Source organism: Triturus cristatus, chromosome 4_2 (assembly GCF_964204655.1).
Source record: "Triturus cristatus chromosome 4_2, aTriCri1.1, whole genome shotgun sequence".
NCBI lineage: Eukaryota > Metazoa > Chordata > Amphibia > Caudata > Salamandridae > Triturus > Triturus cristatus.
The window spans coordinates 656,191,400-656,335,578 of NC_140586.1; positions in this window are offsets into that span (position 1 = coordinate 656,191,400).

Consider the following 144,179-nt stretch of genomic DNA (forward strand, 5'->3'; position numbering starts at 1 on the left):
CTCAATAAAGGCTCACAATGTAGGGCAAGTAAATTTCAGATCTTAACCTAGATGTACCGATAACTCCTCATTACTGTTCATCCCATTCGGTGCCTTTGTCTGGACATCTATTATGTAGCAGGACTCTAATTTCCTCAGTTTAAAGGTTCTATCAGCTCCCCTCAAATTTGCCCGCACATGGTCCAGGAAAAAGTAAGCCAGGAGATCCCTATTGATATTATGCATGCTACTGAAATGCCGGGCTACCGGATACGCGATGTCTTTATTGGTAATGGCCCGCATATGTTCTAAATTACGGACCTTTGTGGGATGAATCGTGCTCCCTATGCATTTCAAACCACAGGGACACATCAAACAGTAGACCGTGTAGGAAGTGGTACAGGTCTTAAACTTGGTAATGTTTTTGGGTTTTGCGAGTCCAGGTATCATATAAGATTGTGCTCTTTTGCTCTTTACACAAGCCTTGCATTTACCGCAAGGATAAAATCCCCTTACTGTATTTAAAGGAGCTATGGCTTCCTTTTCTAAGTGACTGTGTACCAGATTGTTGCTTAGAGACCTAGCTTTTCTAAAAGTCAGTAGTGGATAAGCTGGGATATCCTGGCTGATGACATGATCTGTCAGATCATGCCAGTTTTTTTGCACTATCCTCTGGATCTCTACCGCATTTTACGAAAAAGTGGTTATCATTCTGAATCCAACTTTTCCTTTCTCTTTTCTGTTTATGGGGGTAGTTTTTAACATATCTTCTCTGGGGATCAAATTTACCCTCTTAAAGGCTTCTTCCAGAGTCCGATTTTTGTACCCTCTCTCCGTAAATCTGGCTATGCTTTCTCTTGCTGCCTGTTGGAAGTCACTGTCCACGTTTAATATTCAAAAGCTCTCCATATGGTATGCTACTGATGAGCTTATGGGGATGGTTACTGGTCGCGTGCAATATAGAATTGCCCGCAGTGGGTTTTCTATAGAGTTTTGTACCTTAGACACCTTCAGAAACGTAAATTTCAAGATCCAAGAAACGTATCGATATGTTGCTGACCCCTCCTGTGAACTTCAAATTGACATTGTTGATGTTTAATACATCAATGTAGGCATAAGCTGACTGTGATGATCCCCTCCATATTATGGAAAGATCGTCGATGTAACGATAGCATGTTACAATATCATCTGACCAAATTTGATTGTCATTGGCCCAGGCAACCTGCTCCTCCCACCAGCCTATGAACAAGTTTCCATAGCTGGGGGCAAAGCAGGTGCCCATCACTATTACGGACAATTGTTTGTAATGTTGATTTTGAAACAAAAATATATTATTCGTAAAACAAAAATCAACAGATTCTAGTAACATGCTATTGTGTTCTAAGTACTTGAGTGGTCTATTCTTCAAAAAGTAGTTAACGGCATTTAGGCCATCCTTGTGTGCAACTCACGTATACAAAGCAGATATGTCAAGTGCCATTATCTGAAAATCATTTTCCCACTTTACATTTTTGATGGAGTTCAGGAAGTCCTTTGTATCCCGGATTTAGGAGGATCATTTTATTACCTCCTGAGCCAAAAAGTGGTCGGTAAAGATGGACATATGTGCTCCATAAGGCTGCCCTGGGAAGAAACCATGGGTCGTCCAGGGGGATTGTTCTTATCCTTATGGATTTTTGGGATGTGATAGAAAGTTGGAGTTACCGGTTCTGAAACACGGAGATGTAAAAACTCATCTGTATTTAGCATCCCCTTTTCGTACCACTTTTTTTATCAATACATGATTTATTTATTTATTTATTTCTGACATTTATAGAGCGCGAACGAATACCCGTAGGCGTCTCGGCGCTTGACTATGGCAGCTATCTCTCCCCAGCATCGGAGGAACAAGGGCAGTGTTACTGGTTAAACAGCCAAGTTTTCAGATTCTTCCGAAACTGGGAAAGTGAAGAGCTGGTTCTAATATGTTGTGGCAGAGTATTCCAAATCTTGGGAGCCGCAACTGAAAATCGGCGGTCACCCCAGGAGACTGTTTTGGAACGTGGAACCACTAGTTGGTTGAGAGTTGTAGATCGAAGTTGTCTAGCCGGTCTATAGAGTATAAGCTGGTCCTTGAGAGGGCGTGGACCTTGATCGTGAAGTGCCTTATAGACTATACAAAGGGATTTGAACTTGATCCTGTTTTGAATCGTCAACCAGTGGTATGTCCTGATAGTGTCGGAAATGGGTGCAAACTTAGGTGTTCTGGACAGCAGACGAGCTGCTGCGTTCTGTATTGTCTGCAATTTTTTTGTTACTCTGGTTTGGGCATTTAAGAAGAGTGCATTGCAGTAATTCAAGGATGGCAGCGGCATCCGGGAGGAATGGAATGATTTTCCTTATCATTCTGAGTTTGTGATGGGCTGTGGCTGCTACTTTGTTTGCATGTGCCATGAAGTTAAGATGATCATCAAAAATTACTCCCAAATTCCTGACCTTAGGGGTCGGGCTGGGTGAGGTGCCGAAGGCTGATGGCCACCAGGATACAGGCCAAGTCGGAGAGAGGGATCCAAAGATAACCACCTCCGTTTAATCGGAGTTAAGCTTCAAGCAATTACCTGCCATCCACTCTCCGATTGCCCTCATTCCATTTTGGAAGCGCTCTGCCACTTCCAGCCCGTCACCTTTAATGGCCAACACCAGTTGCGTGTCATCTGCATATGAGGTTAGGCTCATCCCATATGCTTTGATTACACCTGCAAGGTCCGACATATAGATGTTAAATAGTGTCGGACTGAGGGAGGAGCCTTGAGGAACCCCACACGGAAGTGACAGCTTGGCCGATTGATATGGCCCCAGTGTGACCACCTGCTTTCTGTCGGCAAGGAAGGAAGAGAGCAAGTCTCTCGATGTGTGGTGAATGCCCATCCTTCCGACACGGTCCACCAGGATCTTGTGGTTGACCGTGTCGAAAGCTGCCGAGAGATCAAGCAGTACAAGTAATGCTGTCCCTCCCTGGTCACGGATAATTCTGATGTAGTCTGCTGCCTTGATGAGGGCGGTTTCCGTACCGTGATATTTACGGAAGCCAAACTGTGTGTCATCCAGGAGCTGATGTTTCTCTATATGCTCTGAAAGCTGCTGGTTAATGGCTTTTTCCGCCACTTTAGCTAGAAAAGGAAGGCTTGCTATGGGCCTGTAGTTCTTAAGTTCCTCCTTATCTATACTGGTTTTCTTCAACAGGGGTTTAACCAGAGTGTTTTTTAAGCAATCTGGATAGCTCCCAAAACTCAATATTGTATTGCAAACATGTGTGATGACCGGAACAGTAGTGTCCATAACCATGGAGAGAACTGAGGAGGGGCAGGGGTCCAGAGCCGATCCAGATTTAATAGATGTAATAATGATTTTTATTTGATCAATAGTAAGAGCCCTAAAACTGGATAAGATGTTTCCTGAGGAAGTGTGAAAGGGAGAGGCTTTGGTGATGTTGATTTTAGAAGTAAAGGCTTGGTATATGTCATTGACCTTGGAGAAAAAGAATTCAGACAACGCGTCACAAAGTGATTGTGACAGGGGTGGATTTAAGTCTGGTGCATTACCGGATAAAGTTTTAGTAATGTCATATAGTTGTCTGCTAGAATTTTTAGCATTTTCAATTTGTTCCGAAAAAAATGTTTTTTTGGCTGCGACAATCATAGTTTTGTAGGTGGACAATGATTCTTTATATATGATCTTATGATATGTTTTATGCTTTCATGATACACTGTTGACGTGATATTTTGATAACAGCTTTCTTCCTGTAGCTGTCTTATTGCCTCCAATTCATATTGCTCTCGTGTTTGCAGCACAATATTGCCTCCTTTGTCGGAGGGTTTGATTATAAGTGTTTTGTCATTACATAGGTTGGTCAATGCAACATGTTGTTCCTTGTTGAAGATGTTCTTATTGTGTCTCTTTTTCATAGGGAGTTGTTGTCTCAGTTTTAAAAGATCCTGGTTCATTGCTTCCGCGAATGTGTCTATGGAATCGCTAGGCATTTATGGCAAAAACTGTGAAACAGGTTTGAAATGGCTATTCCCACTGCTTTGTTCAATATCTATTGTGGAAATCTGTTGTTGGGTATTCATGGTTGTGATCACTCGCACTTCATTTTCAGTGGAGAGACTTTCGAGGATTTGTATGGTCCCCAGGTCTTAACCTGTAAGAATGTCCGTAGCCAGGCTTTCACCAGTTCTGTTTTTTGGGGCGACTGACTGTAGGTTTAAGTTTGAAGAATTTGTGCAACTTTAGCTTTCGCGTGAACTTAAACCAGTCGATACATGTTTGGGTATATTCCAATTGTTTGTTTGGACAATATGTATGTATATATTTTCTATTTGCAGCTTACCCATTTGTGTCCTAAATTAATGAATTGCCATGTTGATGTATGCTTCTCTCCTGGATGCATAATTTATGTCTGATTTGCCTCAATTTCCACTCCTTCTCTGTCATGGAGGACATGAACCCAACAATAAGAAAGCCCATTCATACCAACATGACACTTCTCCTATTCACAAAGGGTCAGGTGTCCACTTACAGAGCAAACCCTGTATTCATCATATTCAATGACCACTGTAAATTAAATCACCAAGATTTGATGGATGCCACTTGTGCCATGTGGAAAGACGTCACTGCAAGTGTAACATCATATGGTAGGCGCAATGGTGAAAAGGCGATGAAAGATCATGTCATCCCAACATAAAACAGCTAATTAAATAAGTGAAAATTGTACTATATCTAATCTAGAGAGCCGGTTAGTGTTGATCTTATTTGTGAACTATATGCATACAAATATTCAACTATATATTATAGAATCAGCATCAGCGTATGTGGAGTTATGGTTCAGAGGTACCATCTATTCAAAATTGCGGATTTTGTTTTGCTGATATCTTTGGTGATGGTGATGAATATCCACAAAATGTGACACTCAGGTTGCACGTTCAGCTAAGTTCCGGCCTACCGTGTTTTGTACTGATCAGCACAAGAGATAAGGTCCAAATTAATTGGTTTCAATTTTAGCTGGCATAGGGATTTTTGATTTTAACTACAGCAAAAAATTCTAAATACAGTTACACAGGAAATGGTAAGAAAGTAGAAATGTACTAAATCTATTAAATAGTTTTTGAAAAATTATTCTTACAAATAGAATTGGGTAGTCTTCAAAGGGTTAATTGTTTTGTATATCTTGTCTGATTTATCCAAGGTTCCTGACTGGGTCTGTGGCTTGAGCAATCTGATTTCCAGGCAACAATTGAACCTTTAAGTTGAGATCGTAATTGTAGGATGCCAGGCACCAAGGCCAGTGTTTTCTGAGACAATTGTCGCAGAGGCATTGGCTGAACTCTGAGGAGCCCTGACACAATCAAAACCCTACAACCAGAGACCACTGACACGGTCCAAGGCATGCACAGCGGGCTTGGTAGATTAGATTCTAGAGCGTGGTGTGTCTGCAGGCTAACCCTTATGCCCAGAGCCCACTTGCTTAGCCAAAGGGCAAGTGTTGTGCTATCAGTGCCACATGGGCTGGGCCAATGGCACCTGGTTTGGAACACTGACACATTGGACTTGAAGGCACTAGATACTGCACCAGCTGAAGGTCATGCACAGTAGGCTCAATAGAGCAGAAGGTGCCGCAGAATCCCTTCTACAAGATACAATGAGGGATGTAGGGACTTTTGTGGCACCAGGGGTAGTTATGGGGCGGCTGTGTACCAGCCTTGCACCCAGAGTCTGCTGTGCATGGCTGAAAGCCTGCCTGGTGAACTCCAGAGCATGGAGATGCTGCAGGACTTGGCCACAGGTCACCCCCTTCAACTACACCTGCTGCACACAGCTGAAGGGTGTGTGCAGTACATTATATCAGCATGGAAGGTGGGTGCAGTTTATGATTTTAAAACAAACCTCAACAACAGATGGAAAAAATGTTAAAGGGAAGTTATGGTTACTGCTGCTTGTAACGTATTAAAAATCATATAAAACATGGTATTTCACTGAAAACTGAAAAATGGATCTTTAATGGGGCATCATGGTTACAGTGCTGAATTAAAAACCACTGAAATGTACCATTGCCCCACTACCTTTCTCGTGAACTCACACCTGATGTCACAGATTACTTCGTAAATTTACCAGTGATACCACATGTCAGCTGAGCATTGACATTATGGGAGACATCGCTATGCATGCACAGATGTTAGTGTATGTGTTGCTATATGGTGATGAAGTAGTTACGTTTTGATATTTATTGTTGAGAAATATCACCCCGCCTTCAGCCTTTGGCCATCACCTTCTTCCAGGCCCTTCTTGGAATGCCCTAAGCTTGTGCTCAGGCTCCACCGGGAGCGATGCACCCTTCCGTCTCTCATCATCTCCACAGATGACCACATAAATGCCAAAAGGGCAAGTGGTAGAAATGGGAAAAGGTGAATGTGATAAGACAGAAACTAGAGACACTGGACTCCACCACTAACTATTGCTTGTCACTTATGCTGAGCAAGGATGGCTGCAGAAAGTAGCAGATAAATAAAGGCAAAGGATGTAGTGGATAACTAATGCCAAAGAACTACCTTGCATAAAGGGTTCTCTGCTTAAATGTAATAGTGATGCGATGTACCTTATTAAAATCTCTGTGTAACTAACTCTCTGTACTTTGATATGGAAATTCCAATTCCTGAAAACCAAATAGATATAGAAAGAGTACCATGAATATATTTTCGCTAAACTATTGTTTTTGAGGTAGTTGCATTACAAAAAGGAATCAGGTGCGCTTCAAGTGGTTAATCAGTTCTGTATCTTGACTGTTAATTTGTAGGTGGTTCCTGAAGGCCAGGCCCAGTGTCTAACACCCTCTAGGTAAAATGGAGTTTGATGAACAAGCAGTTGGGCGCAAGACCTGTGTCTTTGCATGGTCAAAGCCATGATCCAGTCCTACCTCCAAGCACTGCGGCGCATTGGTCATGGACCCTTGCTTTACAACACCTCATAAAAAATTTATTTTTGCATATATGTGCATACTGTTGATTTATAAAACGAAGTGGTTGTATACAACCAGGAAGGTAACAAAAAACAACATTAAGGCTTGCACTGCTAAATATGAGTGTGTATTAGCTACGGGTGAAAGGTATTGTTCTGTTCACTCACTGTAACGAGTTTGCCACAGAGAGTGCAGTACATTGCTATGCACGGGAAATCATCCACCCAGGCTGTAATGTAGCAAAGTGCGCATGAAAGTTTGGCCGGCCCCTCAGGGCCGGCCAAACATTCATGAACTCTTAGGAGGGTGACACCACTCCTCCCCCCTGCACAGCCTAGCCCTGCCCCACAAAACTGCCCCAGCACAGAAAAGTAAAATGATAATAACATTGCATTATTATCATTTGATTTTTCCTTATTTGCCATGCTGAAAGGCATAAGGGCGACGCTCCTCCGCCTTCGTGAAGGAGCCGCCCCTGTCTACAGAAATTGTCAGTAGAGCCATTGTCTTGATGCACAAGGCAACTCTTCCTCATCGCATCTTTCCACTTTTTAAATGGGGTTGATAAAGCTCTGTTTTGCTCTTCATTTATGAGTGTGCTTCCCCTGTACATGGTAGAACACTGTTGATTTCCCCACGCCTCCCATTCTCATGTGCAGTAGACCAGGCAGAATCATTAGGGCACTAGCCACACATACACAACGTGGTTAGAGTAATTCCATTTCATTAGAGTTTGGGTAGTCCCTGTGTTCCACTACATTCTCATATAGACCCAATGTGAAAGCGGGAATCACAGGGATTTCCCGGGTGTGCCCAACTTCATTGGGATAATCCCCCCACCCCTATGTATTTTGTTTCTCAGTTCTACTTTCCCTGTACAGAACCATCGGAAATTAGTATCAATGATGGAGTCATCTGAGTTTCAACCTTTAATCCACCAAAAATGCCTTCCTGCTGGCAGGATTTCCGTTTTGAATGATACACATCCAGCAGCCATAGATCTTCCATGGATGATTTAAGACCTGTAGTCTTACCTACATTTGCCTTTTTATCATTAAGAATTTCTTCTGGAGCATCACTTTATAATAGGCCATATTTTGGCAATTAATTTAGATGCTTGATATTTTGAGCAAAAGCTCCTTGCTTTGAAGAAAAAGTGAGTTGAAGCTATACCTTTTATTTCTATGGGAATGCACGTAGTGACTGAATTGTCTTGCCGGCAAACCTACCCAGGCACAAGGCAATAGGGGGCCACAACTTCAAAGCAGTAGCGGCTCCTCGAGGGAGTGCTGTGGGGCGGTGAGGCGGGGGATGGGGGCGGGTGGGGGGTAGTAAAATCCAGCATACGGCCGACCGGAGTTGAGTAAAGAAAGAAAGAAATTAAACGGATTACATTGCGCGCTGCATCGCTGATTTGGCGTTGCAGCGCGCTCAATGTAATTTGTTTAATTTATTTATTTATTTACTCAACTCCGGTCTGCCGTATGCCGGAGTTTACTACCCCCCACCCTGCCCCTCCCCTCCAATCCCCTCTGCCCCGCAGCACTCCCTCAAGGAGCCGCTGCTGCTTCAAAGCCAGATTAAAAAATCCTGGAGAAGCTGTCAGTGACTAATGTGCAGGATGAAGCAAGGGGAATATATCATGCAGTAGCGGCCCATGGTGGGAGTGCTGCCAGGGGCTGACGTGGGGTGGGGGAGGGGCAGGGTGGGGGGTAGTAAAGTACGGATTACGGCCGATTAGAGGTAAGTAAACATATAAATGCGATGCAGCGCGCGCAACGAAATTCGTTTTATTTATTTATATGTTTACTTACCTCTAATCGGCCGTAATCCGTTGTTCTTTAGTACCCCCCACCCTGCCCCTCCCCCGCCCCTCGTCTGCGTCCGGCAGCACTCCCACCACGGGCCGCTACTGAATAATAGTTAGGTATAGATGTTATTTATGTTTTATATATTGTTTTTTAATTTATTTCAAATAGTTTTATGGATGAACGCCATCCCTATTTATTGCACTAAATTGTAGCATTTATGTAGCCCTTTATGCTTCTGACGGAGCCTGGGATAGCCCACATTAGCGTCAGAATATGGGGCACCGTTTTGAAAGAGGCTACCAGAGAATACTTTATAGAGTCCATCTTGCAGTGGCAGAGGAGCAACTATTACAGAACCAGTCTCGGCCTCTTGACGATTGGCATGCCAAATTGTCTGGATTTTCCTCACCCTTCGGAGTCACCAATAACTTCGGTATTGGGTCAGGAACATCTGGGCCATTACAAGGCGGTCCATTAAAGTCCCCTAGAAATGAATCGTTCATAGGGTATCGATAATTCCAGGTCTAATTCGCCCAATAATTTCCCCGTAGAGTTTCACACCGATATTTATGCTACTTTGAGCAGCTGAAATCTCTGTGTGAAAATAAACAGACCTGTAGACACACCACATAAGTCACTGGGAAGGTGCCCACCCATCCCTTTCCTTTCCTGTTTTTTGTGCTTTGAATGGACTTGTTGCTGCTATTTGATCCCTAAAGAAACTCTAGTAAATCAAGAAGTATCACCCGAGTTAAAGGCCTCTACCTCCTCCATACGCTCCGAATCTGTGCCCTACCTTTTCTTCCGCCCCTTTGATCTGATGGTGAGGCACTCTCCCTATGGTTTCAATTAGGCAGGGCCATTCCAATAATGCAGCAGGGGAGTACCAAATTATAAAGGAAGAGTTGGCTAAATTGTGTGGCAAGAAAAAGCAAATGTGTGATAATGCGGTACAGTTGTGGTAGTGACACTGAATTATGTTGTCCTATTTACACGTTAATACTACCTGGACAAGAGTTACACCTCATTAGTATCTGCTTAACACCTGGAGAATCAACAATTTAAAAATGAACAGTTAACCTTTGCAGAGGGTCTTCCACTGAGTTTACAGTATCTTTGGGCTTGTTTGAGCAATCAACATTTTTTGCTTATAATCTACGAAATATGCTGCAAGTGATGGATTGTGTGGCAAGCACGGAACATCCTCAATTGTGCAGAAACGTTGCAGCCGCACAATCGCATAATTCCAGTGGCCTCGAATATGGGCCAGTGGCCGCTGTGGAAAGATAAAGTCACTAATATGAAAATCCGCACTTTCAGATTGAGTCCTGGCCACTTACCTCAGACATATTAAAATTAGCTCTAGCTTCAATTATTTCCCGCCACCTTTTTTTGCTCCATTGACAAATAACTTCCAAGCAGATCAATGGCCGCCTCCTAGCTCCTCGCCATGGTGTTCCTGCCATTGATTTGGGTGCCGAAGGTTTTGTTAAATAATGATGATGAATGATAAAGTCAATTGGGAGCTCGTTAGTATTAGCTGTACCTGACTCCATGATAAACAATTGAAATGTAATGTGGCCCAATCAGGAGTCTCGTCCTAGAGGGCGCAGTTCCATAGATGAGAACCAAAGGCCTGGTCCCGTCATCTCGATGCTGTTCGTCACTTTTAGGATAATGGCTGCCTCTTTCTACGCAATCCGCATTCGAACGATTTATTACAGAGAAAGACTTGTACACAACTTCTGCTATGTTCTCCTTACGCGACGTGCTGCGCCCTGCTTGAGCGCGGTTTTTCTCAGATTTTCGCTTGCTTGTTTGGAGAGGGGAATCAATGCACTCAAAATCACTGACTCAGAAGCGCCCTTTAAAGTTACAAAAACAACCGCACACCTTGTGAACTTTTCCTTACTTGTTTTGTTTTGAATGCAAGATCAATTTATAGCACAGCCCTAAGAACAGGAGTGGGTTACGGTGTAAACTTGCTGACCTGGCAACTTCTTTAAAAAAAAATGAAATTCGGGGCTAAATCGGAGGATGCGTGGCAGCGTGAGCTTTGTCACTAATGTGCGAGGCTGTGAGCTGGCAGCAGCTTATCTTTTTTGCTTTCTGCATGAAGAGGTGAACACACCTTTACATGGAGAACTGCATCACTACATCGTGAGCACTACATCAGGAGTCACCAAATCACAGGTCAGTTTTTGAACTATTACATTGGGAGTCCCTATTGTGCAAGGGACAAATATTATTATACACTATAAAACAAATGTATGTATGTATATATATATTCACTGAAAAAACGATAGGTTTCAGGGGCGTTATAGTTAGCTGGACTTTTCACTCGTACAAAACCATTGAAATTCCCCCGTTATAGTTAGTTCAGCTAACTATAACTCGCGCGCCTGCAATGCACTGCTGATGACGTCACATATTACATCACTCATGACATGGTCAGTGACATCACTCATGACATCACTGATGACATCTCAAATGACATCACTGATGACATCACTGATGACATCATCCAGTGAATGTGTGTTTTTCTGAAAATTACATATGTTTTATATATGTATATCTATATGTATATATTGTATAACTGACTGATTAAGTGTATCTTAGTGAATACATGGCTTAGTGAGTAATGTTTAAATATGTAAATATCTGTATCAGTCTCTCACTTTGTGTATAAGTGGCTGCATGGGTTGGTGAGTAGCTACATGAGTGTCTATATAGGTTATTAGTTGTTTTTTTGAGTATCAGTATGAGTGTTTGAGTGTCTGTATGGTTCGGTGGGGGGTATTACGTAGTGCATAGGTGCATGAATGAGTGACTCACTGTTTGTATGTGTTGAAGACAGCATGTGTACAGGACTGTATGGGTGGATGAGTGTGTGCATGGGTGTGTTAGTGAGTGAATGACTGTCTCAATAGTGTCTTTATGAGTAACTACATATGTTTTAAACTATTATATGTGACTATTGGTGTATATAAGTGAGTATATGTGAGAGTGAGAGATTGAAAGAGTTCCTGTATGAATAAGTATGTGTTTCTATAAGTAATTGTTTAAAAGACTAAGTATGTGTAAGTTTCTGTAGAAGTAAGTGCGGTGGTGTGTGTATAACTGTATATGCAAGTAAATGGATGTTTGATTCTTTATTAGCATGAGTGACTATGTGTGTGAGTAACTCTATGGATGAGTGGTGTTGTGTAACAGGATGTATAGGTGTATGAGTACATATGATGAGTGAGTACATGTATGAGTGACTGTATAGGACTGTTGGTGAATGAGTGGATGTGTATGTGGATCTTAGAATTACTGAATAGGTTGTTGTAACTGGTATTGGTATGTCCATTGTTTTGAACATTTTAGTTTCTATTTTTGAATGTGTGTATCAAAGGTTATATTAGGGGAAGAGGAGGTCTGCCACTCTATCACAAGGATGATGTCATCAGTGATGTCATTAGTGATGTCATTTGAGATGTCATCAGTGATGTCATGAGTGATGCTTTCACAAAAGGCAACTACTGATATCTATTTCCAAGAGTTGTTAAATAGTTCCTCGGGTTCAGGTTTTTAGTCAATTCCGGTGGTATTATGTCTCAGATGTTGTACTGAACCATAACCATTCTGATTCCTTTAGGATATCCACAGATATTGGAGAAGACGCCTCACTCACTTAATAGTGACATGCTTCATCATGGGCGTCTTTCTACACCCAGGTAAGATGGTACTACCTGGGCGGACTCAACCAAAAGATGTTATGGGAGTTCTTATATAATTTGTTTCTGGTTATGCAGGGAACCAGTTGGATAAGATGTTTAAAAATACCTACAGGTATACCCAATGCTTTGCTTTATTTGTGGGGTACCTGGGGTACTAGATAAAAAAACGTATGTTTTGATAGGGTTATTATGAACTATTTGGTTCAGATATACCCTTATTCATATGCCAACATATTTCGGCCCACGCCAAGAGCCCTACCGGGTCTGGGGTCTTCTTCAGGGCTGTGTTGTGTATTGTATGGTTTCCCTGGTTGGTGTTTAATATTACAATTAATATAAACAACAATTTTTTTCTGAGGCCTATTGCACTCACCTATTTAACGAAATCCAGTAGATTATCTGGAAAAAAGAAAAAACAGATCTATGTACCTATTACTTGATCTATGTTGAAAAACCACCATTAGTGACATCTATAAATATCTGTGGTACTGTGATATATTCCATTCTACCCAGGACATAAAACTGGTGAAAACTATCCACCCATGTCTGGTGTGTCTATAAGTCTAGGTGCACCCCTGTTACTAAAGTGTGACTTAGTTTCATTATTCCGCTTCCAATTCGTTATATCTTCTCCACGTGCAAAAGCTATTCGTATGTTTCTGAATATCCCAGTGACCATCATTTGACACAGGGTGCATAAAGAATTATAAATCGATTGTACACTCTTTTGCGCAACCAATACGTGATCACCAGATGTGTTAGCCTCACCTACTGCTTAGTGCTAATATGCACCATGCGGGTCTCATGACACAAGGCGTCGTCTTGTAGTCACACACTGGAAAGAATCACAACGTATAACTACAATCAGTAACCACTTGATCGGATCTATATTCAGATGCAGAATTATATTGATATAGTCTGAGGGAAATTAGCTTAAATCTAGGCTGTGCATTCCTTGTAGTCTGCCTTCAATGATGGTGTATTGCGTTGCTAATATCCAATACTGAAAATCTCCGCTTGTTGTAGAAAGATATTACCAATATGAGCTGTTCTCAGGCTGTGATACATTCTCCTTCCCCTTATTTATTTAAATAAAAAACTCAATTGGTTTGCCCGTAACCGGCAGATTGTTCAACAGGGAAAATACCGATGTTCAGCTTAGGTTACCGGTACCAATGTGGTCGGATAGTTCCAAATCATAGTATGTATACAGGCTATTGCTATTTTAATGTTATTCATAGCTTGTACTTAGAGGACCATTCAGGGCATCCATCTGCGGTGTCGGCCCTCCTGATCTCTATACCCCTGGTGTTAGCTTCGTAAATCGCCATTGCCCAGCTGGTAGACTATGGGCAACGAAACGCGCTATAAGCCATTCACTCATTCACGTATCTTGTTCTCACAAAAACAATTACGTCCTTTGCCACCACTTTATCCGTGTCAAGTACACATTCATTCGAGTAAATCCAATCCCCGGTATATCTACTTAACGCTTACTTCGTCAAAGATCAAACGCCATGGATCCACCTAGGTTTGCCATCGCCCGCCGTCGTACTGATTCGGTAGCCGGGCGGAGATTTAAATTGTTACGTAGTGACGCACTCAATAATGTCGCCAATTAGGAGGCATACGTAGGACGTCAATTGTGAGTGTCGTCGGTGCTGCCTTCCTTAGGGGTTATGGGGGTTGTAGGCTATCAAAACGGGCCGTTTTTCAGCAAGGCACCACCCGCACTCTCGTGATGTCAGTAACACACAGCACTTCCTATTTTTAACTAAAATTTATGTGGTAGTGGGAAAGAAACTTCGAATACACTCACTACACAGAGAGAAATCACACTAATCAAATAGACATGCATGGTTGTTTATTGTGTGTTGACTTATTGCCGCCTCCCTCCATTTCAAGTATATTTATATCTGTTTATGAAGTCGTTACTCCATTAATGTACTCTGTATGGCTATAATCAGGTTATATTAGTGAGGTTACAATTTTTCGTATGTTGCCAGGGACCTCTATTGACTCCCATACAAAGTATCTTCGTTCCCAGCTAGGTGAAATTCAAGCATTATTAATGATACAATGCATCTGTGGGTGCAGAGATTTAAATTCGAAAAATATGTCTCATCCCTTCGAACCTTTATTTAAATTGTCTGTCATTAGTCATGTGGTTGTTATTGATTCAGATGCATTCTGCTTACAAATTGGATTGATTCAATAAATGAATGTGCCAGTATTGGATAGACAGTGTGTAATATAGGACGTATGTATTCATATTGAGTGCGATATATATCCCCAGATCATTGTATAGTTAATCGTTGTTGGAGGGTAGACTTATGTCAGTGAGGCCCATTGGATTTCCTCATTAAGCCCATTTGTGACACTTGAGGTACGATAAATCCACCGTTGTTCTACTTTTAGAAGTTGTTTCTCATTACTGTCATTTGGCAATATTTCAATGATTGACCACGAGAAGTCATTCTCGTTATGTCCTGTTGTTTGAAAGTGTCGCATCATCTTCGTGACTGTTTTCCCACAGCGAAAAGTGCTCCGATGTTCATTTAATCGCGTTTTAACTTTGCGGGTAGTCATGCCTATGTATATCAGTTTACATTTGCAGGTCATAATGTATACCACATTGTGGCTATTACAATTGGAGAAAGTTCTCTGTTCCCATGGTGTTCTCTATTGTCTTACTTGATTTTGTGAGACAACAAACATTACAATTCCCACATGGGAAGTGTCCAACCACAGAAGGTAGGTTCCAGAGTGTGTTGGTAATCTCTCTGGTTCCTATTTGTCTTTTTGGGCAGGTATGTACTACTGAATCGCGTAGAGATTTGCCTCGTTTGAATGCAAAGAGCGGCTTATCCATTTTGAGAGTTCCTGAGTTTAGGGTCTTCCAATGTTTTAAGATAATCCCCTTTACTTTATTGGATTCTGTGCCATAAATTGTTACACATACCATTTTCTTGTTGTCTGGTTTTTGGTATGTCTCCAATAATGCATCTCTCGGGATGTTGATCGCCCTTTTGTATGCTCCTTTTACCAATCTTGCAGGGTAGGGTTTTTCATGTAATTTCTTTGTCAATTTCTTCGCATGGACTATGTAAGTTTATTTTTCTGTACAATTTCTACGTAGTCGCAGAAATTGTCCTACCGGTAGATTGTCTTTCAATGTTTTGGGGTGAAAGCTATTGTATCTCAATAGGTTGTTCACGTCTGTGGGTTTATAAAAGACTTCAGTTTTTAATTTCCTGTTATCTGGCTAGATTTTCAAATCCAGGAATGTTATCCAATCTTTCTTTGCACTCATTGTAAATTTGAGATATTGATCTCTGGAATTAAGCCAGTGCAGGAAATCGGAGGCCTCACATTCATTTCCTTTCCATATGAGCAAGATGTCATCTATGAATCTCTTCCATACCACCATTTTGTTAAAAAAGGGGTTGGTGTCAATGTAGATGTACTTTTGTTCGAAATCGTGGACATACAGACAGGCTATACTTGGTGCACAGGTCATGCCCATTGAAGTGCCATGGGTCTGTAAGAAATATTTGCCTTCATACTCAAAGTAGTTTTTGGTGAGTGCTAGTCTAGCACATTCCATAATGAACTTTATGGGAGTAATGGATGTCCAGTGTTCTTTCTCCAACAGCGTTTCGATTACTTCTAATGACGTTTCTTGGGGAATGCTGGTATACAGCGCCTCCACGTCTAGAGTAATCAGGAGATCTGTGGAATCGTTAAATGACACCGATTGAAGTTTAATTAAGATGTCACGGGTGTCTTGTAGGTATGATGGCATTTTTTGGACAAGGGTTCTAGGATTGATCCGATCCCGGATACAATTGGTCTCCCCGGTGGTGGATCTATATTTTTATGGACTTTAGGTAAAATGTAGAAATAGGGAACCTTGGGATTTGTTTCAATTAGAAACACTGCTTCTGTTGGTGTAATCCATCCCTCCTCTGCTGCTACATTAACCAAATTAGCTATGTTTTGTTTTAGCACTTCCGTTGGATCCTTAGGAAGGCGCTTGTAATTGCGTGGATCGTCAAGTAGTTTTATGCATTCATTCTGGTACATTTCAGCAGACATGACCACTGTTTTTATTATGATGTCTTTCATTCCATCAATACTTCTAATGGCATCACGTTCTATGGTGGTAATATTATTGAAAACTTTGTTTTCATTCGTTTTCAATTGGTCCACTTCTAGTGTGACCGCTTTTTCAAAAGCCAATAGTGCAGGAGGCATGGTATGATTGGGAGGAATGAAATGCGATTTTTTTCGCAAGCCGGTATTTTTGTCCTCTACAGTTTCTTCTGTGTTATCTATTTCTGCAAAAAACACTGATAGTCTTAATTTGCGAAAAAATTCTGAAAGTTCAAACCTCAGATTAAATAGATCGGTCCTAGCCGTGGGTACAAAACCCAATCCCTTGTTCAAAACCCTTTGTTGTATCGTTGAGAGAGGCTTGTTGCTCAAATTCAATATTCCTGTTGGTTCTTGCTCGTGCTGGGTCTCGCGTCTTGCATTGTCTGTTCTTCTTGGTTCATTCACCACTGGACCCTGGGGCCTCTCCGGTTGTTTCCTCCTCTGATTAAACCTCTCCCTAAAAAAGGTGTTTGGTATGGTGGCCATTGGTATCCAAATTGTGGAGGTGGAAAAGGTGGTTGCATGTAAGGACCCCACCCATAGGGTTGCTGTTGAAAGGGGCCCATGGTCTGATAGCTGCCCCTATTTCTACGGGAGCGACCTCCCCTTCTTTTATTATTATTCCACCTTTGTTGTTGGCCTTCAAAAGAGGAATCACTGGAGGTTCGGCTCGATCCTGCGCTATCTGTATCTGAGAAGTCTGATTTGTCTCTGTCGGTAGGATTATAATCTTCTTTCGAATACGGGAAAACATTCTCATACTTGAAACGTTTAAGATCTTTTTGAAATTTTGTGATCTTGGCTTGTGTCAAGTAATCCTTATACTCATTGATTATCTTGTTGTTTTCCTCAAATTTCTTTTTGAAAGCACTGATGGTAATCTGAGTTTTTAACCCATTCTCCAAGGTCTTAATTTCTATTAAAAGAGCATCTGACAATCTCCGAGCTGTTTTAATGATTAAGACCAGCCAGTCTCTGGTGCATTTCCATGCAATAAGAGACCAGCTGATCATCCATTTAGACACTTATATACCCATTTATTCTTCCATCGACCTTGAGATATACATATATAAAACATATGTAATTTTCAGAAAAACACACATTCACTGGATGATGTCATCAGTGATGTCATCAGTGATGTCATTTGAGATGTCATCAGTGATGTCATGAGGGATGTCACTGACCATGTCATGAGTGATGTAATATGTGACGTCATCAGCAGTGCATTGCGGTCGCGCGAGTTATAGTTAGCTGAACTAACTATAACGGGGGAATGTCAATGGTTTTGTACGAGTGAAAAGTCCAGCTAACTGTAACGCCCCTGAAACCTATGGTTTTTTCAGTGAATTTCTAAGGTTTTTTAAATGCTAATTCCTAACTATAACGTGCCTGAAACCTATGGTTTTTTCAGTGAATTTCAAAGGTTTTTTAAATGCTAATTTCTAACTATGCCTACAGAGATAGGACATGTGAAGAAAGAAGAAAAAACGCACAGAAAGAAAAAAAAGAAATGCAGAGAGAAGCAACAGAAGTCCTCAAAGACGAAGAAAAGTGCAGGAAGAAGGATAACGTGCAGAAAGAACAAACAGAAGAGCAGAAAGAAGCCTTGTTGCTAAATCATCCTGTACCCTCAACTTTTTCAGACGGATACTGGTGGTAACTGAGTCTGACTAACCAGTCCTAGAGCCAGTGCTATGTTAAAAGGCACTCAGAATACAGTGAAAACACCTACTTACACTAGGGAACACTATGCGTTGGGGTCCCCCTGTGATCAGCATGACCTCCTCTGTAAGCCCCTAGTATATAATAGGTCAGGGGATTAAATCTACCTCTTAAAACGCGCCACAGGGCGTGTTTGCACACATCACCTCAGGCCCCGTCCCCTCACTTCCCCACTGTCTAAACACGCCCTGTGGCTGTTGGGAGATTAAGTCCCCTTGAATCCTGAGGGTCCCTAGGGTCCAACTAGACCACTAGGTACTTCCAGTAAGCGCCACAGAGCTGCGTTGCAGAGAGATGTAAAAAGGGGCACGGCCTAGACCACCTCTCTGCAACGCAGCGGAGTGGTGCTTACTGGAAGCACCTGGTTGGCTAGTTGGCCCCCAGGGTCCCTCAAGATTGAAGGGGAATTATATCCCCAACTTAAAACGCGCCACAGGGCTTGTTTGCACACGTTAACGCAGGCCCCGTCCCCTCCCTTCACCACTGTGTAAACGTGCCCTGTGGCCGTGATTAAGTTCATTTGAATCCTGAGGGTGCCTAGGGTCCAACTAGCCCACTAGGTACCTCCAGTATGCGCCACAGACCTGCGTTGCAGAGAGGTGTAAAAAGTGGCACGGCCTGGACCACCTCTCTGCAACGCAGCTCAGTGGCGCTTACTGGAAGCACCTGGTGGGCTAGTTAGCCCCCAGGGGCCCTCAGGATTGAAGGGGAATTATTTCCCCAACTTAAAACGCGCCACAGGGCTTGTTTGCACACGTTAACTCAGGCCCCGTCCCCTCCCTTCACCACTGTGTAAACACGCCCTGTGGCCATTTTTAGTTGGGAGATTAAGTTAATTTGAATCCTGAGGGTCCCTACGGTCCAACTAGCCCACTAGGTACCTCCAGTATGCGCCACAGAGCTGCGTTGCAGAGAGGTGTAAAAAGTGGCACGGCCTGGACCACCTCTCTGCAACGCAGCTCAGTGGCGCTTACTGGAAGCACCTGGTGGGCTAGTTAGCCCCCAGGGGCCCTCAGGATTGAAGGGGAATTATTTCCCCAACTTAAAACGCGCCACAGGGCTTGTTTGCACACGTTAACTCAGGCCCCGTCCCCTCCCTTCACCACTGTGTAAACACGCCCTGTGGCCATTTTTAGTTGGGAGATTAAGTTAATTTGAATCCTGAGGGTCCCTACGGTCCAACTAGCCCACTAGGTACCTCCAGTATGCGCCACAGAGCTGCGTTGCAGAGAGGTGTAAAAAGTGGCACGGCCTGGACCACCTCTCTGCAACACAGCTCAGTGGCGCTTACTGGAAGCACCTGGTGGGTTAGTTAGCCCCCAGGGGCACTCAGGATTGAAGGGGAATTATTTCCCCAACTTAAAACGCGCCATAGGGCGTGTTTGCACACGTCACCTCAGGCCCCGTCCCCTTCCTTCCCCACTGTGTAAACATGCCCTGTGGCCGTTTTTTCAGTTGGGAGATTAAGTCCCCTTGAATCCTGAGGATCCCTAGGGGCAAAATAGCCCACTAGGTACGTCCAGTAAGCGCCATTGCAGAGAGGTGTAAAAAGGGGCACGGCCTGCACCACCTCTCTGCAACGCAGAGCAGTGGCACTTACTGGAAGCACCTGGTGGGCTAGTTGGCCCCCAGGGTCCCTCAGGATTGAAAGGGAATTTTTTCCCCAACTTAAAACGCGCCACAGGGCGTGTTTGCACACGTCACCTCAGGCCCTGTCCCCTCCCTTCACCACTGTGTAAACGGGCCCTGTGGCCGTTCTAAGTTGAGAGATTAAGTCCCCTTGAACCCTAAGGGTCCCTAGGGTTAAACTAGCCCACTAGGTACCTCCAGTAAGCGCCACAGAGCTGCGTTGCATAGAGGTGTAAAAAGGGGCGTGGCCTCAGAACACCTGTCTGCAACGCAGCTCCCTGGCGCACACTGGAGATACCTGTTGGGCTAGTTGGCCCTCAGGAACCCTCAGTATTGAAGGGAAATTAATTCCCCAACTTACAACTGGCCAGGGGGCACGTTTGCAGATGCTGCAAGGAGGGGGCGTGGCCTCCAGCGCGATGCCGGTCTTTTATTTTTTTTATTTTTTTTAAGAAAGAGGGCTGTGTGGCCCCCCTTCTTTTTCTAATTTACTGGCCCTGGGGATCCCATCCCCCAGGGCCTGCACCCTAATTTTTTTTGTTGAAAAAAAAAAATTGGGCCCTCCCAAGGCCTTAATCGGCCCCGGGGACCCCAACCCCCGGGTCATGGCCTTTTTTAAATTTAAATTCTTTAGGAGGGGGCTGCGTTGCCCCCCTCCTCAGGCCACTTATGGCTCCGGGGACCCCATCCCCCGGGGCCGGCCTTTGTTTTTTATTATTTTAAAAATGTATATATATTTATAGAAACACCTAGGACATGCTGGACAAACCGTATGTACCTATCACCATGACGATTTGCGTGATATTCATTAAAAGGCGACTATGCATAGAATCAATCCACATGGAATGTCTTTACACCGCTAGTGAAGCTCTGACGTGTCTGACGCCCTACCGTGCCTAATCCCGGCGCCCCCGCCGGTGGGTACTCTCCAAGTAGACACCCACCCTTGTCGTTTATTTATACAAACATGGGTAGCTATTGACGGGGACATTTAATATACACACACACCAAGCCATTCAAAGGGGATTCGACAAAAATTCGACCAAACTATGCAAGAAACCCCCCTCACGGTTAATAAAAAACACATCCACCGCCGGATGTGTAATACTTTTTATTTTACTCTCTGGAAAGGAGACGAACCTCACTTGAGAGTCACAGCGTGCTCCTGGCTGAGCCCAATGCTGTGTTACACCCACCAGTGCCCGCCGATTGCCTCCCACCTCTGTGTTGTATTCCACCAGCTAGTGCGTATGCCATGAGACTCTCTAGCCCATGTGCACTGTAACACCACCCCGTGAATATGTCATGCCACACTTGCCTTCGCACGGGTTATATTGCCCCATCTAACGTGCCTTCCTCGACGTGTATGTTGTAACGCACAGCGCTATGCCATACATATTACAATCTGGGATCCATATCTTTGTCACAGTGCATATGCAACGTTACACTCCCCAGCACATATTTTATATTACAACTTTAGAGACTAGTTATGTTACACAACACTGCCCTGTGCATATTACACTCCAAGGCGCATATCGCATAGCACGCGCTAGTGCCTGTGCTATCTCGCGCTCTCCAATGAATCTGTCATTGCGCACAATGTATTGCATATTATATTTCACGCCCCGGTTCATCTTATATCGCACTTTTTGGTGCATAGTTTATACCATATACTACATCTAGTTTTCATTCTCAATCGTGCTCTCAGGACTATGTTCTATATAACACTGCGTCCACCTACCCTTTTCATGGGCATTACATTTTGCAATGGGGGTGGAGGGTCAGGGGGTGTTTCTGCCAAGTGAGCCCGGAGTCACAGTCACAAACGTTCTCTTCTTCTGAATAAAAGTGAGATTATGCTGCATACTTGTTCATATTTTAAGTAGTTCGCACAGACACACATTTTAAAAACAATAAAGTTCCTAATACCCACCTTCTCTGAACAGTTAGCTTGCTGCCCCATCCACCTCCTCCCTATCCTCTGTTGTCTGGATCCATGGACTAGCCTCCTCCCTCCTGCCATGCATGGTCTGATGTGCTGCCACTGCCCTCCATTTAGCATGATGTACCAGTCCACTCCTCCTGCCCTCCATTGCCCAATTCTATGGCCCATCATTGACCTCCTGCTTAGCCTCTGTGCTTAGCTTGCTGCCCCTATTCTCCTTCCCCCTGCCCTCCGATGTCTTTGTGCATGCCCCTGCCCCATCCTTTTTGCCCACTATGTTCCATGGACCTGCCACTCCTATCTACTCTGAGTGTTCTGTTGAGCTGCCACTCCCCTCCCACCTGCCTAGCATTGTCAGATGACTGTAACCTGTCCCTGCCACCTCCACCCTGCCTGTCCACATGCCATGCCCCTATCCCCTTCCTCCTGTCCTCCATGGTCCATTTTCTGCCACACCCTTCTGCCCTCCCTGATCTGTTGTGCTGCAACTGCTCCTCTGCCTGCCCGCACGGTCTGTTGTGAGGCCCCTTCCCCTGAACTCTCTTGTCTGTGCCCAGGTCCTGACCCTCCCTTCTATCCTCCATGGTCCTTTGTGCATGCCCCTGCACCCTCCTTCTTGCCCATCATAGCCATTGTGCTGCCACTAACCCTCCCGCTTGCCATGCATGGACTTCTGTGCTGCCATGGCCCCTCCCACCTTCCCTGTGTGGTCAGCTAGCTGCCCCTGACCCCCTCCCACCTTCCCTCCATGGTCTGTGTGTATGCCACCACAGTCTCATTGTTGCTCTCCATGGTGTGTCTTGTTTCTAGTGCCCATCCTGCCTGACCTCCATGGTCATCTTGCTGCTCCTGCCCTGCCACATTGCCCCCAGCCCTCTGTTTCCATGTGCAGACCCCCTATTCCCTCCCTCCTGGCTTGTCTGTTCCATTGTAATGCCCCTGATCCGTCCCTCCTGCCCTTTATGGTCTGTTATGCTTCAGCTTTCTCTCCTGCCTGTCCATCATGGTCAGCTAGCTACCATTGCCTCTTTCCCATCTGTTCTCTGTTGTCCATGTGCATGGTCCTGTCCCCTCCCTATTGCTTTCTATGGATTGTTGTGCTGCACTCCCATCCTGCATGCGCTGTGTGGTGTATTGTGCTGCTGCAAACCCTGATGCCTGCCCTGGAGGGTCAGTTTGGTGCACCTCTCCATGTCCCTCCTGTCCTCTATTATCCGAGTCCATGTCCCTACCCCAATTCCTCCTGCCTACCATGATTCAATGTACCATACTTGCGAACATTTTGAACTTGGTAAGAGGGAGATTTTGAAAAACAACTGGGGTATTGATTTTCCCCTTTGAGTTACATTGAAAAAGAGGAGATTGTAGACAGGAGACAGATCAAATAAAGCCCATTTGAGCTTAAAAACATTGGACGTTTCCTGGCTGAAACGGGTCTGTTGGCATGTATGGTTGTACTACCACTGCCTCTTCCTTCTGCCCACAATGGTCTATTATATTGCCACAGCCTCTCTTGCCAGTCCTGTATTGTTGGTTTGTTGCCCCTGCCCCCCTTTCCAGTGCCCTCCATAGTCTGTTGTGCTGCCACTGCCCTTCCTGCCTGCCCAGTGTGGTCAAATTGTTGCCTCTGCACTCTCCTACCTGCCTTCAATTTTCAGAGTCCGTGCCCCTAGCCTCTGCCTCTCAACAGTATCCCAATGAACAACTAGATTGCTAACATTCTATATTTATTACAAAAGTGTGGAACGCCTGACGTCATCTTGATGTAATCAAAACTGTAATACCTAGAATATTTCCTTTAGAAATTACATATATGAGAGGGTCTTATTTGCATCAAAATTATGGTTAGTGCTCTAAAAAACTAAAATGAGGACATATTTTCTGAGTTTTCAAATAGCGACAAAGAACTTTTAAATTATTTGTAATCTTTATGTTTTGTTATACAGTTGACCACTTGATTAAATGTTGCACCTTGGCGAGAGGATGTGGTGTTACTTCCAAAGCTGCAGACTTTGCAACTGGGGAACCAGGTTGGAGTTTCTGCTTCAGCTCAACATTCTGTGATTGTGGTCAAATCACTTAATCTCCCCATGTCTACAACCAAAATGAATTTGATCTTGTGTGATGTAACCAATGCTCATGTAAAGCATTCCAATACCTGACAAGTCTGCACTATATAAAACTGCAAATACACAAAAAATAAGTGTTTTTCACACTTCTGTCATTGGGCTACATGTGGGCTACATCTGGGTGATATTTGTGCTGCATTTAGGCTCTTTTGTGTCTGGTGGCCATCTTGGGAGATTTATTTGTTATGAAGTTTCCTAATTTCCTCATTTACTGCAGTCTCCTCAGTAGGAAATGCTTTCAGTGTTTTACTTTGATTCCATCAAGAAGGTATTCAGATATGTCACACATTTGCCATAAATTCTGAATGTTAGCACTCTAGTTGCTCATTAGATCACTGTAGTAAAGCTACTGCTCACCACGGAAGTCTGCTGCTGGTATTAAAAGTGCATTTTTCAGTCTGCATATCAGAATTTTTTAATGAATTAGAAGAGGATTTGAGAAGTCACTCAAAATGTGCCCTAATTTTTCTTTCTTCAGCACTAATCATAATTTCTATGGCAAAATGAACCCCCTCATAGTGTTCCTTTTTAAATTAAATGTTTTAAGTGTTACCAGTTTATTCCAATCAAGATGGCTTCATGTGTGCCATACTTTTGTCATAAGTAAGACAGTAAGCGCTCTAGTTGTTCTGAAGAACACTCTGGGACATTCTGTCATTAGGCTATACTTGGGCTACATCTGGGTGATATTTGGGCTACATTTGGGCTCTTTTGTCTCTGGTGGCCATCTTGGGAGATTTATTTGTTATGAAATTTCCTAATTTCCTCATTTACTGCAGTCTCCTCAGTGGGAATACTTTCAGTTTTTTATTTTGGTTCCATCAAGAAGGCATTCAGATGTGTCACACATTTGCCATAAATTCTGAATGTTAGCACTCTAGTTGCTCATTAGATCACCGTAGTAAAACTACTGCTCACCAGGGAAGTCTGCTGCTGGTATTCAAAGTGCATGTTTCAGTCTGCATGTCAGAATTTGTTCATGAAATAGAAGAGGATTTGAGAAGTCAAAATGTGCCCTAATTTTTCTTTCTGCAGAACTAATCATAATTTCTATGGCAAAATGAACCCCCTCATTTTGTTCCTTTGTAAATTGAATGTTTTAAGTGTTACCACTTTATTCCAATCAAGATGGCTTCAGGTGTGCCATACTTTTGTCATAAGTAAGACTGTTAGCGCTCTAGTTGTTCGTTAGAACACTCTGGGACATTCTGTCATTGGGCTATACTTGGGCTACATCTGGGTGATATTTGGGCTACATTTGGGCTCTTTTGTCTCTGGTGGCCATCTTGGGAGATTTATTTGTTATGAAGTTTCCTAATTTCCTCATTTACTGCAGTCTCCTCAGTAGGAAATACTTTCAGTTTTTTACTTGGTTCCATCAAGAAGGCATTCAGATGTGTCACACATTTGCTATAAATTCTGAATGTTAGCACTCTAGTTGCTCATTAGATCACTGTAGTAAAGCTACTGCTCACCGGGGAAGTCTGCTGCTGGTATTCAAAGTGCATGTTTCAGTCTGCATGTCAGAATTTTTTTATGACATAGAAGAGGATTTGAGAAGTCAAAATGTGCCCTAATTTTTCTTTCAGCAGCACTAATCATAATTTCCATGGCAAAATGAATCCCCTCATTGTGTTCCTTTGTAAATTAAATGTTTTAAGTGTTACCACTTTATTCCATTCAAGATGGCTTCAGGTGTGCCATACTTTTGTCATAAGTAAGACTGTTAGCGCTCTAGTTGTTCGTTAGAACACTCTGTGACATTCTGTCATTGGGCTATACTTGGGCTACATCTGGGTGATATTTGGGCTACATTTGGGCTCTTTTGTCTCTGGTGGCCATTTTGGGAGACTTATTTGTTACGATGTTTCCTAATTTCCTCCTTTACTACAGTCTCCTCAGTAGGAAATACTTTCAGTTTTTTACTTTGATTCCATCAAGAAGGCATTCAGATGTGTCACAAATATGCCATAAATTCAGAATGTTAGCACTCTAGTTGCTTATTAGATCACTGTAGTAAAGCTACTGCTCACCAGGGAAGACTGCTGCTGGTATTGAAAGTGCATGTTTCAGTCTGCATGTCAGAATTTTTTAATGAAATAGAAGAGGATTTGAGAAGTCACTCAAAATGTGCCCTAATTTTTCTTTCTGCAGCACTAATCATACTTTCTATGGCAAAATGAACCCCCTCATTTTGTTCCTTTTTAAATTAAATGTTTTAAGAATTACCACTTTATTCCAACCAAGATGGCTTCAGGTGTGCCATACGTTTGTCATAAGTAGGACTGTTAGTGCTCTAGTTGTTCTTTAGAACACTCTGGGAAGCTGCAGTAGAACACAAAGGAATCAACTGACAGTCTCTGCCCTTGTTGGATGTACATGTTTTACTGAGAATGCCAGACTTCATTCTCACATGACTGAGAAAGATAATGTGAATTTACAGAAAATATGCTCTCAGTTAGCTCATAGATCACCTTTCAAACCTCTGTGGGAAAAGCATGAGAAAATAGTTTTCTCTCAAACATGATTCATGATATCACAGTAGAAGGCTTTTTCACATGGTAAAATCACCTTAGAACACACCACAATTCCTAAAATGAGTATGGTACCATCAACAAATGATTTATAATGTAACTAAAGTCTTAAAACCTTCTACTAACTGCAATGCTTTTTAATGAGGTGCTATCATGTATATTGGTCCCAAGATGGCTGCCAACACTTCTTGGATGAAGTGCTGACAGCCAATCAGATCTCACGATGAGATGTGTGGTTAGGCTCCGCCCAGATATATATGTGATTTTACTTTTGATTTTCTCAGGAACTACTGAACGTATTTACACCATTTAAGCAAAAGGCACATGCCTGACCTGAGGACTACCTCTTTGCCAAATTTCAAGCAATTCTGTTCAGCCGTTCGGGTTGTTCCTTCGACTAAAGTTCCTATGGGAAAATGCATGGGGAAAACGCGTTTTGGGACCCCCCTTTTTTCTCAGCCCCCACTTGACGAATCACCCCGAGACTTTCAAGGTAGGAGCTGAGCGGAGCGCCCCATTAGTTTTGAAAATTTCACGAAGATAAGTCATCCGGCGCCAAAGTTATTCAAAATAGAATTTTCAGATTTCCTATGGGAACTTGGTCCTAACTATAACTATCTACTGGCGACCGCCAGTAGATAATATATGTATCACACAAAGAGTTGTGCCCTACAGAAGAGGCCCGCACAGGTTAGTGACTTTTTCAATTTTATTGAAAGCTGCAGCGTGAACAAGTCAGTCCTCACAGCCTTTGCTTCAGGCTGACGTGTTTCGGGCTCTCGTTCTTTTTCCAGGCCAATTTAACTTGTATTCATGGCAAGCAGTGCAGTTATCTTCCATCTTCATACCTGCCCCCAGTGGGTGTGGCCGTTCGCATGGCCTTTGGTATCTTCAGTCCTGCCGTAGTATTCCTCCATCACACAAAGAGTTGTCCCCTACAGAAGAGGCCCACACAGGTTAGTATGGCTTTTTCAATTTTATTGAAAGCTGCAGCGTGAACAAGTCAGTCCTCACAGCCTTTGCTTCAGGCCCACGCATTTCGGGCTCCCGCCCTTTTGCTAGGCCAATTTAACTTGTATTCATGGCAAGCAGTGCATTTATCTTCTATCTTGATACCCACCCTCAGTGGGTGTGGCCATTCGCACGGCCTTTTGGTATCTTGAGTGCTGCCGTAGTATTCCTCATGTGAGGTGTCATGAATAAAAGCAATGTTCCAAAAATTAAAAACCACAGTGGGTTGCTGTGTAGTTCTAGCATTGTTCCTCTTGCGCCTTATAGCTTTCAAATGCAGCCCCTGTCCCACCTTCGCGATCGCCAGTTGGCGTCATCGGGATCTGCTCACTCGCAGCGAGGCCTCTTCCACAGCTGAGACTAGCCTGTCAAAATCCATCACACAAAGAGTTGTCCCCAACAGAAGAGGCCAGCACAGGTTAGTATGGCTTTTCCGATTTTATTGAAAGCTGCAGCGTGAACAAGTCATTCCTCACAGTCTTTGCTTCAGGCCGACGCGTTTCGGGATCCCACCCTTTTTCCAGGCCAATTTAACTTGTATTCATGGCAAGGGGTGCATTTATCTTCCATCTTGATACCAGCACCCAGTGGGTGAGGCCGTTCACACAGCCTTTTGGTATCTTGAGTCCTGCTGTAGTATTCCTCATGTGAGGTGTCATGAATAAAAGCAATGTTCCACACCTTTAAAACCACAGTGCAGTTCTAGCATTGTTCTGCTAGCGCCTTGTAGCCTTCAAATGCAGCCCCTGTCCCACCTTCGCGATCGCCAGTTGGCATCGTCGGGGTCTGCACACTTGCAGCGGGGCCTCTTCCACGGCTGGGACTAGCTGTTCAAAATCCATCACACAAAGAGTTGTTCCCTACAGAAGAGGCCCACACAGGTTAGTATGGCTTTTTCGATTTGATTGAAAGCTGAAGCGTGAACAAGTCAGTCCTCACAGCCTTTGCTTCAGGCCGATGCGTTTCGGGCTCCCGCCCTTTTTCCAGGTCAATTTAACTTGTACTCATGGCAAGCGGTGCCTTTATCTTCCATCTTGATACCCGCCCCCAGTGGGTGTGGCCGTTCGCACAGCCTTTTGGTATCTTGAGTGCTGCCGTAGTATTCCTCATGTGAAGTGTCATGAATAAAAGCAATGTATATATATATACACACACATATATTTCTTATATTATTACATTATTTAAGAAATTCTAAAATTATTATATAAATTAAGATTATTAGTTTAATAACAGTTTTTTAACTAGATATATGTAAATATATATATTAATATACGTGTGTCTTCAGTTAAAAAATGTATTTGTTATATTTGTTGAAAAATATATTACATCTATTTTATTTGTATTACATTAATGTTACTATTTAATATATTTAGTATTTAAACATATATATTTAAAAAACGATATTTAATACAACAATATTGACAACAATTTTTTCTCTATATATTTTTGTGCTTACCATTCTAAGTATAGAATGACGATATTCTTGATATCAATATTTTGGTCACAATATTTTGATAAGGTGATATTTTCATAGGCAATATTTTGTCAGTGAACCTGATGGGGAGCCACTTGAAGATTTTGCGGAGCATGCGAAGGGTGAGGAAGCATGCAGATGAGAAAGCGTTGATCTGTCTTTTCATGGTGGGTGTACTGTCTAGGATGATGCCACGGTTGTGGGTGTGGTCCGTTTGAGTGGGTGAGGGTCCTAGTTCAGGAGGCCACCAAGTGGGGCTCCATGGGAAGGTGTTGTTCCCAAAGATCATTACTTCTGCCTTGTCTGTGTTGAGTTTTAGGCAGTCATCTCTCATCTAATCTGTGATTTTCATCATGTGGAAGTTGGTCAGCGTGGCGGCAGATTCTTCTGACAGCAAGTGGATGAGCTGGGTATCATCGGCATAGGATATGATGTGCAGTCCAGGTGATCTCATGATATTGGCCACAGGAGCTATGTAGGTGTTGAACAGGGTAGGTCTAAGCAACAAATCTTAGGGAAACCGCAGATGGTGTTCTTGGGTTACGAGGTGAAGGAGGGAAGGCAGATTCTTTGGGTTCTTCCGGTGAGCAAGGAGGTGATCCACTTGAAGGCGTCTCCTTGGATTCCAATGTTGTAAAGCCTTTTGATCAGGGTGTGTTGTGATACCTTGTCAAACAAAAGGTTGAAGATGTGGTGGGGCAGAAGTCCATGGGTGCTCCTGAGTGGACGGAGTTCAAGATAGCTTGGTGAGCTGGTCCCTGTTAATAAGCATGTGGTTGTGTTCCTCATTCGTGGGGTCAAAATGGCTGAAAGTGTCGTGAGTTGGGGTTCGAAGTTTTTGTAGATGGTGGAGATCTTGTTGTGGAAGAAGTCTGCCAGGGAGTCAAAGAGTTCTTGGGAAGGGGTGGTGGTGTTTTTATGGCTGGGGGGCTGTAAAACTCTCTGACGATGTTGAAGAGTTGCTTTTTGTGGTTGGAGCTTGCTTTGATGCCGTCAGCCAGGAAACTTCTTTAAAAAAATGTCAGGAGTTGGTGGCATTGGCTGACTGCAGCTTTGAATGCGGTTCACTCTGTGTGCTTTTTGTTGGTGCACCATTTCCTTTTGAGCCATTTGCATGTGGGTTTCATGGTTTTTAGTTCTGTGGTGTACCAACTGACTTTCTTGGAGGACCTCATGAGCTTGCTGGGTTTGCTTAGGGCGACTCTGTCAGCACACTCTGAGAACAAGGTGGAGACTTTCTTGACCGTTTGTTCTAGGTTGGTTGCAGTGTGAGTGCAGAAGGTGTTGAGGGTGTTGGACAATTGCCTTTCTGAGATCTTGTTCCAGCCGTGGTGTGAAGTGCTGGGTGGCTTCGGGGTAGTCCCAGGGTATGGTATGGTCTGTCCAGGTGGGCTCAGCAACATGGCTGTACTTGACTGTGTCGCTGGCTGTGAAGATGTGGTCGAGTGTGTGTCCTTTGATGTGAGTGGGGTTGGTGACAAGTTGGGTGAGGTCCATGTTGCTCATGCTTTTCAGGAGGTTGGTGGTGTTGGTAACGTAGGGGTCATCAGGGTGAAAATTGAGGTTGCAGAGGAAGATGTAGTTTTTGAAGTTGATGGTGAGCGAAGTGATGAAATCTGGAATGATAATGTGAAATTGGGGCAAATGTCTGAAGGTCTGTGGACGAGGGTGACATTAATGGTGGTTTAGCTGTCAGTTCGGAGTTGAAAGTTGAGGTGTTCCATGATCTGGGTGACGTCATCTGCAGTGGTGGTGCAGTGGATGATTTTCTTATGGATTATAGCGATTCTGACAGTTCCGTTATAGAGAAGTCCAGTTTCTCTAGCACACACTTCCATCTCTCTATAGCCAGACTCTCCTTGCAACATTCAATATACTCGCTAACTGTTCCCTTAGTCATTTTTTTGATATAAGGAAGGCATCATAGCATTGAAAAGCTTGACCATCATGACATGCTCACCATTTTTAACCAACTGTAACAGCCTGACAGTGTTATGAGCAAATCTTACAACTAAACTATTGCATCTGTCTTCCAGTCTAAACTTCAGATTGGCTGAATGATACCGTTTAAAGCAGTCATATTCTGTGACGTTTTGCTGCTCTTTTATTAATTTTATATTCCTTTTGACTATGTTCTATGTGCTCTTGTTGATGTCAAAGTGTGTGTGACATCACTTCCTGTGATGGCATCAAATACGCTGATTAGTCTTGCTGCTATAAATTCTCAAAACTTGATTGCTCTGCCTACCCTAAAATGGCCAACACCGAGAAGCTGAAAAGCCATTTTAGGGAATTCAGGGCCATATTATCAAGGAACGGTGATAACATTATCGCCGGTTTAGCGGCAGGAAACTGCCACTAAGGCGGCGATAATGGGCTTGAAAATATGTCCTTGTGAATTCCCATAGAAGCCCAGGTTCTGGTGTGAACATGGGCTTCGATTGGAATTCTCTGCGGCATATTATCAAGCCCATTATCGCCGGTTTAGCGGCAGTTTCCTGCCGCTAAAGCGGCGATAATGTTATCGCCTTCCTTGATAATATGGCCCTCAGTCTTCTGTTGCTCAGAATGGAGGCCTGCTCTAACCATCTACCCTCTGGCAATGCCATAATTTGTGCAATGGCACCAATAAATGTACAGGAGCCGAACACGTCCATTAGGCCTGCATGTTTGTTAGTGGAAGGAGTGGTTAGGAAGTTTTGATTTTCACAGTCAATTCAGCACTAGCAGACCGTGTGCGATTTGTGTAAATCTTTGATCATTTGGCTCATGGTATACATGAAGCCTAGGGACAAATATAAAGACCATATGTAATGTTTTTAATTCTAAAAATTCCACATGTATCGTAGGCAAAACAATTTCCACCCTTAAACCCTCATCAATTAAACCTGAATGACATATAGTATGGAGGATGCCAATGAATAAGTAGTCGATAAATACACATTATATATCTACAGTCCTTGAAACCTCTTAGAATTATGTAAAAGGACACCTTACCAATTCGGAAATTGTTTTGATGTTGGGAGAAAATGCAATAATTTCAATAAAATTTCCCTTACCACACGATGCACACAAGCATATTCTAATGATAAAAAGGACATCTGATAATAACTTAATGTGCCTGGCACCTTAACAGTCTTTTCGCAACATAAATGAAAAAAATCCAATTAACCTCTTTTGTCAATTAAATGGTTAAGTGGTAAGGTTGCCCATGCAAGAAGCGGAAATGAGGGTATTCATTTTGATAGACAACAGCTCGGAGATCCCTGATGTCCCAAAATATTAGGTTTCTCTTCTAATAATGTTGGAAATATTGCCTTCTGTCGGGTTTAATCTGGGCGCCGGCACAGGCTGATGGCAAGTGACGCAGTCACAGCGCAGCGCCTGTGTTAGTTTCCACACACCGTCAGCTCTGCTCCGAGTGCGCGGGTGAGGAGGAAGGAACTGTGATACCAGAGCCTCTGGCGGCTAATGGATTGTGACACGAGAGAAGGAAAGCTTTATTTTAATTCAAAAAACAAAAGCCATACAGCAAAGCTTATGTACGTGCCTAACTGATTTTTTTTTTTAAGCTGCTGTTCGAGTGGAAAACATTCCTACGCTAACAATCTTTGGCTGGCAGCTGGGGAAAGTGGCGGTATTTGCAAACGTGGAGGCAGGCATACAAAACATTTTTCGAATCGCAGGCCGGAATTATTGCACTGGGGTTTCATGCTCTTGACGGGCCTGGTTCGACGCACCATTATGCCTTCCTGGAACAGGCCGCCCTTTCTTCCCCAACTGCAACCCAATGTTTCATATAATCAAATCTGTATGTATCAGCGAACTATCCGTGTCTGTGAATAATTTTCATTGTCCGGGTCTGTTGTGTGCTGTTTTGGCTAACAATGGCAACATTGATTTTAGAATCCGAGAATAGGGTGCGCAGAGCAAACTGCGAACAAAAAGCGCCTCCTTTCAGCAGCGGTGCACAGCGGCCTTATCTAAACGCGCGCATCCCTACTATTTCGAACAGGCCCCGATCAATAACCTTCATTCAATCAACATTATTAGAGCCATTTATCAGCGACTTTACATGAGGATGGATTTTCCGACAAAGTTATGTCATCTTCCGCTCACTTGGTTGCCTCGCGGATAATTCGACCCGTTGTGTGTCCGAACAAGTGCGCCTTGTTTGCCAACTTACATTTATTAAGTGAAAGTATTCGGGAAAAGATGGTGCATTGAAGCCGGGTTGCCATGGGCAATAATCATCCCCAAAAAAGTCGTGACCTCCCCGCTATGCAGCGAGTGACTGATTGAAATGATACAAATTACTCTGATTCTCTGTCTGCCAATTTAGATGCTGGCTGGGGTCAAAGGTGAAATGGCTGCTATTCACGCAGCGATGTTTGAAGTGGTCGCTGCCATAGTGAGGAGGTTGCTGGGGACGTCTCGACTTCACTGGACATTGGTACATGCTGAGAGGAGAGTGCTGCAGAGTTAATAAGACAATGGCCCTGACAGCTACCTTATTTATTTACATCAAAAGTCGCCTGCTGTCGGTCCATGTGGCTGCTGCGATCTGCCAGATGGACATAAATGCTGTACTTGGAGATGTCTTTTGAATTCTCGAATGGGCTACAAATGAGCCGTGCGTTCATACTATGATGATAGTAGACCATTTTAGGTCTCACCTACATGCAGCTTTTAGCTTTTTGTTGTTGGGCACCTATTGTGTACAACGTAATATACAGAGTCAGCTTTGTTTCAGCCCAATGCTTGTCATTGGTTGGCTTTCTTGCTAATCTCATTTCCCTGCTTATTATTCAATGGCTTTCCTTCCATCTTTTGTGTTTGTATCTCTCTTAGAACAAAATTACTTAAAAGTGCTCTGATGGGATGAGCTTGAGTTTTATCCTTTCACTGCTTACAGTCAAAAAGTATTTTTTTAGTATCACCTACAAGCAGCTTTAGTTGTCAGACAAGAGTTATTGCCTTCACATAACACACACGACACACACAAAAACAAAAATACAGATTATTATACAGAAAGGGGCTTGCGCTTCCCTCTTCAAGCACTGTAGTTTAGCTGGATTTAGGCACTGGCTAACAGGGTTGTCCACCAGCTCTGGTATCAGCTCACAACATTTAGCGAATATGAATATCATAAAAATAGTGCCTTTCCTCATTGCATTGTTGCACACAGACACTGTCTATCTCCACGCCTCCTGCTCATCCATAGTGCTATTACTCAGTGTTGTACACGTGCACTGGTTGCTATTCCCCTGGTTCTAAAGTTGGCCTTGGTGGTGAACTCTGCTCTGTTTGCGGAGTTTTCCGCACTCTGTGCTCCACTGAACATGCAGAGTTCTGAAAAAATCGGATAGCAGATTTTTTTCCTCACTCGCCAACGTTAAGTTGGCGAGCATGGGCAAGGAAAATCCAGCGCTAGACCACCTCCCAGCGAGATTTCTCACCGCGGGCGGTCGCAGATAGTCGTGACCACTCGGATTGAGAAACCTTCCGTTCGAGTGGAGGAAGCTGCCGCTCGAGTAGAAAATCTACTCGAGCGGCAGAAAGAAGCAGCGCACTCTTGCACTGAACATTGTGTCACTCGCTCTGATTTTCCCGTGCAGGACAAACACCAGGCACTAAAGATCAGCGTGAACTGTGCGACCCAACGCACTCTTCTGCTTGCAGAACTCTGCGTTGTGTGGCAGAGGTTTTTTGGTCACCTCGCAGAACTCTGCAAACTCTGCCCAGGCCTACTTACTCTAAAGCAGCTGCTGATCAGCTAGGGCCTGTCTCTACACTGGTTGGAGACCTAGGCCACGGACTTCCTATTACAGTGAGTGTATGTAGGACTTGATATTGCATAGGCCGCTGACAACTCTGGGCTTCTTTCTTAAAGCAGTCAGAAACAGGGTAACTGAACTGTAGCATTGAAATTCAGCCCCCATGGACAACAGCCACCCGTGTTCTCTTTGTTCACACTTGATCCAGCGATAGGATTTTCAACTCAATGGAATCTCAAATATGCAATGTGGTGTATTGGCCTAATCTGGGCCATTTTACTAACAAACAAAATGCTGGAAATGGATCCCTGGATGGTTCTCTCCCACCACTAGAATTGCCTAAAGTGATTTCAGAGAATGTGGAGAGGTAGGTGCCTCAAAATCCGGTTGGGATGGGGGTTCAGTCAGTAACACGTCCATGTCTTCACCGACCCTGCTGACCAATCTGAGATAATAAGTCTCATAAGGCAGTATCCCTATGTGCAATCACCATCCACTCATGGTTGATGGTGGAGCCATAAAGAATGACTCTAATCTAGTACCAAAGAGCATCAGCCAGTGATCCTTAAGCTACATCAGAGGTGTGGAATAGGTTGCATTGCGAACTTGATTATTCTTTCCCACCTGGAATAGGGTAATTCTCTTTTTCTGTGAGCTCCCAAAGCTCCTATAAGCAAATTACAAGAACTGCAGAATGCAGCTGCACATGTCTTGTAACAAATACCGAGATATACATCAGTGAGGAAAGTTCTCCATGATCTGCATTGGCTACCAGTCCCCCATAGAATCAAATGCAATGCTCTTTGTGTCACCTTTAGAGCATTGAGAGGACAGGGACCTCCCATCTCCCATCAGCTCTTATACTCTCCGATGAGGGCCCTCCATTCCTCCAATGAGTATAGGGCAGTCGTCCCGTGCATTAGAAAAACGAGAAGCAGAGTTAGGTCCTTTAGCTTCATTGCATCCACTCTCTGGAATTCTCTTCTGTTGTCCTTGAGATCCACCAATAATTAATTCACTTTCTGCAAATTACTTAAAATGTGGCTATTTGACTAAGAATCCCTCATCATCGGTTGTCTAACTAATGTCACCTCACCTAGAGCAGGGATGCCTCTGCCTTTTTGAGTATATGAATACTGTAACATATTAATAGCGCATTTTTTGTTCAGTGCTTCATAATGCACTTCTGCTGTTTCAAAGGATTGTAATTAACAAATCGTTTATTAAAATAATCAAATGTAGAGACCTCAGATGTATGGAAGGTTGAGTCTGCCTTTCATGGATTTGAGCTTATGACCTTCACATCATCAAGTTTGTCAGTGGTGAGCACTGTTTACTTGTTTACTTGCAAAGCACCTCAATCCATTTCATCAGCAGAAAGCTCTTCATGGGGAGGACATGCATGCTACTGTGATTTGTTCAGCTCCCTGAAGCAGGTAGCCTAGACCAGTGCTTGCTATCAGGTTCCGACTGAGGTCTCACCACCGGTGACACACATTCTTGGTAGGCTGGGCCATGCTGGGGAAACGTCTCTTAGAAATGTGATTAGTGGGTGACAAGTGTAGTGCAGTTTAAACAGATGTATTTTAAAGTTCACACTTCAGTATTTACCTAAAAGGTGGAAACTGTGCTTTACTGCACGATGGATCCTGTCCTACCTCAGTTAGAACCTGACCAGCACATTCTGTCTGTTCTGGAACACTGATGCTATCCCATACAACTGTAGGTCTAGCTGGGCTGTATGCTTTCTGGAAGGCAAGTTTATTCCCTAGATGGCACTGAGTTCTAAAGTTTCCATGTAAGAGCAAAAGTAGTCCTCTCCTAGATTTTGTGATCCCGCCAACAGGTTGTTTTAGCTATCTGACCAGAACTATTGCCATCACACAACACACCCAACACAACACAAAAGATGAATATACATAAAGGTACATGTACCCAAAAGGCGCCTTTGGACAGCCTCTTTCAGCTATTGGCTTGTGATTTGTGAGCTCCCACACTCTTTTTCCTTCACTTTAACGTTTTTCAGTGGCATTACATCAGGTTGGGATGGTATAGTAAAATAAGTCAAATCCCTGATGCAAATGCATGTATGCGTGTCGAACAACAGTTATCTTGGAATGTTTTTTCTTACTATTGCATTCACATGCTTCGTGCTTGGAAGTGCCAGTGCATAGAAGCCTTAGCAAATCCAATGGGTCATCATTTGCCTTGTAAATTTGACTTTTTTTACAGCTTGTTTCTTTTTCTTTCAGCACAACATGCATGTGTTTTGTCCTCTATCTCCCTTATGAACATTTCAAGAATTATTTATCAAGAAGGTGGATGGCAAATGACTTTACAGCCTGCGCGTGTGCTGCTAGGTTCTCATGTGGCGCAGGCTCCCATCGCTACTTGTGGGCCGTGCACCTCTTCAGTTCCGTGCGGACCAGAAGTGACATCATCATGCAGCGCGTCACAGTACGTCACGTCACGTTGACGCTATTTTGAGTCGCTGCACACATCATAGAGTAACGGCATTGTAAGAGACGTTGTGGCGGTGTATGCCTGGTGCTCAACAGTAAATCACACTCCTATTAATATTATTTGTGTGGACTTGACGATGATCTGCACACCTTAGGTGACTCGCACTCCCTCAATTGTCTAATTTTGTGAGTCGCACAGAGTTGATTTACTGTCAGCCCGAGCCTCACAGTACAACGAGGATTTTCACACCCATATTCAAGGTAACATTGTGTGGATTTCTAGTGATGTGTCCTTCATTAAGCATTGTGTGAGGTTTCTCTTTGGGTGGTACACAAAGACTTTTTTTCATTTTTTTTTAAGTAACTTTAGCTTCAACTCTGTCACTGTCATCTACCATACCACTGTAACGGTTCACAGACAGAATAACAAGTTGCAAATATCGACCCAATTTCAAGTTGCAAATATCGTGATACAAGAATATCGACTGCAAGAATATCGTGGTCCAGAATATCGACAGTAAGGTAAGAAAAATCTTTTTTTTAATATCAAAGTCAGTAATATCGTTAGTAAAAATATTGTTGTTTAAAATATCGATTTTTATATTAGTGTCATGTATTTTAGTATGTATTATAAAAGTACGTGATGTCATTTTTTTGTATAAGTATTGCTTTTTTTTTCATGTATATGTGAAAATTTTTTATGTTAATTAAATTTTGTGTTTTAGTTCCGTAGCATGTGTGGGTTTCTAGGGGAATAGGGTGGGAAGTAATTTAATTATAATAAATTGAATATTAATTTTATTTGAAATAATTTTTGCGGTATAGGGGTCTATTAGGATAGCGGGCAGATGGCCGCCGCCGGTCAGGCGGTGCAACCATCGGACCGGCGCGGCCATCCACCCACCTTCGAAACCCGGAAAACCGCCGGTCTGATTAGCATAGCTGTCGTGACCGCCGCAGTGTTATTTTCCACCCGCCACTTTTCCGCCGGTTGCAATCCGCCCGCTTGCCTGGCAGGCGGAGCTGGACCGCTACAATTGTTGCGGATCAGGACCAAGCACCACCGGCACAATTATGATGCAGGCGATAGCCAGCCTTTTCGCTGCGCTGGAACCGCCATGGAAAGGCATGCGGAGACATGTTCCCGGGGGCCCATTGTGGGCCCTCAATGTGTTTGTGGGAGTGTGGGTGAACTGGGGGGGTCCCCATCGTACCCCCTACATGTCCCTGTACCAGGTGGCAGGCACTGTGCAGTTCCTGCCACGCAGTGCAGTGACATGCATGACATGCTCCTTTTCACACCGCGGCGGTGCTGCTGGCAGTATTAACAGCCGCAATGTTAATCACCAGAATCCGACCGCCGCGGTCGTATTCCGACTGCAGAGCATCCTAATTGGACCGGCGGTTATGCCGCGGTCCTCGCGGGCAGTCTTTTCCCGCTACCATGGCGGTCGGGGAGATTTTCCGACCGCCATCCTAATAGACACCTTAGTTCTGTAGCGGGATGTGGGATTATATGGGTATAGGGTGGGAAGTAATTTAATGAAAATAAGGTAATTAATAATTGCTATTTATTAGTATTTATAAATAAATATTAAATTAATTCATTATTAATTGGTTATATATTATTATTAATTAATTAATTGATAATTATGTTAATTGTGTTATATTTTTTGGGGCGGTTTGTGGGTTTATAGGGGAATAGGGTGGAAAGTAATTTAATTAGAATTAATTAATTAATATTTTTTATGTATTGATATTTATGTATTTAATATTTTATAATGTTAATTGTGGTACATCATTTATTATTAATTAGTTATCAATTGGTTATTCATTTTTATTAATTTCTTGTTAATTGTTTTAATTGTGTCATTTTTTTAGCAGCAGGTTGTGGGTTTATAGGGGATTAGGGTGGGAAGTAATTTAATTTTAATACATTTTTAAAATATTTTTTATAGCATATTTATTTAACGTTTTACAGTGTTATAATTTTGTGAATTAATTTATTAATAATTCTTTATTAATTGCTTATTAATTGTTATTAATTGAGTAATTCATTGTTAATTAATAATGTTAATTATGTCATGTTTTACGACATTGGTGGTGTTTTTTATAGGGGAATATGGTGTGAGGTAAATTATTTTGAATTGATTAATAGTTTGTTAATTAATATTCCCCTCCGCTATCCAACACTTTCCCTACTGTTGCACTTGTTGGAGTCGGAAAAGTAAATTACTCCACTGCGCTATCCAACACTTTCCCTACTGTTGCACTTCCTGGAGTGGGAATAGTAATTTTTACCCCTCCGCTATCCAACACTTTTCCTGATGTTGCACTCTCTGGAGTGGGAATAGTAAATTATTCCCTTCCGCTTTCCAACACTTTCCCTGGAGTGGGAACAGTACATTATTCCCTCTGCTATCCAACACTTTCCCTACAGTTGCACTTGCTGGAGTGGGGATAGTAAATTATTCCCCTCCGCAATCCAACACTTTCCCTACTGTTACACTTGCTGGAGTGGGAATAGTAATTTTTACCCCTCCGCTATCCAACACTTTCCCTAAAGTTGCACTCTCTGGAGTGGGAATAGTAATTTTTACCCCTCCGCTATCCAACACTTTCCCTACTGTTACACTCTCTGGAGTGGGAATAGTAATTTTAAATTTTACGCTATCCAACACTTTCTCTACTGTTGCATTCTCTGGAGTGGGAATAGTAGTTTTTTTCCCGTCTGCTATCCAACACTTTCCCTACTGTTGCAGTAATTGGAGTGGGAATAGTAATTTTTTCCGGTCCGCTATCCAACACTTTACCTACTGTTGCACTAATTGGAGTGGGAATAGTAATATTTTCCCCTACGCTATCCAACACTTTCCCTACTGTTGCACTCCCTGGAGTGGGAATAGTGATTTTATCCCCTACGCTATCCAACATTTTTACTTTTGTTGCAGTTAATGAACTGTCAAATGAAATTGTAAAAAAATATTAATATTTTAATTTGTCATATATATATTTTATTTGTATTTTTATTTTACTTGTGTATGTATTTATATGTATTTATAATTTTTGATATGTTTTTAATATTTTATAATTTATTAAAATGATTTATTAGTTATAATAAGTTAATATATATATATATCTTATATTTTATATATATAGGTTTCATTTATTATTACATTATATTTATTAGTTATCAATGTAAACATTTTCTAATAATTCAAACTTTCTTTTGTTTAATTATATGTATTATTTGCATTATTTTACACTATTTTTGAAACAGTAAAAAAATGATATTTTAAACAACAATATTTTTAACAACAATATTTTTTTATCGATATTTTTATACTTACCATTTTGAAGATGGGACTTTGATATTTTGGACAACGATATTTTTGTCCCGATAGTTTTGTAGCATGTACAAAGAAATTGGATGGTAATTTTTTACCTACAGTTTCATCGATTCCTGAGAGATTTAATTTTTGGAAATGCATGCAAAAGAGAGGAGAAGCATTTAAAGTATATGTTACTGCTTTAAGAAAGTTGGCATCATAGTGCAAAATTGGCAATACTATAGATGAATGAATAAGCAACCAGTTTATGCTTATGCACATTAATGATAAAGTTAGAAAAGAACTAACAGAAATGATAAATCTGGCAAAAAAGATTGGAACACAGTTTAGCGTGTGTGGAAGAAATTAGAAAGAATGCTGTGGAAAATGGAGTGAGCATTTATGTTTCTGCAATAAATAAAGTACATACTTGTTAGAAGGAGCAAGATGAAAGAACAACAAGAAATCATAATCAGCAAAGCAAAGTCAAGCAGTTTACTGGGAAATGTTCAGATGCGGAGCTATAGGATACATAGCAAATGATAAAAAATGTGCAGGATGGAAGGTAACTTGTAAACTAAGGGCCCGATTCACAGAACTAACTTAAGACAAAATCCTAAACTTACTACCCTTTTGGTATTCACAGAAGGCACTGACTCATTTTGGTATTCACATAAGGCACTTACTCATTTCGGTATTCACAGAAGTTAGGAGTCCTAACTTTAGGACTCCTAAATGCCTTCTGTGAATACCGAAAGTCTTAAAATTAGGATTTTTCTCTATTTAGTAGTAGTAAAGTTAGGACTCCTAACTTTAGGACTCCTAAATGCCTCCTGTGAATACCGAAAGCCTTAAAAATAGGATTTTTCTCAGTTTAGTAGTAGTATAGTTAGGACTCCTAACTTCAGGACTCCTAAATGCCTTTTGTGAATACTGAAAGTCTTAAAATTAGGATTTTTCTCAATTTAGTAGTAGTAAAGTTAGGACTCCTAACTTTAGCACTCCTAAATGCCTTCTGTGAATACCGAAAGCCTTAAAATTAGGATTTCTCTCATTTTTGTAGTAGTATAGTTAGGACTCCTAACTTTAGGACTCCTAAATGCCTTCTGTGAATACCGAAAGTCTTAAAATTAGGATTTTTCTCAGTTTAGGAGTAGTAAAGTTAGGACTCCTAACTTTAGGACTCCTAAACTGATAAAAATCCTAACTTTAAGACTTTCGGTATTCAAAGAAGGCATTTAGGAGTCCTAAAGTTAGGACTTCTAACTTCTGTGAATACCGAAATGAGTAAGTGCCTTCTGTGAATACCAAAATGAGAAAGTGCCTTCTGTGAATACCAAAATGGTAGTAAGTTTAGGATTTTGTCTTAAGTTAGTTCTGTGAATCGGGCCCTATGTTTACGCAAAGGGCACATGAGGAAGTGTTGCAGGAGTAAAAATTATTGAGGGAATGTGAATGCAATAATACATGAAGAGGAAGAATGTGAAGAAATAGTTTTGCGGGTTACTGGAAAACAAGGTGAAGGACCTCATGATGATGTGGGGCAAGGGCAGAAATTGAGGATGTTGTTTGACTCTGGAGTTAAGCTAACTATCATTTTGCTAGAGGTATTTCAGAATAATATCAGGGACATAGTTACACTGCACAAACCAGGCATAAGGCCTGTAGGCTATGGTGGTGAAGAAATAAAGTAGGTGGGATATTTTTAGGGTGTGTTGGAGTATTTGGTAAAATTAGCTGCCGGGAAAATTTATGTTGCGGCTAAAGATGATGCAGTGATATACTGGCCCATCAGCTTGATTTAGGAGCTATGCTGAATGCCAAATGCTGAATGCCAAATCTGATCCTCTTATTAGATTGCGAGTGTGAGAAGATGGCCTGGTATATGGTGTACACTTATATAAGTGGACACCTTGCACCAGTCCAGACAACCCTTATGGTGATTTAAGAGGTCTTAGACAACCTTAGAAAGCTCTCTAAGTGGTAGCTGTGGAGAGCAGCCTTCAGGCATAGTCCAGAAGGAGTGTAAAGCAGCTTGTTTTACCAGAATGCAATCTTATAGAATAGATTAAGAGTAAAATAACTACACAAGTTATTTATAAAAATATGTATTTATTATATAATACTCTCTAACGCATACAAATATCTCCTACCTAGAGATATGCACAATGTACACAATACTTTGCTAGAAATCACCGTAAATAGCACAAAATACACAGTGGGCCCCAGTGGGGGACCAAACCATATTCTAAGAAAGTGGTATAAGAACCACGACTGGAGTCAAGACAATGTCAAGAGGGCGTAGAAGTACTGGGGACCCAAGAAATCACCCGAGGTGAGTGACTAGGAACCCCACGGAGAGCGTGTGCAGTGTGAGTACATGACTGCGTGTTCCGTACAAGTCTACGTATAAGTCGCAGTTGGATTTTTAAAGATTAAGGACCTTTCCCAGTGGACTCTGAAGAAACCCTGTGGAAGACAGAAGGTTGGAGAGCCACCCCACCCAGGAATACCCTATTACCCACTTTACCTATACCAGGGAAGCCAGGTGCATACGTGCAAAATGGTGTCGGAAAACCGCTGTCGTTTTCAACGGTGGACTTCAGGAGAGTGCCGCTGCTGGATGAGGAGAATGTGTCCAGTGGAATCTGAAGATGGATTCTAGATGAGAAGTACCTACAAGCATAGAGGACAGAGTCTATATCACTTAGGAGTGACCATGAGACTTGGAAGATGAATGCCCTCCGATCTAGGGTGTTACAGGAGAGTTGACGAGGACCTTGACTCTACAGCTGTGAAGACCACGCAATGCTGTGGAAGACCAGGAGCCATGCACAAGCTGTCTCACGAAGGATGACGAGTTCTGAGGGGTCTGTGTCCGGCGGGAGCACCAACAAGCCTTGGCAAATGCAACCAATGCAGTAGCTGAAGAAGGAGCAACATCGGTACCAGCAATGTCCAGGGGACTCACCAAAAGCAGGGGAGACAGGGCAGGCACAAGCAATCAGGGGAGCCCACAAAAACAAAGGAGACCCTCAAATGGACCCACAGGCCGGAGGCACTGGAGCTGAGAGAGGACCTCAAGCAGCTCACCACAAGATGCCGGCCATGATGCATACGATGCAGTGTGCCTAAAGATTCTGGTCGCAGGAGATGCTCGAGGTTGGGGCTACTTGGAGCCCGAAGATCTTCTTGGAGAGAAGTCAACAAGCCTTTGCAACTGCAAGTTGACGCGGTGCACAGGGGTCCGGTAATTGCAACCCCACGAGGGATACTGGCCTCAAACTTGGTGAGTGGGCAGGGCAGGCCATGGGAGCTGCAAAACCCTGCCACCTGTCTTGCAGAGCCATTCAGAGTCCAGAGGAGCTCAGGATCAGGAGACCCGTCAACTAAGTTGCAAGGCCTACGAATGCAGGGGAGTGTAGCCTTCACTCCAAGGGAGATTCCTTCAGGTGTCTTTGATGCCCACAGGCCTTGGAAGGTTACTGTATGGTGCACAGGCACAGATGATGCAGCAGACTGGAATGGAGAGGAAGTCGAGCCCAAACGAAGTCCAGCGAAGTCCAGAGTGCCCAGACGGTAGACGTATGAATGGTGTCTGATCTGAATCTTATTCCTCGATGATTCTATGGACCTATACCCAGATAAGCCCTTAAGTACCCTAGGAAAAGGGTTGGGATGATTCAGGGACCCTCCCAAGGGGGTCTGGACAGAGGGGAGGTTACTCCCATGTCCTTTGTCCAGTTTTGTGCCAGAGCAGGAGCTAACTGCTCCCAGGACTGGTTTGAACTGGACTATGCATGGGGACACCAAATGTGCCCCACATGCAGACTGAGTGGCGCTGACAAGCGCACCCACCCTGCCCCAAGACACTAATTCCTGTCAGGAAGGTGGTCACACCTACCTGTGACAGGATGCCTATTGTTCTGCTTTCCCCTGCTCAAGCTTGGCTCAGCAGCAGGTGGGCAGAATCGTGTCTCTGGTCGGCAGCAACCAGTTTGTGCTGTCCGGGACTGGAAGACTGGTACCGGGGACATGGATAGCCTAATGGAGTGTTCTTCCAGTGCTTGAAATCATACCTCCCACACCGTTCACACTGTGAGAGGTATGATTCCAACATGTTTGATACCAAACATGATAGGATTCGTTGCAGCCAGTTTCGAGAGGGTCATCACATAATTAAGCGGTGCCCCTCTATATAGTATACGGCTGATTCCCTGACAACCCGGGAGAATGAACTCCACAGGCTGTAGGGGTGTCCTGCTCATGCAAGGCCACCCTCTCACTTAGAACCAAGCACGCTGCTTTCAGGATTACAAAGGCCTGCTATAGGGGTGACTAATAGGTTGGAAGTGCAGTCACCCTAGATATAGGAAGCCTATATCCTTAGTAAGTGGTGCTAGCACCAACTTACAAAGGCTGCAATGGCAGGTCTGTAGTTTCATTTTGAATGGTCTCCATGGGTGGCATAATGCATGATTCTGTCCATAGCAGACCTCTGGGGTACCTATGCCCTGGGTACCTTAGTACCATATACTAAGGACTTATAAGGGTACCCAAATATCCAAACTGGGATGTACCTTAGTACTGAACATAACAATGTAGGGAGAAAGCAGATAGACTGGGGTCCTGATTAGCAGGATCCCAGTCAGACTAGTCAGTAACAGCTTAGCACCAGGCGACAAGTAAGAGTAAACATAGAAGCAGATCCTTCTTTCCTACACAACCCCCTGCAAATGTAAGGGGATGAGACTAACCTTGCCCACTTGAGTCTTCATTTTTTAAGTCAAAATATCTGGAGAGTCCATCTGCATTGGCATGGTTTCTCCCAGGTCTAAGTTCCACTGCACAGTTCATCCCCTGTAGGGAAATGGACCACCTCAAAAGTTTGGGGTTTTCATCCTTCATCTGTTTAAGCCATAAGAGGGGTTTATGGTCTATCTGAACAATGAAGTGAGTGCCAAATAAGTAGGCCTCAACTTCTTCTGGGCACAGACCACAGTTAAGTCCTCCCTCTCTGTAGGTGACCAACATTTCTCTTTGGGGACAACCTGCTGCCGATAAAAGCTACTGGTTGATCCTATCCCTCTGCATTAAGTTGTGACAACACAGACCCTACCCCCAACTCAGATGTGTCTGTTTGTACAAAGAATGTTTTAGAGTAGTCAGGACTTTGCAGAGTGGGAGCAGTGCACATGGCCTCCTTGGAGTCATCAAATGCCTTCTGATAGCTGACTGTCCTCTGAACTTTCTTGGGCATTTTCTTTGATGTAAGGTCATTCAAGAGAGTCACTATGGACCCATATCCTTTGAAAGATCTTCTGTAATACCCAGTCAGGCCCAAGAAAGCTCTGACCCGAGTCTGGGTAGTTGGAACAACACATTCCATTGTGGTCTGGATGTTGCCCTGTAGTGGTTGAACCTGGTCTCCACCTACCAGATGGCCCAGGTACACAGCCTTAATCTGCTCTATCTGGCACTTTGTAGCCTTGATAGTGAGACCTGATTTCTGCAGAGCCTCCAAAACATTCTGTAGGTGGACCAGGTGATCCTCCCAGGTGGAGCTAAAGACAGCTATATCATCTATATATGCTGCACTTTAGGCTTCCAGACATATGACAACATTATTCACAAACCTTTGGAATGTGGCAGGTGCATTAGTCAAGCCAAAGGGCATCACAATAAATTGATAATGCTCACTAGGGGTTGAAAATGTTGTCTTTTGTTTGGCATCCTCAGCTAGTCTGATTTGCCAATAGCCAGCAGTAAGGTCACATGTACTTAAGAACTTGGCTGAGGCCAAAGTATCAATAGGCTCATCTGCCCTAGGAATTGGGTGAGCATCAGTCCCCTGTAGTCTACACAGGACCTCATCTCTCTTTTTCTACCCTTGGTGTGAGGTTTGGGTACTAGGACTACTGGGCTAGTCCAAGGGCTATCTGAGGGCTCAATTACTCCCAACTCCAGCATCTTTTGGACCTCTGTCCTGATGTATTCTCTGACATGGGCAGGCTGCCTGTAGATTTTATTCTTGACAGGTAGACTCTCACCTGTGTCCACTTCATGGGTACACCAGGTGGTTTGACTGGGAGTCAGAGAAAACATATGCCTGTATTTATTGAGGACCTTCCTGCAATCAATATGCTGTATATCAGTGAGGCTGCCTGCCAAGGCTACTCCATCAACTGATCCATCATCTGGATTTTGTGAGAGGAAATCTGGGAGAGGCTCACTCTCGTCCTCCTGTTCCTCATCAATTGCCATGAGAAAGCCCATGTCAGCCCTGACAACAAAAGGTTTCAGCCTGTTCACATGATGCACCCTGGGGGGGGGCTTCTGGGAGTGCCAAGGTTTACCAAATAGGTTACCTCACCCTTTGGTTCAAGTATGGTGTGGGGTCCACTCCATTTGTCCTGGAGAGCTGCTGGGACCACAGGCTCCAACACCCACACCTTCTGATCTGACTGATAAACAGTCAGGACAGCCTCTTGGTCATGCCAAACGTTTTGGAGTTCATGGCTTGCCTCAAGGGTTTTGCTGGCCTTCTTCATGTACTCAGCCATGCGGGAGCACAGACCAAGTACATAGTCCACTATTTCCCGTTTGGGAGGTTTGAGAGGAAACTCCTATCCCTCCTTCACCAGACACAAGTGACCCCTAACTGGATGCCAAAACAAATGTCCAAAAGGGCTGTAGCCAACCCCCTTCTGAGAGGCAACTCACTGGGCAAAGAGAAGGAAGGGTAGTAGGACATCCCATTTTCACCTAAGCTTTTCTGGGAGGCCCATAATCATACCCTTGAGGGTTTTGTTGAATCTCTCAAGTACCCATTGCATTGAGGATGGTAGGGTGTGGTGAATTTGTAATTCACTCCACGCTCTTTCCATATTGGAGTTATATAACTTGACATGACGTTTGTACTTCTGTCAGTTAAGACATCCTTAGGGAAGCCTACTCTGGAGAAAATTCATAAGAAGGCCCTTGTCGCCACAGGAGCTGTAGTGGTCCTAACGGGAATAGCTTCTGGGTATCTAGTAGCATGGTCAACCACCACTAGAATATAACTGTGCCCAGATGCTGTTGGAGGGTTCATGGGAACAATAATATCAATTCCAACCCTCTCAAAGGGAACCACAACCACTGAAAGTGGAATTAGGGGGCCTTTGTGGTGCCACCTGACTTACCACTGGCTTGGCAAGTGGCACAGGAGCGAGAAAACTCCTTAGTGTTCTCAGACATATGGGGCCAGTGAAAGTGAGGGGCAAGCCTGTCCCAAGTCTTGCTTTGCCCTAAGTGTCCTGCCAGGGGAATGTCATGTGCATGGGTGAGCAGGAAGCCTCTAAACATCTGTGGTATAACCAACCTCCTGGTGGCACCAGGCTTGGGGTCTCTACCCTCTGAGTACAAAAGTCCTTCATCACAGAGATCCTATGGGACCCACTGACATTCCCAGCAGCATCAGCAGCTGCTTGCTGTCTGAGGAGTTCAAGAGAGGGGCAGGTTTGCTGCTCCAAACTCAAGTCTACTCTGGAAGGCCCCCCTACCCCCAAGAACTCAACCTGATCAAGTTCAAGCTCATCTGGGGCAGTGCCGTCACAGATGCTGAGGTCATCACCCTCAAGAGATTGATCCTCACTGTCTGGGGGGAAGACACAGCCTTACCCCTCCTGCTCCTTCTCTTGGAAGGCACCTGGTCCATTGTTCCATGATACAGGGCCTGTTCAGTGGAAAGCTGTTTGGCTTGTGACCTGGTCACAGCAAACACACTTGCAGAGATGCCCAACATTTCTGCATGAGTCCTGAACTCAACCTCAGCCCAGGCTGACGTTTCCAAATCATTGCCCAACAAGCAATCTACAGGAAGGTCTGAAGATACCACAACCTTTTTAGGTCCAGTTACCCCTCCCCAGCTGAAATTAACAACTGCCAAGGAATGGTCAGTCCTGCCATTGTTAGCATTGGTCACTTGGTGCATTCGTCCAAGTATGATTTGGTCAGGAGACACAACTTTCTCTGTCACCATAGTGGCACTGGCCCCTGCCTCCCTGTAGGCCATAGCCTCTTTTCCATTAATCAAAGGCTGTTGTCTATACTTGCCAAGGTTACTGGGACTGACAAGTAAGGTGGCAAGATCTATGCCACCATCACAGACTAAAATAGCCTGAGCTGGAGTTCTGACTAAGTCAGAACCCACCTCAGAACCCAAGATTAACCCAACTAATCCCTTGTTGCCTGTACCACCACATGTACTTGTGCTAGGGAGAGCAGTTGCCAGTTGCTGCCAAGTAACCAACCTTCCAGAACCTTAATGGCAGTATCCACAAAAGCTAACCAGTCCTGGGTTTGTGCTTTCTGGGTATCTCTGAACTGAATCCTGTATTGCTCAGTGGTTAAGCCAAACCCATCATTGAGTGCACTCTTCAAAACTGTGTAATTATCAGTATCCTCTTCTCTAACAGCGAGGAGCTTATCTCTACCTTTGTCAGCAAAGGAGAGCCACAAGATAGCCTATCTAAAGTAGTTATCCATTTGTGGATGTCATCCCCAACATGGTGGGGAGGGACAATCTTGTTCAGGTTCCTATGATCAAAGGAATGTTCCTTAGGTCTAGGAACACTGTTGCTGCCACCATGGGACTCTAGTCCCAATTTCTTCCTTGCCCTTTGGACTTCTAGGGACTCTTTGTCAAGGGTCAACTGCTCTTGTCTGAGCCTGACTTTCTCAAGCAAGATGTGGGAAAGCTAATAAGTCTGGATTTCATGAGTTAACCGTGTAGCTTAAGCACTTTACATTCCGAAAAATGTGAGCAACGAATGTTGGTCCGTGTTAATGCACCCTTGCCTTCATTACACTCCTGTTTTGTTTGTATGTCTTATTAAGTTCAAATGGCACTGTAGCCTTCATAATAGTTCTACGTTAGTTTCTGTCATGGGCAAAACGAAAGAAATATATCTATTACTCGCTAGCTACTCAAATTTCTTCTCACATAGAATAAAAGAGAGAATTGTATTGACGGCAAGGCAGCGTTCAGCATAGGCAGCCTTTCGTTGTTAAAGAAGAAAGAGATATATTGACATAGAGACACCTATAGGAATCCACCTGGAGGGAAGGTGGGGCAGGGTGAATGAGGAGCGCACACAGCAGAAAGAGAGAGGGCAAGAAGGGACCAGCAGGAGCAGTTCCGGATTAAACTCTGTGGAGGCCCCTAGGAAGTTGAAATTTAGCCCCCCAACACAAATTATCACCTAGTACGTTTTTAATTTTACCAACTAACAATTTTAATAAAATCAATTATTTACACAAAACGAAACAATAACAGGTATTAATGTTTTAAAAAAAAATTATTTTATTGAATTTCAAAAAACAAAACCCCTGACAACAACAAGACTCCGCGCTGCATCATCACATAATACATTACCCTCAGATTTAGCACATAACCATCAGCATCATTCATTGAAGTTACCAAAGACCAATGAACAACTTTAAACACATAGGTCCCATTACCTGGCGTAATCCTTTTAGGTGGATGGACAATAACTCAGGACGTTATGATGAGCAACCAGAACAAGAACAGCTGTTTCAACGCAGTAAGTGAGAGTGTCCCTTTGTCACATACAATCGAACCTCATGCTAGTGAGGATGAGCCATTAATGCCACCAGCAGATGTGTACTGGTAAGTGTTGTACAATTCCCAGCCATTTTCGGGCCTGTTACGTGGAGGAAGTAGCTCGCTAAAGATCTCTGTCTGCGTGGAGAAGTATGTCATGTCGTTCTTCCATTGTGCGAGCTTAGGGAGAGTGCTGCGAAACCAATTAATAGCAACCCTACGCTTGGCCATCAGCATTCCCATGTCCACCAGCCTACGAACCCCCTTTGAAATTAGCTTGGAGTAACCCAACAGAGCCAGCGCCGGGACCGGATCAAGGGACAGTTTCGTGATAAGGCCCACTTCCTTGAAGACTAATACCCAGAAGGCTGCGATTCCAGGACACGTCCAAGCCAGATGGAGGAAGTCCACCAACCCTGCCCTACATCTATCACAAGACGCACTCTCCCGTAAACTGTACCTGTGTAGCCTCTCTGGTGTGTAGTATACCCTATTTAGGTATTTAAAGTGTACCAGGCAGTGTCTGCCATTAAGTGAGATCCTGTTTGTGCTGGAGCAACATTTCAAATCCCTTTGCCATTCTAAGCGTGCTTTGGTGTAATGATTAGCTCTATAGGACATGGATGAGTTGCAAATGGTCGCAACTATGCGCTTTGGGGATGCAGCCTTTACAGTGAGCGTCAAGGCTACTAGTTCAAGTGGTTCTAAGTAGTCGTCCCCTAATAGCTCTTTCAGTGCGTGCCGTGTTCTGTGAAATTGGAATCTCGTTAACATGGTAAGTTCCGGTTTATCAGTATCAAAGTCCTCCCATTTTTTAGCAACTCCGCTGTCAAACAATTCCCCCACCTCCCGTATACCCAATGCATGAAGAGCTTGTGTAACCCCTTTCTCTTTGCAGGGGGGCAACCATATGCACCAGACTAATAAAGCTGATGGAGAATATAGTAGTGCGCCAGCTTGTAATTGCAATAAATGGTGCCAGGTATGCGTCGTGGCATTTACCAAATCTAATATACAAGTCCTACATTCTGCAGCCTGGAACAACAGAGCAGGGAGTGGGAGCGGGTCCGCCACCACCGACTCTATGCGAAGGTGTGGTATATCTGGGGAGCCATGCATCCAATAGTATGTATGTGAACACTGTGCAGCCCTATAATATAAATCAAAATCCATCGTGCCGAGCCCCCCCATGGAATAGGGAAGTACTAGAATCTTCCACTTCACACGCGGCTGCTTACCTGCCCACACTAAACGGATCATCAATGAGATGAAACGGTCAAAAAAAACTCGCGGCAGCACCATGGGAATATTGATAAATAAAAACAGAAGTCGCGGCAGCACAACCATTTTCATGATGGATATTCTGCCTAGAAGGGACAGCGGCAGCTTTATCCACTTCTCAACATCATCCTACAGCTTACTGAAGGTCGTCCCATAATTTTCTTTAAATATCGTGTCAGAGTCTGCATGCATTTTAATTCCCAAATTTCTGACCTCGTCTGTGGTCCATTGCAGAGGATAGTCAGGCTCAAAACGAGGATTAATTTGGTGTGAGAGGAAAGATGATAGACTTTGCCCAATTGACGTGCAATCCCGAAAGCCCACTAAATCGCACCACCTCCCGAAGAACAGCTGATAGATTAGATTCCGGGTGCCTGATGTATAGGAGTGTATCATCAGCATACGGGGATACTATAATTTTGTAGCGTGGGAAACATATACCGCAATTTTGATTGTATTCCCTCAACGCGCAGGCCAAGGGTTCTGCCACTAACGCATAAAGCAATGGGGATGATGGGAAGCCCTGCCTCGTCCCTCGGGTTATGCGAATGGAGTCCGTCACTATATTACCTATTTTTATGCAGGCAGTGGGTTTGCTGTAAAGTGTACCGACCAGTTGTAAAAAGACTGGGCTCACACCCATCCTAGTTAAAATTTGCTTCATGAACGACCACTCCACAGAATCAAATGCCTTCTCTATATCTAAGTTGACCGCCACAGCGGGTGTTTATGGCTTGATATGTTGCAAAGCCCCAAATACCGTGCACAGGTTGTAAGTTACATTTCTGCCATGGACAAACCCGCTTGTTCCGGTGCCACTAAGATTGGGACCAGGGGGACCAACCTATTTGCAAGGATCTTTGCAAATATCTTCGTGTCCACATTAAGCAGAGACAAAGGACGATACAATGCACAGTCCTCCGAGGATTTTCCTGGCTTGAGGAGCGCAACTATTACTGCCTCGGACATGGACGGTGGCATGTGCCCCGTAACGCACATATCATCATAGAGCGTGGTCAGCTGCGGGAGCAATAAATCTATGAACGCCCTGTAGAATGCGACCGTGAGGCCATATGATCCCGGAGCGCTACCCACCCTCATGTTAGATAAAGCGAGAAGGATTTCATCCCTCTCTATGGGCTGCATAAGAAATTCCCTGTGTGTGTTAGTGAGCCATGGGAGTCGTATGTATGACAGGTATTCAATGATCTCCTCGTCTGTCACAGTGTTCCTAGAGGCATATAGCTCGGAATAATATTGCCAAAATCTATCAGCCACATCCGTGACTTCAGTTAAAAGCTCACCCTCAGTGGACCTAACCCAAACTGTATTCAACGTTTCTCTATGTTTCCTAAGTAGTTGTGCTAAAACGGACCCAGGTTGCTCGCTCTTGCCATACGCCCTGGCAGTGGCATATTTTATTTACCCAGGTGCTTAATCTCATCGTCAGCAGCCGTGTTGCATTCGGCTAATAACTCCACCAGCTCCCCCCTATCTGAGCCATCCACGTTCGTCTGCAACCGTCGTTCAAGAATCTTAATTTTCCCCTCCAAGTCAGTCAGGAGTTTACGTATGGAGCGGAGGACCCCGAGTGTTTTGAGATAGTGATCCTCCTGATATAAACTTTGAATGCCTCCCAGACAACTTGGTAATCATCCACAGAATCTTAATTCTTTTAAAAAAAGGTCTCAATAGCCACAGCTAGGTCCTCCTTAAAAACTGCATCTAAAAGAGAATATGGAGGAAACTGCCACGTGAATGGGGGTATGCGTCTGCTAGTTGCGTTCAATAACAACAAAATCGGCGAATGATCAGAGAGTGTACGTGGAAGTACCCGACAAGATTGCACCCTTTCACAAAAGTGACCTGGCTGCGAGCCAATAGTCGATTCGGGTATGCGAGTTATGATAAGCAGAATAGTGTGTATAGCCACCAGCGTTCGGGAACTTCAAACGTCATACGTTGGCCAAACCAAGTCTAATCAGCACACCTTCAAGCTCTCTGGCTGCAGCAGTAATATTCCTCTCCGGCCCCCCTGACCTGTCCAATGCAGGACTCCGAACTAGGATGATGTCACCCCCCCACAGTTGGTGGCCCTCACCATAGCTGACCACCGTGTCTGCTAGCAATGTAAAAAATTCTGGGTTATCACAATTTGGGCCTTGTATATTAACAACAAGTAAATCCATACCCTTCCCACAGCACCTAGAGAGTACGTATCTACCATCTGTATCAGTAAACAAGGGGCTGATGGTGAGTGCAGACCTAGGGTTGATCCAAGTGATCACCCCACACGCATGTGTGGTGAAGCCAGCAGCATGAATGTTACCTAACAGGCCTCTACACCGCAGCATAGGGGAATTAAGCGGAAGATGAGTTTCTTGTAGAAGTGCCACATCGATATTGTGTCTCGTCAGATACGAGAGGACTTTACGGACTTTTCTATGATCGTTCAGCCCTCGAACGTTCCACGTGAGCGCTCTAAGTGTGTCTGCTGGGAGAACTCTACCATCCCCCTCCACATGTGTACTAGGGTCAATCATCATAGCCATACTTCTGTAACGTGTGGTGCCACGATATAATGCAACAAGTGAATTTGTCTACTATCATGTGTACTGCAGTGTCTGAGTCTCAACAACCCTCCTCCCCCCTCCCACATCAAGATCCCCCCAACCAGGACCTGACAAAACAATACCCCTAGTTCCTCAAGAAACAAAACATACATTGCAATGGTGTGGAGCAAAAAGAAAGGGGAACTGTCCCACCCGCCAAAACACAACAATGACAAAAAACTCAAGTGTGTGTAACACGTGTAGGCAGAGGTTGCCAACTGTGTCTCGTCGTCCAAAACGGGCAACAATTTCCACCCCTCCACATTAAAAAAAAACATATTTGAAGCATTAACCAAAGGCTCACGCACCCCACCTATTTAATATCCGTGTAATACAGTGCACAGCACGCTGAGTCCCTCTATCAAGTACTAAAGGGGCAGGCCGGAGCAATTGCAATACGTTAAAGGAAAAAAACCACCCTGCCCCACAATAAGGATGTTAACATCAATAGACTGATAGCGCAACGCGCTTCCACACCATTATGCAAATCTTATCTGAGCAACAAATGAAAAGTTCAGTCCCGTTCCTCCAATGAGCCGCCAACCGCTCCAGACAAGGCCTCCCTCTCAGGGGTACATCTCCGCTCCTTTGCCCAGTCCTTTATGGCTTTTTGCAGCATCTTAGGGTCCGTGAAGATATGCGACTTGCCCTGGCGATTGACACGCAGGTTTGCTGGATACAGCATTGCGTAATCTGTGTTTTGATCTCTTAGCTGTTTCTTAAGTGCTACAAACTTGCGATGTGCCTCCTGCACCTTCACGGTAAAGTCTGGAAAGATGGCAAGTGTAGATCCCTCGTAGTGCAAAGTCTGTTTCTCCCTTGCGATTCTTAACGCTGCGTCTCTATCTCAATAATTGAGTAGCTTTGCTATTATGGGCCTCGGAGGAGCTCCAGGTGCTGGGCGTGGGCCCAATGAGCGGTGTGCTTGCTCAACCACAAACATGGGCGAGAAGACGTCCGAGCCGAGCAGTGTGATCAGCAGTGTCTCGATGAACTGCTCCATATTGCCAGTCGAGGTCGATTCCGGCAGGCCAATGATTCGCAGGTTACTTCTCCGAGACCTCGCCTCCAAGTCCTCAATCTTATCCAGCAACACCTGTAGCACTTGAGCCATACGTTTGTGGCCGGTGTCCATATCAGTCTGTGTCTCCTCAATCTCAGTGATGCGCCGTTCCGCCATGTCAAGGCGTTCAGCCTGCTTGTCCATCCTTTCAGACATCCGGTCCATGTGGTAAGAAAGGGAGTCAATCTTCGTCCCCAATACCATAAGCGAGTTTTGCAGTCCTTTTTCCATTGAGGCCAGCATGGACTTAAGATCACACTCATGCGACTCACATTCTCGCTCTTCATCCTGTTTGTCTTCCCCGGCCGTCCGGGAACGGTCTCTGGGTTTGCTTTGTTTAAAAGACAGTTTCTGTTGCGTTTTGTCAGTCCTGCCCATTGTAGCACGCCACAGTAGGGCCTTTCAGGACCGGAAGGAGCAGCACCACAACAACTAGGAATTAATCACTGTGAATCAGAGTTAGGCCAAGCAAAGAGGGGCAGCAAGGGATCACAGTTCGTTATGTCCCACGCCGGGGCTGCAGTCCAGCATACCAAACAGAGCAAAGGGCACACAGCAGTCAAGAGCAGGCGTCTCCGCAGCCCCAGGCTCTACCATTCATTCTGCAGAGGAGCTCGTATAACTCGGCGTATCACCTGTAGATGAAAGGGGGAGCTCCCAGTCAACCAGGGCAGAGGGCACCAAACCCAAAAAACCCTGAAGTGTAGCATGTGTCCCAAATGAGCAATTGTGGCTTCCGCAGCAGAACGGGGGGATGAGGAGGGGCACCGTAGCGGCCGCAGGACCAGGCGACCAGCGCTATCAGCAGTCAGCAGCAGGTGATGATAAATCCAGGCTGCGCTGTGTAGATCGTGACCCAATGAGCAAGGTGGAGGGAAATATTAAGGTTGAGGTGCTCCCCCCTGTCGGCAGTACTTTATAGGACACAGCAACAAAGATAAAGCCAATGGGTTCTCACAGCTGGAGCGCAAAAGCCTGGGGTGCACTTAAGGGTAGGCTCGCCTTGCCGTGTGCGTCTCTCCTCCAGTCCGAATTCCCCCACGGGCCCCCACCGCAGGGCACAAATCCTCAGCAGAGTTTAGCGGAATGGGCACTCCGCCAGCTCTCCGCCGCACACAGCAAGCTGGGGCCAGGCGTCCCGCACCGCTGGCGTCTTCACTCGTGCAGCGGCAGCTTCAAATGGAGCAATTTGCGTTCAGGGGGCTCCGGTCGGTATGAGCAGGCACAGCCGCCTGGCTCGGAAGCGCTTCCGGTTGGCCTGTAGCTGAAAATAATCCGGGGATCAGCGGCCTAATGCGTTCACCGCACGAGCACACGCAGCACTCCTCGGCCACCTTATCACTCCGCTGCCGGATTACACCATCGGAAAGCGGCGCCTCTCAGACCTGCAAGCAGTCGGTTTGCGGGGACATGGCCCCGGACAAATGCAGGATTCTAGCCGGATAGTTTATTTGAAATGCGGAGCTACTCGATAAGGCAGCCATCTTCGGCGCCGGCAAGCTCCGTCCCCAACAGGTATTAATGTTATTAAGCAAAAAGTAATCGGAAATAATTTAAGAAACCTTGATTGTCATTTTCTTTCAAGATCAAATCAATAATATTTTGATCCATTGTCAAAGAACCCCTAAAAGGAGAGGGGCCCATATTCCAGTGCCTACTTTGCTTATTTGGTAATATGGAACTGAGCAGGAGTGAATACAAGAAAGGAAAGTGGAAGGTGCAAAAAGGCCTTAGAGGCCTTATTTGTGAAGCAGTCCCTCATGTAGTTCAATGCAAACACTCCATTAAAAAATGAAAGCTAAATCGTAACAGCTAATAAAATCAGATGAGAGAGGACTACTCCTCTGCTGAGCCGAGATGTGATCTCAGTCCGATGTCTGAAAGAGTCTGGTAAAAAGACAATGGTTCAAAGGCATGGATCCAAAGCCCACTCAAACACCCTTGTTATGGATAGTTCATTAATCATCCCAGGAACCTTGCAATCGCCAAAGTTATTAATACCAGTGGTATCAGTAACTTCAGAGGGTCAGAGTTACTGGGGACTTCAAGGGGGGCCCTAAGTGCCCCCATGCACTTGAGGAATTAAAGGGGCAATCAGTAATACTGGATCTTTCCACTTTAATTCCTCATTCAATTTTGATGGGGTTGATAACTAGTGTTACCGGCCTCATTAGAATTAAAAAGCTACTCATAATGAGGACCTGATTACATTAGAAACTATTGGTTGTTTGACAACTGCTCTGTCATAACTTAGACATAAAACAGTTCCTTTCACACTATGGGACCAATTACGATGTCAGTCTGAGTTGCCTCAGACTGACACTGTCTCGGGACCGACAGACCTCTGGTCCGCAGTTCTGACCACCCGATTACAATGGGACTGAACTCTGGTCGGATACTCACATAGTTCTTTGGTAGCCTGTGTTACAGCTGCAAACCGGCTGGAATACAGGCTTCCATAAAGAAATCGGTGTGTGTGTAAAAACCAGCACTCTGTGGCAGGCCCCCCATAGTGCTTGCCACACAGTGCATGGATTTACAGGAGTGCACCCTAGCTACCCCCTCAGCCACCTATTGAATACCACGTAGACAAAGGGGCCCTGTTAGGGGCCCCCAAAGTCGCTTTCCAACAGCCTTTCCATGCCAGGAAGGCTGTGGGAAACCAACATCGTAATCCCGACGGTGGAAACGCCGTCCACATGGAATTATGTTGGGGTTGGTCTGGCCGGAAGACTCAGAGAGCTGGTCGGAACCGCGTCGGAATGACGTTCCGACCGCCGACATGGTAATTCGGCAGTCAGACCGTAAACTGACCTTGTCGGTCGGAAAGCCTCCGACCGAGGTTCGAAAGCTTCTGACTAGCTGTCAGAGGCTCTCCGACCGACATCGTAATCAACACCAAATGTTTAAGGTCAGAATAAGTATATTTCTTACATAAATACACGTCTCTAAACTCTTACTGTTTCCAGGAAATCGCATGTCTACCTGGGTGAAAACATAGGATTTCCCATTTCTGAATGCTCAATAAATCATGCTGGTGGATACAAGGAGGAAAGCACTCCGGGGTTCAGTGGTTCTTTTCTCATTTCCTCATGGGTTTCTATTCACAAAACTGCTAGGGGTAGCAAAAGTAACATCACACAAGCACCCTTTGACCCAATCACATCACAGCGGGACACACACTCGACCCCGTCTTCACTGGAGGAAACAGTGTCTCCTACAGCCACACCACGGACCTCCTCTGGATAGATCACCACTGCATACACATCTCCTTCAAAAAACCTCCGTACACAAGCATGTCCACCGTCTCCCCCACAGAAGCTGGAACAAAGTCACCAAAGACCAGCTCACCTCCGCCCTTGTCAGCACCCCATCACCATCAGAAGCAAACACTGCAGCATGAAACCTCCACCGCTGGATCACGAACTGCGCCAACGCAACCACCCCCCTCAAAAAAGCACCGGAAGACACATCAAGAAAGCAGCTGGTTCACCCATGCACTCCAAGAATCCAGGTGCTACTGCAGATGACTCAAAAAGACAAAACCCCAGAAACACACGCCGCTTACAAAGCAGCCACCACCGCACACCACCAACTCATCAAATCCACAAGGAAGAAATCCCTCCGAGACAGAATCCTCACCAACTCACACAACACCAAAGAGCTCTTCTTCATCATCAAGGAATTTAGCCAAACCCTGCAGCAAAACAACAGCAGTCCCACCCTCCCAAGACCTCTGCAACAGGCTCAGCACCCTCTTCCACCATAAGATTAAGATGATCTACGGCATCTTTGGCAAGCTCCAGCTCCCCGATCATGAGACGCCATGCAACAGAACCTGCTCAAATGGATCCTGCTCATGACAGAAAACACCTTGAAGACCATGAACATCATCCACTCCAGAGCTCCCTCAGACTCTTGCCCACACCACATCTTCCATAGAGCCACCTCTGCCATTGCACCCGAACTACATTGGATTATCAAGTGCTCCTTCTAGACCGCCAATTTCCCCGACTACTGAAAACATGCCGAATTCAACCCCTTCCTGAAGAAACCCTCTACGGACCAGATGGACCTCAAACACTTCAGACCCATCTTCCTGCTTTCATTTGCAGCCAAGGTCCTTGAAAAGGCTGTCAACACCCAGTGAGAAAACTTAATTGAAGCTAATAACATCCTGGAAATCTTCCAATCCGGATTCTGAAGCAACCACAACACCGAGACCTCCCTACTCGCCGCCACTGACGACATCCACTCCCTCCTCGAACAGGACGAAACAGCAGCACTCATCCTCCTGGTCCCCTCAGCTACATTTGACACCATCTCCCACCACACCCTAGCCACCAGACTCCCGACGCCGGCATCTGCAGCAAGACCCTCTGCTGGATACGCTCCTTTCTCACTGGCAGAATTCAGCAGGTCAGACTCCCTCCCTACCTCTCAGAACTGATAGAGTGCCCCAGGGCTCTTCCCTCAATCCCACCCTCTTCAACGTCTACAAGGAACCCATCACAACCATCGTCAGGAACCACAGACTCAACATCGTCTCTTATGCCGACGACACCCAGTTAATCCTCTCCCTGACCAACGAACCCAACATCACCAAATACAACTTCCAAGAAGCGATGAAAGCCATCGCCACCTGGATGAAGAACAGCTGCCTGAAACTCAACTCAGAAAAGACAGAAGTGCTCATCCTTGGCTCCACACCCTCCGCATGGGATGACTCCTGGTGGCCCTCTGCCCTTGGAAATACCCCCACCCCAACGGACAACGGACCAATCCTCGGCATCATAATAGACTCATCGGTCACAATGAACCGCCAGATCAACGCCATGTCCCCGACCTGCTCAACTCCCTCCACATGCTTGCAAAGACTTTCAGATGGATCCTAACCGAATCCAGAAAAACTGTCACGCACGCACTCATCAGCAGCAGACTGGACTATGGCAATGCTCTCTACGCCGGTATCCACAAGAAACTCCTTCACAAACTCCAGACTGTCCAGAACGCCACAGCCAGATTGATCCTCGACATCCCCCATCGCAGTAACATCCCCCAACAACTCCGCGATCTTCACTGGCTTCCAGTCAAAAGAAGTATAACCTTCAAACTCCTCACCCACACATACAAGGCACTTCACAGCACAGAACTCGTATACCTGAACAGCCGCCTTTCGTTCCACGCACCCAAAAGACACCTCTGATCAACCTAGCTCTCTCTGGCCACCCCCCCCACATATCAACAAGACCAGAACAGTAGGAAAGTCCTTCTCCTACCTCGCAGTCAAAGCCTGGAACACCCTCCCCCTCCACTTCTGGCAATCTCCCACATTGCCCCAGTACAGGAAGGACCTCATGACCTGGCTCTACGGATGACCCCAGCACTCAACGGAGCCGCCCCCTCCTCCCCTGTGCCTTGAGACCCTCACATGTGAATAGTTGCACTTTACCAACCCATATTGATTGATTGATTGATTGAGGAACTTACATCACATGATCGTTGACACTGAATGTTTTCAGACATTGATGTCAAATGGCCTTAATTCTGATTACATCACAATGGCAGACATTGCTGAATTTAGGAGCCTCTTAAGTGCACAATTATATAATAACACAATAGTTGCTAACACAGATAGATGTTCACTTTATATACTACTCACATTTTAAATACGATGCTGACATGTTAGGAACATTGCACCATTTTCTTTTTTATTGCATGGAAAATTATATGTTTGTTTGAAGAGGAGACTATATAGTGGCACAAAACACATAACACAGCACAGGGAAGGCAAATTAGTTATACCACAAACTCATAAATTAATGGTCTACCTAGTACACACCCCAAGCATAACATGTACTAGATGAAAAAAAGTTTAAAAAACAATAGTGGTTTTTGCATATGTCTTCATGTATATCATGTGTTGAATGTGCCCTAAGTTATTTGCGTAAATGATTACTTAGCATTGTAAAAATGATTTATTCCCATCACTTCTAAGGCATTATCATTTATTAAAGCATAGAGGTGAGGTTTTTATTCAAACACATCATTTTTAGGCCTGGGCGAAGCACTACGCTACGCTCGCGTAGTTTGCGAAGTTCGCGCTACTTCGCACTACGCGAACTGCACGTAGCACAGTGCGAACACGCGTAGCGTAGTGTTGCGTAGTGCTGCGGTCATTTTTTGCTTGCTCGCGGTCCTCAACGTCAAGTTGGCGACCGCGAGCAAGCAAAATGACATCCCGGCGAGACTTTTTCCTTGTTCGCGATCAGCAACTGCAAGTTAGCGATCGCGAGCATGGAAAATAAACCTCCCGGCGAGATTCCCAACGCGAGGAGGTCAGGTTTCTCATTGCGAGTGGTCGCGTATGCTCGTGACCGCTCGCGATGACAAACTACCAGTTCGCGTTGAGAAAGCTGAAGCTCGAGTAAAAATCTACTCGAGCAGCAGAAAACTACAGCTCGCACTGTGCAAGATGCCATTTTCAATGATTGCACAGTGCCGGTTGCTTGTCCGCACTGTGCAATCATTGAAAACAACATCTTGCACAGTGCAAACATGTTACTACGCAGTTCGCGAAGTGCTACGCGTAACTCGCGTAGTGCGAACTTCACTTTGCGTAGCTTCGCGAAGTGCTACTTCGCGAACTACGCCCACCCTTAATCATTTTCCAAGTGCTTACAATGATAAAAATTGGCGACATCTTCTTTAAAACTATTTTTTGCTTATTTCATTGCTTTATTTTATTCAGGAGAGTTTACTCTGAACTGCTGTTTGTACTTTTTTGAAGAGCTAAGAGTTGAATGCCTCATGTCTGAGTCTGGGCTGCAGAAAGTAAACTGCAATGTCACAGCATTTTACTTCTATTCTTGACATTCCCTTTGCCACCACTGAGGCCATGGGTCACAAAGGTAGTGCCAGGGGTCTCAAGTGACAAGCCAGGGGTTGCAGCTGCGACCCCTAAATGATGTCCATACACTTCCTGTAGTTCTCTTAGTGAAGAGAAGGGATTTTCTGACCGTGCACCTGAAGATCTTGTTAAATGCCTTCTATCTTTCTGAGTATTGGGTCTCATATCTGAAAGTGTGATGTAGTCATAACGATAGCCCCTCTATCTTCGTAGGTTGATATACTTAGAATTATCATTGGCACTCTATAAGCCGTCTGTATCAAGATGACTGCGTCTCTGCCTTCTGGTACCAAATTATCTCCAAAAAAGATTGTCATTGCTTCTAATAATGTGGGGTCGGGAGTTATAGCTATAAAACCAAGCACCCTGATATTATCTGGTTTCTGAGCATTTCCAAGCGTTCCACTCTGCCTTGCCCTATAGATCAACCATGCCTCAGAGACCTTGGGGCATATTATCAAGAAACGGCGTTAAAATTATCGCCGCTTTAGCGGCAGAAAACTGCTGCTAAAGCGGCGATAATGGGCTTGATAATATGCCCTTGAGAATTCCCAAAGAATTCCATGTTCTGGTGTCAACATGGACTTCTATTGGAATTCTCTGCGGCATGTTATCAAGCCCATTATCGGCGCTTTAGCGGCAGTTTTCTGCCGCTAAAGCGGCGATAATTTTAACGCTGTGCTTGATAATATGCCCCCTTACCCTTTAAGTAAGCCTGGTAATTCATGACCTCCTTGATTTGGAAGTAAGTGCTGCCAATCTATTCTACAGAGTGGTGTTTCTCTTTTCCATACTCTCCAGTTTGTTCTCTATTGCTCTTATAGTTTTCTCCACTCCCTCCACCTTGCACAAGGGTTGTCTCCAATGTTGCCATAATGGACCTCAGTATGTATTCTAACAGATCCCCTTCAGTGGGGTTATCTTCATACTCGTTCTCGGCTCCCTCCTTTTTGTGAAGGGTGGGTTAAAAAGCTTCTCTCTTTATTCTCCTATCGTGTGTCTCCACCATTTGTTCTTGATATCCAGAATGTCCATTTTGGAATGCAACAGATCTTCTGGCCTCATGGCTCAGGTTGCCCCTCCTGGAGAGCTCTTCCCAGACTGCTGCTCCTTTCCATGTCAGAGTCCACCCAAGGCTCTAGTTGTCACTACAGCCAGGGTTATGACAAGGACCCCCTTAGATTTACCAAGGGTGTTTTTCACCAACAAGATGTGAGTCACTCTATTAGCCCAGCAAATCCTTATGGCCCGTATCAGGCAGGTCCACCATCTCAGACATCAACACTATAGTCTTCTCGATTTTGAAGGCTCCAAGATGGCGAAGACCAGCCCCAGAGCTCTGCTTCTCGTTGCTGCAGGCCGCCTCTTTAAAACTCTGGTACCAACCTGATTCGTCCACTAGCAGACGTCAACGAGGTTGCATTTGCGGCGAAGTGAGCTCCTATAACCACCACTGGTGACTGCAAAGTGAGAGTGGCTCAAGGAGCCTGAAGAAAGGTGGCCATCATGGACGCCCTCCGGTTCCGCCCACCCCCACCAGTAACCCAAATTTTAATATTTGAAACCTAATGTAAGTGTTCAATTCAAATGTATAAGTCGTTTTCTTCCACCCAACTATCACCATTAAGGTATAGAGCTCCGCTGATACACAACTAGGTTTGCGCTGTGTAAATGCAAATATTTATGAATGAGAGTAATCAGATTACATACATAAAAGTGAGACATAAGGGGCCGATTCCGATCCTGGAAAAATATTCCCCGTACAAATCGTATCTGGAGTTTTTTCCGACCGAATCGTACAAGTCCCGTACAAACTGGCAAGTACGATTCGTATGGGAAAAAGTCCATACGAATCGCATTGGGAAAATTCCCCCACACGTCCTCGGGTCGGGAAAAGTCTCCGGAGCATACCCCCAGCCCCCCGTATGTACGGTGCGGACCCCCAGCGTGTAGCGCTGGGGGTCCGCACCGTACATACGGGTGTGGGGGTATGCTCCGTACATACGGGGGACTGGGGGTACGCTCCGTACATACGGGGGGGCTGGGGGTACGCTCCGTACATACGGGGGGCTGGGGGTACGCTCTGTACATACGGGGGTGGGGGTACGGCGCGTCCATTCGCGGGGGGCTGGGGGTCCGGCACGTACTTACGGGGGGGGCTAGGGGGGTGTTCGACGCGTACCGGGCCCCCTTTTCCTCACGCTTCGCGGCGTACTTCGCTTTTCCGGCACTTTTTGGGTGCCGTAAAAATATAGCCGTCCGGAGTGCTGTCGATACGAATCGTACTTGCTGGTACGTAAAAAGCTGCCAAACTCCGTCCGGACTTCACGTCCGCGGTGTCCCGGATCACATTTGTATGTATTTTTCTGTCGGTCGTTCTTTTTTCCGATTCGTACGGAAATGGTGTTTCCGTACGAATCGTACTTGCAAGTTTGTAGGGTTTTTTTCCCGGGTACGATTCGGACGGAGAAAACGCTCCGACCGACAGTTTGTACCCGGTTTTTCCAGGATCGGAATCGGCCCCTTAACATTCTCTCAATGCTTGTTTCACAAACGGAATAACAATTCTTAGTGCAGTTTCCCCCCACCCCCCCCCCAGGAAACGGCCTCTACACTGTGCATTAGGCGTAGGCAAAACATCAAATCCAGAAGACACGCAGACTGCCTTGTCAGAAGACACACTTTCCCTGCTGTCAGGGCGACTTTGAAAGTCCTTTGAAAAACATTGAAAAACATCATAAAGAGGGATAAAAAGATTAATGGACTACTAAAGAAAATCAAGAATGTATAATAAATTAGCTGTGTTCATCGGCACTTGTGTGCTTGATAGGGGACAGTTTTTATGACTTTCTAAAACTAAATGACTGCATAACTCATTGAAGAGCTGGGCGATGCCAACCCCTGGCACGGCTGCTCTGCAGTTTAGGGACCCCAAACCATAAGCCTCATTCAACAAACAGAAACGGTATGATTGGGCTGCATCGCTCCTACCTTTTCTCAGCATATTACCGTAATTATTAACTGCCAGCATTAACATCTACATAGTTTTCATTATTGTTATTATTATGAAGCCCTTCCCTAATTCCATGTCGTAAAGACAAACCAAACCTCATTTCAATTAGATGCAGCAGGAGGGAATGAACTTTAAACAGACATTTAATATCTAGAAAAAAAATCGGAAGTTCTTCTTGGAAATGCTATGGCATTTTGAAACAGATTAATAGTTCAATCTGAACACATCCACCCTGCAGCTAAATGACAGGGGGCTCTGATCATAAGAGAGATGAAATGAGCAAAAATGTGCAAATCTGGTTTTGATCAGAAGTATATTATGCCATGGATTTCATGTTTTGTTTCCCGAATAGAGAGGTAAGTGAACATGCAGTTAACGTGTTCTCAAGGAATATTGCAATTTGAGCTCCATATCCAATTAAGCATTGACTTGGTTTGTGGCGCGCTGGAGAAACGACAATGACAGTGAATGAGATGCGTGGGGTGGTAGTCACAGCAAGAGCATGCGAGAGAGTAAATGAGAGAATCTTGGAGAAAGCTCGAGACAGAAAAATGCGAGAGGGCAGAGAAAGTGGGGGACAGAGAGAGGAACTGTGAAGTGAGAGAGCAAAAGAGAGAGACAAAGAGAAGGAAATAAAAGGAACTGGAAGAGTGAAAGAAACAAAATGAGAAGGTCTGAAGAAGCGTAGAAGCGCTTTCAGACCTGGTTGTGCAGAGGCAAGCACAGGAGCGCATTGCCTTTTGGCTGCTATTAGCATCTTGTCCGCAGCGAAAGTGCAGAAGCGCTTTCAGCATTCGCTGTATGGTGGCACACGCAGGAGCGTGTTGCCTTTCAGCACTTTTTGTTCACAGCACTTCTTTATCCCTAAAAAGGACACGCACAAGGGTGCATCGTCTCCCATCTTATGATTGCTATCCGCACAGGAGTGCTTGATACATCATTTCCTTTAAATGGTATCCACAATCCTGATACCTCCTTCACATGCGCAGGTCCACCTACATTTATGTCCCGTGTTCCTTTGGTGTGTGAGGTCACACACCACAACCTATCAGGGTGCCACATCCCACGTGACTATAGGTGTTTCCCCTGACTGCATTTCCTGCAGTGTGTATGTATGTATGCTTGTGAGGGCGGTATTGATTACCTTATGGTTTGTACTTACAGGCAGTAATTCCAAGAGGGGTTCCTTCATCTTCACTGGGCATATCCAACCGGGCCTGCACTCTAAAGACAAACCACCACTTATTAGCTTTCCATCCCCTGGCCTCCACCATCACCCCGGTCAGGTTATATATTAGGACAGGGGAGCGGTGGGGTACGGTGGAGTTTGTTCATGTCATCCCTGCGAGAGCACTTTCCAAGCAGAAGGTAAGACTTGTGGGGTCCTGACAGGCCCCCCATGCTGAGAATATTACTGGACACCATCCCCTGGGGCCGAGTATATTAATTAAGGGGATGGGGTGCGTAACCACCCTCCACGAGCCTTGTTAGGCTCCGTGGACCCCATCCCCCTGGGGCCAAGGTCACAGCAAAGGGAAGAGGGATGCCAAGCTGCCTCTACCCTGAGCCTTGAAAGGGCATAGGGACACCATCCCCACGGCTGATTTCTTTAAAAAAGGGGGGGGGGGGCTCACGTGGTCCCCTGTCGAGCCTCTGAAGACCCCAGAGACCTCATCCTCTGAAGCCAATCGATAAGAAAAATAGGGAGGGGGCTAAGTGGTATTCATCCTTAAGTCATTGGAGGCCCCAGGGGACCCCATCCCTGGGGCCAAAATAAAGTTTAAAGGGAGGGTGCCACACAGCCCCCTCCCTGAGTGTTAAAAGGCCCTGTGGGCCCCATCCCCTGGGGTCATCTCACTTACTGTGTCCCGGGGAGCCCATCCCCGGGACACAGTAGTTTCCCTGCCTGCACCAGAGCGGGCAGAGAAATGTGTTTGCTTCCATCTGGCGGGGCATACAAGTCTGCTCCCAGAGCGCAGGAGATTAGAACATGCTTCCGCCGATTCTGTTCAGTGTCCCAGCCCTCACTCCGAGTGGGTAGGGAAACAGAACAAATATTGCTTCCGCCCAGAGGGAGCATGCAAAAAATAGCTACTGTCTCTGGGCAGGAGTAATGCCATCTCCCTCAGCATGCGAGGGGCCGCTGCGGCTACGGGGATCATGGGGCTTGCCCCACTGCCCCCAATGTGGAGGTTGGTGGGTGCCCCGGGTGGGCACCAGGGCACCCACCTATAGTAAATGCATGCCCTTGTGGATGGCGTCCCTGTGTCCAAAATAGGCTTGGGGGGGCCTGCGCAGCCCCCATCCCCTTTATAATAACATGTACCCTGGGGATGGGTACCCAGGACCTAATAAGGCTTGGGGATTAGGACCCTCACCTTTCTTTATTAATATTCCGCCCTGGGGGCCTCTTAAGGCTTCAGGAGAGAGGCAGCATGTTCCCCTGCCCTATAATTAAAGTATGGGCTGGGAGAGGGGGCTACACAACCCCCTTCACTTATGATAATGTATTTGGACACTGTGGATGGTTTCCCCGAGGCCTATTAAGGCTCGGAGAGGGGAGCCACATGTCCTTCTTATCTAAACAATTATTGTTTTGACCCTGGGGATGTGTTTCCCGGGACCTATAGTTTCTTGGGGAGGGGGTTGCGCACACTCCTTCCGCTTTCGAAAAAAAAGTGCCCCGAGTTCCCCTGGGCCAATAGTGGCTTGGAAGTGGGCCGTGAGACCCCCTCACCCGGCAGGGGTTTTGCTGCTTGCGAGCAGTTGACCATAGGCCATGCCCTGTAACCAATCTCCCACACACAGGATGGCTTTATGTATGGTATTAAATATTACTTTATGTTTTTTAAAAAATTGAGATTTGTAAAAACAAAAACAAAAATGGGTAAAGTAACATTATAGTTAGGAATTGTACTTATATCTTAATTTACAATTCTTCAAAATTCACTGAAAAAACTATAGGTTAAAGTGACATTATATTTAAGTGTGATAATAAGATCGGATTTTGTTTTTGAAAATACCTTTGAAATGCACGGAAAAGAACAGAGGTTAAAGTAACATTATAGATAGGTGAAAAATTCAGTGCCAACAGAACCTTTTAAACAAAAAAAAACACAAAAATTCACCAGTTATAATTAGCTGAGCTAACTATAACTTGCGCCCCCACCATGCACTGCTTATAAACGCACATTACATCACTCCTACCATCCTTTATGACACCACTTATGCTATTCCACTCTATGCCACTCCACTGTGCACCACTCCAGTCTACACCACTCCAATATATGCTATTCCACTGTGCACAACTACACACTAAACTACTCAGGTCTAGTCTATTCGACTCTACACCACACCAATCTGCCCCACTCCACTGTATGCTATTCCACTGTATGCAACTCCACTCTATGCCACTCCACTCTACTGCATTCTATGCCACTCCACTATACGCTATTCCAGTCTGCGCCACACCAGTCTATGCCACTCCACTGTACACCACTCCACCATACGCTATTTTAGTGTACGCTACTCTACAGTTCACTATTCCACTGTATGACACTCCACTGTACGCCACTCCCCTGTATCCGACTCCACTGTATGCTATTCCAAAGTACGCCACTCCACTCTACACCACTCCACGGTATGCCATTCCACTCTACACCACTCCACTGTATGCTATTCCACTGTATGCCACACCAGTGAATGCCACTTGACTCTACACCACTCTACTCTACTCCACCCAACACTACGCTATTCCATTGTAAGTAAGTCACTCTATTGCACTCTATGCTATTCCACTATATGCCACTCCACTGTATGCCACTTCTCTGTGCACTATTCCACTGTACACTACTCCACTCCATTCCACTCCAGTGTATGCATCTCCACTCTACGGCACTCCATTGTACTCCGTTCACTATACTATACTCTACTCAACGACAGTCTATACCCCTCCACTCTACCAAACTAAACTCTACCCTATAGCACTCCACTGTACAACAATGCCAGTCCACAGCACTTTACTATAACCCACTGTGAGATACTCTACTCCCTGTACGCCGCTCCCCACTTTACTATACACTACTCGAAGATACACTACTCCATTCTACTCCAATGTACTCCTCTACTGTGCTCTAAGCCACTCTACTGTATGCTACTCTATGCCACTCACCTCTTCGACAGTCTGTGCCACTCCACTCATGTATACTGTACCACACTCTACTCTACTCCACTGTACAACACTGTAATCTACTCTGTGGCACTCTACTCTACTCCACTCTATGAAACTTTTCAACACTTTACAACATGCCAGTCCACTCCACTGTACCACACTTCACTCCACTCTACACACTTTACTCTACTATATGCTATGCGAGTCCACTTTACTCCAGTCCACACCACTCTACTATGCAACACGCTACTCCACTCTACGATATGTCACTCCACTAGACTCCACCTCCCTCTTCTCCACTACACAATACTTTACCCCACTCTATCGCACTGCACAACCCTTCACTCAACCAGATTCTACTCTACCCTATGCAACTCCACTCTACAGGACTCTACTACACTGTACTCCACTCTATGCCCCCACATTTCACTGTACAACTCTCAACTCCACTCTATACCCCTACACTTCACTCTGCGGCATTTTTCAGCACTCTGGCACACCAACTCCACTGTACTGTGCGAGATGCCACTCCAATTTATAACAGTTTACTTGACTCTACACTATGCCTGTCCACTCAAGCGCATTCCACGGCACTGTACTATACAACATGCCACTGCACTGTATAACATCGTTAGCCCACTGTACACTACACCCCTCCACTCTCCGACACCAAACTATGTGATCCTACACTATACAGCACTCTCCTCCACTATACTGGATGACACTTCAATTAATGACACTCCACTCGATGACACTGGACTCTACGATCTGATACCTTTTTTATTTATTTATTATGAAAAAAACAAAGATTAAACCTTTGTTATAGTAGGAAAACTTTATTTATTATTTCTATGCAAACCAAACTTAAACTACACAAACATTAGAAATGCTAATGTTACAGTTATACCATAAAATTATAATTTACACACCATCTTTAAATTACTATGCTTTATTTATTCTTTCCGGATACCACCTTTCACCTGGAATCCTAAAAACATTATCGATGCCGTTCTTCAAGGCTCATCCCTCAGCCTTACACTGTTCAACATCTACATGATCCCCCTGGCCAAAATTGTCAGAACCCAGAGACTAAACATCATTTCCTATGCAGATGACAACCAGCTCATCCTCTTATTATCAGAAGACCCCTCCACCAAGATGGTCGACTTCTGCAGGTGCATGACAAGCATTGCAGGCTGGTAGAAGGACAACTACCTAAAACTTAATGCTGACAAAACGAAGTTACTGATCTTCGGGAACAACACTTCCCCATGGAAAGACTCCCGGTGGCGCGATGAATAAGGGCCCTCACCAACTCCAACAGACCACACCCACAACCTCTGCGTCATCCTAGATAGGAAGCTCACCATGAAGAGCCAGATCAGCGCAGTCTCTTTCACCTGCTTCCTCACACTACGCATGCTCTTCTCCAGGTGGCTCTCCATCAACATCAGGCAAACCTTCACTCAAGCCCTGGTCACCAGTAGGCTGGACTACGGGAGCACACTCTACGTTGAAATCACCACACTTCTCCTGAAGAGACTACAGACTATACAGAATTCAGTGGCCAGACTCAATCTTGACCTTCCCAAATGGACACCCATCACCCCCACCCCAAGAAGCTCCACTGGCTCCCCATCTAGAAAAGATCTCAAATAAAGATGCTGATCCATACCTACAAGGCCCTGCACAATCAAGAACCTGCATATATCAATCACATGTCAACTTCCACAAACCCTCCATAAACCTTTGCTCCGCCCCCTCACTCTCACCCCTGAATCCGCCAAAGCAACAGTGGTGGTCGCTTCTTCTCCTAACTCAAATCGAAGTCCTGGAGCGACCTCTGCCTTCAACTCAGGACCTCATCCTCTTTTCTGGAATTCAGGAAAGGACTCAAGACCTGGCTGTTCAACTGAGCCCCAAAGCAACTAGGCTTCCCTGTGCATAGATACCCTCAAAGGTGATTAGCTGCGCTTTTCAAATCCTGATTTTATTTATTTATTTTATTTATTTATGTTAAAAGTTTTATAGAGCTCTGGCTAGACCCGGAGGTATCAGAGCGCTTTACATGAGGTAGGACATTGTTTCAGAACATTGTTACATAGTTACATCAGTTGCTGGAGAGTCGCATAACATAGAAAGGGAAACAGTATAACATAGTTACATGAGTTACTAAAGCATAGCTAAACAAAGGAAAAACCGGCAAGGGAGAAAGAACTTCAGGGGACAAAGAAAAGTCAGACTGGAAAAGGGGAGGCAGACAAAGAATCACAGAGGGAGGAGGTGGGGGACGGGGAGGGAAAAGAAACACGACGGGGAGTCGAGGAAAACAATGTCTGATGTTCGGCTGGGTAGGTGACGGCCGAGGGGTGAACCAGAGCCAAACTCCTCTATAACTGCATAGGACAGCTCCACCGGGCATCGGCCAAGGTTGCTCGGCACCGCGGTAAGTGCTATATGGTCTCTAGGAGCAGGTCAGATGTGAGGAGCAGACACGTAGTCTGTGATATTACACAACACTAAATACAGCTCTTTTAGGTTGTGTCCTTACTTCACAATACCTTCTATACACCGTCCTCAAAGTGCTCCTTCTCCGTGTTTTGCCCATGTGAGTCTCCCTTTGACCATTTGATTTCTATATGAAGACCCTCAATTGATTTTAACTCGTACACCTCCATACACAGTGTATGCCACTCGGTAGCCACAATACATTACCTATAACCTACGTCTTCGCTTGATATTATATCATTTAAACCATCTAATATTATAGTATTTACAATAGCACTTACGGCTTCGCAAATCACATCAATTGTGAGACCCGAGTGCATGGTAGAGTGGCAATTTACCATTTATAATATACTCAAGTAACTATAACTTCTGCCCCCGTCATTCATTGCTTTTAACCTCACAATATTTCATCCCTCAAAACAAGTTGTGACAACATAGATGACATCACTGATGGCATCTCAAATGATAGCATTCATGATATCACTGTTTACATCACTGATGACATCATGAGACATAGTGTGACGGTGTGCTACAGGCATTGTGGAGTGGAAGTAATTCACCAATATATACCTGTGCCCAATTTTACCAATTTATGCCCAATGAAGATATATTGGGAATAACCTTTGGCAACATGTAGAACACTTAGCATATATGTCAACTCACCCACATGCGGTGAATAATACTTTGTGTTTCCTGGTATCAATCTCCTAAGAAGCAATAAGTAGCCACACACTGTAATGGAGTGAAGTGAACCACTTGTTAAACCTTGAACACCCCAAAAAATAGATGTTTACTATTGATGTTACTGGGATTACACTAAGACTTGCAATTTTAAATGAAGAGGATGACATGTACTCATTTGCTTCTGATAAGGCACCTTCACCTGGGTTGTATGGATTACTCTTCATGCTTTGGTAAAACACACTAAATTGATTACCAAGAAAGCCAGAAACATATTCAACCGGAAAGCCAAAAGTACATGCACAGCATTTCTAATTGGCTCAACCTTACATCGTACATTAATTAATGAGGTGCAACTTCTCAATATCCTAAGGAAAGTTCTGGGAATAATTGTTCACGACTTATAGGTCTGCAGTCTACTTAATATTTATATTCAACAGTATAGTACATGTATTTAACATGGGAATTTGCCCAAACTTCCACAGGTGAATACATATTTCTGAACAGAAGCACTTACTTTTCTCACAGATTTTTGGAAACAATCTTTGTGTTCAGTCCAGAACCTGCTGTAAAATGTAGCTGTGCAAACCAGAGCACGTGTGCTCATCCATAACATGGAGTACTCATTGCACGTATTACTTTAGAAGTAGGTAAACCGTGCAACATATAGCATTTGCTATGCAAAGGTAGACTTGGCTCCAGGACCTATGCTGTTTCCATTCTATACATGCAGTAAATGTATGCTGTATATAACTATACCCCTTTTCTACCATCTTATTTTTTTTATTATGTAAAGGTTTATTGTGTAATGAGAATAGTTGTAAAATAGATATCAGTTATGTCATCAATTATGTCATTTGAGATGTCATCAGTGATGTTATTTATCATGTCATGAGTTATTTAACATGTGAGGTCATAAAAAATACACGAGGGGCACTCAAGATACAGTTACAAGAGTAAACTATGAATGGCTAATTCGTTTTTTGCTTTTTAAAGGTTAGTTCTTTTGTCACTTTATCCCCTAACAATAATGTTACTTTAGCTTCTGATTTTTTTCAATGAAAACACACACAAGAAGTAACATTTAAAAACTAAAAAAAACCTTGAAATTCGTAAGTTATAGTTTGTGAACTAACTGTAACTTGTACGCCCATCTTGCACAGGTTATGACCTCACAGATTACAATACACAAGACATGTTAAATGACACCATTGATGATGACAGCCATGACCGGTGCCCTACCCGCCACCACAGGATGCCTAAACTCTGCTGCTCATGCCATTATAAAAAAAAAATTTCAGTTCCATGGTATACCTGATTTCCACATGGGTGTCTGTGATGTGTCCCACAGTAGTACCGGAGTACAGCTGACAAAATCAGCTAATTTTGTTACAAGTTACTTTACTGGGAGGTTGCCTCTATGGTCCATCCGCACATGGCCATGAGGGGTCAGAATGTGCTCACCCTGCCCCTTTATATTGTCTTTTTTCCTAAAATGTAGGACTCAGGGACTGAGTTCCTGAGTCCTGTAATGGCAGTCACACTAATTTGTTCAACTGCTCAACCAGCCAATCAGATGGTTTTGGGACCACAGGACCAAACTAACCACTCAATCAAAAGTGGCCATTTAAAAAACTTCTTGAACCGCAATACTCCCAAGGGATTCCCAAGGGACTACTGCAGGACCAACCAACCAGCTATATCTGACTTTTTCTGATGACCCTTGCAGCAACATTCTGCTTGATGAACAATTAAGAAGGCACTGGTCTTTAAATGTTATGCTTCAAACCGGGTTGGTGCTCAGTACCTACTGTGTTCCACCGAGGAGCACATGAAGAGTGAAACGTGTTTTAGGACTAAGAAAATCAAAGATTTGAAGAAATAAATGGTTAGCAAGCTATGAAATTGAAACATTGGAAGAAATTATTATTGATCAAGCTATACTTCACTGGATGAACTGAACTGTAACTTTGCAAGAGATGGACCACACTGACCAGAATGCACTGAGATAGTGTTGGAATTGGCTATCTCTGCAGGGTCACCCCAAATTTTGGCCTTCCTCTTCCTTTCTTTGCTGAACCCATATTTGCTGGCTTTTAGGGCTCTGTGCACTGCTAATCAGTGGTAAAATGCTTGTTTTATCTCCTTTAAACATGGTACGATTGATTTCAATCATGGATGGCTCCACATTAAAACAAAATGGGCTAAATTTATTTTACGTCTATCACACCAGGATCATCTACCCTGTAAATATACCATAAAGATAAGCTTCATCAATAGTATTGAACAGAGTTATAATGATGATATAATTAATTTTAATGAGGCTAATTTCGGAGGGATAACTACATTTTGATATTTTTATTACAAGTTTCACCCCAAGATACTAACAATGAAGGGTCTAATTACACTGTTGGGCAGACACCATTGGGGAAAGGAACCACCCACCCGTAGGTAGGTGGTTCTGACCGCAGTATTACGATGCGACCCAACAATGGAAGCTTGTGCGGAGGGCAGAAAAAGCCCGCAGCACAAGGTTACATTGACAAATGGAATTTGAAAACATGAGTGGACCATAGGTGCCCCCCAGGCCCCATTTCGGAGGGCCAGGAGGGAAGGGAGCCCTGATAGTGGCCCCCAAAGACACTTTCCAACAGCCTTTTTATGTCAGAAATGCTGAAATGAAATGACTGTCGGAAAGTGCCATCATAATCCCAATGGTGGAGCGGAGCCTAGCTCTGCCGTCATTAGGGGATTATGGTGCATTCCGACGCACGATGGGCTCCTTGAGCCCTATGGAAACACCGTGGCCGGTCCCTCTGCCTGATGCCTCCACTCGCTGCATCATAATACAGCCGACGGACCACAAGGGTAGATGTTGGAAGGACAGCAACCGACCGTTAGTCTGTTGCGATCCTTGCGATATCATAATCAGCCCCAAAGTGAACATATTACAGTCTTCAACCATGCATATTTCAGTCAACATGTATAGCCAATTGTTTATTTATGTTACATTCCAATGGCTGTTTAGTATTACATCCCAAGATATATCTTGAGTCCAATCTTCTTAATTGTGGCCACTCTCTCACATTGTTTGGGATACTGTCAATACTAATATGTCTGTTCGTTAGTGTTGCCTACATGGAGTTCAGCAAAATGCAACAGGATAATTTGCATAAGTCTTGTTTGTCACTCTTAATGCTCCAAGATCCTTCACCTGGAAAATGTGTTTTCAATATAACTTTTTGGGACAAAACAATAAAAGGATGTACACACAGTAATCAAAGGTATAAGCATTTATCAATTTTAATTTTTTCTCCCATAACTGACTAGAACTTTCCTCAGTTGTTGTTGGTATTAGATGCTTTACATTTGCTCTCACAAATATATTGGTGCCTGTATCTGCATGCATTTTGACTGCATATGTGTTGAATGCACACATATATGCCTGATGTATGTGGAAAAATACCATATACCCATTACCGGGGTTGAGCCCATATGTGCAGTCCTGGCAATGGGAATATGGTTTGAAAAGGACTCACCTGAAGATCGCCGCAAACAGGGTCGTAATCCTCCGGGTGAACATCCTGCTGTGAAGGGGGAGGCCCGGAGGAAGGGATTCACATCGGAATCTGCATGGAAGAAGAAGAAAAGAGTGAGTACGCACCCCAAATCCTTCATCAACACCACCCTGAAGCAGGCGGTTGGACCGCTGTGGTCTGCTCGTGGGCCTGGCAACTCGTAAAAAGCATGACAGTGCAGCTCCCCTGTAGCGCCCTAAGGTGGCTGCCTTTCCCCGTTCACAAACACGGCAGTCGGCGGTCTGCTGGCGGTCTCGGCGGTCCAGTGGCGCTCTTCGGGAAGCCGAACCTCCCAACTCATAATATGGAAATCAGTCCACTGAGCTCACCGTGCTCGAACCTCCACAGCCGATACAGCCAAACTAGTTATAAGGCCCTGAGCATGTAGCAGTTACCCACAGGCAATGTTCCATTTGAGAGCAGGAGGATTGGGACTTCTGCATCCAGGATACAATTGCTTGCATGTCTTTTTTTGTGCAAGCTAGGCACGAGTTGTCCATTATTGGTTTTGACGTTCAAATCTAAATATTATATTTCTGAGAGACTAATGTCAAATGTGAAGGATAAAGTAAGGCTATTGATGCTAAACATTTGAAAGAATCTTTCTTCGTTCCATCCCATATCAAAAAAGGATTATCACTATGACTTACTTACAATAACGTGTTTTTAGCATGCCCTATATTGCCCTCCTCCCAGACCAACTTCTCCTCTCAGCCCATAAATATATCTACATAGCTGGGGGTCAAAGAAGGTACCCATTACAGAAGCTGTTTTTTGGTGACAGAGTATCCTCAAATACAAAAATATTCTCATTAAGATAGAATGAAACCATCTCCATAAGTATCCTAATTTGCACTAATAGGTGAATAAGTCTTGCTCTACAAAAAGAGTACAGGCTTGCAAAACATCAGAGGAGTGGCTTTGCTTCATTCGCTCTAAATTCGTTTAGTACTTCTTGAGAAATTAACGTCACAAAAAGGTGTTCGGTGGACTTGAAGGGTTAAAAGCGAAAACTATCTTGACAGGTGAAAGTCTGGTTTTTGATTTGCCTGTAACTATAGCACCATTTGACCAATTTGCAAGTGTGGCTGATGCTTAGCCTGTTTAACTAACACTGACTATGTTTGGATTCATATATACAGATATGTCAAGGGGAGCATGAAAAAGAGGTCAGAATGTGTTAGTTTGCTAACAACCATGGATCTTTTAATGAATTCAAAAGAAATTTAGCAAACATCTAGCATGATGAGTCTCTGTGAGTATGGCAATTTTCATATAGATCTATGGGGGGCAAAGTTAAAAGGGGGTATAGCATTTTCCTGTGCAAATAATTCTAGTCCGGTTGAATGCATCTGCAAGAAATGTGTCATGCTTTAACACGTTAATCACAGTACAGGAATTTCAGGTGTCATGCAGACCCAAAAAAGGTGGAGGTAACTAATGTTGGTCTAAAAAAAATCGATTCTCTAACAACATAGGCACAGTTGTACAGATCTGCACAAAACGTGGTGACACTTAGCATGTTCAGCTTATTCCTGGTAATTTCAGTTTTATGCAAATCCAAAGTGGGACACAGTTAAAGGAGGGAGGGTAAAATGTGTTTATTTACTATCTCGTCTGTGTTTTTTGATGAATAGGTCAACTTTTATAGGAAGTCAGCAATATAAGTCTAGTACAAGTATTTTGTTTTCAATGCGATTTGATAAGAGGGGTGTTTGGAGAAAATATTGATTTAAAAATGATGGAAGACCCTTGAAGATGCATTCTAAATGTGTGGGAGCCAAATGACCTTACCTGCCCAGCACAGGAGTGGGCAACACTGGGGATAGTGGTGGCAAAGCGCAATGTCGCACAAAAGTGGGGGGCGAAAGAGACACCGTCACTGGCCTCCTGGTGTGGGGATCTCGATTTGGCCATGGTGGCAGAGAAAACAGTATTTGTAAATCGGGGCTGCCCCGGGAAATGGATCAAGATGTGGGGGGCATGGAAAAAATACAGGGGATATATTTGTGAACCCCCTGATATTGAAGTAGAGGCGGACTCAGACAATGAAAATGGAGGAGAGTTGGAAATGTAATGTGAAGACACTTACCAGTTTAAGGAAATGCTTGCGACTTTGTAATGCCAAGTGCCACAATATTCGTCAATACAAAGGTGATGATTATATGTATATGTTAAATTATGTCGGAAATGTTTATGCCTTGAGCACGAAAATAATAAAAACAGTTTATAAAAAAAAAATAAAAAAAAATTTGGTAGACAGAAATTAAATGTCTTGACACACAAATATCATGATGCACAAATATCGTTGAGGAAAATATCTTTTTGTAATATTATTTCCTAATAAAGTGGTTTAAAAGTTTGCCCCTAAGTTATTTTAATGTTGTTTAGTTGATGTAATAATTGTATCTATTACCATTGTTTATATAAAAGTTATGAATTGCTTTTAAAATATAGCTTAAAATTAGAAGAGACTTCGATTTTTTAAATACATTTTTTTATTTTAATTTATAGTGCATTAGCGGGTTGTTGGATTTAAAGAGGGATTGGATGGGAAGTTAACTAGGTATTAATTAAGAATTATTATTACTATTGAATTATATGATATATATTTATTACGTAATTTATGCAGTACTGATTTATTTTTCTTATATTTTATTTGCAGAGTGTTAGGTTTGTAGAGGTAAAGGGATGGACCTTAGTTAAGTAATATTTAATTAACAAATTAATTGATTTTCAATTATGTAATTTATGAATAATTTTTTTTTTTTTATGTTTTAGTTGTGTTATGCTAGGTTTGTAGGGGTGATGGGTGGGAAGTTCATTAAGTAATAAATAAATACCAATGTATTATTCATTGTTAATTTATAATGTAATTGATTATTAATTATGTAAAATATGGCATACTGATTTATTTTATTCATATTTTAGTTTCAGAATGCTATGTTTGTAAGGGTATAGGGAGGGAGGGTAATTGAGTAATGGTCAATTAACAAGCAATTATCACTTGTAAATTAAATATTTAATCGAATTTTAAACATGTAAATTGTGGAATTTTTATTTAATGTCATTCATTTTAGTTAAGGGATGCTAGGTTTGTCATGGTCTAGGGTGGTAAGGTAATTAAGTAATAATTAACAATTGTTAATTATTCATTTCAGTTACAGAATCATTAATTGTTTTGTTATATTTTGGGTGTGGGTTGCTAGGTTTGGGAAGTTGATTATTTTAATAATTAAATATCAATATATATTTTTTTATTGTAAAGTAAATATGTAAATTGTTATGTTAATTAATATTTTTCTATTAAGAGTTTCATATTTTTTCTGCATTCATGGGGTTACTCGTATATCTGATGTTTTGGAAGTGAAGTATTTTCTCTACTGTTGGTTATTTGGAGTGGGAATAGTAAATTGTATCCCTCCAAAATCAAACACTTCCCCTACTGTTGCAGAGATTAGAGTAAGAATATTAAATTTTACCCCTCCGAAATCCAATGCTTTCCCTACTGTTGCTCTGTTTGGAGAGAGAATTGTAAACATAACACTTTCCCTAGTGTTACATAAACTAGCATGGGAATGGTCTTTTTAATATTCTTAGACTGCAATAGTTTTCATAATATTGTCTAAGCACATTTTATAGCATTAATTATTTATTTTTTATATATTATTTGTTTTAATTTTTTAATTAATTTTAATGCATACAGTATTTCTCATAAATGTGTTTTTTGGGCCTTTCAATGTTTTCATATTTTATTTATTGTCTACATTATTTAATATATTTTTCTTACTAAATAGAGTGAAATGAGTAGCCAATATTGCGATAGTAGTCATGAATATTCACCCACTTGGGCAAAATGGTTAAATATAAAATAAGAAGTTTGGGCACTATCGCGATTTATTATTAGCATTGATTGCTCATTGAAATATGATTTGGATTGAATTTGATTTTTATCATGTGTGAAATCATATTTTATTTTGGAAATGATTTTAGTTGTGGCTTATATGCTTTGACTTAAAATAGTAACATAAACAGGCATTATCCAATATGAAAAAACCATTTCAATATGGCGGTGAAAGTAGTCACACAGTCATGGCAGCAATGTAGTCCTTTGTATTGCTAACACTTTTTTGCACTATATCACATGATTTACGTAAACGTCTGTTGACCCGTGACCAAGGAACTAAGGTTCCGAAACGCGTCGGGCAGTGTTTGCCATTGCCTTAATATGAAATAACGCACGCTAATGAAACAAATTGGGGCTCGGCGCAATCTTTGAACAACGAAGGACTGAGTGTTTTGCTGATATATATATCAACTCCACTCTCCCCCAGCATGTAGAGGAAATGAGCACACGCGGGACTCCAGGCAAACTGTAAAATTCCTGCTTTATTTAAGCGTTTAGCATGACGCGTTTCGTTTTATATTAAAACTTCTTCAGATGCCGCCAAGGAAATAGACAGTGCTTCTCCCGCCCTTTCTTTAAACAGGATGCCTCGCTCTGATTGGTAGGGCATTCCTGGTGTGTGAGCATTGGGGAAGTCGCAAACCCAGGACTGGATTCACGTGAAGCAAACACCATGCGTCAGTACTGGCCAGAAGTTGAACAGCGTCGGGCTGAGGGATGATCACTGGGGGATGCCGCGGATGATGTCGGTGGCTTCTGACCGGAAAGGTGGGAGGCGGATGCTCTGGGTTCTGCCGGAGAGGAAGGACGTGGTCCAGTCAAGGGCCTTCCCTTGGATTCCGGCTTCTTGGAGGCATGTCTTTAGGGTGCGGTGGCAGACCGTGTCGAATGCGGCTGCCAGGTCCAGCAGGATGAGGGCTGATGTTTCGCCGTTGTCCAGTTGGCGTCTGATGTCGTCTGTGGCGGCGATGAGGGCTGTCTCGGTGCTGTGGTTTCGTCTGAATCCGGATTGGGACGGGTCCAGGATGTTGTTGTCTTCGAGGTGGCGGGTCAGTTGAATGTTGACGATTTTCTCGATGACCTTTGCTGGGAACGGGAGCAGGGAGATGGGTCGGAAGTTCTTGAGGTCCTTGGAGTCCGCCTTGGACTTTTTGAGGAGGGTGTTGATATCGGCGTGCTTCCAGCTTTCCGGAAATGTTGCTTTTTTGAAGGAGATGTTGATGACCTTCCGTAGTTGGGGTGCGATGGCCGCGTCTGCTTTGTTGAATACGTGGTGTGGGCATGGGTCTGACGGAGATCCTGAGTGGATGGAGTTCATGATCTTGCGTGTCTCGTCGTCGTTGGTGTTGGCCCAGGAGGTCAGGCGGTTGGCGCTGTTGGTGATCGCGGGGGGGGGGTGGAGTCGTGCATCGTTGGTGCGGTCGTGGTGTTGAAGCTGTCGTGGATGTCAGCGATCTTGCGGTGGAAGAAGATGGCCAGTGAGTCGCACAGTTCTTGTGAGGGCGGGATGTCGTTCGCGCTGGCGTTGGGATTGGAGAGATCTTTCACGATGTGGAAGAGCTCTTTGCTGTCGTGTGCGTTGTTATCCAGGCGGTCTTTGAATGTCATAGTTTTTCAGATAATCAACAATTAGCTTCCCAAAAGCCTTAACTAACGAATCACATGATATAGCCATATGAAGCAAACAATATTTTGCAATCTTTTTTGCCTCCCGGTTAGTAAACTCATCTGAAAAAGTAACTGGTTAGTTCGAAATAAAAAGGGACAATTTTTAATTTTTTAATAAGCCTACTAGCTCCTTATACAATTGTACTAGAAATATGCATGTCATTTTGTCCATCTTGCCATACACAGTGAATTATTAAAAGAAGCTATACAACAGACAAATGTAATTAAAGGTTGGATTTTTACCATCAGTTCAAATTGCTACCTATATTATCCTACACTGGGAATTGAACCCTGATACTCTGCATTCTTCGTGCTATGTCAAACCTAATGGCTATCTATAATAAAATGTCCCTAAGCTCATTGTCCAATGAATAATACAAAGATAACATTTTCTTAAAAAATATAAACATCATAAAAAACCTGTTTGTCTTTTTTTGTTCAAAGTAGAATTAATGAAAATTCAAATGCTATGTATAAAATATTTTTGCTTTGAAATGAATTGCAACAAAATTGTTCTTTCATTTCTGGCTTCTTACCAGGAATCAAACCTGGGTATTGCACTCTTCAAATGCTGTTACAATATCCTCTGTGCTATAGTCAAGCCTAATATTTAAATTAACTGTTATTTCTATGTATTAATATTCATGATAATATAACATAAGAGATCACATTTATATATATGTTGAAGAACCAGAACCTTTTGGGCCTGGCGGCGCAGGGTACGCCCAAAGTCTCCAGAGTTCACCTGCTTCGCTACACAGAGACACGGGACACTCTGTTGGCGTTAGAAGATCAGATTTATTTAGCTGCAGCTAGTACAGTTATCCTAGAAGTACACAGAGTAGGTTCTCAGGAGACTGCCACTTCACTCTGTGGCGCACAGCGTTAAATACTATACAAGGTTCAGACATATTGACCTAAAACCCTCCCAGAACATACAAGAAAGAACCAATAAGGAAAGTTAGAAAACAGGATGGAACCAATGAGAAAAGTTGGAAAACAAAAGTGTCAGATGACTCGAAGAGACCTCTCCTCCAACTATGTTTGTCACCCCTCCCTCAAGCTAATTCATTAACAGATTCATAACTAACTTGCAGGTGGCGAGATACGTTTGTGTGTGTTGGAGGACAGTTGTGAAACAAGAGAATGCTAGCAGGAGACAGTGAAGGCCAGTCGATAAGATAAGGTCAGGAAAGAATAGTGTGAATCAACAGATAGTTGAGACAGGGATTAGAAAAGCCAGACAGGTATTAGTGTACTCGGCTAGTTCTAACATCAGCTTTGCAAATAGAGGCAGAAGGCGTATTTCGACACCAGGCTACAGAAAAAGCAGAATAGACTTTGTTCGCCGTGCTGCCTGAGTGATGGCAACACAAAATGGAGGCGGGCCACAAAATGGCGGGTCAATTCGATCGCGATCGAAAATCGAAGTTTCTCAGACCCTCCTTTTGCCAGAACTCAGGCAAGATAGACTCATGCTCATCTGAGTCCACGTCAATAGCCATGAGGTCATCGAGCTGTTGCTTTAACATCATTCTTATGTTTTCTGTTACTTGTGGTTTGGGTTTTGGGATGCACATAGTAGCACAAAGATCACAGATAGCGGGACCACAGTGCATACAAAGGCAACAGGAGAAAATAATGGTCAAGATTATACCAAGAAACGTCAATGCTTTCCAACCCCATTTAGACAGTAGTCCCCAAAACCATTCCGTTAAAGACCAATCTCCTTCGTCCTGATGAATAGACTCAGAGATTATGTGCAACTTGGAGATAGCTTGGTATACTGTCGGAGCGTCATTAGGTATGAAAATACAGCAACTTGACCCGATCAATTTGCATACTCCACCACGATCGGCAAGAACAAAGTCTAAGGCAACTCGATTTTGTAATGTCATAAGACGATCCGCCTGTAGTTCTGCCGTGATGTTACTTAAGGCTCCTACAGTGATGTCTATTGTAGTGTCTACGACATGGACCAATTGCCTTATATTTCTGCTGTTCGCCATTGGACCCCAGAAGGGAAGAAATCCCTTAAGGAAATCTCCTCCCTCTTGTCCTGCTGTGTCCTTTGAATCAATAATCCCTCTGCCCTATCGGGTTCGGTGATGATTTGCGGAAGCGGTGTAAGTAGGGGAAAGAAGAAAGGCTATATAACAAGTACCAGAGAAACCCGTTGGTAACCAAGTATAAGCGCTATTATAGCAGATGAAATAGGTGCCTTGAGACGGCACTAGAGGAGGCGAGTTCTGAGAGGAATAAACGTACGTATAGGAGCAGTTATTCCTTTGTGTAGTGTCAGAAGAGCGATCATTTATCTGTAAGCAGAAGTTACCCTGATATGGTATAGTCCAAATCGGCGAGGACTTTCCTTTTCCAACTTTACTACTAAGACTAGACATATATTGGGTGACGTTCCAATTAGTGTATGCTTTTCTTTCGTCAATGGAGATTTTACTGTTTTCCATGATTTTAGCCATAGCTACCATACCTTTAATCAAAGAACTATGACTAAAATCCGGATAATTAGTATGTGAACTAACAGATCGTCTGAATTTGCTTTGATAAGCATTGGAGAAAATGACGAAGTAAGCCCAAGCAGAACCCTCATAAGAAAAAGGGAGAAATAGATATGTCATTCCTTTCTCTGTGGTATGTGGCATAAGACCACACACCCAACAATCAGTTGTATTAACCACTAATTGGTGCTGATGTAATAGCTGGATAAAGGAATTGTTATAATACTCGGTTCTTCTGACAAGTTCATGGGGAAGAAGAGTATGAAAGAGGTGTGGAGAGATAGTAGAAGAAGGCAAAGAAGAAGGGGAGGCATCTTTTGGCTGCAAAGCATAAATTATCCAACTAATAAACGCCGAAACAATACGTAATGATATAATAACACATAAAGTTATGCTGAAGCGACTGTACATTATTTTACAGGATGCTTTCTTCATTTCATCTTTTCTTTCTTTATTACCTAGTGTAGTTTCCATCTTTCTAATGGATGCTCACGGCAATCTTCCTCAATCGCTAAGTCACGATGTTCCACCGTCCTATGACACTGAAGATCCTGCTGGCCTATTGCCACTACTCAGGTCGTGACTTAGACTCCTACCATGACCCTGCAACCGGGACAGAATACTATACAAGAGAGAAGAGTCTTAAATGTTCTTTGGTCTAGGTCTTAAATTATATCGTTCCTTCCCCGGAACATTCTGGTCTTGGAACAATGTTCGTGGTTTAGTCGTATCCAAGCGACGATTTGATGGAATTGCTTCCTGTAAAATGTCGTCGTCCTCTTTCTCAGACAGTGTCCCTCTCAGGTGTGCATCGCTGAAGGGTACGAATCGTTGAACTCTTTCACTTTCACAGTCACCAACACCTCTGCGTACCCATTGATCGTATGGCAAAGGCAAAGGCACTTTCTTACAATGTACACCGTGAATCCAATTTTTCTTTCCTTCGACTTTAACTGCTGTCCTCGTGGTTAGGAGGACTATTCGAGGCTCCCGCCATCTGGGTTCCAAATTGCTGGTCTTCTGGAAATTCTTCACACATACCCAGTCACCTGGTTGGATGGAGTGACCTGGGTCTGTGGAAGCCTCCGGCAGAGCACTCTGAACCTGTTGATGAAGAACACGTAATTTAGTCGTAAGGTCATGCAGATAGTCAATCAACATTGGATATGGCAAGTCTGAGTATTTCTTAGGGCGAGGGATTCCCCATACGTTAGCCGGACGGCCAAACACCACTTCGTATGGGCTAACTCCCAAACAAGAGTGTACTGCAGTTCTGGTGGATAGCAGAGCTAACGGCAAAGCATCGGGTCAATTGAGTCCTGTACTTGCTTGAACCTTTGCTAACTTTAACTTCAAGGTTCCGTTGTAACATTCTACTAAACCCGCTGACTGTGGATGATTTGCCGCGTGGAACTTTTGCTTGATACCAAGACCTGCACAAACTTTCTGCATGACTTGGCTAACAAATTCGCTCCCATTGTCACTCCAGACAATGCGCGGCAAACCAAACCTGGGGAAGAATTCTTTTAGAAGGATTTTAGCTGTGGATAGGGCTGTGTTATCCTTTAGAGGGTATGCTTCTATCCATCTTGAAAAGGCGCATACTACCACCAGAACATATTTGAGGTTGTTGCATCGCTCCTTATGAATGTAATCGATTTGCAATTAACTCTGGGCATAGTTCGCGAAGTAGCACTTCGCGAAGCTACGCAAAGTGCACTTCGCTCTACGCGAGCTACGCGTAGCACTTCGTGAACTGCGTAGTACCTTGTTCGCACTGTGCCAGATGTCGTTTTCAATGATTGCACAGTGCGGACAAGCAACCGGCACTGTGCAATCATTGAAAATGGCATCTTGCACAGTGCGAGCTGTAGTTTTCTGCTGCTCGAGTAGATTTTTACTCGAGCGGCAGCTTTCTCAACGCGAACTGGTAGTTTCTCATCGCGAGCGGTCGCGAGCATACGCGACCACTCGCAATGAGAAACCTGACCTCCTCGCGTTGGGAATCTCGCCGGGAGGTTTATTTTCCATGCTCGCGATCGCCAACTTGATGTTGCTGATCGCGAACAAGAAAAAAGTCTCGCCGGGATGTAATTTTGCTTGCTCGCGGTCGCCAACTTGACATTGAGGACCGCGAGCAAGCAAAAAATGACCGCAGCACTAAGCAAACACTACGCTACGCGTGTTCGCACTGTGCTACGTGCAATTCGCGTAGTGTGAAGTAGCGCGAACTTCGCGAACTACACGAGCGTAGCGTAGTGCTTTGCCCAGGCTTATTTACAATACCTCAAATGGATATGTCGGAGGAGCAAAGTGACCTGCTGGAGTTGGGGTTTCCTTTCCCGGGTTGTACATTAAACAAACAATACAGTGCTTCACTACATTGTCTGCACATTTTGGGATACTTTCATTCCGCCACACTGGAGCCAGAAGTTTACAAATACCTTTTGCACTTAAGTGGGCTGGACCATGTGCCATAGTAACCACTGGGAGAACATAGGCATCTGGTAACAGCCAACGTTGATGTTTAGAAAATTCCACCCAACAATCCATCTCATCTAACATTCCCGTACTTTATTTTCACTTGCTTATCTCCCTCTCTGAAGCCTCTTTCTGAATCTCTTCTACACTTTCCACTGTATTCTCATACATTCCTCTCTCTCTGACCCAATTCGCAGGACCTGCCACATACATTCGACTTGTTGAATCTCTCGCTGTCTTCTTTGCTATTTCGTCTGCAAACGCATTTCCTCGACCAACATCATCCGTAATCTTTTTGTGTGCACTACATTTCACGATCGCTATTTGGGTGGGTAAGGCAAGTGATTCGAGGAGATCAGTCACCAACTGATCATGTTGTATTTTGGTGCCATGTGAAGTGAGAAAACGCCTTTCCTTCCAGAGACGCCCAAAATTGAACGCTACACCAAAAGCGTATTGGCTGTCAGTGTATACGTTCACTCTTTTCCCTTTCGATAATACACAAGCGCTTGTTAATGCTATCAATTCTGCTGCTCGCGCTGAATTGTGTCTAATACGTGCAGTTTCCACAATCGTATGTAAAGTAGTTACAGCATAGCCTGAAACTGTATCTCCATTAGGCATTTTAAAACAGGAACCGTCTACCCATAGAGTTCCATCTGGATTCTCTAGCGGTGTGTCTCTCAGGTCAATTCTTCCTTTTGTCTCTTCCTCAGTACGGAAGAAACAATCATGCTGATCCTCAACACTTTCCTCATTTGGAAGGGGCAACAGAGTAGCTGGATTCAGGGTATTACATCGTTTGATGTGTACGTGACTAGCCAAAAGTGTCAGCTCGTATCCAGTTAAACGAGCACTCGTAAGATGCTGTGTTTTAGTTCTGTTTAGCAAAGTAACCACTGCATGTGGCACCATGACAATGAGAGTGTTATCCAACACCACTCCAGCAGACTGTCGGATAGAAATTGCTGCTGCTGCTGTCGCTTTGAGACAACTGGGCAATGCTTTAGCTATGGGATCTCATGTAGCCGAAAAATAGGCACATGGCCGCTGTTTGTCTCCAAATTGCTGTGCTAAAACTGACAATGCACAACCTTCTCTCTCATGAACATAAAGCGTAAAAGGCTTAGTGTAATCTGGAGTGCCTAGTGCAGGAGCAGAACACAGAGCGGTACGTAAGTCAGTGAAACTCTTTTGGCACTCATCAGTCCATGGAAGGGGGTGAGGCGTATCTTTTGAAGTGAGTGCCAACAAAGGTTTGGCAATTAGAGAGAAGTTAGGGATCCACTGTCTGCAATAAGAAGTAATACCCAGAAAGGCACGTACTTCCCTTTGTGTGGATGGTACAGACATTCGCGTAATCGCCTGAATTCGTTCTAGTGTCAATCGTCGTCCCTCCTTTGATAGGAGATGACCCAAATAGGTAACCTCTCGACAAACAAATTGTAGTTTGGAAGGTGAAACCTTGTGATTCAGTTTAAACAAGTGGCATAACAATGCAACAGTGACATCTTTGCAGATATCTTCTGAATCAGCGGCGACTAATAAGTCATCCATATACTGGATAAGAGCAGCACCAGACGGCAAATGAAAAGTATCAAGATGACATTTTAAAGCTTGGCTGTAAATAGAGGGACTTTCACAATAGCCTTGGGGTGCGCGCTTAAACCGGAAGCTTCGGCCTCCAAGAGAGAAACCAAAAATGTCCCTACTCTCTTCTGCAATGGGAATACTGAAGAAGGCATTCTTTAGATCGATAACAGAAAACCAAGTCGCTGTGGAAGGTATCATTGTCAATAAAGCAGTGATATCTGGAACAACAGGAAATTGTGGGATCACAATTTTGTTTACTTCTCGCAGATCAATTACGAAACGGTACACAGGAGGCTGAGAAGGATCAGTGCGTTTAAGAACAGGAAGAATAGGACTATTGCATGTATTACCTCTTGTTTCTTCAACCACACCCTTCTGAATTAAGTCATGAATGATTTCCAAAAGCGCTTTCTCACCTTCAGCAGAAATTCTATATTGTGGGATGCGCGGTAATTCAACATTGGGCTTGAGAGTGACAACATAAGGCGGAATCTCAAGACAACCCACATCGTTCGGACCCGTGGCCCAAAGTGCTGTTGGAAGAAAAAGGAATTCAGGTGGAAACTGATCTTTGGACAAATACATTGGGGAGACCAATTTCTGTCCTAGAGTAAGATGTACGCCAGAAGGAGAACAATATATTGTAGCATGCATTCTTTTCAATAGGTCTAGACCCAACAGATTCTCACCGCAACCATTCGTTAACAGAAGTGGAGCTTCCAAATCATAAGGACCAACTGAAATAGGCAAAGGGCAAGAAACTGGATTGCAAACAGGGGCGCCAGAAAATCCTACGGAAACATTTGTTAAGCCAGACAAAGGTGCCCCAGGGAGTTTAGAATGAATGATAGAACTTCTCATTGCTCCAGTATCCAGAAGAAATGGCTCTGAAACACCCATTGTAGTGAAATTAACATAAGGTCTATTTTGATCTACTGGGATTGGCACAACTCCCTTACTTTGTCCATGGCTGTCCTAGTTAGCATGAAGACTCTCATTCTTGCCTTCGACATAATGGTCTTCATTGTAATACTGTGCAGACCTCACATTTTGCTGATCAAAGTAGTACATGGAATTGGGAGAAGGAAGGGCACGCTGTTCTTGAGTCAACATACTGGAGGCCAGCACGACCTCGTGGAGCAGGTAACGCTCCATTGCGCTGCAATAAAACCGGACAACTATTCTTAAAATGACCTTCCTCCCTACAATAGGCACATTGATTAGGACTTAACAAAGGTCGCGGATTGTATGGCTCAGGTTTTTGATACAACCTCTGAAACTGCGGGGGCTGCTGAATTTGAGGCTGAGCATAACATGGCGGATAGGCTTGTTGCAAGAGAACCTTCGTTTTTAATTCTTTCGTCTTTTTCTCTTGCTTTTCTTTTTCTTCCTTATCTCTATTCTCGTAATATTGTGCAGTAGCCAATATCTGGGCAGAAGAAGAAACAGCCCATGAACTTTCTGAATCTTTTAATTTGTGTGACAACTCAGGAAGCAAATTGAATACAAATTTGTCCACGAATAATCGCTGTCCACCCTCTGTAGCCATGTCTTGACCACTGTGGTCGATAAATGTCTCCTCGAAACGAGTAAAGAAGTCAGAGACACTTTCATCATTCTTTTGTTTGCATGCTGCTAGTTTATCCCAGTTAACTCTCAATGCAGGCATCATAGTTTTCATTAACGTAATGATTCTACCAGGAAGTTCCGAGATCAGAGCGTCAGGCTTTGCGCTACCCACTTGGTCTCTATCTGTATCAGTTATAACATCCCAAGTAGCACCTAGTTCCTGCGCGTGATCCTCTCTACGAATTTTAGCCCATATTGTCTGTGGGACTACATTTCCCATTAGCATGTCAATATCTGCTAGGTTCATAATGCAGGCGTCAACTGTCTGCGATAATTCTTTATAATAACCTGCAGGGTTCTTACGAGGATCTGGTAGAGTCTGCTTAAGGGCCAAAACTTCAGATCTCTTCCAAGGGACATGTACCCATATACGTTGGAAATGAGCAGGAATAGCTGCATTAGCACCTGCTGCCGCAACCTCTTCCTTCCATACTGGAGGAACCTCTCTCATAGGATAATTTTTCGACGTCAGCCTAACCGACGGATCGGAATCAAGGAAAATCTGAGAAAACAATAAGGATCTATAAGAGACAAGCGTCCTTACAGCTTCCTCAACCTTAGAACCCACAATAAGTCCTTTTTCAAAATCAGTCTGAACATTTAACAGATCTTGTGGGATCGGACTCAAACTCACATCTTCCCATTCTTTAATGAGAGTGTCGCACATTACATTGAAAACGTATCTTTGTGTAGGCGCATTCCATTGCAAAAAGGTAGGCATAAAATCAAGCAGACTGTATTGTGGACCCTTCTTAATCCATTTTCGTGCAAGAGAGTCTAACTTCTCTCGTTCCTCAAAATCTGGGAACTGACTACGAGATTGTCTTCGAACAAAAGCCGGAGACACATTTAAAGCTTCAAAGAAAGGAGATAATAATAATAATAATAATATGAAATTTATAATGCGCTCAGCTTACCCGAGGGCATCCCGGCGCAACAGACCAGAAGGAGAGAATCAGCTAATCACTACTATGGAAACAAGTGGGTCTTAAGAAGTTTCCTGAATGGTAGGATCTTGGGCTCTGAGCGAATCTTGAGGGGCAGAGAGTTCCAAAGAGAGGCCACTTGCACAGAGAAACGCCTGCCCCCAGAACGAGCTCTTCTTACTCTCGCTAACTGCAAAAGGTGTTTTTGGTCCGAGCGCAGCAGACGAGGGGGTTTGTAAGGACGGGCCATGTTAGCAAGGATGGGGGGGCCTTTGCCATGTAAAATTTTGTGGGCTGTACATAGCGCTTTAAATTTCACCCGCTCCTTCACGGGGAGCCAGTGAAGCGCTTTGAGGGCCGGAGCAGCAGACTGCCTTCTGGGAACATCCATAAGGACTCTCGCAGCTGCGTTTTGCACCTGTTGGAGAGATTTGAAGGTCGCTTCAGGAGCACCGAGAAACAGCGCATTCCCATAATCGAGCCTCGATAGATCCAGGCCACGTATCAACAGCTTCCTTGCTGGATCAGGAAGCAGAGGTAGCACCTTTCGGGCTGATCTCAGTAAACCAAAGCAAACCCCTGCGGTCTTCCTGGCATGAGTCCTGAAGGACAGGTCTTCTTCCAACCATACTCCCAAGGACTTGATCTCCTTCTTGGGGGATGGTGGGTCACCAAGAGACCGGGGCCAGCAGCTCGCAATAATGGAGGGGCTGGAATTGCCCAGGAGCATCAGCTCGGTTTTACCTCCATTAAGCTTTAGGGCGGAGATAGACATCCAGCGATAAACATTGGCAAGGCAGTCGTGTAACACCTCAGGTTGTTCCGCCAGCTGAGTGAGGCCCACCACCAGCTGAGTATCATCAGCGTAACTGACGATCTTCACCCCTGAAGGGGCGACCACTCTTTCAAGTGGAGTCATATATATATTAAATAGGGTAGGGCTCAGCGATGAGCCCTGCGGGACTCCACATTGAAGAGGGATTAGGGCAGATTGCTCTGACCCTTCCCAGACTTGGTAGAAACGGTCAGAAAGAAAAGATCCCAACCATTTCAGGGTCGTCCCTGAGACACCTACCTCTGACAGACGTTGGAGGAGCACCTGATGACTCACGGTGTCAAAGGCAGCACTCAAGTCCAGGAGGATCACTGCCACTGACCCTCCTGTATCTAGAGTGCTCCTTGCCTCCTCCACTACTGCCAGCAAGGCAGTGTCTGTTCCATGGCCGGGGCGGAAACCAGTCTGGGAATCTCCTAGCAGGTGGTTAGACTCAAGATGGTGAGAGAGCTGACGGTTGACCAACTTCTCTGCAATTTTAGAAAATCCAGGCAGAAGTGAAATAGGCCTGAAGTTGGTCAAATTGGATGAATCCAGTCCTGGTTTTTTCAATAGGGCTTTCACCACAGCCTTTTTCCATCTCTGGGGCACTATGCCCTGAGCGAGTGAAAGGTTCAAGAGATCAGTCAGAGGAGTTGACAAGGTGTTAGCCACAAGCTTAAGATGTTTTATGGGAACTGGGTCACTCGGGGAGCCACTCTTCATCTCCAACAGGACTTTTATCACCTCCTCTATCGAGAAGGGGCCTAAAGATGCTAGCTCAATCGAGCGACTTGTGAGGCTAGTAACCGGTTCATGGCTTGGAGGAATAGTGGGTAAGGAGGATAGGATTTTCTCTATTTTTGAATGGAAGAAGCTGGCCAGTTCCTCACATTTTTCTTTGGGATTATCATGCAACACTGGAGGGACCGGGGCTTTCAGAAGTTCCTTGAAGATTTTAAACGATTCTCCAGAAGAATTGCTTGCTCTCTCAATCCTGTCGCTAAAAAAAATCTTTTTAGCGTCCTTCAGTGCGCTTTTATATTTCCTCAGCTCCCTTTTGTAATTGGCCCGGCTTTCTTCCGTCTGCTCTCTCCTCCAAGCACGTTCAAGCCTTTTACAAGAGGTTCTGATACACCTAAGTTCGGGGGTATACCAGGGGGCAGAGCCAATTCTTCTCTCCCTGACAAGCCTCCTTTTATTCGGGATCATTAAGTCCAGAGAGTTAGTCAGCCATTCACCCAAGAGCTGATCAGCGGTGTTGGGGTCATCTACGGGGTGAGGACAGGTTCTAGCTAGTTCTTCCGCCCAACTGTCCACCGGGAGCTTCGACCAGAGTCGTTCCACAATATGTTGTCTTGGTGCGGGGTCTCTCCGGTTCCCCAGCAACCAGCTAAACGGAATGAGATGGTGATCGGTCCAGGGGAGAGCTAACATCTGGAGAGCCTGTAGGTTCGCAGAATTAGCAAAAACCGCATCAAGCTGAGTAGCTCCCATATTAACGAGATGTAGGTCCAGTGCCCCGAGCGAACTTAGAAACTCCCTTGCTACTACGTCATTGGGGTCGTCAAAATGAAAGTTGAAGTCCCCAAGAATGACAAAGTTGGACGAGGCAGCAGCCAGTGGGATAACAGCCTCCATGAAAGAATCCACAAAGTTCCCTAGCGTAGCGGGAGGCCGATACACAAGGAGGCCAGCAATAGAGACAGTAGAGGAGACGCGAAGGGTAAACTGACAACTTTCGGCGTTGTTGATGCCGCAGTCTACTGCTTTGCATGAGAATGTGTCTCTATAGACAATGGCCACTCCACCCCCTCTCCCATCCGGCCTATCAAGATGGAACATGAGGTATCCCGGGGGGAGAGCGTTGACAATGTCGGGGTCGGAACCTGTAGTCAGCCACGTTTCCGTCAGGAATAAGACGTCAGGAATAAGACGTCCAGACTATGGTCCAAAAGGATGGAGTGAACCTCCGTGGCATGACAAGGCAGTGATCTGCAATTAAGCAGAGCCATAGTCAGTGAGTCAGGGTCCTTGCAAGTGTTATGCGGGCGACAGGCACGACAATGTTTAAATGCGGAACCCTCAATCCAATAATAGCAACAGCTGGGGTGTCTGGCCGTGCGTAGAGCAAGCAGTGTGTCCCGCGAATACCTGTGAGAGGGGGTCCGAGGGCTAGAGGAGTTAAGCAGAGTGGTATGCCCTAAGCCCGTCTGGGCCCGGACGGGCACAGACGGGCTAGTCTTTGGCGTGTCTTCGGCGTGCTGAGTGCGAGCCCGCTGCGCTTGTCCGCTGCGCTGCCAGGGCAAGTGCATATTAAGTTCAGATAGAATACTAGTGACAGAGTCTGTGAGACGCTTACACACAGACGGAGAACTAGACATAAGAATTGGAGACAGAGTATTAGGGGAACTGACAGGAGAAGAATGGATAACTGCAGGAGGAGCAGAAGGCAAAGGAGATCTAAGATCAGGAGATGAAGGTAAAGAAGTTGAGACTAACGGTAGAACCGGCAAGGGCGGTAATACTGGAGGAGGCAAATGCAGAAGAGCCTGAACAGGCGGAAGTACCACTGATGGCTGAACAGGCTGTAACGGCTGAGGTACATTGGCACTTTGCGCATAGAGCGGAGGCAACCTTAATAAATGGGACATTAGGGGATCTTCTTCTATATCTTTCTTATTATCAGAAGGAGAAACAGGCAACACCGGATAGCATTTATCTATCGCCATACGATGTTGTCTTTCTGAAATTTCAGTCGCATTATCAATTTCATCGTCTTTGAACTGTTGGGCAGCCTGTATAATTGTCATACCCTGTGCTTTCCTATCTCGTTTTGCTTGTTTAATTTCTTTCTGTTTGGCTTCCTTACGCCAAAGGCGGAAAGAGTCAAACATTGCCGGCCGGGCTTTTCTTTTGAATAAAACTGCTTCCAAATTATCTAGCACATCAGGATCAAAACTACCATTTTCTGGCCATTTGAGAACACCATCTTTCTTCATGTATCGGGTCCATGTCTCGTTAAAGGCAAAGGGGCCGATACCATGTTTTGAATAGAGCTCATATGTGGGAGTTCCAACCGAAGGAATAGGACAAGAGTCCTCAAGTCGGGAATCCCTATTACAACCAAGACAACAAATTCTTCCAAACTCAGTCAGACCAGGCATCTCACGATGTCTCCGGACTGTTCACAAACTTCAAGGGAGTAAAACTCAGTTTACGCAGCACAAATGCACTCACCCTCGGCTTTATCTATTGCAAGAGATAAATCTAAGAACCCAAAGAAATCAATCAAAGAACCAAACTTGTGGGCACGACCCACGAAAATACTTAACTAAGGACGTCTTCTTCCACCAACAGAGGCCCGTCTATCGTCTTGCCTTACCATACATCATCAAAGGAAGGGCCAAAGCAGGGCGGCAGTCAGGGCAGCGGTCATCAGTAGACGTCAGGAAGGATTAACCGCGCTGCAAAAGACCTTCGGACCACTTTCGACATACAGGGGTCGCTTAGTGTGGCTCACGAACCCTCCGGAATTTTCATGCGGGGTTCCTCGCGACCTTTGAGCAGAACCGGTACCACTGAAGCCGCCCCACGTTGGGCGCCAGTTGAAGAACCAGAACCTTTTAGGCCTGGCGGCGCAGGGTATGCCCAAAGTCTCCGGAGTTCACCTGCTTCGCTACACAGAGACACGGGACACTCTGTCGGCGTTAGAAGATCAGATTTATTTAGCTGCAGCTAGTACAGTTATCCTAGAAGTACACAGAGTAGGTTCTCAGGAGACTGCCACTTCACTCTGTGGCGCACAGCATTAAATACTATACAAGGTTCAGACATATTGACCTAAAACCCTCCCAGAACATACAAGAAGGAACCAATAAGGAAAGTTAGAAAACTGGATGGAACCAATGAGAAAAGTTGGAAAACAAAAGTGTCAGATGACTCGAAGAGACCTCTCCTCCAACTATGTTTGTCACCCCTCCCTCAAGCTAATTCATTAACAGATTCATAACTAACTTGCAGGTGGCGAGATACGTTTGTGTGTGTTGGAGGACAGTTGTGAAACGAGAGAATGCTATCAGGAGACAGTGAAGGCCAGTCGATAAGATAAGGTCAGGAAAGAATAGTGTGAATCAACAGATAGTTGAGACAGGCATTGGAAAAGCCAGACAGGGATTAGTGTACTCGGCTAGTTCTAACATCAGCTTTGCAAATAGAGGCAGAAGGCGTTTTTCGACACCAGGCTACAGAAAAAGCAGAATAGACTTTGTTCGCCGTGCTGCCTGAGTGATGGCAACACAAAATGGCGGCGGGCCACAAAATGGCGGGTCGATTCGATCGCGATCGAAAATCGAAGTTCCTCAATATGTTCAACTCTATGCAATGTGAGATGTGAAACTAGTTACTAACCTCTGGTATTAAAGGAAACCATAGCACTGAAAACATGTTCACAAGTTACAAAAGTATAAACTAGATCATTGACTTATTTACCTCAAGTATTTATTACAAGGATCATATTGTTTATAGTGTACCATGCTATGAAATCAATTCATCACTTGTTACCTCAGTCATATAGATAAGGAAAACATTGTATTTTCATGTGTGTTCCAAATTACCCAAGTATTCATCAGATTCCCTTCTTACAAATAGACTTACACCGAAAGACAGCTTTTTTGGTGTGTGCTTGGTTAAATATTATGATTACACCAACATATACAGTTCTCTGTCTACGTTAAGATCAACTCTCACCATATTCAAAAAATGTATCCAGCTAGTTTTCTCTTACCTGAGTTACTGTTTTCTATTGCCACCCCTTCTATGCACTATGACATGTTCTACACCTAAGATTTGTTTTCAGTCTCACCTATTTTATGAGTCAAATCAAAGTGTGTTAGAGTTCAATATTTGGAATCTTTATTCCTAAGTGCTCTCAAGTACTTACCCCATCTGTCCTGCAGGCATAATTTTGCAAAACCGTTTTCAATAAACAAATTATATTATATACACTCAGTATGTTTTACTGCAGTTAATACAACTCTATTCTCTTTGGCCCACGGTAAATGTTTGTTAGAATTAGGTCAGGTGTTTACCACATGTGGTAAATAGCTTTACCATTTCTGTAGTAAAACCCCTTCTATTCTGAATTTTCAAGAGGCAGCTGTAGCACTTTTTGGTAAGACTAGCCAGAGACGAAATTTAGCAACGTTGAGAGGTGAGGAGACATTTATAGTAATTGCTTCCCTTGTTGCGCGTTCTCTGATACTTCAGAATTGGAGGTCCCCCAAAGTACCCACCTATTTGAAATGGTTCAATAAAATGATACGCACATGGAAATTTGAAGAAGCATAGGCTAAGAGAGTAGGTGTCACTAAAAGATTTACTACTGTATGGAAATATATGGAGAAGCTGGAGATCATCTAAAAGTGGGGCTGTAAGGTAATCCTAAGTCTCTATCAGAATGAAAAAAATAAAAATAAATGCACTTTAGGGGGTTGAACTTGATTAATATCAGAGCTGGAAAGCACTGCACTTTATTAAATTGTAATTGATTGCACTTTAGAAAGTTGGTGTTGAAGATTAAGCCCGAACACCATATATAGTTGGTAAATTGGCATGTTGCACTTTATGGAGAGGCATCCTCATAGAAACCTACGTTAGTTTTAATGTTGTGTTGTATATTTGTTAGATTTGGCTTGCTTGTTTGAATCAATATGTAACAGTGATGTATATGTATCAAATTGATTGCATTAATTCCCTGTTTTATCTACATTTCTGATCAATAAAAAAAGAAAAATAGATAACCACTTATGTATCCAAAATGATTTCAACAGCAAACATTTCTGCCTCTTTTTCCCTGTGCTATTGTTCAGATCACTATTATTAGTTGTGTGTGTATTCTTTATTATTGATACAGAAATGATTAGGTTGAAAATGTTGTAAAATTCAATAATAAACGTTTGAATAGTGGTAAAAAAAAAGAAAAAGCAAAGATTTTCCAAAAGGAAAATGAGGCATAACATGCAGTATCAGCTTTTAACATACCAAATTCTGCATCTTTCGTCTTTTTTCTGGGCCTTTATCCCCAATACATTTTGGCTAGTTTGAACTGCTAGAATTCATCAGGGGAAAACAGGGAGGATGTGATAATTATTACACAACTCATAATTCTGAACCCTCTGCAAGCACATGCTCATAATGAGACAAATAATTTTTTGCTCCATTATATTTCTTAAAGTTAAATGCATTGTTAGAAAAATATTTAAAACACCTACATCTGCATAATCTAAATTGCCTGGTGGTAATTCTAAAAGCAACTTCTTCTTACTGTCTGAATTTTGATAGTTGATACTGTTGATGTATGTGAATTCATAGAAAATCGAAAACTGATAAACCACATTGGAGGATAGATAAATATATGGGAAAATATAAAATTGTATTCACATTGGGTGGAGTTTAGCGCTAGTCATATGGTTTTTGGGTTCAGGGATGGCTGATATTTAGGGATGATGATGGGTTTTTAGGGCTATGGAATGAGTGGAGTTTCAGGCAGTGAGGGTGTTTAGGGGTCAAAAATGGATAGAGTTCAGGATGGTGGAGGTTTTTAATAGTTCAGGGATGGGTGGTGTTTAGGGGTGATGGGAGGTTTTAGGGAACAGGAATGGGTGGAGTTGGGGCTATCAAGGGGCTTGTAGTGTTCACGGATGAAGGGAGTTTAGACGTGGTGAGGGTTTTTTTAGAGTTCTGGGATGGAAGGAGAGCAGGGGTATTGATGGTTTTATTAAGGTTCACGGGTGGGTGGAGTTACTGCTGTAAGGGTTTTTTTAAGATTTAGTCATGGGACGAGTTTAGGAGTGGTGAAGGGTTTTTGAGGTTTAGGAATGGGTGGAGTTTAGGGTGTGAGGGATTTTAAGGGTTCTGGGATGGGTGGAGTTTAGGCTTGATGGGTTATTAGAAGTCTGAGATGGATGGGGTTTGGAGAGGTTAAGGGGTCTAGTTTGTGTGTTGTTTAGGGGTGGTGATGGTTTTTTAGGGTTCAGGGATTGGTGGAGTTTAGTGATGGTGTGGAGTTATAAGACTTTATGGATGAGTGGGGGTTAGCATGGAAAAAAGTTTTAGGATTCAGGAATGGGTGGAGTTTAGGAATGGTGTGGGGGTCTTTTTAGGGTTCAGGGATAGGTGTATTTTAGGGGTGAAAAGGGTTCTTGGATGGCTGGAGTTTAGGTGTCAATGCTTGGTGGAATTTAGGGTCAGGGATGTGTGTAGGGTAGGCGTGGTGAAGAATTTGTAGGGGTTGTTAGGAAGTCAGGGAGGGATGGTGTTTAAGGGTAGTAAGGGTGTCAGTGAATAAAAAACTGAAATAATTGTTTACCACTGTAAGAAATATAAAGCCAATGTAATGTCTCCCCTAAAGTAGAGCACTGTAATAAATACGTCTGGAAATTCTTTTTTTAAGTAAAACCTGTAACCATTGCATTTACATCTTATAAAATAAGTCAAGATCGAAGAAACAAAGACATTCTTTGAATTGATTTCTATGAAATGGTAAATGCCATTCATCCTGCTAGTTTCCATTAAATAGTTTAGGTGAAGTGGTTTCACAGTAATGGCATTCCATGAAATATTTATTTCTAGGAAATCACATACAACCGATAGTGTCACTTGAGCTAAAATAATTCCTTAACATCGCATTTTTGAAGGTAATCAAAGCTTTCTTGAGAAGAACTTGACAAAAATTCATTGAATATTCGAATGTTATAGTTTTTCTTTAGAATATAACAAGACTTGTGATTCTCTGTGCTATATATAGTGATAAAAATGATGGTATAGTCTTTTTGATTCCTCTTAACATTCTTATTTTGAGGAAGAGCTCCTTTCTTAAATGCTTAATTTTATTAAAAGATATTTGGAGAATTTCCTCATGGTATCCTTACTTTTGGAATGGTGTTAAATAATCTCTACTTCTCTTACAAATTGATTGCCTTCATCACAATTCATCTTTGTTCCTATTAGCTCACCAAAATGGATACTGGTTTTTAATTCTTTTTTGGAGTGACATGTTGGAGTTTATGATATGATGTTACTTACGGTTTTCTTACATTGTACTTTACTTTGCAGTTTGTCATGTTTCACATACATTTTCAGATCCAGGAATATAATATTGCTGTTACTGTACACAAAGGACAGTGTTAAATTATACTGATTATCATTCAGGAAAGTATGATAGTGCAATAATTCCTTCACTGTACCATTCCAAATCAAAATTATTTCATTAGTGTATCGACCCCACAGAACAATATTATCCATTGTCTCACCTAATGGGAAACAACCGGCATGATCCTTCTAATATCATCCCATGAAAAATTGGCCTAGGCGGGAACATATATTATTGAGGCCATGGCTTTATCATATATATTTTAGTACACATAATCGTGATACAAGATAAATTGTGATGTAGTACAAGTTTGGTTCATTCTAAAATCACCTCGTGTAACTTGCCATTTTCAAATAAAGATAATAATTCAGTGCTTATAGGCACTTCACATGTTTATTACTCTTATAAAGGCTCTGGATTGTAGACATTGATTGTTTCTGACATATAGCTATCGTTTCAAGGAATATCAAAACATCTATTAAGGAGATCTTTAATGTCTCCAATGTATGATGGAAGTGATGTCATAAACCTGATAGAAAGGTATGAATATATTCCGAAACACACTCTATCACTGAACCAATTCCTGAAACAATCAGCCTACCTAGGAGCGGATGCATATTTTTATGAAGAAAATAGCTAACCAGTATAACTAGGTTCTCGGTGTACATATAACTATATTAATCATCCTCAATTAAGTCAAGATATCCCTGCTAGATCAACAATGCACATCATTCTCTATGCGCTATGTATATTTTTCTCTTTGCACCTGCTGATAATTTGTCATAACTCATAATTGTCTTCTTGCTTCTTGATCATATTCAGCAAAGTTCATTATAAGTATATTGTCTTCTTTAAGTGCAGATCTGACTATAATTGAGACATCTTTTCTGAGACTTTTCAATGCTTGCCATTCTGTATGACACAAATGACATTTGGTCTAGACATATTCAATACCTTTTCAATGAATATTTACACTTCTCCTCTAATGACAACACAAGGTTAAAATTGGAATTGGTTCTTAGTCCACTGAAACGGAACCTGAGTTTCAAATTTGGTCTCTACCATCCTGGACTCTATGTAGGATATATGTTCTGATGAGTATGGATGTCTATTGGTGGGTAAGTACACTAACAATAATCATTTGCATATCACACAAGACAAATTAAATGTTTAGGTAGCTAACAACTGTTTATTGCTACAGAGCAGAATCCATTTCCCTAACCTTGGAATAAGGATTATGTTAACACCTGCAAGGTTTAAAACTCATGCCTTGCAGATTTCAAGGAACTCTTTGAAATGGGAGCAAACTCAAAGAGCTATTTTATCAATTTTGTAACTTGTAACCTGCTAGTAATGCAAAGTCATGCAATGTTCTTTGTGAGAAAAAAGCATTAATCCACTGATCTATCCACCCACATTTTATGGGTGGCTCCTGGAGATATTTTTTCACTTTCCAGCATCAAATTGGGGAGAGGATATACCCTGACGGCTAGAGCGGTTGACCTCGAAGCTGGGGAACCAGGTTCGTGTCTCGGCAACGACGCTCAACATTCTGTGATTCTTGCCAAATCACTTACTCTCCGTGTGCCTAACAAAAATTAATGTGTCCATCTGTAACGAAACTGGTGCTATGTAAAGCGCTCTGATACCCGATGTCTCGGGTCTAGTTCACACTAAATAAAACTAAAAAAAAAATGTTTTTTAATGGCCTGTGTTACTGTGGTGGTGTTTTCCTTACTCTGTATCACACCAGGGTTCTGATGGTAGAATCATGTATGTTATGCTGCAGAGAGTTGGTTGGGGATGTCATCAAGTGGGTAATGTCCACCGCATTCCACTTGATGACAGTTGCAGGTTGGTGGTTTGTAGACATTCTCTCAAATCAGTTAAAGCTAATTGAGATTTACCTGAATTCCTTTTGTATCTACCTGTGAAGCTACAAGTTACCTCAAGCTTGCTGCTGACTCTACAAATATATATACTAATTTGGCCACTGTAGTCAGCAGCAAAAGAGTGCAGAAATATAGGGCATTACTATGCCCGTTTGTACCAAGGGCTCAGTACTGTACTGAATGCCTCATCCTGTTTTTAAATCCCTATGGTGTCCATCTGCTCAGCAGTTGGTCTGGAATTCATAAAGGACAACAAGGAGAGTCACTCACAAGAAGCACAATTTTCTATATTTTCCCACTTTTAAAAATGAATACAAACAGGAAATAGATTGTTTTCTGTCTGTATTTATCTGTAAAAAGTGAAAACTGGAAGCCTTAGTTATAATTAAAATGTTGCAATATATCCAATTCCATGTTAATATCTGTTAATTTCTGAATTATGCATTTACATTGCAAGTTATTGGTAATGTATCTAGTCGCAAGCACACGCACATATGCAATTTCACTGTGGATCTTTCATACTATCACACGTACTCAATATAGGGAAGCACTTGCAAGGATATGTTTCTAAACATCCCCACACTTACATTAGTTTTATGCATTAGGAAGTTTTCCCTCACTGGACGGCCTTTTCAGCCTTTCACACAATAACCGTATTCAGAGACTCATACTTACTGTCTACATGTTTTTTTCTTTTGTTGGCTGGAAACCACTTCCTTTCTATAATGGGCTTAATTTCCTCTGTGTTACATCCTATTTTATAGATTTCTTTCTTCACCCCTTGTCAAATCGACGAACTCTACAGCCAGATAACAAAGATAAAGCAGTTACAACTTTTATTTAAATTCAAAACAAATTCTTCAAATAACATATTTTATGTCAGGAAACCCCTCAAGGATGTGTCTGCCACTATAGCTCTGTGTGTGACAATAATTCACAGCACTCCCCCAATGGAAGAGCACGGAGATCATTGAAACACTCCTTTGAAAAAAACTTTAATCCAAACGTACCCGTACTTATACATTGGAAAACAGAAGTTCTGGCTGATAATGTTGGGCCCACAGTTCATTCGGTGTCATGTGCATCTTTTAGAAAAATTCATCCTTTTCCTCTATGCAATGGCATATCACATCCAACCCCCAGAACTTGGCAAGGCCCCACCTTAATATTTCATGTGAATGAGATCTTCACTTAGAAAGAACTTCAGATGAGTGTTATGCACAAGATAGCTTGTTTTATTTTATGCGCTTTATCCTGATTAATGTTTTTTTCAATTTAAATAAATTTTAAACAGCCTCTGCCCATTGTGCAATGTAACTTTATGTGTGTATAGGTCAGTGGCGTAACACAGGCCCCGCAGCCCCTGTTGTGCAGGGGCCACCGACCTGCAGGGGGCCCCCTTAGCACAGTACTCTGGCCTGAAAGCTCCTGGTTAAATCCGGAGTCGGGCCCCTCCATATACCTTGCAGGGGGGCCCTCTCAAATTTCCTTATGCCATTGTTATAGGTCCTATCGGTATACAATTATAGAGATACAACTATAAACGTTACCTTCAGGGTCCTTCATCCAGGTTACAAAGGGACAAGAACAACTGATGTCCTAATCTACCTGTCAATGATTTTAAGTAATACATTAAAATGGTTGAGATGTAGGACTGGAGCCATGTGAGTCTCATTAGATGATGGTGCAATGCCAATAAAGGAAACCTTCACATGACAAAATTGAAAGTCAAAGACTTAAAGGTTTATTCAAATTTACAAAGCATTGCAGAAGGCAAAAAGTAGTTAGGTAATCAAAGTCAAATCAGCATTAATAAAGCATCTAATAATGCCAATTGCGAGAGGTATCAACATAAAGTCGACCTCAAAAGCAAGTAAATAGCTAGAACCAAAGTATAATTCAGCAAGAAGACTATAGAATTAACTCAATAGACAGGCTAACACAGAGTCTGCTAAGTTAGAAAAGCAAGCTAGTTCATGCACACATCCCAAAAAGGGAACATTTTATTGGTTTCAGTCAGTGAAAGGCACACTCTTGACATGGTGAGATCTTACATCATAGGGCTGTTCCAATAAAGTTACTTTCATATACCCCAGTACTAGAATAAGGAAATGGTATAGATCAACTAGAAAATATTTAGGGACACCTACTTTCATGCATAACTATAATAAGGCATACATAGGAAATGAAAACAATAATGTGACATTTGAGCAACAAGTGAAAACAATACACAGGGCAACTGCTTAGAGCAACCAAGGACAAAAAGCATTGAATGTGTTGCAATTGCAGGAACATTCAGCACATGGCTGCCTTGGGGAAAGCAAATTAGTAAACTTCAGCTCAGCAAAATAAGCACCCCGACAAAATGATTTCTATTTCACTTATTTTCTGGAAAAGGAAAAGCACAAAAGAGTAACATGTGCATAGGAAACTCATTCCTGTAATTTTAAATGTCACATTTTCTCTGTCACTGCAAAACAAATGTCATTGCAGGCTGACTTTGATCTAGTCATGTGAACTAAAGCCTGGTTATGCTCACCAAAATACATTTAAATCAAGCATTATTTTATACTAATTAAAAATGTGCTGACATCCCCCAATATGCTATCCAGGGTATGTTTAATATATTGTAGGTGTAAGCTTCAACCATCTCACTTAACAATTGATTACAGTAGTTATTTTCATTAATTCATAGGACGAATTTCTAATATTTTACTTGAATATAAAAGTTTTAATATGGTTCAATGCTACCTACAATAAATTGTTTAGATTATTCTTATTACTTCTAATCGCACTGTAGTTAATAACTTTAATGTACCAGTTGCATAGCAAGACTGCCATAGGCCCTGTGGGACAGCTGGCTGTGTAGTAAAATATAGAAATAAACAGGGTTCTGTGGGATCCTCTGGGCTCTGGGGGACAGTGCCAGGACACCTACTACACACCGTCTACTGATAACTATGTACCCTCTCAGTTGTTTATCCCTAAAGATTGACATAAGAAGCTTTTCTGGTAACAAGGCCTTAGATTTGTGTGGAAATATCAAATATTACATTTCTCATTTTAGGGGGCCTGCTGAGATGGACTTTGTTACTATCAAACCATATCGTATTGCCATTGTGAGTTGTAAAGAAATGGTCATAGTATGCAGCTTGTTAGAGCCTGCCATGGTGGAATAAATTAAAGTTCTCCATTGGCCAGTGGAATGTGGCAGGTCTCTTCAGTTATTCCATGCCTGATCAGTTTGCGATGCATTGTTTATTACTGTGGCGTGGGGCAGTACCGGGCACTGGACATGACCGACTTATGTCTTATGTGAGGGTAAGAGTGTCAAGCATTTTAAGGGGATTATTATGTAGCATGAAGGGACTGCAATAAGCTGTCCAACTGCTGACTGTTAATGTATTAGTATTAATGTGGACCAGGACGGTTATATATGAATTGACAAAACGATATCCTACTCAGAAATACATCAGCCCTTCATAACTTACCTGGACATAGAAAGTAGTCTATATTTGTTGGTTGGGCTGTTCCATATCTGTGGACTGTAGACCATACTTGAAGGTGCTATTATTATTATGAGTTCTAGCCCAGGGTTGTGGGATGATGTAATAATCTTGGACAGAGACATTTTTTTAACTCTCTTCTGAAGTGTACATGCTCTTTATTGCATCAAATCTTGGCCCATAGTGAGTTCCAGAGCTTGACGGCTTTGTACAGAGAAAAAAGTGCCTCCTATGATTTCCTTATAGTAAGGCACTATGGTGATCTGTGTTGCATTTCTTGAATTTGACTAGGTATAGTGGTTCCTTTTCTTGGAATGTTCTATGGACAATGACAATGTAGAATGCCTTGAATATTGTTCTTCTAGTTAAAGGTAGCCAGTGTATTGACTGGAGGACTGGAGTAATGCGTTCTCTAGGGTAAAGGTGGAGAAGGATTTTTGTGTGAGCATTTTGGATGATGAAACTGGGGGTGCCAAGGTATAGGATGTTGGCATAATCAATCTTGCAGCTTACAAGTTTTTATTGATATACAAAGTATGGGGAGATGAGTTTTATGATCTCACTGTGCAGAAGGTGCTCTTTGTGATATTGTTGACATGTAGTATCAAAAAGAGGCCTGAATCCATGGTTACACCTAGGTTTCTGATTTCTCTTTATGTTTTGGGAGGGACCTCAAGTTCTTTTGCCAATCTGGCTTTAGGTTGGTATTTTTGCCATTGTCTGCATGTCATAATCTCTGTCTTTGCAGTTTTGAGTTTTAGGTGAGTTTTTGCTTTGTTCGGCATAAGTTGGCAGGGTATGCCCAGACATTGGTCCCTTGCTCACTTTGCCACTGGATTCAAGCTAGCCTGACTGATGATGGGTGTTACCCTGAAACCAGTCCCAGGATGCTTGTTTCCGATCTAGGGAAGACCTGGCTTGGCAGTTCAGGCTGGACTGTTCCCATGAGGAACAGGTTAAGGACTAATTTGGATATGGCTGGGTCTGAACTGGGGTGGCGAAGTGAGCTACAGAATGATGATGGATTCAACCAGATCTGTGACTGCGGGTGTGTGTCTGAAAAGTTTCAGCCCTCTGTCCATCATATCCTTGTGTTTGCTCTATTTATAAATAACCTGTTCTCATTCATTGAGATTCTTGGTGCACCGTCCAACTTAAATTCATGAAACAGGCCTACAGAAGCACTAAAACTAAATGTGGCATCTTGAGTGCATCCATTATCAAAATATCTCTGAGTTAATGCATGTTTTGATGACAGCAAAGTAGATTGCAGAAAGTTCAGTCCAGTCCTTTCACTGCCCAAGACAGAAGCAGCCACTGCAGGCCAACACAGCAAAGTGGTAGTTCCTCCTCACAGCTTCTCCAGCTCTTCTTCTTGGCAGTCTTCTTGATCCGAAAGAGTTCTCAAATTCAGGGGTCTGGGCCCCAATATTTATATCCCCAAATCATTTGATCTCTTAGGCAGAGAGTGTCTGTGCCCAGCTAGAACCAGTTCTGCCTTCTCTGGTGTGAGTTCCTGGCAGGAGGTGGACACGACATTGTCAGAGGCAGACCAGGCCCTTTGAGGTGCAAGGAAATCTCCTCCCCCTTCCCACATTGCAGCTCAGGTCTATTCAGCCCTTTCCTGACCCTACCTAGACTGTCTGGAGCCACTCCTGCTCCCCAGCCTTCTGTTATCCAAAACCCAAACAGGCAATCCACATTCCAGCAGAGGCACACGGGATGACTGAGCAAGAAAATACCTACTTTCTAAAAGGGGAATTTTCAAACACAGAATGTAAAAATCACCTTCACTAATAGATGCATCTTTAGATTCTGAGTTCAGGCATACTAAACTTTATTTTCCTACCGAGTTCCAAGGGCCAGTTATGTTTATACGATGTTATTAACAAACTTCCCATTCTGTCCAATGGGTTACAGGTAGCCTTGCAATAGTGTAAAACGAAATTGCCTGTAATTCACTATCAGGACATGCCACACACACCAGGGCCTGTCCTACTTTTCACCTACACTGCACCCTGCCCACAGGGGTACCTTGGGCCTACTTTAGGGGTGACTAACATGTAGACAAGGGAAGGTTAGGGACTGGCAAGTGTGTGCACTGGCCAAGTCGACATGGCAGTTACAAACTGCGCGCAGACTCTGAAATGGCAGGCCTGATTTACCTTTTCGGGGCTACTCACATGGGTGGCACAATCAGTGCTGCAGGCCCACTAGTAGTATTTGATTTACAGGCCCTGGCACACTCAGTGCACTTTACTAGGGACTAGCAAGTAAATAAAATATACAATCATGGAAAAACCAATCCATAACACAATTTACCACTTGCACTTTCAGCAGTGAGAAAAGTGCGCAGAAACACTACGCCAGCAAAAACAGAGTAAAAACCGGGAGGGCAGAAAGCAAAAACTCAGGGTAAACACGCAAAAAGATGACAAGTCTAAAACGAGAACAGAAAATAAAAGCAGACATTCAATGGCCACCAATACATTCAAAAACAATCTGTAAAAAAAAACATTCTGAACATTACAGTACACATATTACTATATACATACTTCTTTCAAAGCATGTTTAAATTAATATTTTTCTACTAAGTTTCTTTAAAAACCATCTTTAAGACCTATTTTCCGTTTTCACGGTTATTCAGGTCCTTGCGATGACGTCATTAACCGCGACGAACGTGGCTTTTTCAGAAAGTCTCAAATACATATACACACATATTACAGTATTTTACACACTATGGGGCCTATTATGATATTGGGCGGATTGCCACCACCAGGCTGGCGATGGCCAGTGCCGGGCCGGCGGTGGCGATCCGCCCGCCTATTGTCCCTGGTTCACCCCCGCCATATTAGCATGGCGAGGGGCACCACGGCGGACGGAAAGACCGTCTGCCGATTTTCCACCGGTAGGATTGCCGGCTGGGTGGACAAGGGACACAATATGGTGGCGATGCCTGCAAGGCACCGCCATCCATATTAGTATGCCTGTGGTGGAATGCCTTTCCATGGCGGAGACTCTGCCATGGAAAGGCATCCGTTGCGGGCCCCCGGGCTGGTGGGGGTGGCTGGTGGGCTGCACTTGGGGGGTACCTATGGCACCTCCCTTCATTGGCATACACAAGGTGGCAGGCACCGTGCGGTGCCTGTCACGTTGTGCATGGCAATCCACAGCATGCATATTTAACAATGTGGCGGGTGCTGCTCAAAGCACCGCCCGCAACAATGTTAAATATGCGGGATGTGACTGCCAGGGTGGCCGTCGCATCCTAATGGGCACAGCGGGACTGACGCATCTCTGGCGGTCAGTCCCGTTTACCGTTACGGTGGCGGGCGGACTTTGTCGGCCCTCCATCGTATTGGACCCCTAGGTGTTTCTTATAGTGTCCTCTAAAGTAGTGTTTTTCTAGAGAGTTTCTAGAAAAACCATCTCTAAAACCCATTTTATATTTTCACGATGACTCCAGAGATCGCGATGATATCGGTAATCGTGAGTACCTCAGACTTGTTGTGAAAACGGAAACAAAAGCAGACATTCATTGACCACCAACACATCCAAAAATTTAAACTATTTAATTCATTCTAGTCAACACAGTAGATAACTCACTATATAAATACCTCTATAAAAATATTTATCAGAATCTCAATATCTCTATAACAATGCTTATTAATGATCCCCTGATATATTATGTTATATTACCAGCAATATTCGCTACGACGATGATAGTCGCGATGTCCCAGCGATGGTACATGGGCAGTCGCAAAGACAGTCGTGGCGTAGACGCAAATATCGCGTGTGATAAAAAAAACAGTTTTGGACCCAATAACTTGTGTCACTAACACTCCCATTTCTCAACCATGGGGTCAGAGTATCTCCACCCTGAAGCCTTATGTGGGCTTTCACATAAATTCTTAGCCCCGGTAACCATTCCCGATCGATAAAATTGTGGCCGCAACTTTCTGTTCAGGATGTGTCCAGCCAATCATAGCATTCCCAAGTGTGCATTCGTAAGTAATCGCGAAACCACAGGCGAAATAAGTGTGACCAGAGATATCACTATCATTTTCAGCTTACATTTCTCAAAAAATACTAAACAGAATTTTACACCACATAGGTAAAAGGCAATTCCCTGAACCAACATCTACCTCCCTGCCATGTTTGGTGTAAGTCCGTTCAGCAGTTTGGGCTGTAGGTGTGGCTAAAGGTTTCTATGGGAATTAACATTGGAAACACATCCTTATTTTGCGCCCCAAATTCCCAGTCCCCACCGCACGGATCACCCCCAAACTTTCCATGACAACCAGAACCAACCTTGACACTTTTTTTGAGAAAATTCCATGAAGATTGGTCAAATTACGCCAAAGTTATAGGCAAGTCAATAAATGCTTTTCCTATGGAAACATAGTCCTAAATATAACTACCTACTGGCAATCGCCAGTAGGTAATACGTATGTGCATACCTACTGGAGGTAGGTATACTGGTATATACATATATATATGTCCACTTCTATCGTTGCTCGGTTTGCCGTTCAAGCTGCCTAACGGTGCCAGTGGCAGCGACGGCAGCAGCAGCCATCCAAATACAGAACACAAATTCAATCCAGTTCAGAAAAATATGAATGCAGCACGGTAGGTGATAGCACAAACATTTATTGTGCAAACAAATGACGTGTTTCGGCAAAAGCCTTTGTCAACTGACAAAGGCTTTTTGCTGAAACACGTCGTTGGGGAAAATAACAACTACAAATAAAAACAAAGGGGTCTGTGATTAAACAAAAAAATATGTATCTCTAAATAACATGTGGCTTGAAATAATACTACAGGAGAATCCAAAATAATTACAAATACATTTATTAAATCAAAACATTTTATTATATAAGATGTTTTAAAAATATTTAGAAAAAAGAGTGGGGTCATAAACCCCTCAAATAGTATACAATGTTAATGATGTATACTTTTGTCTGATGTAAGCTTTCTCCCATGCTCATGAGTGCATCAAAAAGCTGAAGTTTGACCTGTAAGGGTAGACAATTTCTAGACTACTGCCGAGAGACCCCTTAAGGTTGATATGGGCTATTTAAATGCTGTCACTCAAAATAATTATGGATAATGGCAAGAGATAGTGAAAGGTTTATTAGGATGGAAAAATAATATAAAATAAATAAACCAATTTTCAAATTAGAAGTTGGGGAGGACACCCAAAAAACAAAATTTAAAATCATAACTAAAAATGATAATTATAAAAGTAGTTAGAACAAATTAAGCATTAATGTTAACAACAAAACAAAATATAATTAGGGGTAATGGATTATCTTATGATGGAAAAATTATTAAAATAATTAGAAACAGAGATAAAAAAAGGGTTATATTATGGTGAGTGTCAAATAATTTCTAGCATAAAAAAGTAAATTATAAGATAATTTTCGAGGACCTACAAGGCACACTAGTCAGTAAAATCGGAGATCAATTATAAACAAGGCAAATGTTAAAAAGCTACTTTAGCACTGAAATGTTAAGTGTACGCTAGAGAAAAAAGAAACATGGCTAAATAACAAAAACATTTTTTTTTAAGTTTTTGGTCAAAGTAGTGAGATTGTATTGGGGTCCATATAAGTGATAAAGTATGTTTAAAACCTTATCTTGATGATGTAGTAACCCATGTATGTAGTGAGAAATGAAATGAAATTGTAACACATAATCCCTCCTGATTAAATTAGAAGTTGGTGAGATTTAGAACACAGAATAGCTGTGTTTGTATTATACAGTAACTGGATAGGCATAACATAAAAGTCTAAAATATATTAACATTTATAATAATAAAAAGGGATTTTGTTATTATACCTTATACTATTATGAGACCACATCACTGTCCCTATGCTTAATTTCAAGTATTGCTTCAAACTGTCCACAAAAGTGTCCAGTCCCAGACACCTTGGAGCAAACAAAACTGTGTACCCCTTGCACAGACTCTGCCTCCCACGTGGCTATTAGCAGAGAGTAGAAACCTAAAATGCAACCTTACCACCTACAATAACCCCAAGCCTGCTACAAAGATAGCACCAGCAACTTCATCAGAGGACAAGAAACCTACCAGTGAATAGCACATGCCCACTCATATGGCAGGTATTGAGTTGCCGAGACACTGCCAAGCCAAATTTGTTAATTGTGATGGTGGGCATGTGGCCTTAACACATAGCAAGGTAAAGCATGGCATGTCTGTGACCCATACGTATTGCTACAGCGAGGGTGCCTGAGTATTTGGACAACTGGGTCTTCGTCTGTAGTGGTGCCCACCCTCTCACCACCAGGGCCATGCTGAGTAATCTGCACTGCACCCCCATGTGTGGTAGCAAACTTGCAATAGTATTCCTTGCAATTCAGTTTTGTTGCCATCTGATAAGGCTTCCATGTAGTGTCCTGGTCTTGGAGGGACATTATAATTTTGCCTCTTTAAATGATTTGCTTCAAGGCATTTTAAAAAAAATGTTCTTTGGGTCTGATTAACCCCCGTGACTAGGTAACAGGAGATTTTAATGATCAGATTATTTGCTTTCCTTAGCTATGCAAAATACAATATCAGGCCGTTTAACAACAAATAAAGTTTATTAACAGTTGATAATGCAGTGCCAAGATTTGCTACTGCTTTCGACTGCAAATCCAGGGCTTGTGATAACGGGTTGCATTCGATCATTTACATATTTTTTTTTAATCAAAGATGCACATCCTTGGTGCAACCTAAGTAGAAAAATATTATTTAATCCGTGCAATTTAAATGGCATTTTTGTTGAAAGCAAATGATGTATGGAAGTTACCTCACCACTCCCTAGAGTTGCAGTATCGCCCTTTGCTTTTTGTGAGATCTAAGAGTGATCAAAACGCCCCTTTGTTCTCTCACAATTTTTGCAAGCTAAGTGGGCAGAGGATCCCAGGCCCTCGTCCTGACACCCCAAGACCCGCAGTCGTTTGATCCTGGAAAACCAGCGCGAGAACAATGAGTCCAGTTACAGCTCGGATTTTCTGAAGTCATTAAAATTGCGCTTTCCGTGATGGATGGCCGAGGGTTTTCCCACAAAGGTTTTGCATCTCTAACAGATCTAGGGAGCCATTTTAGAAAGCTCCAGCAAAGGTCAAAACTATCATTGTGGAACCAGAGAAACGTGTTCGTCTTTCCTTTAAGTACTGTCGAGCTGCCTTGCTGCTTTGTAGAGCGGTGTAATGAGTATGAGGCATCACGGGCGCGTGCGACTGTGGCTTAAATTAAGAGCAGGTGCATTTCGATTGTAGGTACCAGTGTTAGCTTCCCGGAATAGCCCAGAAAGAGCTACACTACAATTGCGGCATATCAAAGGAAAAGCCACCACCTCACTGTCACGAATTGAAGAACGTGCCCAATATAACTGATTACTTTTGAAAAACAGAAACATAATTCCTAAATCAACTATTTTGTAATTGTTAGTAGGTTTTGTTACTGGACAGTCATATTTCGAAAGATTCTCAGAAACCCCAAAACTAGTTGGATGTTTTGTGTCACACCTTCTTAAAAACAAAACTGAGAGGATTATGTAGAAAATTTACAGTGGTCCACGCTCACACGCGAGGGAGAGGTGTGGCGCAGGGGCCAGACCGGCTGACTCCGAGTGTTGGGGCCATGGTTCCATCGATGGCGGCAGCTCAGCTCAGCATCATGTGACTCTGGGCAATAGCTCACTTAATCTCCCTGACGGCCCACAGCGCCTTGAAACCTTAAGGGGCGATATGTTCACGCTTTACAAATATTAATTATTATTACAACCTCGTGGTTTCCATGTCCCATTTAGAGGTGGGGGGAACCACAGACTATCTGCCTGAACTGTCTAGTCCGGCACTGGTGGCTGAACTCCTTGACCCAGAGGTCCCTTAATATTCACTGCTAGGCTCCATTGGTGGTCGGGAGCCTTATTCAGGGGGGGATTCAGTGAAGTGAATTTCCCTGTCAGGAACCACCTTGAGAAGCATGGTGGTCCAAAGCAGAGAAAACAATTAATTGGCCCCATGCCTAGAGCAGAAACTCCCTGCACATCAGTTTATGGATTGTTTGTATTTACTAACAAAGTGTTTGTTTGTGAAAAACAAAACAAAAATGGAACAAAGAGCAGGTAGAAAAATATCTCTGTTGCTCATAGATCAGTTATGCCTTCGGTAGATATTCTCACAATGGATGATGCGCTCAGGGCAGAGAGGCATAGAGATCACCGCCAGGCAGGCAAACATCTCATTGCAGCGCCCGTGGTTCTTCTCCAGGAGCGTGGAGGTAAGGGTCAGGACTTGGCGGGTTGGCTGGATGCCGACCATGGTCTAAATGGCAAATTACGTGGGTCATATAGAGGTGGGCAAATGCTGGCATCCACGAAAAAAGGCAAAGGACTGCTCCACCAATCTGGTAGGTCTCTCACCCGCTCCATTAAATAGGAGGAACCACGGGGTATCAGCCTGCTCCACTGCCAGAAACCCTTGACCTGGCAGTATGTCCAGTACTCGACCTCCTGGTTACAGTGGTGATCTCTCACCCTATTGTAAAGTAGGGCAACAATCACTGAGTTTTCCTGCAAGGGACTTCCATGAAAGGCAGGGAAACCAATCAATGGCCCAGGCACAAGGAGAAATGACAATGCCCATCAGGGCATTGATTTTTTTTGCATTTCACAAACAGACTTCCTTTTCAAGAGTTTTTTTTCGTGAAATATAAAAAATTAATGGCAATCAGGAAAAAAACGAATTGCACATTTCAAATAATTTGTATTAGGTATTTTGATAAGAAAACAAAATAAAACATATTTCTTAAAGTATACAAAGATTCACTATTTGACTCAATGCGACAACTGGGTGGAAACATAAAACTTATCATTATAAACACAAAAAATATTATACCAAGCACTATATAAACAAAAAATGTGAAAACAAAATATCAGTTAATATAAAATATTGCACACTAATAGATGATCTTCCGACGATCCATGAAATAAAAAGAAGAAAGAAAGAAAGGAAGAGAGGAAAGAAAAGAAAGACTCAATAAGGAATAAAAATAAACTAATAACACTAAATCAAGATTAGAAAAAACTGAATCTGTGGAAAGCGATTCTATTCCTGCCTATGTTGGGTATTGTGTCTAAGTACATGTATGAGAGAAAGAGTTCTGCAGCAACAGAGTTCACTAGATTTAATACATATAATGGTCCAAACAGTATTTAATACATCTTTGAAAATTGTTTTATGGTTGAGAGGATATGTAGGAAGAATCGCTTTAGAATAGCACCTGTATAATGATCACAGTGGTTTATGTGTGGTGAGGTATATATCTAAGGTCTCTCACATGGATCTGGTCGAGGGTTTCCAGGGAGAGTTTTGAAGAGGGATATTATCTGCGCCCCTGAGGTGAGTAATCCAATTCCTGCAACCTTTATATGAAGTCTTATGTGTATCTTTCCAGTTATTTAATACAATTTTTTTGCTGATGTGAATAAAAGATCTAATAGGGCTTTATCTGCACAATTTAATGTATCAATAACTAGAAAACCAGTTGTTAATGTGGAAATATTTCTTTTTTAACTTACAATTTAATAATTTTGAAAGGAAATCAAAAAAGCTTTACCAAATTGTCAATACAGCTTTGCAGTGTACTATAAGGTGGGCTAATTCGCTTGATTCTTCTTTACAATTCCAGCAAATAGGTCATCGAGGAGGTGTTGGGAATGTAGCCGAGCCGGTGGCCAGAAGGCTTTCTTTAGAAGCCATAGCTTTGTTTGAGACAAAACTGGAGATATTTTATTACGGGCACTAGAACTCCATACTTGAGGCCAAATAGATTCAGGTAATGGGCTAGAGGAGTGAGACTCCCAGAAAGCTATAAGTTTTTTATTGAGATTCGAGATTCGAGATTTTATGGCAGAGAAGTTTGTAAATATGTGGTACTTGGTGGCCTAGCTTTATTAAAAAGTGATATGGATGGGGGTGAGTTGTGTAATTTGGCTTTTGATAGTGCCGCTCTCACCTTTAAGAAGTTATAAAAATCAATGTTGTCTAATTTGTATCTGGATTGAAGTTCCTTAAATGTAATTGGATATGACGAGTTTTGTACCTGGTAAGGGAAGAACATCCCTTTGTTAATCCAAGTATCATACTTTATAGTTTTCCCTGTATATAAAATATTACAGTTGTTCCATATGGATTCCATCTTGGATCTCTTTATGCTTGAGTCGAGTTTCTTGTCTAGTTTTAGTAACACCACTTTTGTATTTTTGAAAATAGATTTAGACCTAATTAGTGTTGTTTGATTAGAGGTGAGCAGGGCAAAGGGGTTGAGATTCTCAAGAAGAGCTTTCTCAGCTTCTAACCATACAGGAGTATAATTGATGGAAGGCGAAATCCAATAAGAGCCTTGTTTGTCCAGAAATGCTGTTTGATATAATTTAAAATCGTCTAAGTTAACTCCTCCTAAGGATTTGTCCAGCCTTAGCTTTTTAAATCCAATTGTAGCTTTCTTGCCTTGCCAAATAAATTTTGATAAAAGGATGTCCAGTTTATTCTGAAAGTCTTCTGTTAGGATAAGTTGGAGCATGTTTATTAGGTAATTAATTAAGGGTGTAATCATCATCTTTATTGTTTCAATTCTCCCCCACCACGTGATATATTTTGTGGCACCATGTATCTAGAAGTTTTTTTAAAAAATTCCAAAGTTATAGTTTCATTATGATGGAGTGTGTCAATTATATTACTACTGAATTCTATACCTAGATATTTTTTTTCCCGGTTGCCATGCACGACCTTATTTACCTACAATTTATCTTGTACAATAAACATTTACAAGTTTTACCTCCGATTTGGCCCTATTGAGTTTGTATCCCGAATTGCACTTGCTTTGCTTGCTCAGCAATCACATTTGCCTTAAGCACATTTGTTTACCAAAGAATTCACTTGCTACAGAGAGATCCACTCCTGGCAGGTGATACCTCTTGATACAGCAGGCTACACTCTACCAACCGAGTGAAGGATGCGTCCTCCTTTGACTTGGTGGGCCAGCGGCTGCCCTCAAAATTCTAAATGACCCATTAATGGGATCACTGAGAGGTCAGCAGACGCTGGGCATCTATCAAAAATATGCCCCATCTACCAACCTTGTTGTTCCTCCACCCCATTAAAGGTACGGGAATGACAGAGGTTTGCACTGGTAACCATTAGCCAGCTCCGCCAGTAGAAGCCCTTGACCTGGCAATCTCTACCACTTGTCCACAGGGAAACAGTGGTAGTCTCCCCACCCTATCTTAGGTCAGGAAACAAACACTGATTTTCTCTGCCACAGATCATCATGCAAGGCAGGAAAAGTAATTAATGAGTCCCAGGTGTAGGGAGTAAAGTTACTGCATGACAAGTCCATTAACAGTTTTGCATTTCACAAACAACCTCCTATATTGGGTATTTTTTTTGTGAAATACCAAAAACTAAAACTGAAAAGGCCAAGGAGGGTATAATATGTTTTCTATTTCTAGTTTTGAGTGTGAAGAGTGGCCATGATTCATGAAAGGCAAAGCCTTGAGTGCGTCACGATGTCCCTCCATCCTTCGAGTAAATAGATAGCATGTTACCTATAATCCTATGAAAGTCACAACTACGAATGTAGTATTATTTAGCAGTTTGAGTATGTATTGTTATTTACTTAAGTTGTGTTCCCCAGAAATGTTTTGGATTGGTATAAATATGTGCCAAATGGCATTTGTTGTATGAGTTATTAATTGCCGCCCCAATCTTAACTCATGAATTTTAGAGGCTCTTCAGTTTTTATTTGCAACCATAATTCTACGTCGAATATGTTTTTTCAGTGAATTTCTGAGTTGTTTGTTAACCTTTGTGTTATTTCAATGTTTTTTAAGGTTTTTTTTATCATATACCACAGCCAACAGTTTCTTACACATTATCTGTCACATGTCCAGGAAAGATCTGTGAAGCTTGCTGCAGGTGCACAGGTCCTACCCATGAAGCATGCAGTGGGTTTGGAGTCCTGGGATAGGGTTCACCAAACTCAGGGCCATGCTGGGGCTCACAAATCCAGCCCGGTGGTCCGCGGCCCCCATGGCAATATCAGTATTTTCTTGTTTTCATTTTTTACACAGGGGCATTCCTTCCCCCCACTCTCCCCCCAAAGTTATGGAGTCAAAGTACTCTCCCATGAGTCCCCATATTCTGTAATGGGAGTGCCCAAAACTTACCATGCTAAACCCAAATTGGAAGAATGAACTGGAGAGGTGTGCTGATTAATGCTCTGAGAGCAGTACTGTCATTGTGAAAGGGTTTTTATTTTTAAAAGCAAATAAACAAAGACAAAATGTTGTGTCAACCATCAATTTAACTTCTGTATTTGTTCGGGGAAGCTAAACAACCTACAAATGAATTCAGAACTATGAATTAGGAAAAAGTAATATAAGATTGCTTTATAATAAATAGTAATAGCAAAAAGTGCATCGAAAAGCTCATCACTAACAAACAAATTCAGGTATTTAGAAAGTAGTGAAAAGGTTTAAAGCAGGCAGCAGTTCAATCCAAGCTGTGAAAGTACAATAAGCAGTAGATCAGACATAAGTTCGCATCCCAACCTTGTCTGTAAACATGGACTCAACCTTGATGCATGCTTCTCTTTCAAGATTCCCTGCATGTTGTACAAAGCCATCAACATTCCACAATCCCGTCAAAAACAAGGCAAACTACAAATAGTAACTAGATCTACAGATACCTGGATGAAAGATACTCTCCAACTGGATGAAAGATACTTTCCAATTAGGAATTAGTTTAATGCAGGAAACCAAAGCGCCAACAAAGCTAGAACATAATAACTGGGATTTACAGTTAGTCCATAGTTGAACCGTCTTATATTGCTGTCCATTGTATCGGCATCTTCAGCACCCTAATTATCTTATTTTTCTGTGTTTATTTACCAACAGATTCTTTTTAACTTAAGTTGTTTCAAACAACTGAAGGAAATGACAGCTCACCCTCTATGAGTTCTTACTAACAATACCAAGGTAATTCTTCTAATCCATGCCTATTCCGGGGCGCAATTACTGTTATCTCCTTTTAGTCAAGTTCTCAGTCCCCTTGATTTCAGCTTATATTTGCGACTCTCTAGGTATATACAGGACCCAGCCACATATAATCGTATTTCTTCATCAGGCTACGCCCGGTGACTTATCTCCAGCATCACGTTCACCATTTATGCCGCGGGTAAGTAGCCATATCTACATTATCAATAAGTTTATCTGGCTACTCTTTACATCTCCTTTTCCAATACTTTTATCTGCCAGGTGCAGGTCATACCGTTTCATCTAGTTTTTACTCACGTCTGAGTTTTTGCCATTGTTCCTATATAATTCTTAAATCCTTTGACCAATTTTGTAATTACAGCAATGTCTATTGTTATAGGATTCAATCATTAATTAGGACGTGCTAGTATCAAGGCCATGAAATCCGTCTGTAAGAACATTGTCTTACACTCTGTGATATCGGTTACCTGGTAAGACAGTCCCGCAACTCCTTCCCGCCATTTATTGCATGGACACTTCTTTGCTAGTATGTACAAATCTCACAGTCTTGGCTTAAGGCTTGTCTTTCACATAAGTTTGACTTCTCCTGTTCACGTGATCTGGCACTTTCATCGGCTGTACACTGATATCTTATTTGTTCAGTCACCCGACTTCTTTCCTTTTCTTTTTCATCTCACTTTAATCTTTTCCTCTTAGGTTTGTAACAACACCAAATATTTATACATTAATTCTTTTTGGCTCTATAATGTGGAGATAGCATAAATTGTATAATTATGTATACATGCTAGATTATTAATAGAGTAGTGACATTGTTAAATCGTGTTGAGACAATATTTTGTTTTTAAAGAAATATAACTATTGGAGGTGGTTCTCCTGAGGAAGGCAGCTTTCTGCTGAAACGCACGTTGAGACATCTTGGACACCACCCTACAATTATATTAATCCATGAGATTATATTATCTATATGTACTGTAACGTTTTTTGTCAGACATCCAATCAATTTACTATGCTGACAATGTGTACAGAATAATAGAATGAGGTATGTGTGAATGAATGGATGAGTGACAATAGTTAGCATGTTGTGTATACTATTTTTTTCTGTAACAAAATGCACATGAAGTCTATAAAAACCTTTTTTAATGAATCTATTTCACAACAAACATTTTTATATTTTCTATTCCTAGTGTCACTACCATTATTAATGTAATTATGTTCTAGCTTTGTTGTTGAAGTAGCCCTAGGAATTTTACAGTATGTATTTCCCTACCTAGATGTACTTCACATTAGTATCAGGGGGCCCTTGGTCTTTTCAGTAAAGGAAACCAAAGCGCCTCCTCTACATGCATATGAAGTACTTAAAGATAATATATTAGTCCTTCCTTTCCTGTGTTCTATAATACAAACCACATTACTACAACCTTTGGCATTTTTCGTTTTTTTTTTTAAACTGCTCTACCTTTGACAATGTCTGTTTTCTAAAATATTTTGAATAACCAAAAAACGTCCTTCTACTTTATCAGTCTGCTCAGAGATTCATCCCAGAGACAAGGACAGTAGACAATTATTACATGATTGACTTTGCACCCACCATTTAATTCTGTAGTCTCGGATTAGCATTACATTTTCTAGGTTCCAAACATTTATACTAAGGTTAATGGTTTGCCCTTGAGGGGTACAGATGTCATGACCAGGCTCTCGACTTTTCTTTGAGCTGAAAATCTGTTCTCCAATGTGAGAATTTTTTTGACCAATTCTCTAACTGTAATGTATGGTGATTTCCACATCGAATCTTTTTAACCTGTTCTGTTTTGATGTTGAATCATGCATCAGCAAAGTTAATTTCTGCAGAAAAGTCTTCAATTTTCTTGTGTGAATTTTCTGAAAATTGAGATCACCAGGTATTCTTGTGTGTATTTAAACAACAGATTTTCATGTTCAAGCTCTCCAGAATTCAAAAGGCTTACAGTTTATGTTTTTGATAAGATATATCCACATTCCACCTACTGGGGGGACAAAGAAAAAGATCTAGCTCTGCAATTGTATGTGAAATAAGTTCACTGCACTTTATTTTGGTCACAGAGCTTAAAAGCAACATAATTAATCACACTAAGAAATTCGATCATAGAGGATATAACTTTCATTCAATATTACATTTTCATAAAAAGTTCAGTATTATACAATGGTAATAAGGCTCTTTGTTAGAAAGACATTATACAATAAGTACATCATGTCATCTATGTGCAAATTGGCTGCTCTCCCTCATAGTTCTACCTCAATTTACCATATGTGACCCAGTCATCAGGGTACTACAGCAGAAACAGCCCGATCAGAATTGATTTTAGATCGGACAGGCCAGATAGATTCTTGGCATTTTGCAACAGAAAATACAATAAACTGTACATTATCTGACCTGTGCTACCTTATTTTACTGAATGCCCAGGTTTCGACAAAGAGGCACTATCCGTCATCTGTGTTGCCGGAAATAAGCGAGGCAGAAAAACAGGAGATGGGAATCAGTCTCTTCTGAACTCCTGCAGGCTTTGCAGACTTTGCTGCCTACATTGGAACCCCTCCAGTTGCAGGTAACAGAAGCAAGTGGTAGGGTTACCAGCCTAAACCTTATATGTAAAGGTCTTTGTGAAGGAAGGGTCTATCTTGTCAAGGAAGGGCAAAAACCTTGAGGCTGATTTAAACTCCAGGAATTTATTTGATAGTGTACCCAGGTTTGAGGACTGGGTACATTTCTTCTCTTCTCCCATCCAGAAGACTGTCTTCGCCAACTTGGTGGAGTAAGACGTGATAAGAGATGGCTGACTCCAAAGATTAGTCAGACCCAATCCAGTTAATGATTGTTTTATATATTTCAGACCACTGCTTTTGGTATACCAAGAATATCCCTTAATCCAGTTCTTCAGTCGACCAGACCCTTACCCAAAAAAGAATTGGCTTGAGTCTAACTGTGGTGATTGAAGGGTGCATATATATTTTTTGTTATGATACAACGTACCTATGGCACACCTTTAACGACTATAGTTAACTTTGGCGAACACACTATGTCTGCTTTTTGTATGTTTATATACTTGCTGCACATAACCTCAAGCAGCCTTTATTAACCACTCCAAGATGATCGCCCCAGATACAGGCCTGCAGCACACTCTGAATAACCCCACCCATACCCCACGATGCTCCGGGCTTCCGGTTACATGGTTATGGGTGTACTCCACTGGTACCCAGTACATGCCTTCATAACAGCTTTGGTCCGGTACCTTGTCCTTCCAGGCGAGCACGCATTGGGGTAAGGGACTATAACTAGCAAAGAATGGAAAATGTGGGTACTTAAGTATCCGAGCTGCCCAATTTTCCTCAACCGCTCATTTACTTTACTTGGCAGAGAGTTTCTTGTTCCTACGCTTCACAAATTGTATGCCGCAGTTTTGACTCGGATGCCGCATTTGATCTAAGGGGCATAGTCTTTACAATAGTAGGGTAGGATTAAAATCCCTCGCAGCATAAGTATGATTTACAGTGCGCACATATCACTATATCCCTGTGACTCTATGTGTATGTATGTCGGTTGTGTATGTACATATGTTTTTAATTGCACAAGAATGCATGTCACTCACTTTATACTGAGGAATGAGTGACACTATGCAATTTGAGAGTTTTACATTGTGCTCCAAGCATGATTTTTCACCAATATGTAAAAAATATGCAAAGTTTGACTCCCTGTGGGAAATCCAGGGACCTCCTACTTACTCTACATTTTCTCCCCTCTCTTTTAGGTTGGATTAAAAAATAACCACAAAGGATTTACCCTTTACTAGGTAAACATATAGTATATCATTCTCACAGCTACGTGTGAACAGGTCAGTAATCAATTGATACTTGCACCCTCATTCCCATCCCCTAGCATGGGTAGGGATAGTTTTTCTTCTTTTCTAAACCACCCCCCAGGTCCTGATGAAACGCCATGGATCCCTCCTGGACCATTAGGATGTGAAACATGTTGACCCACATCACTTGCACTTACCACTAAATTGTGTTTCATCATTGTTGGGAATTTACAATTTTGAAACTCTTTTTAACCTTACCAGGGGGACCCAGGAATAATCCTCACTCTCAAGGGTACCTCCGTGGCATTTTTAACCCACCTCTTCACTTGTTCCACACACCTGCACTCACCATCACAGCGTTCTACTAAAAGGTCTCCGCCTAAGACCCCTCGTGTGGGGCCCATTGGGTATTGCAGCACCAACCCCACGAGGAGCAAAATACCCAATGATGAAGCATGACACCTTCACAGGAAGGATTTAATGCTTCTAGGAATAAGGAAGATCCTTTCCCTATACTGACTATCCACCTGTATTACATCACTCTTTTAGGAACAGCTACCCCCTTGTGTTCTGCATATCTAAATCCTCCTTCAAGATAAGTGAGGTACTTTGGGTAAGTTTAAGTGCTGCCCTCAAGAATTCGTTTTCTGTGACCCCACAGTGGGTTAACATTGCTGTGACCCCAGAGGTCAGCACCATAGGTTGCGGCTACCACTGCTTGGGCTCTCCAGATTTCAAATAGGGGGCTCTTCACTATCTGACTAGTCCATGTGTTTGTGCTAGATAGGCTGAGTATCAGATAGTAGATTCTGGCACTCTTTCAAGAACACTCCCTCCAGACTAAGAACCCCTCAAAAATGACTGTGCGGGTGAATGTCCATATATTCGGTCTTGTAAGTATTAATTGCTAGGCCATGGTTAATGCAAAAAGATTATATCTAATGAGTAGGGTATCAATGCCCTTGTGGGTTTTGAATACAAGTAAAGTGTCATCGGAAAACAATAAAGCCGGTGTATTTTATACCCCCCAACACTGGTGAATCGCTTTCGCAACCCATAAGAAAGTACACTCGGCCATTAATTACAGCAGAAATAATGTTGGGGCAAGGACATAGCCTTGCCGCACCCATTTGTCTACCCTTATTGGATCTGTCATTTCCCTGTTTTCTCCCCACCTAATCTGTACATAATTGTCAGTGTGGAGGCACACAATTATATCCAGTGGAGGAAGTGGTATCGCCATACTTCTTAGGGTTGACCAGAGTTTGTTTCTGGGGACCATGTCAGATGCTGCTTTCAAGTCGACAAATGCGACGTAAGGACTGCCCTGATTGATATCCACTGTTTTCCACCTTAGAAGTTGAAATCTAAAAATCTGGTCTGCAGTACTTGTCTTTAGTCGAAACCCTGCTTGAAACTGGGAAAGGATCTTATTATCCTCATTCCATGTCAGAAGTGGTCCAATATTTGTGTACAGAATATTTTTTGGTAGATGGCGATCAAACTGATCGGACTATAATTGGCTGCGTCAGATTTAGAACCCTTTTTGAAAAATAAAGTTGAAACAATCATTAATCAGTGGCAAAGTAAGCACTGTTATTTCATTACATAAATATACACTTATATGTTAAGGTTACTTCATTTGGAAAACATTCAGTCATGCATATGTGGGTGTAATTAATCATCAAAATCAAATTTGTTGCAAGCCAGATTTCTAGAAAAATTCATATTTACAAACCAACCTAATGAAAAGTGAGTGAAAGTATGGGGGCAATCACTATACTCAGATAACAGCACAACACAGATGCCTATGACATTAATGATTATTTTCAGCTGCCAAGCTGTGAAATCACAGACATAGAGGTCTCAACATGTCATATGAGAAAACCATTTATTTCATCAATTGAATATATTTCGATCTGTCTTTATCTAGTAGTGGAAATTATTATCTAAAACCTTTGAACTTTGTGTTTTCTGGTTCGGATTTATTTGAGTCAGTTTTCTAGTTCCTTTCTTAGTCTCATCCTGCCAATTTATGCACTTATCTTTGATCTTCATTCTGGAGTTGTGACACATCCTCTCATCTTTTCAATTCAAACCATGCATTACCCTGCCATCCAAAAATGTTCCACTGTCTGACAAATATCAAGGGAAAATGGTTAAAAAGCTTATGTCCAGCGCTAGGTATTCTTTAAACGATAATCATCCTACTGTCATTACACATGTATCTATTATAAAAATCCCACAATAGGACTCTAAGATTCCTTATTCCTTATTCTCAAAATTGATTTAATTAGTTACAATATATCGATCTCATTAATAGGAAACCAATGGTTGTGTAATCATCAACATGTAATAAATATTTGAGTTACATTTAGCATTATTCTTTGAGTAGCATCACCAAACCAATGTTTACCTCATCATCAACATGTAATAGATACTTAAATCACATTTATCATCATTATTTGAATACCATCACATGTATTAATTTGATTAAGAAAGAAACAATATGATACATAAATCATGAAAGGAACAAACAAAAAACACAGCCATAACTAATAAAATTGACTTTGAGAATATGTAATTGTATTCTCGATTTTCTTAGGTGCCTCTTGGGGAATGTTTCTTACAGCCACATGTCTGATAAATATCTTTTACATTTTATCACTTTTAGGCCCTCAATTAACTTCTGTACATCCATTTCACACAATCCTAACAGTGTTCAGGGCTTTACCAGAAATCTTTCATGTTTTACCCAAATGGGCGCTGCAATTAATCTAAGATTTCATTTTCCCTGATTGTCCTAGCATGAAAAAACCCTCCAATAACTGAAAAGTAGAGTAAATTTACAATACCTCCCGCTTACATGTTTTTGCAGCTTGCCATTCTGGAAATGCAACCGCTTGCGTACAATTGTGAAACTATTCTATTCTAGTTCTGAGAGTTTGTAAAAGAACAGAGCTGGCAGAACAGAAACATGTATTTATTTTACAGATGTTGAATAGAATAGAATTCGGTGCATTCTGTATCTCGGGAGAAAATTGCTCCGAGGCTAATCTACAAAAAATGGTCATGTATTTTGTTTGAGAGAAAAAGAAACAGTCTATCCCAAATGATTACTTTGTTATTCAGACAAACCCCTAGTATCCCCATCTAACGTTTTTTTAATGAACATTATCCATTCTTAGATACTAAATCTATATAAAAAAAGTATGAGAATGCAGGTTGTGAGAGAAATCTATGCGTTGTGTTGCTACCGGAACTGGTGTTTTTTCCCAACAAATTGGCATAAGAAAAACTGAAAAACATTACACATAACTGAAGGAGTGTCCTCTGTTCTGGAGCACAAAGGAAGGCAATATGCAGTGGACTGCTCAAGGGTCCCTGGAGCTATTAGCATGTCATTGTGTGAGAAAGCTGCATGAAACCCAGAAGTTAAAGGATTATGGACTTTCACGGAGACCTCCAGACATGAGTCAGACATAAGAAATGCTCCAACCCATTTAAAAAGCTCTTTGTCATGGTTCAAAAAACAACATTTTTAGTGTTTTCCCTCCTTCTTTACATCCCGCTATTGCAAGTACCAGGCTAATTATGAAGTGAATGATATCTATTATTCCTGTGTCCTTTGAGTCCGGCCGGATATGATCCAAATACGGCCGCTGCATGTTCTACTATGTAGTTAATTCAAAAGAATTGGATAATTCTGTTTAGGGGTTAATGGTATTCACTCCCACTCATTTCGAACCACTGGACAAAAGCTTCAGTGTTGTCTGTTTTGGGCAGCTGTGCTGAACAGTAGAGATTTGAAGTCCTTTGTGGGCGGTGGAAAAGCCAGGCCTTTGTGAATGTTTTACTGACATACACTTCCAAACACCCATGCAGAACACTGCAGGCATTCGGAGTTGCAACAGGCTAAAGAAAGTTTGCACAGATAAACAGAGTTATTCAAAATATTGAGCCTACAGTGCCGAGAGCTGCAAAATGCACTTGCGCTGGCACATTTTATCACCAGGGAGTTACAGGGAAATATTCCATCCTTTCATGAGTAGAGAAGGTAGTTTAATGTGTTATCTTGTCAATGATGTCCCATGTTAGCATTCAGACTGGTGGGCGAAGCTGCGTGAATTTATCAAAAGACTTTACTCACCGCTTGAGGGTGTATATTAAAATTGGTACTTTTTTCTGGATTTGCTGATTGACATCGCACGCGATTTAAAAAATATTTTAATTCTTGATATTAGAAAAATATGACCATGTTAACCGACGTTCAACTGCAGTCAGTAGACGTTTGATCTCTTTTTTTTGTCTAAACTGAATTCCCTGTGACACCCAGGTTTCCATAGTAGGCTGATATGGATGGTTCTGCCCAAAAGAACTATAACTGTAACCATGGATTTACAGCTCACTTCTGTAATTACGGATTTACAGCATCCATCGGTAATGAGAACTAACGACAATTGTCTAATATTCTCCTGACTGCAATAGTATTTACAAGCCGCCTGCGATTCACGACTGTAGAATCCAGCAATATACATCATTTCCAGTGTGAATGGTATTAGATCTTCAAAAAAGGTGCTCTTTGTCCGGTTGATTTCCAGCTGTGCCACCTTACTGGAAACACTAGTATCATGTTTGATAGCACGCGGCATCCTAAGAGATATCCAAGCTCCCTCCAATGAAATAAGCTCAGTCAGTACCGTTACCTAAAGTAGCCATTCACCCCCTACAAGGAGCTTCTGGAAATTGTCTAGTCCAATTATTGCATTTGGGTCAGCTGCATAAAAGGTCCTCTTGGCAGAGATGACCACAGAGCCCCTTTAGTAACACAGAATGTGTGCCTGTTCTTGTAGTGAGGGTGCATTCAAATATTGATGTTCCCTCATTTGAATAGGGTTGAAGCAATCATGGGACCCATTATACCCCCCAGGGTGCGCTACGGCAGGATGCACTGAACATCGCATGGATTCTCCAAGACGCTTCAACAGGGTGATGCAGTGACAGACTGAAGATCTTTAATGAATTAAGGAGGTGCTGTCCTCTTCAAAATAGATGCCTTTGAGCACACATGAAGACACAACCAGTGCAGCCAGATCCACTCTATCAGTATGCGCACACGTGAAACCTGCCCCTGGCTGTGGAAGTGGTACCTGAAGGCCCTAAAAACGTGTGCGTGGTCTGGGACTACACCCCTTATGGGCGGCGTTTTTCAACCCCTCCCTCCCCTCAGTGGTCGACAAGGTGACATGCGCACTGATACAGAGAAGATGGAGAAGTTGCCACTCTGTTTTTCTCTGCTGTGCCTTTCTTTCTTTAAGCACACGGTCATAGAACTTATGAGGGCCTGGGCTGTCTAGCACACTGCACTGGGATGCTTATATTCATGCAACATCGACTTTGGATGTGCACATGGGCACATTGGAACTGTGACAACTTTTGTTATAGAGCCCCAGATTCCATTGGGCAAAACAAATCCCGAGTATCTTTGAGGTTTATTTAAATGAGTATTGTTTATTACTTACCTCACTCTTGAAAACCTGCTTGGCCCATGTCAACAGATGTATGTCCAACCCTAATTTAAAATGAACACCTGTCAGAATAGACTTTTTGCTGACCGCTCCTTGACATTAAACCCTAAGTGTACTTCCATGGCTCCCTGAACTTTCTTCTAAACCTAATCTTCAGAACTTTGTAAAACGTTTTCACGGGAAATACACTAGCTTACTATACCTCAAGCGCATTTTGGAACCATTGTGCAAGCCTTGCTCTATGTATCTACACTATTTGAAAGCCCTATTCTCAACACTTCCGAAGACAGAACTTTTCACTTTTCTCCTGCTATTATTTTACAATTAGGGACTGGAACATTGGTGTATTTCACTATTGACAGGGTGATTGTTATTGGGAAGCTAAAGAACAGCAATAAACACATTTCAAATTGGTTCCACACTCAATTGATGCACATACATTAAGTTCACCTTGTTTTGGTCCTCACAATCAACTCTACACCGTATATAGTGTTGTTGGTACATCAGCAGAAATCCCATACAAAATGGGATTAGCAAAATCAGAGAACTGTAACATATTCACTGATCACCTGTGCTCGGCACCGATTCTAGACTTAAGGGTTAACTCCCATGCCCGCAAAATGTCATTTTCTGAATTTCTTATACGCATCTCCCCAAAAAAAAGATTCTGTATTCCTTAACTTTCAATATACTCCAGAATTTTCAGTTCATCTGCTAGGTAGGAGAGTGAGAGGAGCCTTGAAAAACTTTGTAGGTGATGCAAGCAATCTTGAATTTGGAATAACAGAGAGGAGCACATATTGCTAGACAAGTCTGCAGAGGGCCAGAGCTCGGAACTACTGTCTTCAAGCCCTGGTTTGGAATTGTTAATGTCTCTGAGTAGCCAGTGTTAAAGGTGGGTGCCTTGGGCGACGAAAAGATTTGGCTCCGACGGTTGTTCCGGCTGTCGAGGATGAAGCCCAGCGATTTAGCATTCTCCAAAATAGCCGGTATGTGCTTGAGGGGAGGGAATCTTGCATTTTCTACTCTTGAATCAGAAATTTAGAATTCCTTTGTGACAATAATATGAATTCTGTTGTAGTTGGGTTCAGTTTTAGATGGTGGCTTGACATACACTTTTGGATGCACATATTTCTGATGATGGATGTCTGAAATACTGACAATCTCACCAAATAGTTCAAGATATAGGTTGAACAGGACTTGGGACTCTGGCCAATCCTTCTTGTAGGCTGACTTTGCTGGAGAAGGATCTCAGAACAGAATGGTTGGACAAGTAGGAGGGTAACCAGTTAAGGACCACCCCTGTCATGCCCAGTTATTCCTTCATGATGTTAATTGTGGAAGGCTGATTCACTGTATCAAACACTTGTGAGGGATCTAGGACGACAGTTAGCTAGGAGTTTCCAGAGTCAAGGAAGTGGAGCAAGTCAGCAATAATTTGTAACATTGGGCTCTCCGTGTCGTAGCCCATCCTCAAACCTGATTGGAAGATGTTGAAGAGGTTTTTTTGTCTGGAAGTGGGTAAGAGCTGGGAAGCTATGGAGCTTTATATCATCTTCCCTAGAAAGGGAAGGGTAAAAATAGGATGGAAAATATTCCGATCATTGTATTATGCCGAGGGTTGTTTTAAGATAGGAAAGACCTGGCTTATTTTTAAAGTGCCAGGAAAGATACCCTGACTAGGGGTCTGATTTACATCTTGTCAGATGGATTTCTCTGGCACAATGGTGATGGATATCCCATCCGCCAAAATATAAATCCCACAGGATATAAGGGGATTTATATTTCAATGGAGGGGATATCCGTCACCGTTGTAATGGAGTAACCCATCCGCCAAGATCTAAATCATGCCCTAAGCTTTGAATTAACCTTGTTTGTCCAGTAGGGTAAAAGTTGTCAATTGATGTATGTTGGATGCTGACAGATCCAGTTACTGCATTAGAGATGCTCATCTGTTGTGACATTGATGTCTTGCCAAGATTCTGGAGTGGGAAGGTTCCAGCAACCCTTTTTAGCATGAGAGGCAATGTCAACGTTTTTTGTATTGTGAAACCATATGGAATATTTTTTGGGTTGAACCCCAGGTTTTAAGGCGATCAGACCAATCAGCTGATATCGGGTCCTCTGAAGTTAGAATTGTGCTCCTAGAGATGAGATCAAAAGTGAAACCTTTACAATGTGTGTGTTCTTGGCAGTGTTGGATGAGATTGTAGTATTGGAGAAATGAAGAGAACATTTCAACAGGTTTACTGCTCTCTTTGTCCCAATGCAGGTTGAAGTGCCCAAGAAAGGCAATGGAGCTTGAAAAATGCAAGCTGAGGGTGATAAATTCCGAACACATTTCAATGAAAGTGGTGGTTTCTCAGAGGGGGTGGTAATTAACGTTTAATCTGAGGTTGGGGGGGTTTATGGATGAAGATTTCAAGTGAGAGACACTGGAACAAGTGGAACGGCATAGTGGGGTTTGTTCATATAAATGATTGCTAGTCCTCATCCATGTTTATCCTCTCTGTCTCATTTGAAATGAAGCAGAATGGGGGGACAAGGAGATCCAGAGTATTATTTGAGGATTTGCTAAGCCATGTTTCAATCAAAATTAAGATATCTAGGTTAGAATTCAAAAGTGTTTAACTGCAGAAGAGCAGTTGTGTAATAGACTATGCCTTAAGGATTTGATGGTCTTGCCGATGGAATAACTTGGGTTGGCTATGGATGCTCAGCAAGTTCTTGCTTGGTAGGAGGAAAGGTGTGGCAGGTCTGTGGTTTATGAAAGTAGGGATTGGAAAGTGGTCTGGAGATCTGATTTGTGTATAGCTATAGATAATTTCAGAAAGAACATTCTCTCCAAGGAAGACGTTCGCTATTGACGGCCTAGGTCTGGTTGCTACTTGGTCACCTGCTCTCCATGGATGATTGTTCATAGTGGGTTGTGGACCTAATCGTGAGTAGCATTTGAAGTTGGACAATGAGTCTGATAGGTGAGTGTCTACTTGTGATAAGGCATCAGTTCTCTGAGTCAGCAAGGCTAGACCGTATAGGAAATAAGTGGAGGAAGGCAAGACTCGGGGGGGGGGTGGATCCAGCTGTCCTGATTGGGATGGGTTATGAGTACAGGTTGCGGGGAAATAGACAACTGAAGTGAAGGGTAGATGACTGTTTGGGACTCCAAGGGAGAGCTAGACAATGAGGTAGGAGAGAGGAAATTATAAAGTAGGTTAAGAGAACTCAGCAAATCGGGCTGCCATTTATCCAATTACATAGTGGGGGTTCCAAAAACCATGACCACAGTTTGTTCTCAGTTTAATGCCAGAGAATTGCATTTCATCCACTTAGCAACATCCTTAAGACAGGAGGATAACTGAGGACCTGCCAATTCTGGGTTCCCATCCAGCCTAAGAATAAATATGTTATTGTTGGCCTAGGCATAAAATGTACAGTCAAATTAATCTATCATTTTGGCTAGTAGAGCAACATAGAGATTAAATAATGTGGGGCTGAGCGCCGATCCTTGCGGTACAGCGGTAGAAGTTTGTTCAGCTGGAGAATGGTATTTGGACAGGCAAACCGTTTTTGTGTGGTTATATTATGTGTCCATCACAACAGTCTCTGCCAAGCACTGAAATTAAAAGTCATCGTTGATACAAGATTATATTTTCACAATAAGCTGGTTCAAATGGCCTCCTCCAAGGGGAGAAGCCCTAAGGCATGTAAAAGTTCTTAGGTACTGTGGTAAAGGTTCTTGTTTAGATGAAAAATCAGTGTGAACAGCAACACACAGTGCGCAAGAGCACGCAGCAATTCAAGTTGATGGTGCTGCCGCTGTTTCTCTTACTGAAGTGTAAGTCCAGCTTTTATTTCTATGATCATATTAGGGAGACAATCTGAGGTGGTGGCCCTTATTTCTACAGTTGAACTTTCCATGCACAGGGGAGACCATGATAGTCACCTGCATGAATGAGAGAGTCATACTTTATTATGAAATCAAAGGAGGGGGTGACATTGAGTTTGTGGGCCTTATTGTTAAGTTGAGAGAGTTCTTTTTCTCTGGCCATGCATGGATGAGGCCGAAGATGAATGCCCCTGTGAGATGAGGAGGGAAGAGACTCACTGGCCATGAAGTGTCCCCAGTTGCCCTCATGAACTTAAAGGCCTCACTAGTACCATCACCAAATGCATGTGCAGAACACTCGAGGAGCAGTAGATCAGGGAGGGTACGTGCTCAGTAGTCAGCGTGAACGTAACTCCAAACATTCAGAGCTGCCCCTATTTGTCTCTCCAAGTTGCTGCTAAATACCCAGCAGAAGTGATGAGGAGGGTGCCACCCTGCACCAGGGCCCAGCTGTACCTATTAGAACAGGTCTGTGCTCTGGAGCAGGCTCTCACAGACTTTGGGCTTGTCACAGGGCACAGACAGCAAAAGGGGCGGCTTATCTGCCCAGGATCGCTTCATCAGCTCAACCTTCGCCCCAACATAGGTTCTGCCACCACAGGTTGAGGGACGGCAGAAAGGGATGCCAAGTGAGCTCAGCAAAAGAGACAGTTAGATGTGCCTGAAAGAAGGGCAGCTGATGCTCAAGGCAAAGGGATCTTCATGGATCCTGTTCCTGGCCAGCAGGATCATCATAGACAGGCATGTATCTTGGTGGCCTTTTTGTAATCTGTGCACAAAACTGTTAATAAACAGGAGCTGGTGATAAAATAAAAACTGATTCATCAAATCCAAAATATCTTGGAGTAAAATCAAGACGGCATTACATTTGATTGAGTGTGAGGTGGACAGTTAAGCTTAGAATGTGTGACAGGTATTGGTAATAACAGGTATACCGCATTTTCTTCGCCTACAGTAATTGTCAAAAAGGTTGGGATAACTGTGCAAATTAGAAATGAAAAATACTCAAGAGCCCACCCACACAATTTCTGGAGGACAAAGGGCAGGAATTAGACCCACCTCAGGTTTTTGTTACAGATGGGGAATAAAAGAAAAGTTACAATTAATGTGCAATATACCCGTGAATTGGCTGATTTTTCCCTCAGTGGAAATGCCATTAATTAGATTTAGACGATTGCATAGAAATCTATAATTGTCAAAGATATTTTTGTGAATAAGAGCCATTATATGTACATATATGATTTAAATAAATTACTCCTTCTTTTTACCATTCACACATAATGTGTGTTTTTAAATCTGTTGAAAAATAGCGTTCATCTCATATAAGGGATACTATGCTTGTTATTTTATGTCACAGGATGGCTCAGTGAGTTGATCTCTCTCCACTGACATCTGTTGAAATCTGCAGAACCTTGATTTCTATACTGCCAAAGACAATCCCTCCATTCATCATTCTGAGGTTGATAATGTGAGTAACTTTAAAACTTGACAGTGGCAACACCCAAGGCTTCAATGGGGTGTGGTTCTCTTAGTCTCAGACTCAGCAGTAATGAAACTTAAGTTGCCTATCGAGATCCATGTATAGCTGCCCTCATCTTTAGAGACAGAAACGATGATCGATTTCTGAACCATGCAAAAAACTAAAGGTAATCCATGTCAGCAATGTTGTTCCTGTTTACACTTCGCACGTTTTAGTTACTCTTACATCCCCTGAGAGTATATGCTTTTTCCAGGATGTTGTGTTTCTGTAGTTTTTCTCATCAAACATATTCCTCTTGTATAATAATTACTATCAAAAGAATCGCCTCTTTGTATCTGGGTGAGTTTTATGGTGGGCGGGTGTTTATATTGGGCCATGATTGACAGCTCTTGAGATAAGGCCAAAGGCAGTGCACATTTCTCACAGTCCCTTTTAGTAGGTCACAAAGGGGTTCAGAACTCATGCTCCTCTAATCCTTGATCTTTCTGCAGTGCGCACTCAGTAGTGGTCAGGTAGGCCAATTGTAATTGTGATTCTGTGCTGAACTGTATGAAGGAGGGACACAGCGGTCAAAACAGTGACAGGGTGAGCGTAAGAGGGAATGCAGTGCTGACAGGTGAATGACTTTGTGTTTGGGGGACGGGTGAAGTGACGGAGACGCAATGAAGTACAGACAGGAGAGGGTAAAAAAAGGGTGCTGAAGAGGAAATAGATAAAGTGTGAGATATGCAGATGATAACAGGAGAAAGAGGATGTAAGAGTCTAACCAAGGGCCAGCAAATGAAAGAGGTGTGAAGAGGAGAACTGGGGTGATTTAGACACCCTGCAGTCTACTTCCCCTTCCACAGAACTTAGAAATGTTCAATTCACAGGATCATAATTTAAACACTTCCCATTCTAATTATTTGCAGCAAAATATTGTTGCTACTCATTTTCTAACAAGCATTGGCAAAGCCAATAGATCTGGCTTGTTTAAGGAGCATGTTCGTTACTGTGTCGTATGTTTGATTGCAGTCTCAGGAAGATCCCAGAGCGGCACCAAAATACTTGCTAGGTGGCATGCTATAGGACGCACAGGGCTTTTTTTCCTTAAATGTTTTGAGCCATACCCTCAGTTACATAGGTACCCCAATTCTTAAGAGAGTATTCCTAGTTACTCTTCTGAGATCACTCCCCTTTTTGAGACACCTCCCCCCACACACGCATTTAGATCACTGGCAACACCTGTCATTTATAGATTTAAACGACACAAATGTTTGCACTAAGCTCTATATAGGAAACATGTAAATATTGTTACAATGTTCAAAATGAACACATTATACAGAAGCAAAACTAACAAAACACGTTACGCACGGAGCTCATCAGATTCGTTTGGGGCAGTAAATCGCCCCGTCTTCGGTGGGAGACCCTCGTTAAGCCATACAATCAGGGCGGTTTTGGCATCCCCGACTTTGAACTGTATTATCGCGCGGCCCAGGCGCACTACGCCTATTTTTGGATTCGGCAACCTAGATATATGCCCCAACTAGCTGCCGAACACTGGCTAGCACACCCGATTCCTATCGAAGGCGCACTGTATATCCCGGTGGCGGGTACGGATAAGACGCCGTCCACAGTGGCCAGCACGGTGTCGGCTTGGAGCGACTTGACTGCCAAGATGGGGTTGACTTTGCTGTACGCCCCGCTTTTGCCCCTCGCTTATCACCCTGACATGCCCCTGCTTCAGGAGGTTGGCTTCCGGAGGCTGCTTCGAGCTGTCGGTGTGGTGACGTGGGGGGATTTATATCATAATGGCGAATTTCGGACGATGGACCACCTTTGTGAGGGCATACAGCCTTCCCCTCTAGACGTATTCCTGTATCTTCGGCTTCGTCAGGGGATACGGGCGCTCACACCCGACTTTCCACGGGAACCCCCACACATGGCGCCGTTGCAACAAATTCTTCTAGATGAAGCCCCTGTCAAGCTAGTTTCTAAAATATACCGCTCGGTGCACTCCAGCATGATCGCTCCGAGACTGGCAGCGAGGGACAAGTGGGACCGAGAGCTGCAAGCCCCGCTGACGGATAAGCAGTGGGAGTTCTGCCTACTGCAGACAGAGCGCATCTCCTCTAGCAGCAGATTCAGAATCATACATTATAAGTTCATCCATAGATTATATTACACCCCCGTGCGTATGTGTCGTTTTCGACTCAGGGATAATGACCGCTGCGATAGGTGCCACGCTCCTGGGGCTGACTTTCTGCACTTGGCGTGGGATTGCGCGGCAGTGTATCGCTTTTGGGGCTATGTTTGTGAAGCTCTCTCCAAGATGATCAACTCGGTAGTTGAGCCCTCACCCCTTTTGGCCCTGCTGGGATATGTGGAGCCCATACAGGCGGCGCACCGCAAATTCATCGCACTGGCCTTACTGATTGCAAAGAGAAGAGTTGCATGTCGTTGGGGTCGGGGCAGGGCCCCGAAGTTCAAGGACTGGTTGCGCGACCTAACTTACTGCCAGGAACAGATCGGCACATACGCTGAGCTCTTGCCGACAGCATCGCGCCCCACAGACATCTGGGCTCCATTGCGCTGTTACCTCTTAGCTGAAGGGGCCGCTGAGGAGGGCGGGCTGCCAGAGTAGGGTCCCGTTTTGAAGATGCCCCGCATGCATTGTGAGTTGGATGTCCTGGATCATTGCCATCTGGGTGGAGGATGGTGGGATACTTCGCACCGAGGGCCCCCCCCCGCGCGCCTGCATCACACATGGTATGGGTCTGCGAGTGGCTGGCGTGGAGGACCGCTTGGCTTCGTGTATCCTCAGTTGCCCTTCTGTGAAACCTGCCAATTGTCCTATTGTACTGTTTGAAGCTACTGCCTGCCTCGATGATGGCTGCCGAGGCCGGTTGTACCCTTCTACAATGCCTTCCCTTCTTCTACTTCTGCACTGGTAATTATGATATTAGTCTGTTTTATGTCGCACCCTTTTGACCAAGCTGTATGTTGACTTTAAAATGCAAAAAATAAAAAGTTTAAAAAATAAAAAAAACTAACAAAACACACTTTGTCCCCAATTTATAAAACATTTCTTGAATTAGACTGAACTGTCCTTTGGAATGGCTGATTAAAGTCTTGCAACAGTTTACAATACCCTCTTGCTTTTCCTGCTGTTAATTTATCTCCACACATTTTATACAATATGTCTGACAATTATTGTACCTGGAACAGTGAAGGACGCCTAAACCTTCTCATTGAAGGTGAAAATCGCAAACAGCTCCATGTTGGACAGAATGCCTAGCCGACTCGAAGGTAATTCCGTTTATTGGTCTCACTGTATAATATTGACAAACATGCCTTCGCAGCCCAGAAATCCATGCTTCTGAGTAAATCCCTTCCTGACCTGAAGGAGAGCTTTTTCTATCCCTAAAGCTGGTCCGTCAATAGTGCAGCTTTAGTCCAATAAAAAGGCATTACCTGAAACTTGACTCTACATTCTGTCTCAATAGTGAATGCAAGTAATTAAAAATATTGAGTGAGGCATCAAGGCGGGAGGCATATCATGATGTGCGAGGACACACTTGGTATAATAATGAGTCGCTGAAGCAAATCTAGGTTGAATGTCAACTTGAAGAGGGTTTACCCTTTTTCACAGCGATGGGGTGTTCGGATGCTTTGATCTCGGATTGCAGGGAGTGGAAGCATACCGCGCGACAACAAGGCCCTACAGCTAGGGCTACGGGAATTATGTGTCACGGTTAACTAAATTATGCGGCAAGAAAAGGAAAATTATGCGGCCTAATGTGGCACATTTTGCTACAGTATTACTTCATTCTCTTGCCATTTTTTCAGTGTTAACCCTGTCTGGGCAAATGTTTCCCCTTTTTAAAATCGATTTAACACCTAAATACTGCAATCAGCAGCTGATTGCTGGCTGCTCCGGCATGGTAAGGGGCCTGACACTGCACAGCAACATGTTTAGTAACATTTTTGGTACATTTGATCTGTTTGAACTAGAAATAATGCCAACATTACCTCAGGGACTGCTGTCCCATCTGTCCTTCGCCAGGAGGTGGCGTTCTCCAGCACCTGTCTGGGGAGGAGAAAGTCTCCCTAAGCGCTTATAGTGCCGATGAGAACCCCGCAGCGCAGGATGGCAACATTGCCTTAGAGACTACCTGTCCCATCTATCCTGCGCCAGGAGGCTCCATTCTGCAGCACCTGTTTGGGGAGGAGCAAATCTCCCTAAGCGCTTATAGTGCTGATGTGAACCCCGCAGTAGGGGACACCAACATTGCCTCTGGGACTACCTGTCCCATCTATTGACACTTAAATAAGTAGATGTTAAAAGATTTGACTGTGCCTTTTCATCCGGGTGCCATTTAGCGTTGGCTAGATTTTTCCATGCCTATCTTTAACATCATGGGCAAGAGGAATGTAGATTCGTCAAATGTGGGGCATAAATGGCCAAGGACCAGCAAATCAATTCTGTCACTCTTGAGCAATGATGTGAGGGTGTTCACGGTGGAAATCTCCAGTGTGGAAGGGGAGTTGTCATTAATGCGACTTGTACCTGAAACACCTGTGGGGTCGTGCAGAGAGATTGTCAAGGAAAAGCTTGGCTGAAAATGTTCATGATTCCAGTGGTCCCCCATGTAGCTCCACTCTGTAGGACAGGCCAGACATTTTGGACAATATCCCATGTGCTTGTGATCAGGGAGGTGTGGAACCTCCAACTTTGTGTGCAGTAGAAGTGGGTGATTCTAGGCCCAAATGTAAAAAGGGGTCGACGGCCCGTAAATTTCAAGTTGTAAGTAAATCAAGCAAGGGAATCAGAAGAGGCAGCACCCCTGGAGCACTGTTTAAATCAGGATCTCTCATTAAAATTGGAAACTCAAATTTCCTCTGTTTTTGAAGCATTGTCAAATCATATTACTAAATTAGAGGAGGTGGTGGGAAAGTTGGAGGATTCTGTGGGGATCATTGGTACCCATTCTGCCACCATCTTAAGTACGTTTTTGTGCTCATAAACACCACATCATGTTAATACTAATCTATGTCAGGAGTGTACCCTCAGTTGGCCTTCCTATCTCTGGATGAATGAAATGTGACTTATGAAGTGCACAGCTACTCCATGGAGGGTCCCAGCGCTGAGCTTTCGGTCATCCACAAGGTGCAGTGAAAGCAACAAATCTTGTTGGAAGAGCCAGGTCTTCAGCCTTTTCTTAAACAAATCAGTAGCAGCTACAGAGCGTAGTTCTAAAGGAAGTTTGTTCCAAGCTGCTGGTCCGAGGTAGGAGAAGGTCCTTCCACCCAGTCTCATGCAATGAATCTTAGGGATCCTTGCAAGAAGGCATTTTCCTGGGGGGGGGCATAGAATCTAATTCTGGCCCTAAGGTAGCCTGCACCGGAATGGTGCAGTGCTCTCTAGACGAGGACTAACGTTTTAAAGAGGATTCTCTTCTTTATTGGAAGCTAGTGGAGGGCACGCAAGTGCGGGGAAACGTGTGATCTTGGGGGCAGGCTAAGTAGAATGCGGGCTGCTGTATTGTGGACCACTTGAAGCTTGTTAAACTGATAGTCCATGAGTCCCAGATATATATGGCATTGCTGTGTCCAGCCTTGATGTTATGAGTGCCTTGATGACCACATTTCTTGCAGACAAGGAGAGAAAGTGTAATAACTTTCTTAATGTAAGCAAAAGCCCAAAACATGCTCTGATCACAGACATAATGTGTGGCTAAAAAGAGAGAGAATTGTAAAATGTAATGCTGAATTTCTTGACTGTTCCTCCCCAGGGAATCTTGGGGTGGGGTGTCTTTAGGCCACAAAGTCTGCCAATCAAGGGGATTGGGGCCAAAGAATAGTATTTCGGCCTTTTCTGCATTGTGTGTTAATTGATGGGAGGTCCTCCAGTGAAAAACAGAAGAAAGGTAGGTTTTAATGGACTTTCCTGCAATCCCTTCTCCCTTCCCACATATGAACAGCTGCTAGGTGTCATCAGCGGATGTAATCGCCTTACCCCAAAGGACTCTGCCAACTGTGCTACAGGGGCGAGGTACGCGGCGAGGTACGCGTTAAACAGAGTAGGGCTCAGAGCAGAGCCCTGCGGCACTTCCAATGTCGGATCATATGCTCTGGAAGAGTTTCGGGTAATGCACACTTGCTGCCTTTAAAAAGGATGCTTGCTAGTCCAAAGCCAATCCACCTATTCCGATTGATTGGAGGCATGATAGGAGCATAGAGTGAGGGACCATATCAAAGGCCCCTGACAGATCTAATATAATCAGGACGGCCTTCCCCTTGCGTTTCAGGTACGTCTAATATGTTTGGTGACCTCGATCAGTGCTATCTCAGTATTGAAGTTTACCTTAAAGCCAGACTGTCTAGGATAGAGCAGCTCATTGGTTTCGAGATACTGAGAGAGCTGTTGATGGGGGTGGCAGGGGAAGAAAGGGGCAGAAAGGGGCCTGCGCAGGTCTGAAAATTTGGAAACAAATCCATTAGGGGCACTCTCTGTACCTCTTGAACCTACAGCTAATGAGATGATATTTCATGGGCTTCGGCTTGTGGACATAGATGGTAGCGCTCCTGTTGCAAATTTAGGCCTGCATATGGGAGAAGGCAACTTGGGGAGGTCATCATAATTCTCTCTTGATTCTCCATGTTTGGCCCCTCCGGGAGATCTCCCTAGCATGATGACTATTCAACTATCTCCTGCTTCTACTCCCTATGTTATTATCATGGCCAATGTCCCTCCCCTGAAACATAATGAAAATGACAATCCCCAACATCTTGAAAAGTAAGTGGTGTATTGGTTGTCTAGCAGGGTCAATTCTGCCCTTACCCAGCCTCTATTTGAGAAAATCATATTGGCTTGGAGAGTAAGCTGGATACAGAATTATTTTTTACCCTAGCAAGGCACTATCATCTCCTATAGTATTATCAGTCTTCAGGAGACTTGGGACACGGAGTGAGTCCTACACATATATGGGTATGCTTCTTTCTACTCCAAAGCCTTACCCTTGACCCGTGGGCGAGCAAAAAAGGGCCTAGCTATGCTTATTAAACTGGATCTTAATAGTAAATTGGAGAGAATTGCATTTGACTTGCCCTACATACTTGCCATTCTTATGTCTTTTGGCAATATGTCCAGAATCCTGTTCACTAAAGTTTACAACTCAAATTCAGGAAGGGGAGAACAGGAGGTAATCCAGGATCTCATGAAGTTCACCTCCATTTTTTCCTCCTGTGCCTTTTATTACACAGCACTGATCCAGGGAGGGCTTCAACTCACATCCATGCCCTGACTGTTGCTTGTATGAGGTGACCGATTAAGAGTGCATTATTAATGAGCACGCACACCTCAAGCACACAGTGCAGGGCGATTTGTTATAATTTGGTTAACCTCCTCAATAGGTCAGATGCCAACTGTGAGGAGAGAATAGCTGCCTTTACAGGCGTGGGGTAGTGCTCTGTAATTGATTATATCTTCATTTCTGCCAACTTATTCACCTCATTGTAAATTTTAGTGTTAAATGGAAGATATATAGTGATCACAAAACCCTTTGGCCCACTTTTAAATTGGGCTCGAAGTTGGAGGCTTCTTGCCACTTGTAAAAAGAACCTACCATTCCTAAAGATCAAGTTTGTAAAGTGAAATGGGCCAATTTGTATCAAACTGCAAATCAGAATTCCAGATCTGCTTGGATGATCATGACCCTGATGTTTGTATTCTGTCAGCAATTCATTAATTGTGCATGTTTATCAAGTCCATCCTAACTAAAACAGATGCAGCTCTTGCAGCACCTCCATGTAGGTGGTTCGATAGGTTATGTTCAAGTGCCCACAAAGAGCTGTTGGCTGCTCTCAAAAAGAAACATAGGGGCTCATTTATGAGTCCTTGCGTCTCTTTTGCACCGCCGGTGCATCACTTTTTGTGACGCACCAGCGGCGTAAAAATTGGAGCTTGGTGCACCATATTTACAAAGTGACGCATCTGAGCAGATGCGTCACTTTTTAAACCCCTGCGCAACATTATACCTGCGTCAGGTATAATGTATGCAGGGTGGGCATTCCCACATAAGTAAGCATCGTAGAAGTGACGCAGTGAAATCTACGAGATTTCACTGCGCCATTTTTAGGGTGAAAATGTGTCAATATCTTACCCCTGCCTCACAGCAGACATAAGACTGACGCAGGCCCTTTCACATGGGACTTGCCCCATGTGAAAGGACACATTGATGGAGTTTCGTCACTTTTGTGACACACTCCAGCAATGCGTCACATTTGCACCTACAGATACGTCAGAAATACTGACGTATCTGTAACTCCTTGCGACATGATGCGTCATACTGTAAATATGACGCATCCATCATGTCGCAAGGAGGGCGCACTGAGAAGTGACGCATCGCTGCTTTCACGCAGCGATGCGTCACTTCTCATAAATAAGGCCCATAGTGTGAGGGATGAGGTTATAAAGGCCAGTGCGGTATATCGCAGGGTACTGAGAGACAGAAAGAACAATTTAAAAAAATATATGTGGGAGAGCCTACAGATGGCAAGCACGCTAAGGGACAGTGCCACCTTCTGGAGGGTTGTCAATCACCCTTTGTTCAGCTCTATAGAAGCCCCAGCCCAGGTCTCAATAGTCCATGTGCAGGCTTGGATTGTTCTCTTTTCTGCCTTGTATGACTTTTATGGCATTGTTCACCCTATCCTGGATGGCTAGGCGCAACAAAGGATCATAATACGGTAAGATGAAGTGAGGGATGCTATCCTGTCGTCACGTACAGGGGAGGTCCCAGGGCCGAATTGTGTTCCATGCTACTTGCTCAAGTCACTCATGGATCTCTGGGCTCCTATCTTAACGCAGCATATAAATGCAGCTATTCAAGGCTCATTAGCCATGGGATGGCCCCACTCTGTTCTAGTGCCCATATTGAAAAACAGGGATAGAATGGACTCTGCCTGCTTCAGGCCAATTTCACTAGTGAATACAGAGGTAAACATTATAGGTAAGGTGATGCTGGAATGACTTACCTTATGAGCAAATGAGAACAACGTCTTGACTGATGGCCAGTATGGGTCACACAGGGTGTGGCACGGGTGAGCAAAATCCCAACTTACAACTGTTTATATCCAAATATACTTAAGCAAAGGGGGGCTCTGTGCATCTGGCCTTTATGGACATAGCTTGACCTTTGATAGGGTAAATAAAACTAAGTTCCGGGCAGAGATGGGGTCCATCAGGGACTAACCTGCACTTGTTGCATTTTGAGAGATCTACATAATTGCCTGACAGCATCAATAAGGTACGGGTCAATGGGGAATATACCAAGCATTTGAATTTGAAAAGATGTGTCTGCCATGGCTGCATCATAGCTGCATTTCTTTTTTTTGTACATTAATCGTCTTGTTCAAGCATTATCTGAGTGAGGGCTAGATATTCCTAGAGTTGGGGGGCAGGTTACTACCTGCCCCCTTGTATGTAGATGATGCAGTCCTCATGGCTCGTACAGCTTTGGGCCTTCAGTGGCTTTTAGTTATTTTTACAGATGTTTTGGACAGTCTTGACTTGTCAACTAAGTTTTAAAAATCTCACATCATGATGGTAGTCCGCAAGAATACCAAGACAAAAGGATTTGTGGTAAAAGGTCAATATATAAGTACGGTGGAAACATTTACATATCTCGGCATTCTACCTGACTCTTTTTGCAGCTGGAATCCTCTTGTCAGGAAGAACGTGGCAATTATTTTAAAAGATCTATTTCTAGCAGAAGGGATTTCTCCTGACGTTTGGGTCAAAAGCCAATCAAGATCTTGTTAGAGGTGTTTAAATCCAATTGTGGCCCACCTGCAAGCTTTGGTTGTGATGTCTGGAGGTATGCTACCTCTGATCAGATACAGGTAGTGGAAAACATGTTTTAAGGGACCTCCTATGCATCCCACAGGGCATTCCCTCTGAGATAGTTCATGAAGACCTAGGATTGGGTTATATTGCAGACCTTACACGGTCTCAACCCCCTTTTGCTCTAGCTCACTATTTGGTTAAAGGAGGAGCTAAAGTTAAAGAAGATAATTATTCATGATTGTATTGGACTGGATAACGTGCTGCAAATTCCTTGGTTGCACTATATCATGTTATAATAATCAAACTGGAGGGAGAAGGAAGAGCTTCTGATCCACTCAGCTTCCTTGTCTCAAGTATCCAAAAATCAATAGGGGAGTGGATCACTAGTCCCAACTGAACTAGGGTGTGCAAAGGCAGTATAAGGTGCTGTTAAAAAACCCTCAATCACGTTATACAGAGATCGATGTTAGCGGTATATTTTCATTCTCCGCTTCGTTATTTGTAACGTGACAGCATCATCATCGGGTTTACTGTAATGCTTCCTCCACCTGGAGAACGTACCACTGGTTGTATTGGTAGTGATCGTAGATAAAAAAGGGAGTGAATTCTAGTGAAGTGACAAGTTGTGAAAAAGATATATTTAAAAATCCAGCAGAGCCAGTAAAAAATCTTTAATTGCACTGGATGTAGGAAGATTTTATAGGTCTACAATGTGCACTCAAAGGGTGAATTAGGACCCTGTGCATTCTAAAAAAGTGTCCATAAAAAAGGTCGACATGTTTCAGCCCTTCTTATGCCCCGGAGGGTCAAACGGGCTTTCTTCAGGACCCAAGTAGTGAAAAAGACCCTAGTATTCACAGGGTCTTACGGTGAGGAGAGAAGGGTTAATTGATCCCAAGAGTAGCTGTTCAATTGAACCCGGTATCCTGTTATTGTAGGCTACAGCGGGTGTTGTTAGGGCAGTCGCTCACGCTATCTTCGGCGTTGAGCGGTCGTTCTGTGCTGACTCTGCCCTCGATTAGTACCGGGTCATCACCCGCTGTAGCCTACAATAACGGGATACAGGTACAATTGAACAGCTACTCTTGGGATCAATTAACCTCCGGGGCATAAGAAGGGCTGAAACATGTCGACCTTTTTTATGGACACTTTTTTAGAATGCACAGGGTCCTAATTCACCCTTTGAGTGCACATTGTAGACCTATAAAATCTTCCTACATCCAGTGCAATTAAAGATTTTTTACTGGCTCTGCGGGATTTTTAAATATATCTTTTTCACAACTTGTCACTTCACTAGAATTCACTCCCTTTTTTATCTACGATCACTACCAATACAACCAGTGGTACGTTCTCCAGGTGGAGGAAGCAT